Consider the following 144,179-nt stretch of genomic DNA (forward strand, 5'->3'; position numbering starts at 1 on the left):
ACTCACAATAAAACATACAAAAATGAAGCCAAAATGGATTTTCCTGGGAAATATGTTAAGGAACATCCTTTCCAGGTTAATGACTTGTATAAAGCAAAATAAATAACCAAAATCAAAAATACTCCTCCACACCTTGGGCTATGTTCATCCTTAGCGTTTTTGATGCGTTTTTGCACTTTTGCATTGCTTTCAACCGTGACAAATGCATTCACCAGGAAATCTCATTGTAACATTTTACAACCTTATCTGGCCATGTGGTGTGTGAGATATCATCAGACACATCGTGTTTCATTTATGAAGGAGGGACGTTGAAAATCACAAAGCCTATTTTTATAGGGCCAACAGGTGGCCTTTACTATTCTTAAAGGGCCAGCAGTCGGCCCTCACTATTCTTAGAGAGCCATCAGCCGGCTATGTTTTATTGTTCCCATTACTAAAGAGTGGGTCTACTATACTGTTATTGCATATGCAGTGAGTGGCAGGGCTGCCCAAAATTTGGACGCACCCCAATACCACTTTGAAAATTTGGATGCACCCCAATACCCCTTTGAAGTGACTTAGAGGAGGGCCTCCTGAAAACAATTTTCCCATTATTTGGAAGTGGGTCTCCCATTGTGTTTGCCTTTGCAGTCAATGCAAGAGTTGCAAAAATTTGGAGTCACTCCAATGCCCCTTGGAAGAGATGTAGAGGAAGGCCTCCTGAAAAAAAAGTTCCCATTATGAGGAAGTGGGTCTCCCATTGTGTTTGCCTATGCAATGAATGCAAGGGCTGCCAAAAATTGGGAGGCATTCCAATGCCCCTTGGAAGAAATGTGGAGGAGGGCCTCATAAAAAATGTTCCCATTAGAAAGGAATGGGTCTCCTATACTTGTAATGCCCATGCACTGAGTGTATGGGATGACAAACATTTACCCCTGGGGGGTATACATGAACATACTGTATAAAACATTTTTTTTACGGGCATCATAAACACCCTTTAAAAAAATTATGTGGGTGTTGCATCACGGACCACTGCCACCCTGGTGATATGGTGGTGGAGGATGAGGAGAAGGAGGAGGAAAAGAGCAAATAGTCAAAATCAGGAAGCGTATACCCATGTGTGGGTGTGAAGAGGTGCATGGGAATACACCTCCCAAAAAAAGACAGTGGATTTGAGTTTATGTTATGCTGCTATCATTCGGTGGTGTTGAGAAATCTGGCCCAATCCAGCCCTTGTTAATTTTTAAAAGAGTCAGCCTGTCAGCATTTTCAGCTGACAAGTGGATGCGCTTATCAGCTATAATTCCACCAGCGGTACTAAAAACTCGCTCTGATAAAACGCTGGCAGCAGGGCAGGCCAGGACCTCCAAAACATCCAGCTTGGACACCCAATAATTATAAGGCACAGAAGAATCACGGAGGATGTTGGTACGGTCCGCAAAGTATTCCCTCAGCATCTTCCCAAACTTTGCACTCCTTGTGAGAGTACCCCATGCCTCAGGGCTTGTGCAATGAGAGGGGCTCATAAAATTCTCCTAGAACATTGACAGTGTTCCCCTGCCTCTGCTGGATTGAAGTTGTGTCTCTCTCACCTGTACTCCTTGGTTGTCTCACAAACTGTGACCTCTACCGTCAGCGTTTTCAGATGAGAATTTTTATAATAGTTCCACAACAAGAGCCTTCTGGTACTGCCCCATTTTTGTAGACCTGTCTACGTCAGGAATAAGAGATATAAAGTTCTCCTTGTAACGTGGATCTAGAAGTGTCACCAACCAGTAATGACTGTCACCGAAAATTTTTAGAATGCGAGGATCATGGGAAAGACAGCGTAACATAAATGTAGCCATGCATGCCAAACTGCTAACAGGCAAGACTTCCATGTCCTCACCAAGAAGACGAGTGACCATGCTCTCCTCCCCCTCCTCTCTGTTCTCTGGCCATTCACGCTGAACAGACGGTATGACAGTTATGCAGTTAGTACCATCTATAGTGCATGAAGCTAGCTCCTGTCCTTCCTCCTCCTCTTCCTCAATGTCACCCAATCCACATTGGGATGAGATGAGGCTGGGCTGTGTGGAATCACACTGTATGGTTCCGTGCTCCATCTCATTGTGCTCCGCCTGCAATGCATCCTCTTTGATTGTGAGCAGAGAGCATTTCAGAAGACAGAGAAGCGGGATGGAGATGCTAATTATGGCATCATCGCTGCTCACTTTCTTGGTGGAATCCTCAAAGTTTTGGAGGATGTTACATATGTCGGACATCCATGTCCACTCCTGAGGTCTTATGTGTGGAGTCTGAACTGAATACCGACGGCCTTGTTGATGCTGGTACTCAACAACTGCCCTCTTCTGTTCACAAACCCTTCCCAACATCTGCAGTGCAGAGTACCAACACGTGGGGACATCACACACCAGTCTGTGATCCGGAAGCTGCATGCGCTGCTGAAACATGGTAATGGCGTCGGAAGCAGTAGGTGACTTCCTAAAATGGGCACTCAGGCGGTGTACTTTAACAAGCAGATCCGGCAGCTCCGGGCAGGATTTAAGAAACCGCTGAACCTCGAGGTTAAGCACATGGGCCAGGCATAGCACAGCCTGTTGCTGCCTGGCCGAGGCAGTGCTGCAGTGCTTCCAGCTTGATGTGGTCATTTTGGGGATGGAGGCTAAAGAGGAGGAGGAGGCTGAGGAGGATGAGGTGCAGGAGCTGTAGACTGTGGGGGCAACCCTTATTGACCTAATGCCTGCAATCCTTGGCGTTGGGTGGACGTGTTCTATCCCAAGTTCCGACTGGGTCCCAGCTTCCACTATGTTAACCCAGTGTGCCGTCAGTGAGATGTACCATCCCTGCCCTCAAGCACTTGTCCATGTGTCCGTGGTTAGTTGGATTTCCCCGGTAACTGCGTTGTTGTTGACACGGCTAATTTTTTGGGACATGTGCTTGTGTAATGCGGGGATGGCACACTGGGAGAAATAGTGGTGGCTGGGGACCGAGTACCGAGGGACGGCCGCCACCATCAGGTTGCGGAATGCTCCCGTCTCCACGAGCCTAAAAGGCAACATTTAGAGCGCAAGCAGCCATGAAATGTGGGAATTTAGTAGTGTGGCTTGTGGGGCGTTGGCTGCGTATTTGCGCTTGCATTCCAAGGTCTGGGGTATGGACAACTGAACGCTGTGCTGGGACAAGGACGTGGACGTGCTTACTGATGCTGCTACTTGAGAGTGTGCAATGACAGGTGCAGGGCAGTGTTACAGATCCAGATGGTGGAACCTCTGTGCTGCGGTGCAAGGAGGGAACAGAGGGGCGTGACTAAGTATCTACTCGGCCTAACCAAGGTCGCATGGCTGCTCAGTTGACTACGTGAACCAGGGAGGGACCAAGCAGAGGGACCAGGTGCCTATCTGGGACCGACCTTGCATGAGAGCAGGTGACTCCCACTTGTCAGAAGGCAGGAACTGACCGGTACAGCAGAAGAGCATGGCAGGCAGGATGACGGGTGGTCTAGGTAGTCAGGCAGGCTGATTCGGCTGATAGCCAGACAGATGCTCTGGGTAGGCAAGCTGGTGGGCACAACAGATAACAGGCAGGTGCTTCCAGGTAAGCAGGCAGGTGGGCACGGCAGGTAAAGGCAGGCAAACGGGCATGGCAGGTAACAGGCAGGTGCTTCCAGGCAAGCAGGCTGGCAGGCACGGCATGTAACAGGCAGGTGCTTCCAGGTAAGCAGGCGGGCAGAGCCCATAGACTGACTGGTGGACTGGACTCCATCCATCTGGACCATCGAGCGTTGCACGGCACTCATCGGTGAACAAAACAGTTTTGAAGTCTGTCTTCATGTATTGTTTGGCAAACTGGAGCCGTTTATGCTTGTGTACAGTGGATAGAGGAGGTCGACAGTATGGCTTACGCACAGCTGTAAACCTTTGAAGGACCCTGCATCTTGTTGTTCGGGGGACGTTGGAGGCACCAGCAGCTTCAAAAACTTGTCTGCTGCTATGACAAGGCTTTTTTGCCGCTGCTCTTTTAACCTGACGTAATTGCCTGTAGGAAAGAGTCCTCAATTTTCCCTTATCAGCACGCACACGTGTGTACTGTGAATCAGCTACAAACTTCTTGATTGTGCGATGATCAGGATGAAGTGTCTTGGCAATGTTGATTGTAGTCATGCCTTGACCTAAACACTCCACAATTTGTTGCTTCTCAGCAGCAAACACATCCTTTTTCTTTCCCATTTTGGCAGAAAATGTAGGCTGCTTAATAATGTTGGACAGCCTTCTTAAGTAGTCTTACCTTTCATTGGACACACCTGCAAAACTAATTAGCACAGGTGTCTGCAATTGCTTACAGTGATATAAAGAGCCCTGACACACATCACCATCAATGAGTTTAACTGACAAACAAAAAAATTCTTACCTTATCACTCCTAAACACTTTTTGCATAATAATTTGGAACACAGTGTACATGTGCTTTTCCACAAAACACCAGTGGTTCACGTAGTGAATCTTACAGTTCTAACTTGCCAACCGTGGTCTGTATGGAGTTGTTCAATAAAGGGCCCAAAATTAAGATAACATAGACGGGAGAGGTCTCTATGAATACGAATTCCTAAGTATTTGATACCCTGTGAGGGCCAGGTAAAGGGAAAGTTGGACTGGATGGAATCCTGTATGGATTTGGGGAGGGAGACATCGAGGGCCTCAGACTTCACTGCATTGATTTTAAAATTTGACCATGTAACAAAGTGATCTCTTTCAGCCATAACAGCAGGGATGGATATATGTGATTGAGTGATATATACTAGGACATCATCAGCAAATGGAGAGCACTTGTACTCGGTGCCTCCCACCTCAATCCACCTAATATTGGGGTTATGGCGAATTGATGAGAGCAGGTGCTCCATCACTAGGATGTATAAGAGAGGGGACAGAGGACATCCCTGCCTTGTCCCATTGGTGATTATGAAAGGTGATGAAAATGTTCCATTTATCTTCAGCCTAGGTGACGTATTGCGATACAGGGCGGTGATTTTGGCTATAAAAGGGTCCCCTAGACCCCTACCCCAAGCTTTTTAAGAGAATAATATATGGCATGCCAGGAGATTCTATGGAATGCTTTCTCAGCATCCAATGAGAGTATGTAATTACAAATTTTTAACTGCATCTAGCCCAGGAAATTCTTTGTGCTTAGTAGCAGTGTCTGCTATTCAGCGGATTATCCCAGCTGTTAAGCTAGCTACACCACCTGTAGTTTGGACACTTAATTTTTTCAAAGGAAATGGTTCGGGCCCCCGGGACACTCAGTGAAGAGCATCGGGGAGTCACCCAAAGGCACAGGGGCTGGGACTGGCGGTAGGACGCCTTGCGGTGGACCGTCAATCTCGATCCATATAAAATCTTTTTAACTGCAGCAGCTTTAGTGGACGCTACTGGAGCTGGAATTACCGTGGCTGCTGGCATGAGACTTGCCCTTCAATAGATCCTTGTAAAAGGATTTAAAGTGTACTCATTCAAATTAGAGAGACAATTTAAATTAAAAAGATTAGACCTGCCTCCACCGCAGGGGGGGGCTCGCTCGACCCACCAGCGGACAGGCACCAGTATTGGGAGAAGGGGGCTGGCCGTCAGGGTCCACCGCGTCTCTGGCACAAATCCGGCGACACAGAGGTCGCACGGGCAGGAACGGACTGGCCGTGTCGGCTTCGCACTTTTTTGGTTTTAGAAGGGCATGACATGCCTATATCTGTGTCTCCCCCTCCTTTTACTCCTCCACCTCTTTTCTTTTCACATGACTATATGTACTTGTCACTTTTCCATGTGCTAGTTGTGTCTTCTGAGCAGTTTGTCAGCTTTTGGACACCTTTGAAGGTGTTTTCTATGTGTTTCTATGTGTTTTTGTTTGCCTGCCATTGGTTTTAACGGTGTTCAACGGTGTTCGACGAACAGTTCGACGAACAGTTCGGTGAACATACGGGTGTACGACGAACCGAACAGAACTCGAACACTACGGGGGTGGCTCAACACTATTAGTACCTTACTTTCATATTGTTCAGTTTAAAAATGTTCTATGAAACTCAGTCTTGACAAAATTATGGAAATTTGAAAATCTTATCTTTTAAAGGGGAACCACTAATGTATATTGTGGCTGAAATTGTTCCAGAAAATGAAGTATTTATCCCAAAAAATTATTGCAATTACACATGTTTTGTTATGCACATGTTTATTTCCTTTGTGTGTATTGTAACAACTAAAAAAAACTGTAAAAAAAGGCAAATTGGACATAATTTCACACAAAATCCCCAAAATGGGCTGGAAAAAAATGTTGAAACCTTTCCAAAATTGTGGGTAAACAACTTTGTTCCAAGCATGTGATGCTAACTTAAACAGACCTGTGGCAAGTAACAGGTGTGGGCAATGTTAAAACCACACATGGAACCACATAAAAAGGGGAGGCTCTATCTCCTGCATTGTGTGTCTGTGTTCGCCACATTAAGCATGGAGAACAGAAAGAGGAGAAGAGAACTGTCTGAGGACTTGAGAACCAAAATTGTTGAAAAATATTAACAATCTCAATGTTACAATTCCATCTCCAGAGATCTTGATGTTCCTTTGTCCATGGTGGGCAACCTAATCAAGAAGTTTACAACCCATGGCACTGTAGTTAATCTCCCTGGACGTGGACGGCAGAGAAAAATTGTTTATAAAATGAGTACTAGTTTATGTTGTATGCACTCAAATATTTTCCATTCTTTATCAGTATAAACACAATAATGGGAATTGTGAAAATATTTCTCCATTTACTCTATGCTCATGAAAATTACATAAAGTAGGCATGGTACTTTGCAGGTGGCAAGGCCCATGATTTATTGATATTGGTTATATTATAATGAAAGCCAGAAACTGGCACACCTTTTGTGGCAAATCTGTGGCAACTAATAAATTAAAGTTCTTCCAGGTGTTTCAAAATGCACCATTATTATTAAGTGGTATGCCACAATACACAGTCAAGGGATGGTCCCTGTGCAAGAATAGTATGTGTGCCCTTTGTAGCCCAATAGCACCTCATAATACACAATCCCACCTGCTTTATAGGTAGAAGTGGCCCCCTTACCTTTTGGGACTTTTTGGTACTGCCGAGGTTGCACCAATGATATGTCCACCCTTGTCACAATATGTCTTTACAATTTCAAAGGTGACTTTATTGGTCTTCTTTATCTTCTCTTGACCCTCTTGCTCTTTACAGACTTTTTTGAAGTCCTATGAGCAAAGGGACATTTGTGCTTTCATTTTCTTTACATGTGAATAATTCTGTAATAAAAATCAAGATAGAAGTTTATAAAAAGACAATTTATCAGATTACAAATAGGCCTGAGTTTTTCTTCTTTAAAAGAGTGGCATGTTTTAACATGCTGTGTTTAGTATTGAAATTTTACCCTTTTCACTTTAAGACACAGAATCCTGTTGTATACAAAAGCGTATGCTATATAATTCTAAAGCAGGAAAATTGACATAAAAAAAGGAAAAAGTTATAAACATTATTCCAGAACATTAAATTCAGGAACTATTTCATGCGCCAGATAGAAATATGTAGAACGCTGATTGATATTTCTGATATGCAGGATTGCAGTTTTATGCTTTACTGTGCAAAATGAAAATCTCAAACAAGCTGTTGCCCTAATGCTATGTGATTGAACGTAGAATTCAAGCAGATGAACAGATTTAATAGAACAAGACAAATACATAATAACTCTTAAACCCTATTTCAGACTCAATCATTGAATAGATAATGGTAATTTTAGTCATCTCTGTGTTATGAAAATTGAACACATGCTTTGGGCCAATCAGCAGAACAAGAAACTTTTATCCACAATGGGGTATTTTCATTCCTGTTACAAAATTGAGCTGCAGATTGGATGCCTGACTGCCGCTCCATTCAGCCTTTATAGCGTTGCAGGAAAACGTTAAGTGCAGAGCTCAACAGTCCCATAGGAAATAAATGGAGCAACGGTCAAGAAAGCACACTGTTGCCCTACTCTAAAGGGACCAAAAGTGCACCATTCTGCTGAGCAGTGTGGGTACCAGTGGTTGGATACTCATCGATTAATAAGTTATTATCATCACCTATCTAGCTATCATTTGTTTTCTCTCTTTCCTCAAATAAGAGAAAAAATCTTTTATATATTACAGTATAGGCAAAGTAAAAAATTGTATCTAAAAATGTCAAATTTAATGTAGAGGGAGGGCAGATTTATGAAGCAAATTATTTCAGGCTATTCGATGTACTAAGAAACTATGTAGAATCAAAAATGGTTTGGCAGCTGTTTTGTTTGACTGTCTTATTTCAGCAATAATTAACTAAGGCGTGTCAACAGTTTATTTGTCAGAAGGAGTCCATTTTTCAATGGATACTGTAAGTAAACAATAGTAAATAAGGGACATTCTAAGTTAGTCACATTCATAAGCCTCACATTAAAAACTTAATGCAGTTACTTTTAGACTACTTATTTCCTAATTGGTTAATAGAAATTGCAGTTGTTCTGTGTTTATCATGTTGTGTAAAATGTATCCATTTTTTTACATCTACTGTTGACTATTATGTACTTATAAACCTGGGTTATGGTATCAGTAAGGAAAAATAACAGAAAAAGTATTTTATTTACAGTACTTACATTTAACTTATATAATTTCATCCCTCCCATTAGAACTCCTGGGTGAATATAGGTTTGCATTTAGAGACACAAAGTATTATTGTCAAATCATAATATTATCACTTTATTATCACTAAAGGTCATTAATTAGAGAAGGATGAGTGTGTTCCACAGCCTGAGTCAAGAGGACAAGATTTCATGTTGACAAAAGCAAAGGGAAATGCTGACACATAGAACAGTGAGGGGGCAAGTAATGCTATTGACATTTCTAGTCATAGATTCTACTATATAATCTACAATGTGAGCATAGTGTGAGCATAATTAATAGGCAATTTGTATTTTTGCTGCTTAATTTTGTTATTGAACTACAGTGCTGTTAATTAGTGATGGGCGAGCACTAAAATGCTCGGGTGCTCGATGCTCGGGGCGATCATATTGGAATACTCTGGTGCTCGACCCGAGCAACGAGCCCACGTAAGTCTATAAGAAACTCCCGGCGGTCTGCAGAGGGCCTAAAAATTGCCCAAATCGATGGGAACAGTGCTCAAATGACATGGGAACAGCATGGGGAAGAATCATGGAAGCATTTCTGACTCCCAGGTCACTTCTGTCAACAACGTTGTCAGAGTATTACCACACTTTTACGGACTCACAATAAAACATACAAAAATGAAGCCAAAATGGATTTTCCTGGGAAATATGTTAAGGAACATCCTTTCCAGGTTAATGACTTGTATAAAGCAAAATAAATAACCAAAATCAAAAATACTCCTCCACACCTTGGGCTGTGTTCACCCTTAGCGTTTTTGATGCGTTTTTGCACTTCTGCATTGCTTTCAACCGTGACAAATGCATTCACCAGGAAATCTCATTTTAACATTTTACAACCTTATCTGGCCATGTGGTGTGTGAGATATCATCAGACACATCGTGTTTCATTTATGAAGGAGGGACGTTGAAAGTCACAAAGCCTATTTTTATAGGGCCAACAGGTGGCCTTTACTATTCTTAAAGGGCCAGCAGTCGGCCCTCACTATTCTTAGAGAGCCATCAGCCAGCTATGTTTTATTGTTCCCATTACTAAAGAGTGGGTCTACTATACTGTTATTGCGTATGCAGTGAGTGGCAGAGCTGCCCAAAATTTAGATGCACCCCAAAACCACTTTGAAAATTTGGATGCACCCCAATACCCCTTTGAAGTGACTTAGAGGAGGGCCTCCTGAAAACAATTTTCCCATTATTTGGAAGTGGGTTTCCCATTGTGTTTGCCTTTGCAGTCAATGCAAGAGTTGCAAAAATTTGGAGTCACTCCAATGCCCCTTGGAAGAGATGTAGAGGAAGGCCTCCTGAAAAAAAAGTTCCCATTATGAGGAAGTGGGTCTCCCATTGTGTTTGCCTATGCAATGAATGCAAGGGCTGCCAAAAATTGGGAGGCATTCCAATGCCCCTTGGAAGAAATGTGGAGGAGGGCCTCATAAAAAACGTTCCCATTAGAAAGGAACGGGTCTCCTATACTTGTAATGCCCATGCACTAAGTGTATGGGATGTCAAACATTTACCCCTGGGGGGTATACATGAACATACTGTATAAAACATTTTTTTTACGGGCATCATAAACACCCTTTAAAAAAATTATGTGGGTGTTGCATCACGGACCACTGCCACCCTGGTAATATGGTGGTGGAGGATTAGGAGAAGGAGGAGGAAAAGAGCAAATAGTCAAAATATGTGGGTGTGAAGAGGTGCATGGGAATACACCTTCCAAAAAAAGACAGTGGATTTGAGTTTATGTTATGCTGCTATCATTCGGTGGTGTTGAGAAGTCTGGCCCAATCCAGCCCTTGTTAATTTTTATAAGAGTCAGCCTTTCAGCATTTTCAGTTGACAAGTGGATGCGCTTATCAGTTATAATTCCACCAGCAGTACTAAAAACTCGCTCTGATAAAACGCTGGCAGCAGGGCAGGCCAGGACCTCCAAAGCATCCAGCTTGGACACACAATAATTATAAGGCACAGAAGAATCACGGAGGATGTTGGTACGGTCCGCAAGGTACTCCCTCAGCATCTTCCCAAACTTTGCACTCCTTGTGAGAGTACCCCATGCCTCAGGGCTTGTGCGATGAGAGGGGCTCAGAAAATTCTCCTAGAACATTGACAGTGTTCCCCTGCCTCTGCTGGATTGAAGTGGTGTCTCTCTCACCTGTACTCCTTGGTTGTCTCACGAACTGTGACCTCTACTGCCAGCGTTTTCAGATGGGAATTTTTATAATAGTTCCACAACAAGAGCCTTCTGGTACTGCCCCATTTTTGTAGACCTGTCTACCTCAGGAATAAGAGATATAAAGTTCTCTTTGTAGCGTGGATCTAGAAGTGTCACCTACCAGTAATGACTGTCACCGAAAATTTTGAGAATGCGAGGATCATGGGAAAGACAGCGTAACATAAACCTAGCCATGCATGCCAAACTGCTAACAGGCAAGACTTCCATGTCCTCACCAAGAAGACGAGTGACCATGCTCTCCTCCTCCTCCTCTCTGTCCTCTGGCCATTCACGCTGAACAGACGATATGACAGTTATGCAGGTAGTACCATCTATAGTGCATGAAACTAGCTCCTGTCCTTCCTCCTCCTCTTCCTCATTGTCACCCAATCCACATTGGGATGAGATGAGGCTGGGCTGTGTGGAATCACCCTGTTTGGTTCCGTGCTCCATCTCATTGTGCTCCGCCTGCAATGCATCCTCTTTGATTGTGAGCAGAGAGCATTTCAGAAGACAGAGAAGCGGGATTTGGATGCTAATTATGGCATCATCGCTGCTCACTATCTTGGTGGAGTCCTCAAAGTTTTGGAGGATATTACATATGTCTGACATCCATGTCCACTCCTGAGGTCTTATGTGTGGAGTCTGAACTGAATACCAATGGCCTTGTTGATGCTGGTACTCAACAACTGCCCTTTTCTGTTCACAAACCCTTCCCAACATCTGCAGTGCAGAGTACCAACACGTGGGGACATCACACACCAGTCTGTGATCCGGAAGCTGCATGCTCTGCTGAAACATGGTAAGGGCGTCGGAAGCAGTAGGTGACTTCCTAAAATGGGCACTCAGGCGGTGTACTTTAACAAGCAGATCCAGCAGCTCCGGGTAGGATTTAAGAAACCGCTGAACCTCGAGGTTAAGCACATGGGCCAGGCATAGCACAGCCTGTTGCTGCCTGGCCGAGGCAGTGCTGCAGTGCTTCCAGCTTGATGTGGTCATTTTGGGGATGGAGGCTAAAAAGGAGGAGGAGACTGAGGAGGATGAGGTGCAGGAGCTGTAGACTGTGGGGGCAACCCTTATTGACCTAATGCCTGCAATCCTTGGCGTTGGGTGGACGTGTTCCATCCCAAGGTCCGACTGGGTCCCAGCTTCCACTATGTTAACCCAGTGTGCCGTCAGTGAGATGTACCGTTCCTGCTCACAAGCACTTGTCCATGTGTCCGTGGTTAGTTGGATTTTCCCGGTAACTGCGTTGTTGTTGACACGGCTAATGTTTTGGGACATGTGCTTGTGTAATGCGGGGACGGCACACTGGGAGAAATAGTGGTGGCTGGGGACCGAGTACCGAGGGACGGCCGCCACCATCAGGTTGTGGAAAGCTTCCATCTCCACGAGCCTAAAAGGTAACATTTAGAGCGCAAGCAGCCATGAAATGTGGGAATTTAGTAGTGTGGCTTGTGGGGCATTAGCTGCGTATTTGCGCTTGCATTCCAAGGTCTGGGGTATGGACAACTGAACGCTGTGCTGGGACAAGGACATGGACGTGCTTACTGATGCTGCTACTTGAGAGTGTGCAATGACAGGTGCAGGGCAGTGTTACAGATCCAGATGGTGGAACCTCTGAGCTGCGGTGCAAGGAGGGAAGAGAAGGGCATGACTAAGTATCTACTCGGCCTAACCAAGGTCGCATGGCGGCTCAGTTGACTCCGTGAACCAGGGAGGGACCAAGCAGAGGGACCAGGTGCCACTCTGGGACCGACCTTGCATGAGAGCAGGTGACTCCCACTGGTCAGAAGGCAGGAACTGACCGGTACAGCAGAAGAGCACGGCAGGCAGGCTGACGGGTGGTCTAGGTAGTCAGGCAGGCTGATTCGGCTGATAGCCAGACAGATGCTCCGGGTAGGTAAGCTGGTGGGCTCAACAGATAACAGGCAGGTGGGCACGGCAGGTAAAGGCAGGCAAACGGGCACGGCAGGTAACAGGCAGGTGCTTCCAGGCAAGCAGGCTGGCAGGCACGGCATGTAACAGGCAGGTGCTTCCAGGTAAGCAGACGGGCAGAGCCCATAGACAGACTGGTAGACTGGACTGAAGGCAGACTGTTGGGCTGGAAAGTAGTCAGACTGGTGGACTGGACTGAAGACCACACTGGCGGACAAGACTGACTTGCAGAGGACCTGAGGGCTGAAGCAAAGTAAGTATCACAGAGCAACAACCTTACATGGGCACCTCGATATTGGAGGAGGTGCCTTTTATAGAGAAAGTCCTCCGGCCATTGGCCGGGGACTTTTTAGGATGGCGCGCATGGCCCCTTTAAGTGGGAGGGAGCGCGTGCGCACGTGCCCTGAGCACAGTGCCGGGGAAGCTGCGTGCAGCAGCAGCAGGGAGGCCTGAAGACGCCGGAGCAGGACCGTGACGGTAAGTGGGACGGCGTCTCTGACTGGCAGGGGGCAGAGATGCCGATGCTACAGGCAGGAGGCATCTTCGTATGCACCATGGACAGGGGATTGGCTTGCATGCACAACAGCAGAAGAAGCAGTGGTGCCACCCTCAGACACTGTTCCTGGACCCTGGGGTTCAGCCCACAAAGTCGGGTACTTTGCTGACATGTGACCTGATCATGCTGGTGGTGGTCAGGCTGCTAATTTTGCCACACCTGCTGATGCTGGCCTGGCAGGTAGTGCAAATGGCCTTTTTGGGATTATCAGCAGAGTTTAGCAACTGACTGCTTAAACTTATGGCAGTATTCACTTATAAACCTCAGTATTAACGAGCACTACAAAAAAGTGACTAAGTGCTCTAAAGTGCTATGTGGTTCAAAAAATATCGTCTAATGGACCTCACAGTAGTGACTGTCCATTTCTTGTGGTACAGAGTACTGTTACCACCTTCAAAAATGCAAATATGCAAAGAGATAAGGGCCCTCTTTAGTCACTTTTTTGTAGTGCTCCCCAAGATGCGAGTTACACTCCCCTGATGAATCCTTTTTGAGGAGGAAGAAATGCGTCTGGAGGCATTTTGTGGGATAATAGATACACTTGGGTACTGCCCTTGTCAGGTTGGGAGCAATCACCAGGGGCACGACAGGGTAGATTTATCCTTAATATTTGGAGATTACTGAACTGGAGATAAAAACCCTGGAGGATGCCCATGGACAAGAGAATGGGTGAGATCTACACATATTATTTATAGTTTTTTTTTTTGTTTGTTTGTTCTTTTTGTATCGCTATGTCTAAGTTTTATATGGACCAGATGGGATTGACATTATATATTTCTGCTTCCTTCCAATGGGATTTATAAGAGGGTTGCACAGTGTCCTGTTTAAGTGTACTGTATCCTTAATAAGGTTAGAAGTATTTTGTGCTGACTCCCTCTAGTGCATAGGGAGCTTGCCTATGATGCAATAGGGGTTTATGAGCTGTTTATATTGGACATTGGAGGTACAAAAATTAATTATTTTAAGGATCTTATAAAGTTTATATTTTAAAAGTTTTTCCTCTTGGCTATTATATATTATCGGCAGAGTCTTTAAAAAATAACCAGATTCGGGAAAACCTAACAGTTGTACTGGCAACTTCCTTCGTGTTGGTGTTACGGGGAACGGTTTCCTGTCTTCTGTCTGCGGCCACCACACTGCTTCTTCCTGCCTGTTGGGGTGCTCTGCCTCCCTCCCCCTGTGTGCTGCTGTCCTCACTCTGCATGTCCTCCTACCAGGTTGGGTCAGTTACTATATCATCCACCACCTCGTCTTCCACTTCCGCACCCTGATCCTCCTCCTTACTTTCTGGCAATTGTGTCTCATCATCGTCCACCTCTTGTGACACTTTCCCACCGTCGCCTTTGTGTGACTGTGACTGCTCAAATATTTGGGCATCGCTACATGCGATTTCCTCTTGCCCCGCTTCAAGTTGACCGGGCGAGAGGTCCGAATCTATAAATGGAAAAGTGAACAGCTCTTCGGAGTGTCCAAGTGTGGGATCAGTTGTCTCTGGGTATTCGGCATGGTGGGACGAAGGAGGATCAGGGTGAGGAATATGCAGTCCAGACTCACGGTTACTGAAACTTGACTGTGTGGAAGACAGAGTGGTGGTGGTGGTGGCAAAGTGACTGGAAGCATTATCCGCTATCCAACCAACAATCTTTTGACACTGCTCTGGGTTCAATAGTGGTGTGCTGCGGTCCCATAGGAATTGGGACAGGAAGGTTGAGCAAGAAGATGTGGGTGTTTGTTGTGGCACAATTTCAGCTTGCCCACGGCCTCAGCCTTGGCCTCTGCATGCACCATCACAATCACCATCACATCCAGTTCCCCGTCCATTGCCACGCGCCTTGCCTATTTTAAATGGAGGACAATATCTTCCACGCTCACTACAAATGGCTGAATTTGGAGCAAAGTTATATTTAATCCGTGTGACGGAGAAACCAGTTTTACATACCTGACCTGTAGGTAACTATTTTGAACAGCAAACTGGTGTCAATTGCTTCATTGACACACTGAAACAATTTTTTAATGGAGGCCAGAAATGGCAGTATTTTCTGAAAACTTATATGTGATCCGTGTGACAGTCAAACCACAGTTTTAAATACCTGGCCTGTAGTTAACTATTTTGAACAGCAAACTGGTGTCAATTGCTTCACTGACATACTGAAGCAAATTTTTAATGGATGCCAGAAATGGCAGTATTTCCAGCGCAATTATATGTGATCCATGTGATGGACAAACCACAGTTTTAAATAGCTGGATTTTTGCGCTGCTATATGTAAAGGACCAGGCTGTATTCTGCAGTGCCAACAAGCAAATGGCACAGAACAACGGTGTCTCTGGATTGCTTTTTAAGAAAATAATGAGGATTAAGTTCCAAAAAAAAAATATTCCTAGCCCCTGAGTCCTGGGCCTATTTCTAGAAATATCTAACAGCAGCAGCAGACAACACTGGAATGGAGCCTCTTGTGCTATATGCACTGCAGTCTGCAATATACACTGCCTGTCTGACTATATACACTGCCTGCATGATATCTCTGCAGATGGATTAGTCCTCAGAAGGACTGTTTGTTTAGATGGATATGTGTCTCTAATATAGTTTGGTACACCTATACTAACTAGAAACAAGCAAATCTCTCCCTAGCTCAGCAGCACCTCTCCCTACACTGTCTGATTCCAGAGTGACTGTGATGAGCATGGCGGTGCCAGGTCTGATATAGACCTTATGATGCTGTGCGGCCAGCCATTCACTGTAATGCCACAACCAACATGGCTACATCATTACAGCGAGTGCCAGTCAATCCCTGCATGTTCATTGGTTCTGTAAAGAGCGCCAAACATGCAGGGAGGAGACCCGAGCTCCCGCCGAGCCACCCCGGAAATACTCGGAGAGCACCGAGCATCTCGAGCAGTGAGCTGCTCGGGCGAGCACCCAGCAGTAGAGAGCATGCTCGCTCATCACTACTGTTGATTAATCTAAAAAGTTAATAAACCTGAATATTTAAGAATGTAAAAGTGAAGTTTTGTCCTTCTTAGGAGAATATCTATGTGTATGTAATTATTGGGCAACTATTACTGTACAGAATTATTATGCAACTAAATGAAAATGTTCCCATCTCAATTGTTTATTTTCATCGGTTAAAGTGAGAATAATAAAAATACAACTCAAACTGTACAAAATACATTTCTGACATTTCAAACAAATATCAATGACCAATATAACCACCTTTCTTTTCAATAGCAGTAACAAGCCTTCCATTCATGGAGTTTGTTAGTTTTTTATCTGTTGACAATCGACTTTTTGTGCAGCACCAACCACAGCCTCCCAGATACTGTTCAGAGAGGTGTACTGTTATCATTCAACATAAATCTCTCATTTATGAAGATCTCACAAGTCCTCATAGTCCTCAGACATTCGTCCTGTTAAGAAGAAGGCAATGTCATTATTTTTCATGTTTAAGGCCTTTACTTGCCAGTCAAGCAGTGGAGTACTTTGATGCATGCAATGGAGTATCGTCTTACATAAAATGAATGGTTTTCTTGAAGGATGCAGACTTTTTCCGGAACCACTTCTTGAAGAAAGTGTCTTCTAAAAACTGGTGGTAGGTTTGGCAATTGATTTTTAGTCCATCTTCTACTGGAAAAGGTCCAACTAGCTCATCTTTAATAATACCAGCCTAAAGTACCCACCTCCATCTGGTTGTCATCTCAGTCAAAGTGGAGGTCTGTGCTCGTTACGGATCCATCCAGGAGCCCAACTATATGGTCCAAAAGGAATCACTCTTATTTCATCAGTCCATAAAACCTTTGAAAAATCTATCTTCAGGTATTTCTTGACCCAGTTTTGATCTCTCAACTTATGCGTCTTGTTCAGTGATGGTCCACTATTAGCCTTCCATACCATGCAGTTCTGGAATATGAAAACACTGGATGATAATGGATTTGTGGTTTCTTCAGGTTGAATTCTTTTCAAATGTTTGGTGGTTAATATGCATCTTTTTTTCTCAATGTGTTTTTTGTGACCTTGTTGACTATCTTCAACAAAACGTTTGATGGTTCTGTGATCATGCCACAATATCTAAGAAATTTAAAGAATGCTGAATTAATCTGTAAGACCTTTAAATAAATGTTGAATCAGTTGTTGAGTCAGTTAAATCTCTTTTATGTCCATTTTGCATGAGGAAAACAAGCTGCATAATAATTTTGCACACACAAAGAGTATTGATATATTTCGGCCACATCCTTCCTCACTTCATTAATACACATCACCTGATATAATTCAAACCAATAAGCATTCAAGTTTATAGAGCTTGGAGTTCAAAAATATGCATAAAAATAATGATGTGATCAAAATACTCACTTGCTTTATGATTATGCACACAGTGTAATTTGAATTACAGAGAATGTGAGAAACTGTTCCATTGATAACTTTCTTTAGGAAACAAATCATAAATTTAATGCAAAGGTTTTTTTTTTATTAAATTAAAATAAAAGATAAAAGGTAGAAATAAATGTGTACACTAGAATAGTCATCTTCAATCTGTGGTTCTACTGGGGCAGACTAAAAGTTTTTATCATTGGAAACTTACTGAATTTTCTTGACTCACACAGTTACTCTAGTTTGTTAGTGTAAAGATGACTACATTTTTTGAAATTCAAATTCATCAGCTTTGTCAGAATTTTTCAAAAAATGTAATTAACACCGGATAGATTTGCCCTAACCAAAAATGTTCATAGAAAGAATGCCCCAGGAGTTACAAAAAGATACAAGGAGGAGCCACAAAACAAAAGGCATAGAGGATCTTGGTTATGAAGAAAGATTAAAATAATTAAATATTTTTTGAGATGAGGGGGGACATGTTAAATGTGTACAAGTTCATACTGTAAATGACCCATTCAAAGTGGTGTGGTCAAAAGCAGTTTTATGTAAAATACAAGGAGGCAGAAAAAAGGTTCAATTATCTGACAAAATCTCCAGAAGAGATATGGCTTATTTACCACAAGAACCATTTACAGTGGTAACTGTTGATATTTCCAAAGCAGTCCTAACTTCTTTTTTGCTTCAGTAAATGTGTAAATTTATTTTTTAAATGTTTAGTCAAGTAGGATCAGGAGAGAAAGATTATCTCTTTTGGAGCAGACCTAATCATACATTGTGGTTGTACTTGATGGGCATTTGTCTTTTTTCCACTGTATCAACTATGCACTATGAAACTATGTAACTACATAACTATGAATCGCAAGTACTGCTATGTCTTTAATTGCTGACATAAGATGTGTGACAGTCTGAGGTCTCCTTGGACCATATTAAGTCCCTTTCAAGCACTTTACTGCAAACACATTCCAACTGACCTCAATACACATGGCTATGATTAAGCAGATGGTAACTAGTGCTAACCAACAGCCTATTAAATATCACATTGCACAAACAGACTTTTCATGCTTTTTAAGATTAAAACTTGGTCCAAAAATGATTCCTCTTAGTCTTTAATGTTCAGCTACACTGTTCTATTACTGGTTGTAAGTATACAAAAATTAATTGAATTTCCTGCAAGGGACAAAACTAAAGCCTAAGCCAGTAGTCCACACAAAATAAAGTTAATCATGTATTTTATAAAAGATGCACACAGGGTTCTGGACTTGATGATGGCTATCCATTTTTGTGGTAATGATGCTGTGTCTCTGTGTTCCATCAACTTTTTATGGTATTTTCTGTGGTTAACATGGTGTCCACATCACAGGAAAGGATGGGGGATAATTTCCTTATGTGTTAACATTCTCTAACCATGGGATTTAGTGATGTAAAATGACACTATTGAATGAAGAAAACCTATACTGGAAAATATTATTGTTGTAGATGAAGAATCACCAGAAGAATTATCCCTTACTAATGTAAAATATGTTGTAACCGAAACCTTTGAAAATGTTATGCTTAATCAAGATAATTGTTTAATATTGCCACCCATTGACAATGTATCCGACAGCACAGAACAGGGTCTATCTATCTCCTAAGCTACCAGATATTTGTAAATATAGTGAATAAAGAAACACTATCATCTTCTATGTGCCAAGTTCTGGGCAAGGACCCAATCCTGCATAGGATTCTACCAGAGAGCTTCACATGACATTACCCTAACCCTCACCGCTCCCCACCCCCCAAAACATGTAATTTTTATCAAAATGTAAAATTTCAGCAAAGAAAATTACTGTAATTGAACAGCTAAATGTTTTGTTTTCTCACGACAATTTTTCCCTTTGCGCCCAGCCCTGCGCAAGGGCCCAGGAGAATTTACCCCACTTGATGCCTAAAATAAAATTAATTTAACTAAAAATAATTAGCTGAGACAGCTTTTTTCAACAAATGATGATGGCTAGGTATACTGCATTGAAGCTGAGTACACATAATCATTTCACAAAAGGCAATACTATTCAGCTGGTATAGCATCGATTGTGCTAAACTTTAAAATTTTGGAGTTGAATATCCATGCAAATGAACAAGCATGTTTATTGGCACACATATGGCTAAATGATGATGCAGCGGAGGAAGAATAGGGTAAGCAGTAGATTAGATTGATGATGGTAATGATGACAAGGATTAAGTATTACTTGAAAATAACAGAAAGACAATGGAGATAAAAATGAGGACATTCGATCCTTGCACTAATTGCTGATCAGTTTGGTTTTCCCATGAGACCAGGTGATGTCTCTTCATGTGCTTATAAAGAGTAGTATTTTTAAGTCAATTTGCTCCTGAATGTTCACGGCTTATTTCCCTACTGCACAGATTGATTATTAAATGTGGCAAAGAAATTCATCACTTTAAATGCCCATAGATGGGACACACTGCCACCAGAATACCACCAGAGCTTTCAAACACTTTTGACCTTCCATCACCAACAGCAATCATGGCATCAACTACTCTAGAGCTGACAAAAGAAGAGGCAGATCTTCCCCGAGAGATTTTTTGGCTGGATGTTAGCTCACCCTTTTATGGCTGACACTACCATTCTCCTCATATAATTACATCACCTCCTTGAACTGGCTTCCAGGTCTTGTCTACCGCATAGTTTTCGTCATCATGGTGCCGCACTATTCAAGCTAAGGACCCACTGAGATGTTCACCGAGGTAGTGGGCTTCATATAGTCTGATCAGAATGTTAAACTTAGTACCTCATGTTCGGTTTTGTAAATTTTTGCCTAGTGCCATTAGATCAACGTGTGATTTCTGTCAGCTAATGGAAATGAAAGTTCGCAATGCAAAAGAATAAGTGTTGCTTTGGCAGGGGTAGACTGTGCAGAACACTGACTCAAACCGATGATGTTGCTCTAAGAAATAGAATACTGCTGTGATTGAGATAAAAGATGGGAGATATATTTTATTATGACTTCTGCTTACTTCTCCCTTATACTCTTGCTGGAGGCAAAGGAGGCCAAATATGACCTGCCTTTGTTAACCCTACTGACTAGATTGCTGGGGTTAGCGGTGCTAGTGATGCAGCTGCTGCTGCTAGTGGGTTTCACATTAGTAGACTTTTTTTTTCTTTTACAACACTCCATTTGTTCCCAGTGCCACTTTTTTTTTAGACCACAGTTATAACATTTACAAAACTGTTGAAACATAATCACACTGATCCAAAACTTGGCAAAATAGGAATGAACAAGAAATGCTATGTAGGATACACATGACGTCAAAAAAATTCAAGAGCAACAACAGCCTGCCGATAGTATTAGTGTAGTATTAGAGCACACACGCTCCCCTGGTCTTATAGGGGCAGCGCACACACCTGATAAGATGCCCCCAGCCAATAGCAGGGAGACATCTTGTACAAAAGTCACCCTCCCCAATAGGGAGGTGCCTAACCAACATGATGTCACTAGTGATTGAAGTGTGCCAGTAGTGAGTTGTTAGGTCCCCTGGTCCTTGTGTGGCTTGGTCCTGAACTATAAACCCTGGTCCTTGTGTGGTGAGTGACTGAATCTGATCCCCTGGTCCATGTTTGGTCAGTGCCTGAACTTCATCCCCTGGCCCGTGTGTGGCCAGTGCCTGAAACTCATCCCCTGATCTGTGTGTGGCCAGTGGCTGAACCTCATCCCTTGGCCTGTGTGTGGCCAATGTCTGAACCTCATCCCCTGGTCTTTGTGTGGCCAGAGCCTGAACCTTGTGTCCTGATCCATGTGTGGCAGTGCTTGAACCTTGTCCACTGGTCTGTATGTGGTCAGTGCCTGAACCTGCTCTCCTGATCCATGTGTGGCCAGTGCCTGAATGTGTACTCCGTATGTCTGCATTACTAAAACCAGCCCTGTCTGTGACTCCATGTCAGTGTCCATCCTGCCTGAGGAGTAGTCTGAATGGAGCCCAAGTCAGTCCATGTCTGCGTACCTGACAGCAGCAGCTACAGTACCGGGGACAGCCTAGGAGTGGTACCTGGTGGCTACCTGCAGCTCAAGCATAACTCCACCATCAAGAGCTCCAGTGAACCCCAGGTAGCAGCTTCGCTACACCTCTCCTAATTAAGCCTGGCTGCGTAGCACAGTAGGTCCACAAACCACGTGCGTCACCTGGGTCCGTGACAAAGTAGATTTACTAAAATAAGGGCTAGATACAGATGTACTAAGGCACAAATGTGTCTATATCAAAGGTAACCTATATGTGTGACATATCAACTATGTTGTTAAAATAAATACCATTTATTGAATACATATAATAAATTACATGGCAAAATAAAATAAGGGAAAGGATAACACAGAAAGGAGGTTACTGAGTAGGACAATACTTGATATATGATAAATACATGATATGTTCAGTTTCTATACATCAGGTAAAGCAATATATATAGACAACCAGTGTTTTAAATGAGGTCTACAGTAAGGTGCATAGTGCTAGAGATGGACCAAAATAATAGAAATGTGCTACATTCTAAATAAATCAATAAGTCGTACAGAAACAGAAGATGCATAAGTATTGAAGTATGTACTAACCCAGACAGCCAAATTCGACGCGCGTTTCGCCAAGGGGGGGCTTTGACGAGGATGTGATGTCAGAAAGAAGATGGTTGGTATTTATAGGGGGCCTGAACAATGAGGAAGGTATATGTATAATTATAAAACATGGCGCCATGTGTATAGTGCCGTGCACTGCTGCCCCGCTCTGAGCTGTGGCTCCTAGGAGCACAGAGCAGGCATGTTAGCGAGGTGCCGGCGTGCGTGTCAGCGTGGAACGCAGACCGGAAGTGATGTAATAGACGTCATGTGATGGAAACAGGAAGTGCGTTCCACAGTGGAACGCATGCATGAAAGAAGGAGAAAAACAGTGTAACGATGAGAATAGAGGTGAGAAGAATAAGAGTGAAGAAATGTGTAAGGATGTGAGTGCGAAAATAAAGAATATAATGAAGAAGGTAATAGAGAGAAAAAGTATGCTGGATAAGAAAATGTATAAAAACGTGTCTGTGAGTGCTGGTACTGAACTAATATGATAATAATGGGATGAAGGTGCATAAAGTGAAAATGATGAAACAGTTGAAAGGGAAATGAATATAAATATGAATAAGAATACAAATATGTGTGAAAACAAAAACAGAAAAGAAATGTGAATGTGAGGATAAAAGGATGGTATATATGTTAGCACATGAGAGAATACACCAAATGGAAAAGATATACATATACATAACAACAAACAACTAATGCAGCGAGAGATATCGATAGATATAAGTATTGACATTGATTCATACAGGCTTAGTATTAGAACAAATAGACATATAGCATAAAAATATGAAAAGGCATACTATCATATAGATAAATATTAATGTAGTATCACAGTGGTATAATTCTAATGACATATAGATCAATGTTCAAGAAATATGGACGTGATAATTGATTGAAGAGCGAAGGAAATCACATGATAGGACGGCCCCGAGAGCACAACCAGATAGCAAGAAATCGTCAGGCGAAAGAACTACAATGAATGAATAAACAAGATAAGTAAATAGCATATAAAATGAATAAAAAAAACTAATAAAACTTCATGTAAACGAATGACTGTAAATGAATCCCAGCAGAAATACTCTCAAATTACAGGAAGGAAACAAAGCTACAAGTTTCATTAAGGCCAAAGGGAGCCAAGGTGTTTAAAACAGTGATCCACCTTGCCTCCCTCTGTGCCAATGTTTTCTTCCAATTGCCACCACTAATACCAGGGTAAATCCTATCTATGCCACTTACCTGAAGACCGGAGGAGATGCAATCATGAAATTGTTTGAAGTGGCGAGGTAGCGTTTTGAGATGATCCAAATTTTCAACCTCCCTGGCTGCTTTGATGTCGAGGACATGCTCCCTTGTGCGTCTGCGGAGTTCCCTTGAGGTTAAACCAATATACTTTTTTCCACAGGGGCATTTTGCATAATAAATAACTCCGATGGTTGTACAGGTGATGCTATGGGTAATTTTGTATTCTTTTGTATGGTCTGAATTGGAAAAAGTTTTTGTGGTTTCGATATTGGCACAAGCCACACATGAGCCACAGGGGCGAAAACCCCACAGTGGGCCTCTTGATCCAAAGAGACCCCTATTATCAGAAGATTCCAGGTGGCTATGGACCAGGAGGTCTTTCAGGTTTTTGGAGCGTCGATACGTAATTGCAGGATTGGGTGGTAAATATCTATTGAGGGTCTGATCAATTTGTAATACTTTCCAATGTTTTTTCAAAGCTTGCCACATTTCCTTATTCCTGGCATTATAGGTGGAAATAAATCGCACCGTGTCTTCCTTTATTTTGATTTTCATGTGATAGAGGAGATCCTTTCTTTTTGAGCATTTTTCTCTTCGATAGCCATTCTGGATAATTCTGTCAGAATAGCCCCTGTTCTGGAATCTAGTTTTGAGGTCTAAAGCTTGATATTCAAATTTGGAATCATTTGAGCAGATGCGACGCATTCTAAGAAATTGTCCAATAGGAATGCTTTTAATGAGATTTTTTGGGTGGGATGAATGTGCATTGAGCAGTGTGTTGGCAGAAGTAGATTTGCGAAAGACATCTGTCTGGATGATGCCTTTTGAGTCAATGTCCAAGATGACATCTAAATATTCCATTTTTTCTCTTCCAGTTTTAAAGGTAAGTTTTATTTTACGGTCATTTCCATTAAGTAAGTTGATCAGAGATGTGACATCTTGAATGGATCCCTGCTAAAGAAAAAAGATGTCATCTATGTATCTGCCCCAATATAGGATGTTATTAATTAGGGGCAGAGGGTTAGACATAAAAATCTCCCTCTCCCATAGACCCAAGAAAAGATTTGCATATGAGGGGGCACATGCCGCCCCCATTGCGGTCCCTCTGAGCTGCAGGAAGAAGGAGTTTTGGAAGAGAAAAAAGTTGTGATTCAGTACGAAGCGCAGTAGTTGTATATTTAATTTTTTGATATTATCATCATAATTGGACATAGTGAGAAAAATGTCTACTGCATTGAGGCCATCTTCGTGGTCAATTGAAGTGTAGAGAGCTTCTACGTCACATGTGACCATAAGAACTTCATTTTCCACCTGTATGCCATCCACTTTTTTTAAAAAATCTGATGTATCTTGAATGAAAGAAGGGAGTGTTTGGACTAACGGACGTAACAGGTGGTCTATGAATTTACATACTGGTTCACAAAAATTGTCCACACCTGATACTATCGGCCTACCTGGAGGGTTAGTCACATCCTTGTGAACTTTAGGGATCAAGTATAGCGTGGCAATACGGGGGGCAATAAACAGTCACATTCTTTCTTTGTTAGTATTCCTCGGGTTTCTGCTTCACTCAAGATATTTTTCAATTCAACCTGGTATTTGGACAAGGGATTAATTGTAAGTTTCTTGTATGTCTTTCCATCTCCCAGTTGTTTTTTGGCTTCCCTAATATACATAGAGGTCGGCCATAGGACTACATTGCCACCCTTGTCCGAGGGTTTTATGACTATATCCTGTAGTTGTTTAAGCTCCTTAATTGCTTGTCTCTCTTCTCTGGTACAATTGTCGTATGGTGGAGATACCATAATGTTTTTGAATTCATCATCCACCAAACGAACAAAAAGGTCGATATTGGGATATATGGACAAGGGTGGAAAGCGCTGGGATTTAGGAATGATTGATGTAGGTAAATTACTTGTTTGGTTCTGTTCCTGTTCATCCAGTAGACTTTGAAGGATGTTCACTGCCTCCTGCTCCTCTAGAGTAGGGAATAAATCTGTGTCAGCAGGTCTATAAAACATTTTTTTAAAAGTAAGTTTTCGAGCAAATAAGTGAAGATCTTTTAATGCAGTAAAGTAGTCAAAACCTGTTGTTGGTGAGAATGATAGACCCTTGCAGAGAACATCATTCTGTGGTTGAGTGAGTATGTGCTGAGACAGAGTAATTACCTTCATTGAGGAGGAGGCAGTGTGTAGATCATCCTGGGTAGGATCCCTCGATTTATTATCTTGGGACCAAAGTTTTTTTGTCCTAGCCTTGTATTGTAGTTAGTTGTAGTAGTGGATGGTCCTGCCAATTCACTATCTGTTGATACCGAAGATGATGTCGATGTTTTTCGGTCACCCCGAGATGACTGAGGGAATTTCCACTTGTAAATTTTGTTATTTTCTTTATCTTGACAATCCCGTTGGTATTTTGATGTTTTGGTGCTCTTAATTTGTTTCTCCCATAGGGCAAAACATTCCTCCATGTCACTATAAAATTTATCCCATTCATCTTTTAAGATGAGGGATTTGAGTTTCTCCTGTAGTTGATTAATCTCCTGGTCCGTTTCAACTAGTGTGACGCTATTTTTCTTAATAATAAGGTCGAGAAAATTATTTGAGCAGGTATTGCATATGTCTTCCCACTGGGAGGAAAAATCTGGATCGTCTTTACCATAAGAAGGAAAGACCTGCACCCGGAGACCACGTGGGATAAGTTTCTCCTCCAAATACTGCTCCAATGTAAATTTGTTCCACCATACCTTAAGACGGCGGTGATATAGAAGTTTTAGAGAGTGTTTTAAATTCTGTGAGGTTTAAAAATCATTCGATACATTATGTGTGCCTTTCCCTTTAAAAACTGACTGGTGGCTATCTGCAGCTCAAGCATAACTCCACCATCAAGAGCTCCAGTGAACCCCAGGTAGCAGCTTCGCTACACCTCTCCTAATTAAGCCTGGCTGCGTAGCACAGTAGGTCCACAAACCACGTGCGTCACCTGGGTGCGTGACAAAGTAGATTTACTTTAGCTTCTTTTTCTATTTTTTGTTAACAAAATTGCATCTTTCTGCTAAAAAAGCCATAGAAAAAAATTTCAGCATGCATTGTTGTCATGGCACATACAATGGTCTTGTGGTCATACAATTGTTTGCAGGAGACATGACCCACTGGAAGAGCCCCTGCGGTCTCAGAACAGCAGAAACCCATCAATAAGTTACCCAGTTTTACAAACTACACTTCTCAATGAATTCATCTAGGGGTGCAGTGATCATATTGACACCACATGTGCCTCACAGAAATTTATACCATTGGGCCATGAAGAAAAAATAATGATATTTTTACCACAAAAAAATTGTTTTAGCCTCAGATTTTACATTTTCACACAGGGCAATGGGTAAAAATGTTGCCGAAATGTGTTACACAATTTTTTCTAAACGTGGCAATACCCCATATTTGGCTGTACAGTATTGCTTAGCCATACGACGAGACCCGGGAGGGACGTAGCGCTATTTGACTCTTGGAGAACAAATTATTGTAGAATAGTTTATGGACTCCATATACAGAGCCCCTAAGTGATAGAAGAGCAGAATCCCCCCTCAAGTGACCGCATTTTGGAAATTATACCCCTTTGGGAATTTACCTACAGGTGTAGTGACAATTTTGACTTCATGGGTGTTTTCCAGAAACAAGCAGCAGTAAATGTTGCTGAGTGAAAATTTCAAACTGCCGTTGAAGTGACCAGTATGCTGTAGTGACCAGTACGTTGTGCCCAGCTCATGCTTCTGGAGACATGCACCTGTAAATTAGGTGGGCTCTCATCGCTACAGGAATGCCAAACTTGTGGACCCTAAATGTAGTTTAGGCACATTGTTGGGCTCAAAAGAGAGGGGGGCATTTGGATTTGGGAGCACAGAATTTTCTGAATTTCATTTGGGGGCCAAGGACCATTTCGCTTTTCCAGAGCCTTTGTGCTATGAGTAACGTGGAAGCCCCTTATATTTTCATTAACAGATGACAGACCTGAGTGGGGGATTTTTTTGAGGATTGAGTTGAAGCTTTTATTGGGAGCATTTTACGTAACGTTTATCCGACGCTCTAGGCTGAGCACTGATATAGGGGTTTCCATCTAAATCTCCAAGTGGTGTAATTCAGATGAACCCCCGAGAGATCCATTCACTATAATAAGGCAGCATAGTTACTCTGGACTCAGTCTGGCCTCTGTTTAATGGGGTCCTTTTTTTCAGAAGTGCACAAAACTGTGGTCAACCGCACTTTTATGAACACCTTAAAAAACTGACACCGTGGGATCACAGGTCCTACAGTGTCCATGGTGCCTCCATCTGCCTCATTACAGGGAATCTTCCACTGGGGGTTCCATCTTAATCATGTATTTCAGTATTTTACAAGGAAACCCCGGCATAAGCGCTCAGCGCAGGATAAATATGAGTCGCGGCTTACTGCGTTGTTTTGGGAAGCAGAATGAACAAATCAGCAGCAGGTGAAGAATTGGTTTTATTTATTTTTTACGCTGTTCCTTGTGTGGTGTAAGTGATTAGACGACTTTATTCTTAGACTTTATTCTTTTACGCAATAAAAACTATTTTATAGAAAAAAGAATTGTTTCGCTTTGTTCTGAGAGACATTACTTTTTTATTTTTCAGCTGATGGAGCTGCATGGCGGCTTTTTTCTTTGCTGGGCAAGGTGACGTTTTCAGCGGTATCATTTTTATTTACATTTGGTTTTTGATCGCATTTTATTCCACTTTTTATTTGGCAATATGATGAAAAACATAATTTTTTGCTCCATTTTTTTTATACGGTGCGCACAGAAGGGGATAATTGGTCATGGTGTGACAGTTTTATAGATCAGGTTGTTCCAGACGCAGCAATACCAAATATGTGTACTTTATTTATTTTTGCATAAATATGCAGATTTATTGGTTTAATTATTTTTTTTTTTTTGTGATTTTTTTCAACAGTTTGAAAGCATTTTTAGACTTTTTTTTTTACTTTTTTACTTAGTCCCTGTATGGGACTTCAATTTTTATTTTTCAGATCACTGGTCTCATGCAATGCAATAGACGTGTATTGCATTGCATGAGAGCTGATAGATTTACACTGTCAGATCTCCTGCTAGACTCAGCTGCAGGCTGCCATGACAACGCCAGGTTCTATCAGCTATCACAGGGTTCGTCGGAAAGGTGAGTGGATGCCCCCCTCTCCTCTCACTATCTCCTAAATGCCTCGATTATTATGGATCGCTGCATCTAGAAGATAGTAAAGGATTAACATCACTGGGACCTGATCCAATCAGGTCCTGATGATGTCCCCTGTCAGAGGTACTGCTCTGCACCACACCCACAGCGCTTGTCGGACTCTGCAGGACCACCGAACGTTTAGAAACATCGGCACTGCACAGAGCCCAGCCAGCGCCGACGTTTATGTACAGTAGGCGGTCGGGAAGTGGTTAAAAAATTGAGCTGAGTGGTTTACTTGATGTTTTAAAATGCATGAAGAATAATGGAAAAATGTATAATTCAAATGTAGCAGGACAAATGCCAGCTACACTGAAACACTGATCCATCACACTGTGAAAACCCGGGGTCTTCCGTGGGCGTAATGCTTCTCAGACAACACAAGGTGAGGGTAAAACAGCATGGCAATACTTTATTGAACCACAAAGCAGACAATAAACACATAGAACAGTTCCAGTACCAAAAAATACCCAAGATAGTACAATATTACACAGTCCTCACTCTTCTGCTCCACCAGCCTGGGATAGAACAGCTGTGACTTTTTGACTTCCAGGACCAACTACCTCCACCAGTGGCCCTTGCTTCTGGCGGGCTCCCCACAGGGAGAAGGTAGTGGCAAGCTTAGGAAGCTAGCAGTCCATTGAGATACAAGGCCAGGAGATCCGGGGGTCCCACCCTGGGCTCACTGACAGTTTCCATGGGGACAGATGACCGGCGGGTACCAATCTGTCTTCTCCAAATGTCTCCATGGGTTCAGGGCGACGAGAGCATCCCACATAGTATCCATGAGCTCTCTGATGGTCAAAGGAGCAGATCTGTATCTTTCCAGTCAGTGCTATATACCCTTAGGCTAGAATATCAATTCACCTTCAAATGATAGCCTCAGTACGTTACCAACAACAAAAAAATCACCGTTTACTATTCGCACCTTTATTTTATAGATGCAGAATTAAAATTTAACTTTTAATAGATATTTAATAAAACATATATTAAAGGACAAACTACCCAAGTGATAGATATATACATAAAAAAGGAACTAACAGTCCCTATAATGAACTTACACTCGTCCCTGCCTGACAGCGGAGGTTGGCCTTTTTCCTACGCCAGTGGTGCCCCTGGTCCTCTGCGGCTTTCCCTTCTATCCCTATAGGGCTCTGATAATAGATAGGGAAAAGAAAATAATTATGCGTATCTGGCACCGTATGCCTATAGGTATGTAAAATGCACAATTTCCTTAGTGCTGTAAATCATAGGTGTATACAGAATGTCTGCTTGCACTATATTAATGATACTTGGATCATATAGGTCAGGTGTAAGTGAGTTGCAGATCAAATTATTAGATGTCAAAATGTCACACATAAATCCCCACAGTCTCAATATATTGAGGCTAGTTTTGGCTTTGATATAGATAGGGAAAAGAACCCTTAATATAAATAAATAAAGGGGTGATGTCTCTTAGATAGCCCTCAGTCTGCCCCTGCCTATCAGCGGATGTTGGCACCCTTTTTCCTGCGCAATAGCGCCCCCCACACATCGATGGCTGTCCCTTCTAGCCCTCTCTGACCCTGTCAGGTACATAGGTGGGTGAGTGAGGGCAGGGGGGCTGTGTTGGAACAGATCAAAAAAGGGGCACCAGTTGTGAGGTTTTAGACATCACACAGTATAGAACGCAAAAAGTCAATGACACCAATCTCAGGCATAGATATCAGACATATATCAATTGACAGCATCCAATAAATTCTCTGTTATAATTGATAGGATGTCACAGATCTCTAGTTATTTATCATACCATAATCACATAACCTGTTATGAAACTCATTGGAACACATGAAAAAAGAGGCACCTAATGTAAATGATCAGACACCACATAATATAAAATGCAAAAGGTCACAGACACCAATCTCAGGCATAGGTTTCAAACATGCAGTTGACCGCATCCAGTAAATACTTTGTCATAATTGCTAGGGTGTCATACACCTCTAGTAAATTAGCATATCACATTCACATAACCTGTTATAAAACTCAATGCGTTTCTCCTCTCTAAAAGTTTCATCAGGAGTAGATGCAACAGGTAAATATCATAGAAGAAAGATAAAGTATATCACTTAGCTAGTCAGAGTCCTTTGCATGTGGCATCACGTGTAGCAACGAGGCAGTTCTCAAACAAAAGGCTGGAATCATGTAGAATCGAAAAATCTGTGTCTCTTTGCTTAAAGCCATCGTAACAAAGTTGATGGTGTGAAGAGAGTCTGATATTTGATTCTCCTTGTAAAGTCTCTTTTCAATCTCTGTTTCAAGTCTCTCCTGCTACAGAAGCACATGTCCTTTTTAAGTATACATCCACAGGTTCTGGGGAAAGGGCAGCCTCATGTCTCATTGTTGAATGTTTAATGAATTTTGCTTAGTTTCTCCTCCTATCTTGTGAGTCAATAAGCCACAGGGTCCACAAAGGTTAATCAACATAATTATCAAACATTCATTGTTCCACAGACGAATAGAAGTCAACACAAAGATAAAAGTGTATTTCTCTTGGATTAACAAATCCAAACGTCTGGCTGATAAAGATTTTAGCTGTATCATCACACACACTAAGTCTGGTATTGCTGCTACCGGTTTCCTATCTCTCCCCCTATCAATTGAATCTCTGTATTATTCGCAGACTGACTACTATACTAATCATCTTAAGTGATAAAGTTGTATACAGAATTGGTTTGAAGTAATTTTCCAATGCTTTTTAGCTTTCTCACTCTATATCTATCTATTGCTATGCTATTCAATCTGAAGTCCTTTAACTAGGTTGCAAAACCCAGCCTCAGCTTTTATAGTGGCTCTGAAAGCCCTTCCTTATTAGAGGTACTATGTTATGTAATGAGATAGCTGTAAGGAATTTCAGGAAGCCTGAGATCATGCGATCTTTCTGTAGCTGATGCAATCTTCTGCAATGTGCAAGATGACACCAGACATATTTTTTGTGATTCACTTGAAAGAATTCAAACATTGTTTGAATTTGTCAATTTCTTTCATTAAATCAATTTTTTATCACTAGTATACTTGCTTTGTTGGTAAAATGCACCTTCACAGAACAATTGTACCTAGCATTTCTTTGGATCCCAGTATATTTTTCTCAGACACTTCACAAGCTCCTATCTACATGCTTCAGGCATATTAACCCTCAGTAAGAGAAGTCTTAAATATGTGTGTTCTGTTAGATCATTGGAGCTGCAATGCAAAGTATATAGCTTATTGATAAGGTGCTTTATCTTATCTCTGCTACTGGCTCAGTAATAACAATTCTTGATAGTCTTCTGGGAAAAGCAAACAGTGAAGAACATTTAGGTTCAAAGATTTATAGGTAGCTACAGAATAAAATGAGTTTGCACCGAAAACATCAAATAATGGTACATACACCATAAGGATTTTTGCTATTTGTTCAAAAACAGAAATTATCTAATCCTGCATAGACAAAAATACAATTGTATGCAAATACAATTAACTTGATTTCATCTATTTTCAGTCCATTTTGTGTTAAATTGACTTATTCATTAATTTATTTAGTAATATTGTAATAGACCTATATTTCTAACTTGATCTGCACAAAACTTTTAGCCCATCAAACCATTTAAAGATGTATGTAAAGACTGATATATTGCTGCCAACAACATATTTACTTTGCAAACATTGTAGGACATTATTTATAGATGTTCCTGCTCCTAGCTGAGTAATGGTCCGAAAATTAACATACACACATATCAAGTCACTGACAGTAACATGGTTGCACACTATTTGTCAGTCAGAGGCTTGACAGTATGTGTACGAAATGAGTGTCTGGATGGATCAGCCTTACATCTATTACAACCATACACAGCCAAACTATATTATCTATAACATTTTGCTATTAATATTAGATAGCTGAATATTGGCCTAAACTGAATTACTTTAAGATATTCTTTTAATTACTAAAATTATATTGCCTGAAATTAGGGGGGAGTTTAATGTTGACTTTAGACATAACGAGCACAGCCATTAATTGATCGCTGATCATTAAATGGCATGGAAGATCATCTGTCGTCATTTAATCCCTTGTTTAAACTGGTCAAACGCACTTCCATAAGGACATTAAAGGGAATCTGTCACTAAGATCAACCCTCCCAAGCTGTCTATGTGAGCACACAGGCCATAGGAAGCTGAATAAAATGATACCTTGATACTTGCGAACTGAAGTCGTATTCCAGAGAAATCCACATTTTTCTTATGTGGGGCAAGGAAGAGGTTGTTGACTGGAAGATAACTCCATCTCGAGAGCTTATTATAAATACAAGAGAGAGTTATCAGTAAGTTACAAGAAACTAACACAGAACAGGAGAAATTAAATTTGTTTTCCTGCAAACACATTTTTTGCAGCTCTCTGAGATCTGCTATATTGCAACAATATTGCAGCCCTGTCTGCCTGTGAGATGGAAGCTGAAGCTGAGAGGAACCTGCAGATGTGTCAGTTATAATCACACACAGATCTGCAGTGGGATCAGGAGAGAAGAGAGCAGCCATTACATATCACACTGTGAACTCCCCCTTATTGTAAAATAATCTCTAGAGTCAGAGGTATCTTCCAGGCAGCGTCCTCCCCAGAACCTGGAAGAGGTCATTTATATAAAGTATTAAAAGATGATTTATCCATGACAAGGCATCTGATACGAGACATACAGGGATCACTTTTTTCAGTAGTCTATAACCTGTATTCCCATATTAATAGTTTAGATAGGTTAAATGTGGTGACAGATTCCCTTTAATGCGATCATTCTATGTGCATAGAACATCATGTTATCAACAGCGCATATCCTGGCGTGCTTCCGAGAACGATGATTTTTAACCCTGCTTAAAGTCATCTCAGAAGATGAAAGAGAGTTTTACTCGTTTTAACATCTGATTGCCGTCATGATTACTCATTCGTCTTGTGATTTTTAAGAATGCTCTTTCGTCTTTTGATTCCTAACAATGGTTGTTTCCTGAATATTGAACTGTTTAAATGGGCCCTAAAAAGTGATAATACAGTCTATAAAAATTGACACGTTGTTCTGTAAGATTTGAAAAAAAATAAAAATAAAATGAAATAAAAACAATACATTGTTGCTTGTAAACAAAGACTTTGGAAATAGTTGAAGCTTCTGTGTTGAATCGCTTAAGGAAAAGAAGAGTGTGTAGTATATATTTATTTTGTTTTACAGCATTTATTGCAATTTGTATTATTATTGTTGCTGTTTATTTAACGTATTTAAAGGATAACTATACTTTCAAGTAACTTTTCAAAATAATGTCCTGTGTGTACATATGAAGAATAACATTATTTCTCGCCATTATATGACTTGTATTCTGATATTTCACCACTTTCCCTCTCTCTAGGCTATATTTTTTATTAACTCTGAGCTGGGAGAAGGAGACTTTGAAGATTCCCATACACAGCACAGAACATAGGGAGGGATTCCTGCTCTTTTTTCCTTTTTAGACTTTAATGGGCTGTGTAAAGTGACACCTCAATAATCTGGTAGGACTTCTTTTCTGAGCAAGGTGGATTTTAGTTCAGAATAGATAACAAGTTCAGCTGATGGTGGTGGGACAGGAAGAATTGATTGATGAGTGGAAAAGGAAACATATTTCTTTAAGTACAGTAGATAAATTACAAAGTTTCTTATATTTGCCGGAACTACTAATTTATACAATTTTTTTTAAAAGCACGGATCCATTAATTTAGATAATTTTTTGCACAGTTTTATTAGCTAAATCCTACAGCTATTTTCAATAATTTAAACTTGGAACTATTTTGATTAAATTGAGGTCACAGACTCCCCCTTGTTAAGGCGACTTTCACACAACAGTTTTTTGTTCAGTATTTTTCACCAAGATTTGTAATCCAAAACTAGGGATCCAAAACAAGAAAGATGTACAAATCTTTTAATTTTATTTTTCTAAAAATTACATTCTTGGTTTTGGATTCTAAAAACTGATGCAAAATACTGACCAAAATATTGCCAGGAAAAAGTGGCATAAAGATCATTTTTCCGTAATATATGTCTGATAATCTTGAAATCTGTAGTTTATACTCATTCTGCATTTAGAGAACAAGCTATTAGCTTGTCATGTGTTTAAAGTAACCCATCTAAAGAGGAAGATACAGTGGAATGTAAAAGTTTGGCACCCCTGGTCAAAATTACTGTTATTGTGAACATCAAGTTGAAGATGAAATGATCTCTAAAATTCCTAAAGTTAAAGATGACACACTTCTTTTGTATTTTAGGCAAAAAAATATGTTTTCATCTTTACATTTTAAAAATAAAAAAAATAAAATGGGCCGATGCAAAAGTTTGGGCACCCTGCATGGTTAGTACCTAATCGCACCCCCTTTTGAAAGTATCAAAGCGTGTAGCCAGACAAGAGTCTTTTAATTCGTGTTTGAGTGATTTTTATGCATTCTTTCTTGGAAAATTCTTCCAATTCTGTGAGATTCCTGGGTCGTCTTGCATGCACTGCTATTTTGAGGTCAAGCCACAGATTTTCAATGATGTCAAGATGAGGGGACTGTGAGGGCCATTGTAAAACCTTCAGCCTGCGCCTTTTCAGGTAGTCTACTGTTAATTTTGACATGTATTTAGGATCATTATCAATTTATAGAAGCCTTCCTCTTTTCAATTACAGCTTTTTACCGACAGTGTTATGTTTGTGTCTCTCCCCCTGAGGCCATGGGGTACTCGGTAGCCGGGCCGGTCGGCTCTATTGGGGTAGTTACGGCGGCAGTGACCCGGTCCGTAGCCCAGGGTTGTCAATGAAGAACAGTCAATAGGGGAAATAAAGTTTTGTGAAATATAGTTTGTGAAGCCACCTGTGGTATGCGGCTATATGGGACCGCCGCTGCGGTGCAGATCCACTGGGGCTGATGGTGACACAGCAGAAAGAGTGCAGCTCTCCATGGACAAAGCTAAGCTCCAGGGCAGTATATGGTGATTTGATGAGGTAGATGTTGTTGGTGTAGCGCAAGGCAGGTGGCGTAGTGATTAAGTCAAGGACACAGTGGTGTGCAGTCTTCAAGTATTTACTCACAGTAATCAAGATGCTCCAGGTTCCAACTGCCGAATTATAACTGCCCACATTGTCCTGTGTCCTCCGGGGAAGTGATTCAGCAAACTCTCAGGTAACATGGGTGCACTTGAACGGGACCCCTTTCTGTGTACCTCTCCAGTTCGTCTCTCTCTCTGTGCTGGCTCTCGCACTCCTGCCCTGTGCATCACACACTGTATCCCGAGCCAGTGGCCGTGGGTCTTGTTGGGCGAAGTCTGGTCTGTCCCCTTTGTCCTATATGGCCACCTTTTCAACGATTGTGTGTGGACTGTGGCTACGGCACATGAAGATACCGCAAACCTCTGGTTTGCTAGCTGAGCCTTCAAGTACTCCACTAGTCTGGGGCCGGTCCCCTCCTGCGGCCTTGATTCCTCCACGTTCAGCATGAACTCTAGCACACCGGTGTCATCCCGCACTCGCCGTGCCCCTAGGATCCCTTCTATGACTGGAGCCCCTCTCACTGCTCCGGTGTTTTATCCTCACTCTCCTCCTGGGCCCCTTTTACTGGGCCATACTCATCCATGGTCCTCCCTTCCTGTCTCACTCCTAGGACCAGACTCCTTCTAGATGTTTCTACCCTTGCTTTTATACTGTTCTTTCTGTGCTCCCCTAAACTACTTCCTCCACCCACTTCCTCTACTTAGTTCCACCTTCCTAATAAGGAACAGGCCTGTGCTCTCCCTTAGGAGCTATCTAAACCTTCCCTTATGAAGTGGTGTAGTGTTGGATGTGAGTGTGTGGGTCCCGGGTAGTGCTCCCTCCTTACCTGAGAGTGGGGTACCACACCTCTGGCTGAGATGCAGTACCTCTGTGGCAACTGGACCCGCAGGGGAGCAACATTCCCTCCCGTTAAACACAGCACGTCTGCGGGCTGGAGCAGCGTAAAATAAGAATTTTAAGACAGACAACATTTTAAAATGCTTTTACTTTTAAAAACTGTAAATAGATAAGTTTTTCCTCCCTTTATGGGAGGCACTTTTTCTAAAACGTTACATGTAAAAAAATATAAGATCACTTTAAAGAACATTTTATCAAACAAGTCCTGCAGGCAGTAGTGAGGTCTTTATCGGGGTGTCCATCTCACTGGTGTAAGTGCAATGTGGGGTGGTCCACAAAAAAAACCCAACATAGGCCCTGGGTGTGGCTGCAGGGCATAGCTGATACACTCGTTGGACCACGTGTTCGGCCACTCCAAATGGGTTTTTGTTCAGTGGTCTATAAAACCAACAAGAAGCATCTTAAGAAGTGCTAACTTTTCACAATATAAGTTTTTGGGTTAATCACTGTCCTTAATCGCAGTGTCTCTTTTCTTTAAAACGAGTACATAAAAAACAAACAAAAACTTTCCTTTAAACTCACAAAGATTATACCAGTACCCTTCTGGGTAACTATGTACAGTTTTCTTATTATGACTTCAGTTCAGTGGTGGTGCTCCCTCCGGGGAAACATTTGTCCACCACTGGATGGCCCTGCCAGGTCATCAGTCTCCGATGGCAGGGGTGCATTCTCCTCCTTCACCACCCTACGCACATGTAGGGCGTACCACCCCCGTTCTCCATGGTGATGGGTATAGGTGACCCTGTCTCCAGGGTACTGATCCTGTCCCAGGTGTCCCTGCTGTAGGTGGGACTCCACATCGCGCCTATTCACAAAGAGGTCCGTGGCTACTTGAGGCTCCCAAATGAAGCCCCAACCCCCTTCAATACCAAACTTGACCACGGTTCCCTCAGTGCGGGGACTGGGTTTGGTGGGATTGGCTTTGCGGGCCCAGGTCTTAGCCTGCATGTTGCGGGCCTCCATCGCCTCCCACTGTACATGATGTTCCCGCTGCTTTGCTTCCAGTTTTTGGAGTTCCAGCCGGCAATACTCCTCTCTCCGTAGAGCCTCTGTTTCGGTCTCCCACGGGAATCCCATAAGATCGCCCTTCAGGTTGTCCCACCTAAACTCCTCTCTTCCTTCGCAGGCAACCAGGGGCGTGGGCGTGGGCATTAAAGGGTCTCCCTGCTGGTCCTTGATCCTTGCGGACCATTCCCATGTTGCACGCCCGTACACCCAGCCTGGTGTAGGAGCTGATGGTTCTCCCAGAGGACCTAGGAGGGTGTCGGTGTCATCGGCACCCGGGGCAGGGGCGTTGTTATTACCAGCGCTCACCATCGCTCCGGTATTAGGCGTCTCCTGTGGGCTTAGGACAGGTCCCGCTGGGGCTGGGATGTTGGTGATAGGACTAGGCATTGGCCGCTGCCGGGTTAGTTTCTCCAGCAGCTCGTCCTTCCACTGCGCGACGGCGGTCCTCTGGGCTTCTTCCATCCGCCGTCCCAGCTCCTGTACCTCGGCAGGAACCCTATATCCTCCAGAAGAAGCTTGCCCAGGACCCCCTCCAGGTTAAGGGGGGAATCTTCTGGCTGCAGGCCACGGGTGTGAGTCTGGCCATCACCTCCTTCCATGGTGCCTTCCGAGTGTATTCTGACCCCTCTGCCTGTGGCCCCGCCCTGTCTCCAAGATTTTCCTTCTCCTCTCCACTTTTGGGGGCTGTTCCCATCCAGCTTGCTGCTGGCCCCACCAGGGGGAGGCTCCCCCAGACTGATGGACAAGTCTATGTATATGGCCGCAGATGCATGGGGCGGGCTCAGTTTTTGGCGCCATTCCGGAACCCGGCCCACGATGGGAGGCTTCTTTTCGTCCTTTAACGCACACATAATGGCACCCGTTCTTCTGAGGCGGCCGCCACATTCAGTAATAAGCACAGTCTATAGGGGCCGTGGGGTACTCGCTAGCCAGGCCAGTTGGTTCTATTGGGGTAGTCACGGCGGCAGTGACCCGGTCCATGGACCAGGGTGGTCAATAAAGTACAGTCAAAAGGGGAAATAAAGTTTTGGGAACTAAAGTTTGTGACGCCACCCGTGGTATGCGGCTATATGGGGCCGCCGCTGCGGTGCAGATCCACTGGGGCTGATGGTGACGCAGCAGAGATAGTGCAGCTCTCCACGGACAGAGCTAAGCTCCAGGGCAGTATATGGTGATTTGATGAGGTAGATATTGTTGATATAGCGCAAGGCAGGTGGCATAGTGATTAAGTCAAGGACACAGTGGGGTGCAGTCTTCAAGTATTTACTCACAGTTATCAAGATGCTCCAGGTTAAAACTGCCGAATTATAACCGCCCACATCGTCCTATGTCCTCTGGCGAAGTGATTCAGCCATCTCTTAGATAACTTGGGTGCACTTGAACGGGACCCCTTTCTGTGTACCTCTCCAGGTCGTCTCTCTCTCTGCGCTGGCTCTCGCCCTCCTGCCCTGTGCCTCACACACAGTGTCCCGAGCCAGTGGCCACAGGCCTTGTTGGGCGACGTCCGGTCAGCCCCATTTATCCTATATGGCCACCTTTTCAGCGTTTGTGTGTGAACTGTGGCTATGACACATGAAGATACCACAACCTCCAGTTTGCTAGCTGAGACTTCAAGTACTCCACTAGCCTGGGGCCGGTCCCCTCCTGCAGCCTTGATCCCTCCACGATCAGCGTGAACTCGGGCGCACGGGTGGCATCCAGCACTCGCCGTGCCCCTAGGATCCCTTCTATGACTGGAGCCCCTCTCACTGCTCCGGTGTTCTCTCCTCACTCTCCTCCTGAGCCCCTTTTACTGGGCCATACTCCTCCATGGTACTCCCTTCCTCTCTCGCTCCTCGGACCAGACTCCTTCTAGATGTTTCTACCCTTGCTTTTATACTGTTCTGTCTGTGCTCCCCTAAGCAACTTCCTCCACCCACCTCCTCTACTTAGTTCCACCTTCCTAACATTGACCAGGCCTGTGCTCTCCATTAAGAGCTATCTGGACCTTCCCTTATGAAGTGGTGTAGTGTTGGATGAGAGTGTATGGGTCCCGGGTAGTGCTCTCTCCTTACCTGAGAGTGGGGTACCATACCTCTGGCTGAGATGCAGTACCTCTGTGGCAACTGGACCTGCAGGGGCGCCACATTTGCATCAAGAATTTGTTGAAATTTCATTGAATCCATTCTTTCCTCTACCTGTAAAATGTTCACCATGCAATTGGCTGCAGCTAGTGTTGAGCGAGTATGTTCTGTCCGAGTATGCTCGGGCCGAGCTCCGAGTATTTATAGCTGCTCGGTGATATGCTTGAATCACTCCCGTGTGCATGATTTGCAACTGTTTGGCAGCTTTATTACATGTGAGGAATGTGTAAGAAATAGACATTCCTCCCATGTAATAAAACTGTCAAACAGTCGCAAATCATGCACACGGGAGTGATTCAAGCATATTACCGAGCAGCTATAAATACTTGGTGCTCGGGCCGAGCTTACTCGGCAAAAGGGTTAACAGAACATACTCGCTCAACACTAGCTGCAGCACAACCCGAGAGCATGATTGATCCACCCACATGCTTAATGTTTGGCGAGATGTTCTTTTCCTGAAATTCTGTGTCCTTTTTTCTCCACACATACCTTTAATCATTGCAGCCAGAGAGCTCTATTTCAACCTCATTGGTCCACAGGACTTGTTTACAAAATGCATCAAGCTTGTTTAGATCTTCTTTTGCATACTTCTGATGCTGAATTTTAGGGTGAGAATGCAGGAGAAGTTTTCTTCTGATGACTCTTCCTTGAAGACCACATTTGTGCAGGTGTCTCTGAGCAGTAGAACAATGTACCACAACTCCAGTTTCTGCTTCTGAGATTCTGATTTGCCTCTCTAGCAATCCTATGAGCAGCTCTCGCTGAAATTTTGCTTGGTCTTCCAGACCTTATCTTGACGTCCACTGTTCCTGTTAACTGCCATTTCTTAATTACATTTCGAACTGAGGAAAGGGCCACTTAAAAAACCCTTTGCTTTCTTCTTAAAGCCTTCTCTTGCTTTGTGGGCCTCTACCATTTCATTTTCAAAGTGCTAGGCAGCTGCCTAGAAGAACCATGGCTGCTGTTTTTTTGGCACAAGGTTAGGGAAGCCTGTTTTTTTATAAAGCTGGGAAATTTGCATCAACTGGCCTTTCCTGACAATGACAGTGAACAGGCCATAACCCTACCAGGCTAATTAAGGTCTGAAACATTTGTCAAAATTATCTGAACACACAAATCTCCAAGGGTGCCCAAACTTAGCATTGACACATTTTCTTTTTTTTTAATTTTTAAAATGTAAAAGATGAAAATATATATATTGTTTCCTAAAACACAAAGGAAATGTGTCATCTTTAACTTTAGGCCTTTTAGAGATCATTTCATCTTTAACTTGCTTAACTGTTCACAATAACAGTAATTTTGACCAGGGGGGCCCAAACTTTTACATGCCACTGTATATGGTTAATAAGGGGAGAATTTGTATGCTTTAGAGAGAAGAGTAACTTTAGAAATCCTATCCATGTTGTTTGCTTTTCATTGCTATAATCTTTCATTTGTATCACTATTTTAAATTGATAAAAAAGCCTTTAAAAAATTGCACATAAGCACATTTATGGCTCTGATTGCAAATATTGTATCGGTAATGATAAGTGGATTATATATTACTCAAATCTCCATTTTTTCTTTTTTTATTGTAATAGTGTTTTCTCTTATTGCCTATTAGCATATAACATTTGTGTTTGCAATCTACTAATTCATCAAGATGGCTTCCTATATTGGTAGAATTGAGTTGCTTGATTGTACTGTGGACAGCTGGCTGCTGTACCCAGAACAGCTGGAACAATATTTTACGGCTAATGGTATTGCTGCTGAGGAAACAGTGCCAGTGTTATTAAGTGCTACGGGGCTAGAGCATGTGTCCTGCTGTGCAGCCTGACTACCCCTTTGAAACATACTGCATCTAGTTTTGCAAACCTTGTAAAGATCATACAGGAGCATCTGGTACCTGAACCTTTACTGATTGCAGAGTGTTTCATATTTTACAACCAAAATCAAAACAAAGCAAATCTAGTGTAACATATGTGGTCAAACTTGAAAGAATGCCTGAAAAGTAACAGTTTGGAGAAAGTCTAATTTGTTGTATATTGAGAGAAAGCATCTAGAAAAGTTTTTTTAGACTTTCAAATGTGTTCTGGAGATAGCAATATCTGTCCAGACAGTGGAGCGAAAGTCAAGCGTGAAAATGAATGTAAATAAATCCTTACTGACCACTAAAGGTAATGTATTTGAGCTAAGTACATTTTTTTTCCATTGTCATGTTCAATGTCGTTTGGAGAAGTAATATTTACAGTAGTAGTAGTCATTTGTAGAGGTGAACCAGTGCATTTAATGTAGAAGGAAAAAAAGTGGAGAGAAAGGAAGCAATTGTAATTATGTAGTTATAGGAGTTGTCCAAAACAGTCAACCTAATACTTAAAGGAGATGTCCACTACCCTAACTCAGTTACTGTTTTTGCCATACATTTTTAAAGACAATACTATACCTTTTCTGCCAAATTTCATGTTATTTTATGCCTTTCTGCTTCATTTCCTGTGCCCTGGCACCAGCTCTGTTCTCACAGCCATCTCTTTTGCTTCTGATTCCTCTGCACCCTTCTGACTATATTTCCTATCATTCCTTGTGCTGGGCTGCAAGCCGGAAGTGTACACACCCCCTGTAACTCCAACTAAATCCCTTGCACTGCTCCCCCTGGCTTTACACACAATATCAGCACTAATTCCTGTACAGCACACCGTTACAGGGAAAAGAAGTAAAGCACAAAGCACCAGAATGCCAGGATCGACAATAATCAGAGGTATATGACTCAAAGGCTATAGGGTCTAGGAGAGGGGAAAAGACAGAAAACACGGGCGCAGATCTGAGTGCAGATTATTAAGTTCAGCTATTTTTCAGAAGCTAATTTGCTCACCTTTGATGTAGCTTGTGGCATAGCGTATCAACCTCTTAGGTCTGACTGAGATGCCTTGACTCCTTGATGTGCAGCTATAGTCTGGATACAACGGATCTCTCAGCCAGGAGACCGTGGAATGAAGGTCAGGAGAAAATGAAAGGATTCATCCAGTCTATTCAGCGCTCCCAGGAGACAGGCACCAGGCAGAGGTATTAAAAGTCTTCAGAAATTTACTTAGATAAAAATCATCAAAAAAACGATACATGGAACAACAATAAAGATTTTCTCTTACTGGACGCAATACATCACACAACAATACTGCTGTTGTTGTTGCATATTTGTTATTGGTCACAAACCCACGTGCAGCAACTTTGCAAATTAGCATTTTAGGTTTTATTAAATTATTTTTCATTTTGCTTGAAATCAAAAGTTATAAACAAATTAAATGTTATAGTTTTGTCCAAAATGTATGCTAAGCCCAAACATGGTACAGCGACGGACTTGGCAGAACAATAGAAAAAACCCTAATATTACAGCCTAGAATGTAGTTTCCACTAGCAGGAGATCTAACACCATTGATAATGCTGGCAATATCCATCCCAAGAGTTGTAGTATGAGAAGCAATTCACAATTGCCTTCCTTTGAAAACTCTGAAAAGCACATTAGCAGAGAGAAAGTTGAGAACAGAAGGGAGTACACGTCCCATCGCTCATCTCAATCACACCAGGATGATATAACCCGTTATAGCAACACCATCAGCTGGAATAAGGGTTCGGCTTTGCCCAACTCCTCTGCTGCCATAACAGTTTTAAATGTACCTAATGTTGTACACGTAAACATACTGTAAATGTTGTACAAAGCAGAATTATCAATCCGTCAATGACACCTGTTTCTGTTCTGCCCCTAATTCCACTATCCCACAGCTCCCTGGGCTAACGCTAACGAACATACTACACCAGAAAAACATCTTCCAGTTGATATTTTGGAAGATATGAACAGTTAGCCCTTGTTCTCGGAAGATATTGTGCTGATAAGATGGACAACACAATTTTAATGCCAATCTGTGTTACAGGCTCTGCGAGCTGAAGTGGTAAGGATGTTGTCCATGATTGCAGCAATCTGAGCAAGGGCAAAACTTGGGGTGGGAATCAGGCGGTGGTGGAGGTTGGAAAAGGAGCTCTGGCCATATCACACACAAAGGCACGTTTTAGCTTAATCATGGATGAGGATGAAAATGATGATGATGGTTATTCTGTGTTGGACAAAATCTGGGAACCTGAAAGGAATGACGAGGAGTTGATGTCATCAGAAGTGGAGGTTACAGGCATCGGCAATACAAAGTGCAGAAGCCATGGGTTAAACACATCTTCTGGGGTCAAATCAGCTTTTCCTGTGGTGACCTCTGTAGCAGGTAATGCTGCTTATGGTGTTGGTAGAGGAGGTTAAACAACATCTGAAAGGTCTGGTCGCAGTGGTGGAGATGGGTACGTGCAGATAGTCTTTAGCGCGTTACTGCTAAATGATTCTTTGGCACTCTGCACACTCTTCAAGAAAAATATAAGCTGTGGACATAACTGCTTTTTTTGACTAGGAACTATAGCTATCCATCAGCACATTAAGCGACATTACCTGCTCATTTATAAAAGTTAAGCCTGCCAGCAATCAGAGCAAGCCCCAAGTTGTCTTCCTCCCCTTCTTGCCACACTTGTCATTCTGTCAGCCAAGACACGCTCTTAGGTATCACCTGTTGGGTGTCACATCCCCACGTCCATCATTGTCATCCTCCTCTACTTTGTGTCATACTCCAAGTACACCTCTTTCTTCTCCACTGAAAAAGCAAACATCCATCACAGATTGTGTGTCGAGGAAACAACCATACGCTCCCTCCCATCCACTGATTTTCCAACTAAGCTTGCATCATGTCAAAATAGTTGTTGTCTTACCAGCTTATGGGTGATTATGCCTTTCGAAAAATGATGGTGTGCTCTCAGTCTTTCTGGAAAATATCAAATCACCATTATTTTTTACAGAAAGGGTGCCTGCTCTCTGTTTTCATGTGCAGGGTAATTGTCATGGAAAGTGTAGGAAAGACTAAGTGCAACACGAAGGGAAGGGGGAAAAGGGGGCCCTGACTGTATGGAAAGGGGGTAGTGAAGACCTCTTAGGCTCACCTATATCACCTTGTCTCCCCTAAGATCCCTATATTGGTTCCGCACCAATTGCCGCACAGGAACCTCACCTTGTCTTTCCCTAGCGTTTGGCCCTGGCTAGGGAAGGGAGGGGATAAGCGCTAGTCGATCCCCACTGGCAACTAAAGACAACAAGGGGGAACAAAAAAGGGAAATAGCTTAGCTTTAGTCGACATCAGAGAGATTAACCCACGTCCTCTTAGCACCAGAGAGGAAGAATTACTGAACTAGCTCCAAGCCTTCACAAGGGGTCATGTGAGTATCGCCGGCACCTCCCTCTAGAAAACAGCAGGTATTTATACACCCAGGCCAGGGTGTAAATTAGCAAGGGGAAGTTAGCCACTGAGTCCTAGACAGACAACTTCTAAGAAGGTGTCTGTAATGCCAAACAAAGAGATCTCCTGCAACCAACTGCAGGGCGACTGTCTGTCACTTCTGACACACCATGACAGTAAATTCTCCTCAACGAGTGGCCTCTGGACACTCAGGACTGGGTTTCTCAGGATAAGAGGTGTGGAAATAAAGAACCAACCTGGGAGCATTCACCTCTGATGCTGAAACCCACATCCTCTCCTCTGGACCCTAATCCTTGCAGTGCACCAAGTATTGTAGAGATCGACGTTGGAGACAAGAATCTACTGTCCTCGAACACGTTGTGGACCTTAAGGGCCTGAGGAAGTTCAAGACGTAACGCTGCTTGGTTAATGACGGCGGTTATTTTATTGTGACCAATAAACCTAGTCCCCAGCTTCAAGGAAGGGACTTTCAATCTTATATTCTTGGTAGACAACCACATAGGTCCGGACCTAGCAAGCATTTTCTGTCAGCCATACATTTATACCTATCTCCCATGATCTTTAAATTACTCAGAAAACCCCGCCATACCGAGGAGAGCGATGAAGGAAACCGTTCCTCCTCAGGATCTTACGAAGCTCCTCTCCCACTTAAGGTACCAAACTGTGGGTGGTAACCGTATGCACTGAAGAACGATGACCTGCCAGTGGATTCTTGCCGATGATTATTAATGGCAAATTCTGCCAGTGGTAAGTAGGATGCCCAATCCTCCGGATTTTGGAGATGAAACACCTGAGGTACGTCTCATAAATAGGCATGAGTGAACATTTCAATGTTTGGTTCGGAAAAGTTCGCCGAACAAATTAATATTCGCCTAATTTATTCACCGAATGTTTGTCGAACATTTCCGAATCCCATAGGAGTCAATGCATATAAAACACATAGAAACGGGACCAAAAGATGTCAAAACACATCAAATTAGGTGTAAACACCAGGGAAGTGCCATCAATTGCCTGAGTACAAGTACTATAATTATTATTACTGTGACAGAGACATTTATTCATTTGCGCTTTAAATGTGAAAAGGGGTCACCGACTGGTACAACAGGAGAGAGGACCCTGACTGCGAGGGTGCACTGCCACGGATGTGGTATGTGGAACCACTGTGCCACGGACCCCGGAGGGGCGTGACTAAGTGAGCACCGGACTGTTTACTAGAGCCTCTGATGGTGAGGTTAGACTTGGCTCCCGATGAACGCCAGGTGCCACTCGAGGACAGACCAACGGACTCGCAGCAGCTAGACCCAGTAGGACAGACTAGATGGTGCAGCAGGCAGAGTCTGAATCAGAGTGCAGCAGGCAGAGTCGGTATCAGAGTGCAGCAGGCAGAGTCTGTATCAGGAGTGCAGCAGGCAGAGTCTGTATCAGGAGTGCAGCAGGCAGAGTCTGTATCAGGAGTGCAGCAGGCAGAATCTGTATCAGGAGTGCAGCAGGCAGAGTCTGTATCAAGAGTGCAGCAGGAAGAGTTTGTATCAGAGTGCAGCAGGCAGTCTGTATCAGGAGTGCAGCAGGCAGAGATTGTATCAGGAGTGCAGAAGGTAGAGTCTGTATCAGGAGTGCAGCAGGCAGAGTTTGTATCAGGAGTGCAGAAGGTAGAGTCTGTATCAGGAGTGCAGCAGGCAGAGTCGGCATCAGAGTGCAGCAGGCAGAATCTGTATTAGGAGTGCAGCAGGCAGAGTCTGTATAGGGAGTGCAGCAGGCAGAGCCTGTATCAGAAGTGCAGCAGGCAGAGTCTGTATCAGGAGTGCAGCAGGCAGAGTCTGTACCAGGAGTGCAGCAGGCAGAGTCTGTATCAGGAGTGCAGCAGGCAGAGTCTGTATCAGGAGTGCAGCAGGCAGAGTCTGTATCAGGAGTACAGCAGGCAGAGTCTGTATCAGAGTGCAGCAGGCAGAGTCTGTATCATAGTGCAGCAGGCAGAGTCTGTATCAGAGTACAGCAGGCAGAGTCTGTATCAGGAGTGCAGCAGGCAGAGTCTGTATCAGAGTGCAGCAGGCTGTCTGTATCAGGAGTGCAACAGGCAGAGTCTCTATCAGGAGTGCAGCAGGCAGAGTCTGTATCTGAGTGCAGCAGGCAGAGTCTGTATCAGGAGTGCAGCAGGCAGAGTCTGTATCAGAGGACAGGAGGCAGAGTCTGCATCAGGATTGCAGCAAGCAGAGTCTGTATCAGGAGTGCAGCAGGCAGAGTCTGTATCAGGAGTTCAGCAGGCAGAGTCTGCATCAGGATTGCAGCAGGCCGAGTCTGTATCAGGAGTGCAGCAGGCCGAGTCTGTATCAGGAGTGCAGCAGGCAGAGTCTGTATCAAAGTGCAGCAAGCAGAGTCTGTATCAGGAGTGCAGCAGGCAGAGTCTGTATCAGGAGTGCTGCAAGGACTGGTACGCATCCTTACAAAACTTAGGCTACAGAACAGGAAGGTTCCACTACAGCCAACCCAATAGATGGAGACCCTATCAGGATTCCTCACATTTAAAAAAATTTGTGGCAGACGCCAGCAAAGTGGCATCACTTTCACTACTGTACAAATAGTGTAAATAAGACCCATACCTGTTCCAGTACAGCCAACCCAGGAGATGGAGACCTAACCAGCAGTGTTCTCATTGCCCTAAATGAGGGCCTAACACCACCGAAGTGTCATCAATGTCATAAGACTACAAGTAGTTTAACACAGACCCATACCTGTCCCACTACAGCCAACCAAGGAAATGCAGACTCAATCGGAAGTGTTTACATTTTAAAAAATAGGGCCTAAGACCACCATTTCCGTGGCCAACAGTTTGGAGATGGTGGAGTTCAACCTCTTAGCTTTGTCATGTGTAGGACAGCTGCGATACACACTGTGTGCCTCACTGTTATCTTGGGGAAAACCTCTATTAAGGTTGCTTAAAAGCTTGTTTCGATACTGCAACATAAGCGGGGCCCTTTCCAGGGTGGGAAGCATCAGGCAAAATTGACTCTTATAACATGGATCTAACAGAGTGGCAACCCAGTAGTCAGCATTATTTAGAATCCTAACTATACGAGGATCATGTTGCAGATCATCAAAAAGGCACTCATATGTCAGGCTCTTCCAGGAGGTCCAAAGCCAGGCTGTATTGTGGGCTGCATAACACTGATGCTTGTTTCCTCCGTCCCCTCCTGCCAACCACGTTCAAACGCGAGGGGATGATTATCCTCTTCATCCTCTGACAGCTGCTCGCCCATTACCTCTTCCTCCTCCTTTAGTTCCTCGGCTCTTGCACTTTCACTAACAGTTTGCCTGGTATCACCAACCCCCCTCATTCACTGTAATCCACTGTCACTTGGCATCTGCCTGTGTGACGTTAGTCTGGAAATTTGAGACATTAGTATCCCTTCCGCATCCTCCTCTTTTTCTGGGGCCATCACTTCCTGCCGCAGGTTATACAAAGTTTTCCCCAGCATGTATATGACCGGAATATGGATGCTGATGACGGCATCGTCAGCGCTGACCAGTTTAGTAGCCATTTCAAAACCGTGCAGAAGGGTGCAGAGGTCTTTAATCTGTTCCCACTCCGCAAACGTGATATGCCCCAAGTCCATACTGCGTTACCCCAAGCTATACGTCATGACAAACTGCGTCAGAGCTCGTTGCTGCTTATAAAGTCGCTGCAACATGTGCAGAGTGGAATTCCACCGCGTCGGCACATCGCAGATCAACCTGTTAACTGGCACGGACAAAGACCTCTGTATCGTTGCAAGTCGATGACATTAGGGGTGCGAACGGCGGAAGTGAGCACACAGCTTCTGTACTTTGTGAAGCAGCTCATCCAGGCCAGGATAGTGGCGGAGAAATCGCTGTACCACCAGGTTGAGGACTTGAGCCATGCAAGGCACGTGTGCGAGCTTCCCTGGCTCTAGGTTCAGCGGAGACAGCCATTGCTCAAACTGAGCCTGGAGAGCTGCCCACAACTCTTCACCTGTATGACTGCGATCTCCAAGGCATATTAATTTGAAGACTGCCTGTTTACAGTGAGCCTGACTGCGCAGTACGGAGGTGGTGTGTATTTGCTCCACACCCTTGGAACGCGTGTCTCATTAAGGCAGAGGTTGAGTACGCAGGTGGAGGCCCTAGAGGAGGTGGAGGATGGATGTAGAAGCAGCGGAGAAAGTGGGACATACAAAGGTTTCTTCTGCAAACCTTGTAAATTATCATGAATAAAGTATACCCTGGAAGCGGAGGGCTACATGTGTGTCTTTTTCATAGCTCTGTTTTAAATTATTTTATAAATATCTGTATTATAATATTCTTTGAGCGTGAATAGTCACTTATGTGGCCCTGCTATATGGAGATTCTAGTACTCTTCAGGAGGAACCTATCATTTGTTCTCCCTTATTAAGCTATTAACTTTAGATATAATAATTCTGATGGTCGTATATTCATATATATTTTTACATGGCAATACCCCTGTAGTATGTGTGGCCATTTATTAATGTCCCCCTAATATCTACATTAATAATTAGAGAGAATTTAATAGACTGCTATCCCCTATAATTATGCTGCCGATTTAGGATAGAGTAAATTTGAAATATCCACTTTCAATGATGTAGCCGTATATTCTTTGGTAGGGACCTATTCAAACAGGTCATATGTGCTTATTTTTATCTTTTTTCAAGTTACCTTAGTTTATTAGCACTTTCTATTCAAACTCCTGTCTTTAATTACCTGGTTGGAGTTGTAGTCTGATCCTAGTGGCGCAGACGCACCTCGCACATGCGCTGTTTGTCCCCTGTGTCGCAGCGGGCCAGACGCGTTGCTGGGGCGAGGGAGGCGATGACGTCGCCCTCTCTTCCGTCGTTTCCGGCACGCGCTGGCCGGCCGCGCCCCTAGGGGAGGAGCAACATGACGAGCGATGCGCCGATTCGCCAGTTACCCAGACATTTTCATTTATATAGTGCCCCTTTTTAACTCTATACGCCTCCTGATGAAGCCGGAAGGAGAAACGCGCGTCGAGGCGCTTCTTTGGATCTCCTACCCGCCTTAGGGTACACCAGCATGTCTTCAGGTATAGTTTCTTTCATACAATACCTACAATGCTTTGTCTATTTATCAGGTGTTTGTATGTAATCAAGCATTACTCGTATGCATAATCTTGTTTATCTTTTACATATCCCTGAATGAGTACATGCTTTTTGCTGCCCGTTTAATTACCTTTAGTGATTTGGGCTGGAGATCCAATCTGTTCTCATGGTCTGTATTTTGCACACAGCTTTTCTCAAATAATTTTAGCAATTTATTCTGTCTCACCTTCTTATGGATACTCTATTTATATGAATATGTGTCTTTAATAAAAATTAGTTATATGTATAACGAAACTGATCCCGCAGTTTTTTTCTGATTGGAGTCATCTGGTCTTGTTTATTCAATCTTAATCATTATAAAGAACCTTTAGACACTGTTATTATTATATTATCACTCTTTCTGGTTCTTTTTGTACTGACCATATATTTTAGATCATAAGACTCTGTCAACATTTTTGGTTAAAGGTTTCTTGTGCAAGCATTGGGGATTCCAAAATTTGTGGAGCAGGCCCTTCCCCACCTGCCCCCATAGCCATCAGTGTCACCCAGTGCCCAGTCAGCAAGATGTAACCATGGCCATGCTTACTCGTCTAGGAGTCTGTGGTGAAATGCACCCAGGAACACGTAGATTTAGACAAGGAATAGGTGATGTTGTCTGTGAAATGCTGGTGTAGTGCACGCACAGCTTTCTTAGAGAAGTAATGGTGACTGGGCAACTGGTACTGGGGGACTGCAACGGCCATCAGTTTTCGGAAAACGTCTGTATCCACCAGGCGGAAAGGCAGCATTTCCATGGTCAACAGATTGGAGATGGTGGAGTTCAACCTTTTAGCTTTGTCATGCGTAGGATGAAACAATCTTTTACGTGACCACAACTGCGGGACCGAGGGCTGACTAAGGTGCTGAGAGAGGGCGGAGTATGGTGAACTGGAAAAACTGGTGGAGCGTGAGTGAGGTGCAGATGTTACAGTGGATTTAGAAACATGCGGTGTGCTCGGTGAAACAAACACAGCAGGTGTGTCCACTTCCGTTACAGCTGATGGGCTGTCACTCAGCCTGATTGGAGCGGTTAAAGAACCAGAGTTTTTGTGATGGGAGACCTGCGTGACAATACTTGGCACGGTAACAGAGGAGGAGGAAGAATCAGGGGATGCGTTTGATGGGGCAGCTGATGGTTGTAGAGGTGCGCTGATCTGCATTTCAGCGTGGTAAGATTCCCAGCGTAAAGAATGTTGTTTGAGCATGTGAACGTTCATGCATGTAGTAGTCAAATTATTGCAGTTTTTCCCTCTACTGAGTTTTTTATCGCAAAGTTTGCAGATAACGTGAATTGACTCATCCTTTGCAGTGACAAAAAAGGCCCATGATAGGCAACCCTTGCTGCCCCTGAGAGCTGCAGACCCATGACAGCTGCTGTCCACAGCCACTGTTCTGGATAAGGATGTAGTCCTTCTCGTACTTGCATCACTCCGTGTCTGCACCATAGGGCGAAATGTAACCTCCTCATCTTCCTCCTCCACCTCCTCAATGAGCTACTCGGATGCTTGACTCTGGGTTCACACCAAGTGGGATCTTCAACCTCGTCATCATCCAATGTGTTATCCCATTCCTCGCCCTCAGAGTGACCCCTCTCCTCTTGTTGCCCTGACAGCACAGTACAGTCCGCATAAGCCTCAGGTATCTGAGTCTCATCGGGATCACCTCCCTGCCCTGCGGTTAACGTCTGGTGACGAGGGTCAGGAACCTGCTCGGACCCTTCTTCGTCCTGCCCCAAATCCAAGCTAAAAAAATATTGGGCATCGGTGAAGATGCTTTCCTCCCCTTGACTCTGTGACTGTTTAGAGTACACTTCTGATGCCCATGGTGTAGAATGGGTCAAGAGTTCTACAGACTCGCCCATCTGTGGTTCGCTACAGTCAGTTGGGCAGTTGGCCAGTTGTGACACGGGGGGAAGCATGGGTAATTTGGGTGCCACCTCTGTGGACTGTACTGCGTGTCAAGTTGAGGTGGAGGAAGAAGAGGAGAGGCCACTTGAAGCAGAGCTTGCCATCCACTGGAGCACCTGCTCTTTCTGGGCCTTATCAACAAGGCGTATCGCTGTGCGGCTGCCAATGGAAGGGAGTATAGTAGGCCGTCCACTGACATAAATTGTCAGTTGTCTTTGGATAGGACCTGTTTGTGTTGGTTCACTAGTGCTTTCACTAACATTACCATGTACCCCATGTACACCTTGAACACCAAGCGTATTCCCCCTTCCACCACGCCCTGTCTTTTTCCCACTCATGTTGGTCAGATAAAGTGGTAGGAGCATGCAATTAACTAAAGAAAAATACATTTTTTTCCTGTGCAATAGCTCAGCACACACATTAATTTCAGCGACACTAAATGACAAGGTAAGATATGGCCTGCCGTATAACGTTACTAACAGACAAAAGAAATCTGTTAGTGTGCATGAGGCCGATAAAACCTACGAGATATTCTCCAAACAATTTCAAACTGAGATGTCCCCTGCAGTATTACTTTAGGAATAGAAGAATTTTTTTTTTTTATGTGGATGAGGCCAGTATGACATAGAATATATGCAGCAAAATATTTCAAACTCAGATCTAGCCAGCTGTATCACTTTACTCAGAGCAAAAAATATTTTTGGGTTACTCTGCATAAGATCTGCATCCAGCTGTCTTTGACTGCCACTGACGTAGTAGCTGGCTTATAGCACTTTATGAATTTTGGCACAGGAAAAAATATTTTTTGGACTGGGTGTAGCGAGAGAAAAAAATTATTTTTTTACTCTGAAACCACCTGAAGTTCAACTCCACTAAAATAGTATCTGACACTAAAGAAAACTTTAGTGCACACAGCTTTTAATATCACAATAGCAACAGAAAAAAAAAATTGTGCTTTGCAATGAGAAGCTCTGTAGACTGTGCAGAGCACAATTTCAACCCCACTAAATGAAAAGGTGCACTGCGCTTGCTTGATCACATTACCAAGTGCAAAAATAGATTCAAGATATACTGATACATGGAGCTGTATACCAGCGGTGCACGGCACTATTGTATGGCATGGGCCCTCTGTTTCTGTCAGAATCTCAGTACTTTCACAAGAGCACCAAAAATGTGCTGCACCAGCGGTTGCACAGGTACACAGGCCAGGAATTATCTGCACTATCTGACTACCGCACAAGCGCCCATCTATCTAGCTAATATATTTCATTACACAGGAGAACACTGAGCTGCGTCTGTCTCCAGCAGTGAAGTGGATATAATGGCGCTGAGGGAACATGGCCGCTTTTTATATTGAGAGGACATGTGATTTCTGCAGCCAATTGCAGAGGCCCTTATGTCTGGACAGTGTAGATGCTTCCTGTGCTATGATTGGCTGGCCACGCTTTCCTCAGTTAAAATTAGCGCCAACGGGAAAAAAAACAAAACAAACAGTGCACCACTGATCTTATCTGTTCTAAGCTCTCCACAGCCGCCACACTCATCTGGCACATGTCACCGCTCATCATACACTTGCACTATGCTAACAAAACTGTTCAAAACGCAGTGGTGGCCCTGTATTCGTGGTACCTTGCAAATTCGTCACATTTCCAATTTTAAGAAAATGTACTCACCTTTGCGATCACGAATTTGAATGTGCCATATTCGTGCCAAATTTGAAACTTTCGAACATTTGCCAAACAAATTCGCTCAACACTACTCATAAATTCTGATGGACATGCTCGATTGTCCATTCGATAGACGGTGGAAGGTAGAGGAAAAGGACAGCTGCACCCTCAGTCAAGAACAGAATGCTTTGCAGAACTTGGAAACAAATTGGGTCCCCCAATCTGGCACCACATCGAAGGGAACCCGGTGAAGCTTCACGATCTCATCTATGAACACCTGAGCAAGTGTCTTGGCATTTGGAAGTGCAGGTAATGCGACAAAGTGAACCATTTTACTGAACCTATCTACAACCACCAAAATCTCAATTTTGCCTTCAGAAACCAGTAGGTCAGTAATAAAATCCATGGCCTACTAGGGATAGGTAGTGGAAGAAGTGTACCAGACTGACGGGTATGCAGAACCTTAGAACACGGGCAAATACTACAAGCTGATAAGTGTTCAATCACATCCTGATGCAACCCCGCCCACCAAAAACGAGGAGGTCCACTCTTGCCTTACCTCCTAGATGACCAGCAAGCACAGAGTTATGATGTTCTTTAATAACCTTACGGCACAGATTGAATAGTACAAATAACCTTCCTGAAGGGCAGGAGGCAGGGGCATCCCCCTGAGCCTCCAACACCTCACCCTCCAGTTCAGGATATAATGCTGAAATGACTAACCCCTTCTGCAATATTGGGGCAGGGTTCTCATGGTCACCGCCACCAGGGAAGCTCCGGGACAATGCATCAGCCTTGACATTTTTGACCCCAGGACGAAAAATGATAAAAAAATTGAACCTACTAAAAACAGGGACCATCTGGCTTGCCTAGGATTGAGACGTTTAGCTGACTGGAGATATGACAGGTTCTTATGGTCAGTAAAAACAGTAATATGATGCACAGCCCCCTCCAACCAATGTTGTCATTCTTTGAATGCCAAATTGATCGCCTAGAGCTCCCTATTACCCACATGATAAATTCTCTCAGCCGAAGACAGTTTTTTAGAAAAGAAGGCCCATGGACACCATTTACCTGGGGACGGACTCTGAAACAACACAGCCCCAACCTCCACATCCGACGCATCAACTTCCACAATAAAGGACTGGGAAACATCGGGTTGACTGAGTATAGGTGCAGTGGCAAAATAATTATTTAAGGAAGAAAAAGCCTGGAGGGACCATTTGGAAAAATCATACCCCTTCTTAGTCACATCAGTAAGGGGTTTCACAATTACTGAGTCATTTTGGATGAATTTCCGGTAAAAATTAGTAAAGCCTTCAGATTCTCGGGACGGTCCCAATTAAGGACTGCACGGATCTTCTCCGGATCCATTCGAAAACCTGAAGATGACAACAAGTACCCCAAAAACTGCACCTCCTGAACGGCGAAAACACATTTTTCCAGTTTGGCATAGAGTTTGTTATCCCTTAATATCTGGAGCACCTGTTTAACATGCCCCTGATGTGTCTCAAAATCAGTTGAGTAAACCAAAATATCGTCCATATAGACCACCACAAACCTCCCCACTAAATGATGGAAAATATAATTTATGAAATGCTGGAATACCGCAGGTGCGTTGGTCAAACCAAAAGGCATAACCAGACTCTCGAAATGCCCTTCAAGAGTATTGAGCTCTGTTTTCCATTTGTACCCTTCTCTGATTCTAACCAGATTGTAGGCTCCCCTTAAATCCAACTTGGAGAATACCTTAGCTCCTACAACTTGACTGAATAAATCTGGAATCAGAGGAAGAGGATATGGATCTCAGATGATAATTTGATTTAATTCCTGGAAATCTATACAGGGACATAGATCGCCATCTTTTTTCTTCACAAAGAAGAACCCTGCCACCACTGGCGAAGATAAGGGCCTAATGTGTTCCTTGTCCAGACTTTCCGCAATTAAATCCTTCACGACTTGTCTATTAGGGACAGAAAGATTATACAGTCTGGACTTCGGTAGTTTAGCTCCGGGGGTCAGGTTAATAGGACAGTCATATGCATGATGAGGAGGAAATTGAAGACACCCACTCTCAGAAAAAACATCATTAAAAACAGACAGAAAAGCAGGTAATATTTCTGTAGCAAGGGAAATATCTAAGCAGTTCTTATGGCAGTAATCTCCCCATTCAATAATCTCCATGGCTTGCCAATCCACCAACGGATTATGTTTTACCAGCCAGGGGAGACTCAAAACGATTGGGGTGGGAAGACTGTCCAGGACATAGCAAGGGATTGTTTAACAATGAACTGACCCCACCCTTAGTTTTGCATTATGTACAATCTGAGTAAATGCTTTCTATGCAAGTGGCACCGAGTCAATGGCGAAGATGGAAATAGGTTTAGCTAAAGTACAGCAAGCAAGACCATGAGTTTTCACAAACTCAGCATCAACCATGCTGACTCCGGCTCCATTGTCAACAAAATCAGAAATTTTCTCGGCTTTGCTCTCTAGCACCACTTCTGCTGTCAGGACAAACCGTGAACTGCAGGTTGTCAACAAATGCATCCCTTGCTCATCCAACTCCAGACTACCAAGAGTTAATCGTGTTTCCTTTTGTTTAGGAATTGAAGGACAGGTCCCAACAAAATGTCCCTTTTTCTCACAAAAAATACACATTTTTTCTTGCAAATCTCCAGGGAAAAGTATGATGTAAAGGCCCCCCTAACTGCATGGGTTCCTCCACCTCCCCCTGTACAGGTTCACCTCAAGACTGCTCCTCCGGCAGAGGTACATAACCCCGACAAGAAGGCCCGGGAGAAGGTGGTCTCACCTGTTTATCCCGAAGGCATCTATCAAGACGTATGGCCAAAGATATAGAAGCCTCCAAGGACTGATGTATTTCATAAGCTGCCAAGGATCTTTCAACCTTTCAGTAAGACCCTTACAAAATTGGCTTCGAAGGGATGAGTCATTCCATTTAGAATTCGTTGCCCATCTATGGAATTCAGAACTGTACATCTCCACTGACCGATTCCCCTGCTGAAGGCGATGTAGCCTAGACTCAACAAAGGCGACTCAGTCAGGGTCATTATAGATGTGGGCCAGAGCCCCGAAAAACCCCTCCACAGACAGGAGACAAATTGAATCCTCCATTTAAGAAAACGCCCATGACTGAGGATCTCCCTGCAGTAGAGAGATCACAATTCCAACCCGTTGCTCCTCATTTCCGGAGGAGTAAGGACAAAGTTTAAAATACAGTTTGCATGCCTCCTTGACCAGAAAAATCCTGTCCCTACCTCCTGAAAACCTGTCCGGGAGGGCAACCTGGGGTTCAGACTGGACAGGCCTACCTGCAGAGACCCCCACATTAGCGACCTGTAGCCGCTGATACTGTTGCTGAACCTCACAGCAGAGGTCAGTCATCTCCAGAGACAGACGTCGCAGCCACTCTGCAAGCTCTTCAACTGAAACCATACCAAGGGAGAAAATAAAACAAAATCCACGCCCAAAAAACACACACAAAAAAACCCAAAGTGTCAGTTTTTTTTTTCTCTCTCAAAATGTGCACGGCCGGCGATAATGCCACGCAAGGTGTAGGAAAGACTAAGTGCAACATGAAGGGAAGGGGGAAAAAGGGGCTCCGACTCTAGGGAAAGGGGGTAGTGGAGGCCTCCTAGGCTGACCTATATCACCCTTTCTCCCCTAACGTCCCTATATTGATTCCGCACCAATCGCCCCACAGGAACCTCGCCCTGTCTTTTTCTGGCATTTGTCCAAGGCTAGGGAAGGGAGGGGATGAGCACTAGTCGATCCCCACTGATAACTAAAGACAACAAGGGGGGACAAACAAGGCAAGATAGCTTAGCTTTAGTCAACTTCAGAGAGATGAACCCACGTTCTCTTAGCACCAGAGAGGAAATATTACTGCACTAGCTTCAAGCCTTCACAAGGGGTCATTTGAGTATCGCCAGCACATCCCTCTAGGCCAGCTTGTTAATTAGCAAAAGGAAGGTAGCCACTGGGTCCTAGACAGACAGCTTCTAAGAAGGTGTCTGTAATGCCAAATGAACAGATCTCCTGCAACCAACTGCAGGGTGACTGTCTGTCACTTCTGTCACACCCATGACAGTAATATAGGCCACTCTCTGGAATTGTCTTTGAGCTCCAAAGTGCCAATAGATACCTGAAGCATCAACTATGGTCATGGACAATACTTGAGTTGCCTAGCTCACTGGGTGCATGTTCTCAGTGTTAGCAATGCATTACCGCATATAGGAGAGATGGGGACGTCTTTGCAACTGGGAGCTACATCTGTTTCCAACGACAGGGGGCAGTTTGCTTTCTCTTCATACATCTCCACCAGATCTTACTCAACTGACATTACCTCATACGCAAAAAGAACAGGACATATCATTGATTCCATACAGTGCCCTCATTCTTTTCGCTCATGCAAGGCAAAGCACTGCCAAGCAGATTATACAATTGGAATCCTTGGAGAAAAACCATCTGGCGGAAGAGTTGCTGTTTTCCATCAAGGGGCAACTCACTCGCCAGCTGGCTCTCTGTGAATATCAACTTGAAATTGTGGTAAATGACAACACTTGAAACATTCTGGCTGCATTATGGTCAGGCAAAATAACTCATGCTCCATGAATGACTCACATCCTGAATTCAATAATGCAGGATTTCTTTCACAAATATACATGCTTGAGAAAGACTATGGCAAGAAAAGTGGCAGTCCATTTCATTAGGTCTAATGTGGCAAAGTACGCCTTCCTGGCTTTGCAAAAAAGAAGGCTTTCTGAGTACCACCTGATGTTACAATCCACTGTAATTTGACACTGTATATGTTGCCGTATTTCTACAAACAGCGTAAAATGGTGTCTGACTACATCTTGCAGCAGCCAATCTGAAATTATTTTGAGATCCAACATTGGCAGCTAATGAGGAATGCGTGTGGCCTACTGAAGCCCTTTGAGTAGGCGATCAAAATTGTCATTAGGGACATGTGTGAAAACAGCATTGTATTCCCTCTAATAATTATCCTACAAAAAACACTTAGCATTAAGCAAGATGGGAAAGAGGAAACGCCAACTTGTACCTATTCAGCATCGCCATGTTTGTTGGGGACCCTTGAGGTTTATATCACATGCTGCAGGATCTAGAATAGGAAGAGGACAAGGAGCAGGTGGAAGTGGAGGAGAATAGAGACTAGGTAAAGGCAGGGGATACGGAAAACAATCAGAGTGAAATAGACTGTGACTGTTACATTGACCATGACAACCGTCACACTTGTATTGAAACAATTAAACAATGGGCTCTTTGGTTGTGCTGGTGGGCATGCCAATGTGTATGCTGCAATGCTTGTGGAAGGACAGGCGTATTAATAACATGAAGCAAAGTAATGAATATTCGATAGCCATGTTTTTAGACCCTGGCTTTAAAAGCAAAATCAGAGAAGTTCTTACAGCTTTCTAAAGGGAGTCCAAATTGGCTTACTACCAGAACAAGCTCTGTTACCTCCTCTTTTAAGTTTTGCCGAGTAAGTGCCTGACGTCCACATGACTGACCAGCAGACCCCTCTGCGATCCATGCAGACTAGTGATGAGTGAACGTGCTTGCCACTACTTGGTACTCGCCCAAGCATCACGGTGCTGTAGCGCCGGCGTCCCAGCCCTCTGCTAGGCAGGGACGCTGTTCCCCTCACCTCCCTGCTCCATGCCCGGCGTCCTCCTCCCGCTCTGCTGGCAGCGCGCGCTCCTTCCCATCCACTGTGCTTAGGGCGCGCGCGCTCTCCCTCCCTCTTAAAGGGGCCGCGCGCGCCATCCTAAGGAGTCCCGGGCCAATGGCCGGAGGACTTCACCATATATAAGGCACCTCCTCCAAAATGGAGGTGCCCGAGCAATGTTGTTGCACTGTTTACTACTCTGCTTCAGCCCTCAGGTCCCGTTGCCAGTTACCTGCCAGTTACCTGCCAGTTACCTGCCAGATTCCTGCCTGATTATCTGCTACCTGCCTGCTAGTCTGAGGTCCGACGGTCTGCCTTACTACTCCTGTCAGTCTGTCTAAGGACCAGTCTGCCCGCTCACCTGGGAGCGCACATCAGCCACCTGCCTGCTTGCCCGAGGTCCGACGGTCTGCCTTCCAACTCCTGTCAGTCTGTCTATGGACCAGCTTGCCCGCTCACCTGGGAGCACACACCTGCTACCTGCCTGCTAGTCTACCTGGAGGCTCCGCCGTCACGTGCTGTGACCACCTGCCTGTCCAGTGACTCCTGCTCGCTCACCTGGGAGCGCTCATCTGTTGCCTGTCTGCTAGCCTACCTGGAGGCTCTGCCGTCACGTGCTGTGACCACCCGCCTGTCCAGAGACTTCTGCCCGCTCACCTGGGAGCGCTCATCTGCCGCCTGTCTGTTGGTCTTCCTGGAGGCTCTGCCGTCACATGCTGTGACCACCCGTTCATCCAGAGACTCTCGCCTGCTCACCTGGGAGCCCACGTCTATCATCAGCCGCCACAGGTCGTACCAACCCTTTACCTAGAGACTGCCCCGGTCACTTGCCGTGACCATCTGCCCGTTCATTCAGAGACTGCCCCGGTCACTTGCCGTGACCATCAGCCCGTTCATCCAGAGACTGCCCCGGTCACTTGCCGTGACCTCCAGCCCGTTCACTCAGAGACTGTCCCGGTCACCTGCTGTGACCTCCTGCCCGTCTTCCCTGGTCGCCACCCGCTCCCTTACAAGGACTGCCCCCTTGTATAGTAGCTCAGAGGTTCCGCCTCCCAGACCCGTTACAGTTTTGCTCGGGCCATGGAACTCGGTGGCACCCAAGCTCCCTTGCTCTCGGACCTCTGTCATGAACTGTCCCGTCAGAGGTCCCAACAGGAGTCCATCCTGGGTCACCTGCGGAATGTCAATTCTCGCCTGGACACTCTAACTGCTCCACCAGCAACCACCGCCAGTGCCCTGACTCGCAACCCAGCAGCTCCGCTGCCCACCCATGGTATCCTACCCCGGACCCCGGCTTTCTGCACCTCCTCGCTTCGGAGGCGACTCCGCCCAGGCTCGGGGCTTCATAAATCAGTGCACCCTGCACTTTGAACTCCTGTCCTACCAGTTTAACTCCGACCGGGCCAAAATTGCATTCATCATGTCCCATCTCACCGGGGAGGCCCTGGCCTGGCTAAATCCTCTATGGGAGAGAGGAGACCCCCTGGTGTCCAACTTGCCTGCTTTTCTCACGGCTTTCAGGAAAGTCTTCGATGAACCCGGACGGAAGACCTCATCCGCATCATCACTGCTACGCCTCCGTCAGGGAAGTCTCACCGTGGGCCAATATGCCATACGGTTCCGTACCCTTGCCTCGGAGCTGGCCTGGGATAACGACGCTCTGGTATCCGTCTTCTGGGAGGGTCTGTCCGGCCGTATTAAAGATGAACTTGCCGGTCGGGACATTCCTACCACTCTCGATGACCTAATAACTCTTGCCACCCGGATTGACCTACGGTTCCAGGAGCGTGCCAAAGAGGTCACCCGTGAGAGGAGGTTACCATGTCTAGCTCCTACTTTTCAGAAACCCGTCACTCCCTCCGTCTCTACCCAGGTACACTCTCCTGAGTCTATGCAGGTTGACCAGACCAAGATGGTCAAAACCCGTCAGGACTTACGCCGTGCCGAAGGGAGCTGCTTCTACTGTGGCAGTAAGGAGCACCGGATCCGTGCCTGCCCGGAGAGGTCGGGAAACGCCTGTGTCTAGGTTCGCTCAGAGAGGTCAACCTAGACAAAAATAAATCCTCTCCATCTCTGCTGCTGTCAGTCTCAATCGTCTGCGGGGAGAACCGTTATTTCGAACTAGCCCAACTTGACTCTGGAGCGGCCGGGAATCTTATCTCACAGTCCCTGGTAGAAAAATACCGCATTCCCACCAAACCTCTGGCTGTACCATTATCTGTCGCTGCTGTGGATGGGGGCCTCTTACCATGTCCCATCCAACTCATCACCGAATCCGTAACTCTGCAGGTGGGAATGCTGCATTCTGAGAGCATCTCTTTTCATGTTCTGCCTGGACTCTCTCACGCCCTCTTACTAGGTCTACCTTGGCTCCAGAGACATGCACCCGTGCTTGACTGGCAGACCGGAGAAGTCCTTCGCTGGGGACAGGACTGTCATAAGACTTGTTTGGTTCCTGTTCATCCCGGCCGTCCTTCTCCTACCCCAACTAATCTACCTGGACTTCCGATTCCCTATTGGTCATTTGCTGATGTCTTTAATAAAAAAGAGGCAGAGACATTACCCCCTCATAGACCATACGACTGTCCTATCGACCTGTTACCCGGTACTACTCCTCCCCGTGGGCGTATTTACCCATTGTCCGCTGCTGAGACCCGGTCGATGTCCGAATATATTGAGGAGAATTTGGCCAGGGGATTCATCCGGTAATCTACCTCCCCAGCGGGAGCAGGCTTCTTCTTCGTAAAAAAGAAGGACGGCTCTCTCCGTCCCTGTATAGACTATAGAGGCCTTAACCAGATCACGGTGAAGAATAAGTATCCCCTTCCGCTCATTCCAGAATTATTTGATCGCCTGAGGGGGGCTAGAATCTTCACCAAACTGGACCTCCGTGGGGCGTACAACCTGGTCCGTATCCGTCAAGGGGATGAATGGAAGACTGCATTCAATACCCGGGACGGCCACTATGAATATCTGGTAATGCCCTTTGGTCTCTGTAACGCTCCTGCCGTCTTTCAAGAGTTGGTCAATGACATCTTCCGGGACCTTCTCTACTCCTGCGTAGTGGTGTACCTGGACGACATCTTGGTCTTCTCTCCGGATCTCCAGACTCACCGGAGGGACGTTCGTCAGGTCCTGCTCAGGCTCAGGCAGAACCACCTCTTCGCTAAATTCGAGAAATGCCTCTTTGAGCAGACCTCGCTTCCGTTTTTGGGCTACATTATTTCTCAGACCGGCCTACGAATGGATCCAGAGAAACTGTCTGCCATCGAGAAATGGCCTCGACCGGAGGGGTTGAAGGCCATTCAGCGATTCCTGGGCTTCGCCAACTACTACCGCCTCTTCATACCACACTTCTCTTCCCGGACTGCCCCAATTTCCGCGCTCACCCGTAAGGGTACTAATCCCAAAGAGTGGCCGCCCGAAGCAGAGGAGGCCTTTCTTTCCCTAAAACAGGCCTTCTCTTCCGCCCCGGTGCTGCATCGCCCGGACGGCAACAAGCAGTTCTTCCTGGAAGTTGACGCCTCCTTCTCTGGAGCCGGAGCGGTACTTACCCAAAAATCATCTTCCGGGAGAATGGTAACTTGTGGCTTCTTCTCCAAACTCTTCTCCTCTTCTGAGCGCAACTATTCCATAGGAGACCGAGAGTTATTGGCCATCAAACTGGCATTGGAGGAGTGGCGTTACCTACTCGAGGGGGCTCTTCACCCGGTAATAATTTACACTGACCACAAGAACTTGGCTTACCTCCAGCATGCCCAGAGACTTAACCCGCGCCAAGCCCGGTGGTCCTTGTTTTTTGCTCGCTTTGATTTTGTTCTTCATTTTCGCCCGGCTGACAAAAACGTCAAAGCAGATGCCTTGTCCCGATCCTTTCTGGTGTCCGATCTCGAGGAAGAACCTAAACATATCATCGATCCCGCCAGAGTAATGCAGGTGGCTCCCGTGAGCCTAAATCGTCTCCCTCCCGGTAAGACGTTCGTATCAGTACCTGATCGGGAGAAGATCCTACACTGGGGTCACTCGTCTAAACTAGCTGGCCACGCCGGTCAGAAAAAGACCCTCCAGCTTATTGCCCGGCACTACTGGTGGCCTACCCTGCACAAGGACGTAATAGACTTTGTTTCTGCCTGTGTGTCCTGCGCCCGCAACAAAGTCCCGAGACACCTGCCAGCCGGTCGCCTTCTTCCGCTTCCTGTGCCTGCTGCTCCCTGGCAGCATATTGCTATGGACTTCATAACTGATCTCCCCGTCTCTGCCGGTTGTACGGTCATTTGGGTGGTCGCTGACTTCTTTTCCAAGATGGCTCACTTTATTCCCCTGCCTGGTCTCCCGTCTGCACCGGAGCTGGCTAAAGACTTTATCCGCCACATCTTCCGTCTTCATGGCCTGCCCCTCCACATCGTGTCGGATCGTGGGGTACAGTTCACCTCACGTTTCTGGAGAGCCACTTGTAAACTGCTAGACGTCACCCTGGACTTCTCTTCCGCTTACCACCCACAGTCTAATGGTCAAGTGGAGCGGATCAATCAGAACCTGACCAGTTACCTCCGGCACTTCGTTAATGCCCATCATTCTGACTGGGTGGATCTCCTACCATGGGCCGAGTTCTCCTATAACAATCACGAGAGCGAATCCTCTTCCAAATCCCCGTTTTTTGTAGTCTTCAGTCAGCATCCTCGGATTCCTTTTCCTGTCTCCACCTCTGTGGACAACCCGGCTGCGGAATCTCTCATAGCAAATTTTCCTCCATTTGGGAGAGTACCCGATCCGCACTCCTCCAGTCGTCCGAACGGATGAAAAGACACGCTGACAAAAAACGCCTGGATCCTCCACAATTTCGTCCTGGAGATAAAGTCTGGCTCTCGTCTAAATATGTCCGACTCAAGATACCTTCTTACAAGTTAGGGCCTCGGTTCATCGGTCCTCTGGAGGTCATCAGTCAGATCAACCCGGTGGCCTATAAATTGAAACTCCCGGCCAACTTACGGATCCCTAACTCCTTCCATGTATCTCTCCTCAAACCTGTGGTACTTAACTCTTTTTCCAAGTCTACAGGTACGCCTCCTGCTCCGGTTTCTGCTGAGGACGAGTTTGAGGTAGAGAACATTCTTGCCACCAAAAGGGTAAGAGGAAAGACCTTTTTTCTAGTAGATTGGAGGGGGTTTGGTCCTGAGGAGAGAACGTGGGAGCCCCGGGAGAACATCCATGCCCCTCTTATCCTAGCTAAATTTCTGTCTGGCCTAAAAAAGGGGGGGCCTAAAGGGGGGGTACTGTAGCGCCGGCGTCCCTGCCCTCTGCTAGGCAGGGACGCTGTTCCCCTCACCTCCCTGCTCCATGCCCGGCGTCCTCCTCCCGCTCTGCTGGCAGCGCGCGCTCCTTCCCGTCCACTGTGCTTAGGGCGCTCGCGCGCGCGCTCTCCCTCCCTCTTAAAGGGGCCGCGCGCGCCGTCCTAAGGAGTTCCCGGCCAATGGCCGGAGGACTTCACCATATATAAGGCACCTCCTCCAAAATGGAGGTGCCCGAGCAATGTTGTTGCACTGTTTACTACTCTGCTTCAGCCCTCAGGTCCCGTTGCCAGTTACCTGCCAGTTACCTGCCAGTTACCTGCCAGATTCCTGCCTGATTATCTGCTACCTGCCTGCTAGTCTGAGGTCCGACGGTCTGCCTTACTACTCCTGTCAGTCTGTCTAAGGACCAGTCTGCCCGCTCACCTGGGAGCGCACATCAGCCACCTGCCTGCTTGCCCGAGGTCCGACGGTCTGCCTTCCAACTCCTGTCAGTCTGTCTATGGACCAGCTTGCCCGCTCACCTGGGAGCACACACCTGCTACCTGCCTGCTAGTCTACCTGGAGGCTCCGCCGTCACGTGCTGTGACCACCTGCCTGTCCAGTGACTCCTGCTCGCTCACCTGGGAGCGCTCATCTGTTGCCTGTCTGCTAGCCTACCTGGAGGCTCTGCCGTCACGTGCTGTGACCACCCGCCTGTCCAGAGACTTCTGCCCGCTCACCTGGGAGCGCTCATCTGCCGCCTGTCTGTTGGTCTTCCTGGAGGCTCCGCCGTCACATGCTGTGACCACCCGTTCATCCAGAGACTCTCGCCTGCTCACCTGGGAGCCCACGTCTATCATCAGCCGCCACAGGTCGTACCAACCCTTTACCTAGAGACTGCCCCGGTCACTTGCCGTGACCATCTGCCCGTTCATTCAGAGACTGCCCCGGTCACTTGCCGTGACCATCAGCCCGTTCATCCAGAGACTGCCCCGGTCACTTGCCGTGACCTCCAGCCCGTTCACTCAGAGACTGTCCCGGTCACCTGCTGTGACCTCCTGCCCGTCTTCCCTGGTCGCCACCCGCTCCCTTACAAGGACTGCCCCCTTGTATAGTAGCTCAAAGGTTCCGCCTCCCAGACCCGTTACAGGTGCTCGACAAGCTCAGCGCTCGTCGAGTATTTCCGGGTTACTCGGGCAGGAACTCGGGTCACCTCACTGCATATTTGGCACTCTTTAGAGAGCCAATGAACATGCAGGAATCCCCTGCCATGCACTGTAATGCCATAGCCATGTTGGTTGTGGGCATTACAGTGATTGGCTGTATAAGACCTGGTGCCGCTATGCTTGTCACAGTCTACCCCGGAATCAGGCAGAGAAGGGAGAGGTGCTGCTGCGTCAGGGAGAGATTTGCTTGTTTATAGTTAGCATAGATATTACACAACATATATATATATATATATATATTCAACTGAATTAACAGTCCTTCTGAGTACTAATCCAGCTGCATATATTCAGTGGAGTTAGGCAGTAAGGCAGGGTGTGTGGCAGACTGCAGTGTGTATAGTGCAAGAGGGTCCATTGAACATCCTGTTAGCATAGGTATTCCACAACATATATATACAGTTATATGAAAAAGTTTGGGCACCCCTATTAATCTTAAGCTTAATGTTTTCTTAAAATTGGTGTTTTTGCAACAGCTATTTCAGTTTGATATATGTAATAACTGTTGGACACAGTAATGTTTCTGCCTTGAAATGAGGTTTATTGTACTAACAGAAAATGTGCAATCTGCATTTAAACAAAATTTGACAGGTGCATAAGTATGGGTACCTCACCAGAAAAGTGACATTAATATTTTGTAGATCCTCCTCTTGCAAAAATAACAGCCTCTAGTCGCTTCCTGTAGCTTTTAATGAGTTCCTGGATCCTGGATGAAGGTATTTTTGACCATTCCTCTTTACAAAACAATTCCAGTTCAGTTAAGTTTGATGGTCGCCGAGCATGGACAGCCCTCTTCAAATAATCCCACAGATGTTCAATGATATTCAGGTCTGGGGACTGGGATGGCCATTCCAGAACATTGTAATTGTTCCTCTGCATGAATGCCTGAGTAGATTTGGAGCGGTGTTTTGAATCATTGTCTTGCTGAAAGATCCATCCCCTGCATAACTTCAACTTTATCACTGATTCTTGAACATTATTGTCAAGAATCTGCTGATACTGAGTGGAATCCATGCGTCCCTCAACTTTAACAAGATTCCCGGTGCCAGCATTGGCCACACAGCCCCAAAGCATGATGGAACCTCCACCACGTGGTCCAACAGCTGGATCACCTATGCCCTGCTACCACGCCCAGGGCCTACGTTGAGGGTTTTTGGACGGGTCCCACAAATTGAACCTTCTCCAGTGAGATGGACACCCAGTTAAAGATCTCACTGTATCTTACTGAAAATGTGTTTTATATGGGATAAAAAGATGTTTTATAAGTGTGAAGAAAAATGTTATTAAAAGTGGTTTTATAATGTTTTATATATAATGATAGAAACATGTAACGTTCAAGAAAATGCGCCTCCCATAAAGGGAAAAAAAGTTATGATTATTCTTCTATGTGAATGCATTCTAAAAATTTTGTATGTCTGAATCACCTGTGTTTTTACTCTGTTCCAGCCCGCGGACGTGCATAGGCAAACAGTATAGGAGACCCACTTCCTAATAATGGGAACATTATTTTCAGGAGGCCCGACTTCTATGTCTCTCTCTGCCCTTGTCCATGTGTATGTCACTTGACAAATGGTAAGGTTTTTAATATTAGAATTAGGACTGTCCCATAAGGGTTGCCGTGAAGTGGCGAGATGGCTTTTACATTATTTTGATCAAAATTATGTTAACTAAATATCCTTTATTATTTATTATTTTTGCACTGTGCGATCTATACATTTACTTTCAGTTATTTGGGTATTTTTCTTGTCTTTGGTTTCTCTCTGCTTAATTGCCTTGTGTGAACATGAATTTACATTTTGCATGCACATCAACTTACGTTTCAGTTCAGACCTTCAGTTTTTTTTTATACACAATAAAAGTATAGGAGACCCACTCGTTAATAATGGGAACAACAAACCAAAGGGCCGCCTGATGGTCCTAGAAAAATAGGATTTGTGACTTTCAGAGTCCCTCCATCATAAATGAATCAAGATGTGTCTGATGATGTGTCACACACCACATGGCCAGATAAGGTTTTAAAATGTTAAAATGACATTTCCTGGTGAATACATTTGTCTTGGTTGAAAGCAATGCAAACGCATCAAAAACGCTACGTGTGAACATAGCCCAAGGTGTGAAGGAGCATTTTTGTTTTTGGTTATTTATTTTGCCTTATATACAAGTCATTATCCTGGAAAGGAGGATCCTTGACATATTTCCTAGGAAAATCCATTTTGGTTTTGTTTTTGCATGTTTTATTGTGAATCCGTAAAAGTGGCGTAATACCTCTAAAACTTTGTTGACAGCAGTGACCTGGGAGACAGAAATGCTGTTGCCATGCCATGCTGTTGCCATGTCACTTGAGCATTGTTCCCATCGATTTGGGCAATTGTTATTCCCTCTGCAGACCGTCGGGGGAGCTGCCGTAAAAATGCTCGAGTTTCCCATTGACTAACATTGAGCTCGTTACTCAGACCAAGCACTCAAGCATTACAATTTGCTCGACCCGAATATTTGACATAATGTAGCAGATGGGCTTTTTGTGATTGCAAGAAACTGGCACACTTTAGCAAACAGACGCATCATCTGAACAGCTAGGTACAGTGTCCTTTCTCAAGCAGATACCATGAACTCTGACTATGGATTCCTGGGTCAACAAGTTGGACCAGTGTCAAGAACTGGCCCGGTTTGCAATTGCAGAATTGAGTACTCATGTCCAGCCTCCAACATCAAGTCAGAGAGGGTATTTAGTGTGGCCAGTAGATTTGTCACACTAACGCTGACCAGGCTATCTGCCACAATTGTGGAAAACCTGATAATTGTCAAAATGAATCAAACATGGATCAGCAAAGACTTTCATGCACCAATAGCTGATATCAATCATTAAATTGGCCATACCATCTGACTGCCTACTTGACGGTCTGTTGACTCTCGTCTACAACATTCTACTGCCGCCAGAACCAATGCACCATCCTCTTTTTAGCATCTACTCCCTGTTAATCATATCATCTTTGCTGTAGTACTTTTGCTGCTGGGACTGCTATTGTTGGCCATAAATGACCAAGGATCTCCTTCCTTGCCCCATCTTAACTCTCTACCATGCTGCTCCTGCTCTAGTCATTGAACGACCATGGCAGCCAAACACCCAGTGGCTTCCTTGTGTGTTTCATAGAGTTAGACTGTTGTTGCTGGGGCTGTATTTGCTGGTCCTAAACTCTCCAGAACATATATGAGCATTGCAAATGACAAGTCAGAGAATGCATATATGTCTCAAATAACAAGGTCATACTCGTGTTTAAGACCCAAGGGTGACATAGTTTATACGGTGTGAATACAGAAGCATTTTCCCTCTGCCTCAATAATTTGATGTGGTTACTAGAGATGAGCGAAATTGTTCAGAAAATATTCGCCAATCTCAAAGTCGGCACGAACATTGCACATTCAGATTCATGTTCGGAGTCCCGAACATTTTCCTCAAAATCTGCAAAATTCGGCCAAAGTTCGGTAAATGATCGAGTTTCCACTAATGCTTTTGTTATGGCTTTGGCTAGGATATTGGTGCTGCATAATGAGTGGGGGGGCAACTTTGATGAGGGAAAGTTGTGGGGAGAGGTCAGAGGAGCAGTGGACTGTTATTTTTTTTTTTTTAACTTAATGTGTGCAGATTCTGACAGCCAATCAGGGCACAGAAACCATCCACAATGTCCACACACAAGGGCTTGTGTCATTGACTGCCAAGATCATATGTCCCGCTCCATATAAAAAGCAGACATGTTGTTTTAGTGCCATTTTGTCAGTGTAACAGCACAGAGCAGCTGCTCATGCAGCTGCTGCAAGAAGTCAGATAGTTAGCTAGGCGGTTTATTGTTGGCTAGTTCAGATATATAGGATTCGGTGTGAAATTTACCTTGCAGCATATCAATCCTTTGTGCTAATTGTGTGGTCCAGACTCCAGTCCTCATTTCAGCATCTAAATTATTTGTTCTAATAGTGTGGTCCAGACACCAGTTCACATTTCAGCATATAAATCTTTTGTGCTAATTGTGAGGTCCAGACCCCAGTCCACATTTCAGCATCTAAATCCTTTGTGCTAATTATGTGGTCCAGCCCCACTATCTGAGCAAATAATTACTGGTTGTTTATTTAGTGACAGGTGACTGATAGGTCTAAGCCTAGGGTGTGAAACAGCTAGTTAAAAGAGGGGAAGTGGGAAAAAGCGAGATTGTGATGAAAGGAGAAATAGGCTTAGTGTTAAAGGTGTATGTGGGGTAGGTGGTAATGTTAATGAAAGCTCTACTGAACAAACACTGGCTCATCATATCCAAAGACTACTGATTACTTCTGTTATTGGATGGGTTACTCTACTCCCTTTCTTTGTCAGCCACACAACGTTATGCCTTGTAGATAAGGATCAGAAAGAGCATGTGCTCCAGTGAATGGCAAGACTGCATCAAGAGGCCTCTCCTCTCTTTCTCCACTTTAACATCACACACAGTACAGTCCTCAGAGGTGGCACCCCAATTACCTTTGTTTCCTTCCTCGTCACAACTCTCCAACCGCCCAACTGACTTTTGAGAGCCACAGACCGGCAAGTTTGCAGAGCTGTTCACACATTATATTCCATGGGCCTCAGAGGTCTGCTCCAAAGATTCACAGACTCAAGAGGAAGAAAGCATCTGTATCGAAGCCCAAATTTTTTTTTTGTTGGATCCGGGACCAGACGAAGTAGGGTCCGAAAAAAATTCAGACCTTTGTCACCAGACGTTAACCCCCGGGGGTGGAGGTGATCCTGATGAGACTCAGATACCTGAGGCATACGTGGACTGTACTGTGCTGTCAGGGCAGGAAGAGGAGGAGGGTGATTCTCAATGCGAAGATTGGGAGAACAGAAAGGACAATGATGAGGTTGTAGATCCCCCTTGGTGTGAACCCAGAGGCACGCAGCTGAGTAGCACAGCAGAGGAGTTGGAGGAGGAGGAAGATGAGGAGGTTATGTTGTAGCTTCCCGCACAGACACGGAGTGATGCAATCACGACAAGCACTGCATCCTCAGGCACAACTCCGGCTGTGGCCAGCAGTGGTTGCGGGTCTACAGTTCGCAGGGGCAGCAAGGGTTGGCTAGCCTGGGCCTTTTTTGAGACCAGAGAGGATGACCCAACTCATGTTATCTGCCAACTTTGTATAAAATGACTCAGTGGAGGCAAAAAATGCAATAATTTGACTACTAAATGCATTAACCGGCACACACATGTATGATCAACATGCATTAGACTGGGAATCTCACTGCGCTGAAATGTGGACTAGTGGGCCTTGGAAACTACCGGTCGCCCCATCAACCATATCTGCTGCTTCTTCCTCCTCCGTCACTGTGGCAAGTGTTTCACAGATGTCTCTGGCCGCAGAACATCGACTTGATTACCCGCTACAATCGGGGTGAGTGAGAGTCCATCAGCTGTTATGGAAGAGGACATACCTGCCATTTTTGCTTCACCAAGTCCATCACATCTTTCTCAATCCACCATAACATCTCCACCTGCATGTCACTCACAGTCCAGCAGTTTATTTAGTTCACCCTACTCCATCCTCTCTCAGCACACCAGCCGGCCCTCAGTTCGACAGTTGTATGTATTTTTCTAGCAAAAGTAGTCAATTAAGCTGATATTCGTGCCATCTGAGTGTGGCTGAGCAGAAAAGCAGTTTGAGCTGTTGCATGAGGTATCAGGGCTCCCAGCACAACAGGTCTATACCAGTCCCTCACCGACCTCATCTTAATTTGAACTTAAATTGAAAGCTTTAAATGATGGCCCATACCCTAATACCTCATGCATGGCCCATGCCTGACTGTTGCTGTGCCATTATAAAATTTCTACTTTAGGTCAATTGATGCCACTTTTCCTGGTGTCTGCCCTAATTTTTGGAAATGTTTGGACTCCAAGTTGCGTCTCCTTCATGTGTGTTGCCTGAATTTGGCAGGACTCTTGAAGCACCAGTTCTACACCTGTCAATCATCCACCTGCTACTGATCAATTTTTAAGCTAGAAATGCTGGTCCAAGCCCTGTTCCATGCATCCATCCTGCACAATTATAGTATTTGTACTCTAGGTAAATTGATGACACTTTTCCTTGTGTTTGCCTTTAATTTGAGCTGTTTTGGCAGATTTTGACTCCCCCTGAAGGTGTTGTCTATACTTTTGATTTTGCTTGGCATTGAATTCAGTTTGGATATGTTCAACAAACTAATCGGCGAACATCGGGCAGTTCGCCGAACCGGACAGAACTGAACCTAGAAAGGTTCACTCCTCTCTAGTGGTTACCCCCTTTCTTGGGTCTTCGGCCTTGTTTGATTATTTGAAACCTCAGCTGAGCCACACAATGTTTGGTCTTCTTAAAATGTGCTGGTAATGGAAGTCAAGTTTGTGACACATCATATTGTTGATTTGGGGATTGAAATCCTGTCCCTGATGTGTTGGATTGTTTCTCCGACACATAGTATGCTTCATGGCCATTTAATAAGGTAGATAATGTTGTTATTGTCACATGTGAAATATTCTTTAATTGAGCATAATTTTCCCGTGCATGGGTGTACAATATGGTCGGACTTGATGATGTTGGAGCAACTAAAGCAGTGCAGACATAGGAGGGTGTATGTTCTCCTGCTATCTAAAAACTTTTGTTGTGGCTTCTGTCTGAGGCTACTGATGTCACGCCTGACTAAGTGGTCGCAGATATTGCACAGTCTCTTGGGACTCATCATGGGAGGGTTTTGAAATTCATGGATTTGTGGATATGCCCACGTAAGGAGTGACCAATGTTTTCTTATATGATATGTTGGATTGATGGAACAATGGGGTGATAAGTGTTCACAAAAGTAAGTCTCCTAGTTTTGTTATTCTGTTGTTGTTGTTTTGCAGTGTTTGTGATTTCATGGCTAAGCAATTTTTTAGTGGGTCCACTTTCAGGAAATGTCTCAGCCATGTCTGATAGTCTCTTCTCTCAGAGGGTGAGATCTGTTACTATCCTACATACTCTGTGAAGCTGGGAATGAGGTAATTAATCTTTTGTTGATTTGTGATGGCAGCTGGAGTAATGAAGTAGGCTGTTTCTGACCAGGTGACAATGATTTGTTTTTTCTCCAGAAAAAAGGGAATCATTTTTGGACAGCTTGATAAAAAGACTTTGTAATTTCTTAATTATTCGGTCATTAGCAAATCAATTGAGGACCAGAAAGAATTCATATTTTTTTTAACTTCTAGTTGAGAGTCCATTACATTTTAATATACCTGTTTTATTTGCGTAATTGAAGTGATACAATAATTCTTGGATGGCTCATGGAAAAACGACTCCTACTTTTAGCAAGATGCAAAGCTCTTTAAACTCCCCAAATAGGAATAATTGTGGCACCCAACCATGTGAAAACGCCATGTCTTCTTCAATTCCATCTGTACTACTTGTCAATAAACAGCAGATATTTTGCATCTGTTTCCTCAAAAGGAATATTTTTTGATCATTTATACAATTTAAGTAGGCTAAAAATTCTGTACTGCAGTGTGCTGTCAAATACACTGTTAGGTACCTTTGGTTACAATTTGTTTCCCCTAGCCACATAGGTTGAAGTTATTTTGACATTAAAAAGGCTGCGTTTGCATTATAGAGCTCAAAATGTATTCAATTGACTCAAAGGGGTACTCACAGTGTTCTAGCCATGTTCTCCAGGCATTTAGAGGCTTCTCAATTAAGCGATTAATATATTATTTTTGCTTAATTTGTGCCTCTTTATATTATTAATGGGCCTTTGGTACCACCTTGAATTATTAATGCCTCCTTTGTGCCTCCAAGTGTTAATAATGTATTCTTTGTAGCTCTGTATAATAATAATTCCTCATTTGTCATTCCATTTATTAGCAATGCTCCTTTGTGCCTCCAGATATTGCTAGTGCCCCTCTTGTGTTACTATATATTACTAATGCCCTTTCTTATCATTTATATATTTAATATACTGCCTTGTTGTGACTCCATATATTAATATTTACCTCATTTTTCTCCATATATCAATAATATGACCATTATGCTCCCATACATTAAAACAGTATACTTTTTGCTTCCATGTGTTATTAATGCCCACTGTGTCCTTCCATATATTAATAATGCCCCTTTTATGCCTCCATGTACTAATAATGCCTCCTTTTGCATCCCTAAATTAATATTACCCCATTGTCCCTTCAAATATTAATAATATCCACTTTGTGCCTCCAGGTGTGAATAATGCCCTTTTGTATTTCCATATATCAGTAATGCCTTTGTTATGTTGCTATGCATTAATAAGGTCCCCTTTGTGCCTCCATATAGTAATGATGTCTCCTTTGTGCTTCCTTTTATTAATAATGCCTCATTTTCTTCTGTGTATTTATGTATCCCTTAACAATGTCCTTTTTATGCCTCTATGTTTTAATATTGCTGTAATGCCGGAGTCCCTGCATGTCTTCACTCCTCCCTCCCGGCAGAGACAACGGCTCACTCACCAATCAGGCAACCCTGCCACATTCTCTGCTCCGGCTTCTGTGAACTATGGCCTGTGCATGCCTTGCAGGTCTCTTGGCAGGGTGCTTAATGCACAATCCCTGTCTCTTAAAAAGACAGCAAGCACATTCTTAATGTGTCCCCAGCCAATAACTGAGAGGCACTTAGTACTTAAGGTACCTCCATCTGTTGAGAGGTGCTTGAGCAACAATTGAATTTAGTCAGTCTGCAAGCTGCTAGCCCATTGTGAGGTCCCTGTACCCATCCAATAGACCCGGAAAATCACAAGATGAGCTGAATATTCCACCATAATTGGTGTACACCATAATATGGTGTATTCACCTTACTGGTGGACTGTAATACTGGCTTAGTTACTCACGCATAAGTGGATAATATGCTACCTATTCCCCCCCCCTTTTCTTTGGGGATGGATGCACATCTTTTTAATTATGGTGGAATATTCAGCTCATCTTGTGATTTTCCGGGTCTATTGTTTTGTGGTAGTCTCTTGCATGTTCCCGTTGAACTGAGAGTAGCGGTATCCTCCATGCAGATAGTGAAACGCAGTCTGCGTTCCACCTGGTGGTTCCAGGAAGTGACGTAAAAAGCGGGAGGATACGTACTTTGCTTACGCATTCTTCGTACGATCCCTTAGCTAATACCCTGGGCTACGCAATCGGAAATGACGTATTACGTTGGGACCGGAAGTGATGTTAAACACGGTGGTACGCTAGTTTCTTAAAGCTTGCGTCTCGTAGTCAGGGTAACGCTGGGATTGATCACAGGTGAAATTAATCTCGTGGTACATGGCATTCCACAGATATATAGGGATGAATCCCACCATTGAACATGCGGTTTGACTCCGGTATACAAGGAGCTATTATGCGGGCATCTATTATGGCTCATCTCCTCTAATATTTCTTGTCCCCTGATGAGCCCCACATTGAGGAGGGGGTGAAACGCGTAGGGACGAAGAGACTAATCCTAAGGAATAACTTTACTGCTGATGATTTTACACCAGTCTGAGGGACCTTGAAAATTGATGCCTGGAGTGCTGTTACTATTTTGGGGAGTTCTGAATTGTGGATTGACTATATTCAGTTATGTATATAAAAAAGGACATCTAATGGACACCACTCCAGGCACTGTGTGAATCTCAGATGGACTAGATATTAAGATAAGTGTATTACTATTTCTTATTTGGTCTGACTAGTACACATTTTTACCTATTCCAGTGGGTTAGGACAAAGGGATTAATTATAACCTTATTTGCGGATGACTTTACACCAGTCTGAGGAATCTTATAATATTGATGTCTGGAATATTGCTATTATAGCTTTGGGAAATTTTGTATTGTGGATTGACTACATTTAGTCATTGTACTGAAGGCCAACTAATTGATATCATTTATGGCATTGCTTGAATCCTAGTTTGATTGGGGATGAAAATATTCTTAATATTTTTTTTGGACTTGCTCTGACTGGTACACATGTCTATCTATTTATATTAGTGGGCTACTGTAAATCAAATTCCTTCTATTTGTGCAACTATATCTATTTTTGCCCACTCCCCACTGATATGGTATTGTTGTAATTTTTTATATTGAGCATGTCAATTATGACATGAATAGTCTACAATTGGTCCATTTATATGTATGTGTGTGGCATCTTTTGACTGTGTAGGGATACCTAGGGAAAGGAGAGGGACAGCCTCCGAGGAGCGGGGACACCATATGAACCTTAGGGTGAAAAACACTCCGCTGTTAGGTAGGGAGAGCCATCTTATTAGGTGCTATCCAGGGTAAGTTTGTCTGAATTAATTGCTAATTTCATATTATATTCTCCTTACATGGTATCCTGTTTTTGAGATATATGTGTAGTTTTTTCTCACTTGTACTATAGAGTACACTTTTAAGGATAATTATTAAAAGTTAATTTTTATTGGGTATTTTTTCTGTCTATGGTTCTCTGGTAAATATATATCGGACTATCAGGTATTATATTATAACTAATTTTTTCAGTAAAAACCCCCCTACAGAATCATGCAGGAAAATCTTGAGTAAATTGGTTGAAGATGGAAAAAAAATGGGGTTTTTAACTGAAAAAATGAGTTATAATATAATACCTGATAGTCCGATGACACCAATTTTTCATGGGCTACCTAAAACCCACAAACTAGAATTTCCTACACCTTTACGCCCTATTATATTGAGTATTTCTTCTTTGATTGAAAATTTAAGTCGATGGGTAGATTTTTATCTACAGCCATTAATTCCCAGAACACCGGGTTTTCTAAAAGACACGTCATCAGTGATTGATTATGTGAAAAATGTAAAATGGTCTGAAAAATCTAAATTTTTGTCATGTAGAATCATAGAATCATAGAATCATAGAATCATAGAATGGTAGAGTTGGAAGGGACCTCCTGGGTCATCTGGTCCAACCCCCTGCTCAAAGCAGGATTCACTAGATCATCTCAGACAGATGTCTGTCCAGCCTCTGTTTGAAGACGTCCATTGAAGGGGAACTCACCACCTCTCGTGGCAGCCTGTTCCACTCATTAATCACATTAATGTGATGTGGTTAATCTGTTTTCATCTATTCCACATAATCTAGCATTAACTGCTGTGTCCCACCATTTACAAAAATACAGTGGCTATACGGATGAAACAAAAGAAATGATTATCCGGAGTATTGAATATCTTCTTGAGCATAATTTTTTTATGTTCAATGAACAATATTATTTCCAAATCGAAGGTTGCCCAATGGGCTCATGTTTCTCCCCATCTTTAGCCATACTTTTTGTTTCATGGTGGGAAGAAAGCATTATTTTTACAGACAAAAATCCTTTTAAAAATGACATTGAACTATATGTTAGATATTTGGACGATGTTTTGTTAATATGGGTAGGAGAAGTGGAAAATATCCCATACTTTTTATCTAATATCAACGCCAATGATGTAAATTTAAAATTCACTTATACTGAACCACAGGATAAAATTAGTTTTTTGGATTTGTATCTCATGGGGGATGTAAAACAACAAAGGGTTAAATATTGCAACTATAGAAAACCTGCCAGTGGGAACACTACACTTAGAGCAGACAGCTGCCACCTCGCCCATACTGTAACTCAATCCCCTATGGGGAACTAAATAGAATCTACAGAAATAGCTCTGATATCACACTATTTAATGAACAAGCAGAGGTAGCGACATCAATATTAATGGAAAGGGGGTATAAGAAAAAACATATTGATTCAGCGTTAAAAAAAGTTCTTGCGAATAATACTCATTTAAATAACAGAGATGATGGTATTAATAACAGCCAGAAATTAATAATAAAAAAATCAAATAATATGGATAAAAAACCATCTTCAGTATCCCATATAGCTGCCAATTTCAGGAAATAAAAAATATTGTAAACAGATATGTCCCTGTATTATTTCAAGACCAAGACTTAAACAAAATCCTGGAAAATGGATTAGTATGTGTGCCAAGAAAAGGGAGATCGATAGGTGCTACTCTTTCCCCAAGTCTATACATGCCACAAAAAAGTGATAAAAAAATCTGGCTTAGTTGTAAAGGTTTTTTTAAATGTGCATGTTCCAAATGTACGATGTGCCAGTATACATTGCAAACTCAAAAAATTGATGCAGCCAATGATATAAAAAGATTTATTAATTGCAATACTAATTATGTTGTGTATTGCATATTTTGCAAAGAATGTAAATTAAAATACATTGGCTGCACGATACGTAAATTAAAGAAAAGGATGGCAGAACATGTTACCAACATCAAAAATAAAAATGCATCCTATTCAGGAGCTTGTAAACATTTTGTAGAGAGACATAAAGGGGAATTAAATAATTTTTCATTTTATGGGCTAGAAAAAGTGGATATTCCTATTAGAGGAGGGGATTGGAGGAAAAAACTCCTCCTAAGAGAGCTATTTTGGATTATCAAACTGGATACAAACTATCCCAATGGCATGAACTATAGGAATGATACTCTTTATTTATATTAAATCTCAGAGAATTGAATGTCTAAGGTGTTTTGTTTTTTTTTGTTTTGTTTTTTTTTTCCTCTCTCTGGCTTTCTTGTGATTTAGTCTTGTGATTATGCTGATTATTCTCAAATGTGATTGATTGCTAGCATATGTGTTTATTGATCAACGGTTGGTCACTATTTGTTTTTATACCATGTATCATAAGGAATTTGTATCTCAGTTGAATAAGGGCTTCTGCTAGAAACGCGTTGAGATGTATCCCCAACCTGTATGATCTTTTAATATTTTTTCAATAAATTGAGGATTTTAATTATTCTTGGGACTCACCATAACTAATTTTTGTACTGGACATGTAGTTGAGAGTTGAAGCCCATAGGCGGTTTACTCAGTAAGCTTGTGGACAAGTCCAAGCCTAATTATTATGCCTAAATCCAAAATGTTATATAAACATTAGTGTTGAGCGAACATGCTCGACACTGCTCGGTACTCGCCCGAGCATCACGCTACACGGGATGTTCGGCGAGCACCGAGCATTTCCGGGTTACTCGGGCGGAAGTTCGGGTCTCCGCCCTGCATGTTTGGCGCTCTTTACAGAGCCAATGAACATGCAGGGATTGCCAGCCAGTCACTGTACTGCTGCAGCCATGTTGGTTGTGGGCATTACAGTGATTGGCTGGCCGCACAGCGTCACCTCGAGTATTTAAAACCAGGCGCCGCCATCTTGGACACAGTCGCTCCGGATCAGACAGTGTAGGGACAGCGCTGCTGATTTAGGGAGAGATATAAACTGCGAAATAGTTAGTGTAGGGTCTGTAAAGGCTGCCAGATCAAACAAACAGTCCTTCTCAGGACTAATATCCATCCCAGACATCAGGCAGGCAGGCAGTATAGGAGATGCAGTGGTTATTCCAGCAAACGCTACATTACAGTCCTGTGTGCTGCTTCTGTTGCTGAAATTGCTGGACTTAGCTCCAGGTCTCAGGGGACAGGAAAAATCCTTTTTTTTTCATCTAAATCCTCTTTTTTTTTCCCTCCTTCACACTGTACAAATACCTATCTTATTAACCTTTTGGTGTCCCCCCCCCCCTCAAAAAAAAAGCGTGTCTCTGATTTTTCAGACACAAATATATCTGTTGAAAATAGTCAGGTGTAGGCTAGAGAAACAGAAGTGTTATTTTGCACTTCCACGGTTCAAACCTCTGTATTATCCACTTTTGGGCCATCTGTTTCTAAAAAAAAACAGTTTGAGTGTGTCGCTCACTGTTCAGCCGCAAATTTATCTATTTAAAAAAGTCTGATATACCGCAGTAAACAAATAACTGTGTTTTTTTGCCATCCCACGGTAAAAAATCTCTATTATTCAGGTTTTGGTATATTTTCCGTAAAGAAAAACAGTAGTGTCTCCTGACTGTTGTGACACAAAAATATATCTGTTGAAAATAGTCTGGTGTAGGCTCGACAAGTCCCAGTGTGGTTTTGCATTTCCACGGGTCAAATATCTGTACTGTCCAGATTTGGGCCATTGGTATCCAAAAAAACACAGTTTGAGTGTGTCGCTCACTGTTCAGCCGCAAATCTATATATTTAAAAAAGTTTGGTATACCCCAGTAAACAATAACTGTGGTTTTGAAATCCCACGGTAAAAAATCTCTATTATTCAGGCTTTGGCATATTTTCCATAAAGAAAAACAGTAGTGTCTCCTGACTGTTGTGACACAAAAATATATCTGTTGAAAATAGTCTGGTGTAGGCCCGACAAATCCCAGTGTGGTTTCGCAGTTCCCCAGGTCAAATCTCTGTACTATCCAGTTTTGGGCCTTTGGCATCTAAAAAAACACAGTTTGAGTGTGTCGCTCACTGTTCAGCCGCAAATCTATATATTTAAAAAAGTCTGGTATACCCCAGTAAACAATAACTGTGGTTTTGCCATCCCACGGTAAAAAATCTCTATTATTCAGGTTTTGATATTTTTTACGTAAAGAAAAACAGTAATAGTTTCTCCCTGATTCTTCAGATTGTTTAAAAGAGTCGGGTGTAGGCCAGAGAAATAGAACTGTGGTTTTCCTCTTCCACGGTTCTAACCTACTTTATATTACCCTTTTTCCATTGATTGTGCAAGTGTAAGCTATTTTACTTCCTTTACAATGGGCAAGGCGCATGGCAAGGGATGTGGAAGTGAACGTTCTGGTGATGGTTCGTGCAGAGGACGGGGCCGTGGCCAAGGTGAAAATGTGCCACAACCAACAGTCACATCTTCTCGCTCCCACTTCTTGACCGAATTACTAGGAAAGCACAGAACAACACCAGTATTGAGAACTGATCAGTGTGAGCAGGTTATTAATTGGATAGCAGATAATACTTCCAGTTACCTGGGCACCACCACCTCCGTTCTGTCTTCCACACGGTCAACTCTTAGTAGCCGTGAGTCTCGACCGCATACTCCTTCTTACCCTGATGATCCTTCCTCCCACCATGCCGAGTGTCGTCAGAGATCAATTGATCCCACTCTTGGACACTCTGAAGAGCTGTTCACTGGTCCATTTCCATATTTGTGCCCCTCGCCTGATACGCTTGAAGTGGTGGAAGAGGAGGTCCCATGTAGCGATGCCCAAATATTTGAACAGATATGGCCACATGAAGTCGACGCTGGCAATTTGTCACAAGAGGTGGACGATGACGAGACACAATTGCCAGGAATTGAGGAGGAGCATCGTGGTGCGCAAGTGGAAGAGGAGGAGGTGGTGGATGATCTATTAACTGACCCAACATGGCAGGAGGACATGCAGAGTGAGGCCAGCAGCATACAGGGGGAGGGAGGCAGAGTACCCCAACAGGCAGGAAGAAGCAGTGTGGTGGCCGCAGACAGAAGGCGGACAACCGTTCCCCCTAACACCAACACGGGGTACGTTGCCAGTACAAGCGGTAGGTCTTCCAGAGTCTGGAATTTTTTTAAAGACTCTGCTGATAACCCCAAAAAGGCCATATGTTCCACCTGCCGTGCCAGCATCAGCAGGGGTGACAAAACTACCAGCCTGACCACCACCAGCATGATCAGGCACATGGCAGCAAAGCACCCGACTTTGTGGGGCGAAACCCAAGGTCCACGACCAGTGTCAGCGGGTGTCACCACTGCTTCTTCCACTGTTGTGCGTGCAATAGAACCCCCTGTTGTGTGTGCAAGGCAATCCCCTGTCCATACTGCATGTAAAGATGCCCCCTCCTCTCCGTCTTCACTTGTTATGGCAGTTTCTCAAGAAACAGCATCAACGTCCATGTCCACGTCCCACCGCAGCGTTCAATTGTCCATATCCCAGACCTTTGAATGAAAGCGGAAATTCGCAGCTAACGCCCCACAGGCCACAGTCCTAACTTCGCACATTTCACGACTGCTTGCGCTGGAAATGCTGCCTTTTAGGCTGGTGGAGACGGAATCCTTCCGCAATCTTATGGCGGTGGCCATCCCTCGGTACTCGGTCCCCAGCCGACACTATTTTGCCCGGTGTGCCATCCCCGCACTACACAAGCACGTGTCCCAAAGCATCTGCCGTGCCCTCAACAACGCAGTTACTGGGAGAGTCGACCTGACAACGGACACGTGGACAAGTGCTTGTGGCCAGGGTTGGTACATCTCTCTGACGGCACACTGGGTAAACATAGTGGAAGCCGGGACCCAGTCGGACCTTGGGACGGAACACATCCTCCCCACACCGAGGATTGCGGGCCCTATGTCAGTCAGAGTTGCCCCCACAGTGTATAGCTCCTTCACATCATCCTCCTCCTCCTCCTCCTCCTCATGTTCAGCCTCCATCTCAGATATCACCACATCAGTTACAAGCTGGAAGCACTGCAGTACTGCCTCCGCCAAGCGGCAACAGGCTGTGCTGAAACTCATAAGCTTAGATGATAAACCTCACACTGTTTGTGAGTTGTGGACAGTTGTGAAAGAGCAGGCAGATCTGTGGCAGAGACCGCTGAACCTACATCCCGGCATGGTCGTGTGTGACAATGGCCGTAACCTGGTGGCGGCTCTGAGGCGAGGTGAGATCACACATGTACCATGCCTGGCTCATGTGCTTAACCTCGTGGTTCAGCGGTTTCTTAAATCGTACCCTGAGTTGCCAGATCTGCTCGTGAAAGTATGCCGCCAGTCAGCTCATTTTCGCAAGTCGGCTACAGCTTCCGCCACCCTTGCTGTGTTGCAGCAGCGTTTGCAGCTTCCGGCACAACGACTGGTGTGTGATGTCCCCACACGTTGGAACTCTACCCTCCACATGTTGCAAAGGATTTGTGAGCAGAAGAGAGCAATTGGGGAGTACCAGATGCAACAAGGCCGCCGATATTCAGGTCAGACTCCACACATAAGACCTCAGGAGTGGACTTGGATGTCTGACATATGTACCATCCCGACAAACTTTGAGGAGGCCACGTAGATGGTGAGTGGCGATGACGCCATCATTAGTGTCAGCATCCCACTTGTCTGTCTTTTGCAACGCTCTCTGCAGAGAATTAAAGAGGAGGCATTGCAGCCAGAGTATGATGAGATGGATCAAGAAGCCGTAGCGGGCGATTACACACAGCCCAGCCTCATCTCATCTCAACGTGCATTGGGGGACAATGAGGGAGAGGAGGAGGAGGAGGAGGAAGAACAGGAGCTGCTATCATGCGCTGTAGACGGTAGTACCTGTACAAGTGTCATACCGTCGGTTCAGCGTGGGTGGCCTGAGGACAGGGGGGAGGAGGAGGAGGAGGAGAGCATGGTCAGTTATCATCTTGGTGAGGACACGGAAATCTTGCCCATTACCAGTCTGGCACGCATGGCAGACTTTATGTTATGCTGCCTTAACCGTGACCCTCTCGTTGTCAAAATGTTGGGTGACAGTCATTACTGGTTGGTGACACTTTTAGACCCCCGCTACAAGGAGAACTTTCTCTCTCTTATTCCAGAGGAGGAGAGGTCTACAAAAATGGGGCAGTACCAGAAGGCCCTTGCTGCAGAACTCTTAAAAAATTCCCATCTGAACACGCTAGCGGCAGAGGTCACAGTTCGTTGCCCAACCAAGGCGTATAGGCGAGAGAGATGCAACTCCAATCCAGCAGAGGCAGGGGAACACTGTCAACGTTCTGGGACAGATTTCTGACACCTGCCCAGCTTACAGGCCCTGAGGCGCGGGGTACTCTCACAAGGAGTGGAAAGTTTCAAAAGATGGTGAGAGAGTACCTTGCCGATCGTACCAGTGTCCTCCGTGATTCCTCTGTGCCTTTTAATTATTGGGTATCCAAGCTGGACACTTGGAATGAACTAGCTCTGTACGCCTTGGAGGTCCTGGCCTGCCCTGCCGCTAGCGTGTTATCGGAGCGTGTTTTCATTGCCACTGGGGGAATTATAGCTGATAAGCGCACTCGCCTGTCAACTGACAATGCTGACAAGCTGACCCTTATCAAAATGAACAAGGGCTGGATTGGGCCAGACTTCTCATCACCACCATATGACAGCAGAGTAACATAAAGTCAAATCCAATGTGTTATTTCGGGAGGTGTATTCACATGCACCACTTCACACCCACACATGGATATACGCCTCCTCATTTCGGCTGTTTTATGTTCTTCTCCTTTTCCTCAGCCACCACCACCACTATACCACCAGGGTGCCAGCATTACAAGTTCCTCCGTCCTTATTTTTGTCAGCTTTTGCATGGAAGGCAAAAGCAAAGACTGTGGGAGACTCACTCCCCAATAATGGGACTTATGTTTGTAATATGCTGTACTGTATGGCTCTTGTAAGGGGCATTGCAAGTTGATCCGTCCTAATTTTTGGAAGCTTTTGCTTGGAAGGCATAAGCAAATCCTATGGGAGACCCACTCCCCAATAATGGGACTTATGTTTGTAATATGCTGTACTGCATGGTTCTTGTAAGGGACATTGCAAGTTGCTCCATCCTAATTTTTGGAAGCTTTTTCTTGGAAGGCATAAGCAAATCCTATGGGAGACCCACTCCCCAATAATGGGACTTATGTTTGTAATATGCTGTACTGCATGGCTCTTGTAAGGGGCATTGCAAGTTGATCCGTCCTAATTTTTGGAAGCTTTTGCTTGGAAGGCATAAGCAAATTCTATGGTAGACCCACTCCCCAATAATGGGACTTATGTTTGTAATATGCTGTACTGCATGGCTCTTGTAAAGGGCATTGCAAGCTGCTCCGTCCTATTTTTTGGAAGCTTTTGCTTGGAAGGCATAAGCAAATCCTATGGGAAACCCACTCCCCAATAATGGGACTTATGTTTGTAATATGCTGTACTGCATGGCTCTTGTAAGGGGCATTGCAAGTTGCTCCGTCCTAATTTTTGGAAGCTTTTGCTTGGAAGGCATAAGCAAATCCTATGGGAGACCCACTCCCCAATAATGGGACATATGTTTGTAATATGCTGTACTGCATGGCTCTTGTAAGGGGCATTGCAAGCTGCTCCGTCCTAATTTTTGGAAGCTTTTGCTTGGAAGGCATAAGCAAATCCTATGGGACACTCACTCCCCAATAATGGGACTTATGTCTGTAATATGCTGTACTGCATGGCTCTTGAAAGGGGCATTGCAAGTTGATCCGTCCTAATTTTTGTAAACTTTTGATGGAAGGCATAAGCAAATCCTATGGGACACCCACTCCCCAATAATGGGACTTATGTTTGTAATATGCTGTACTGCATGGCTCTTGTAAGGGGCATTGCAAGTTGATCCGTCCTAATTTTTGGAAGCTTTTGATGGAAGGCATAAGCAAATCCTATGGGAGACCCACTCCCCAATAATGGGACTTATGTTTGTAATATGCTGTACTGCATGGCTCTTGTAAGGGGCATTGCAAGTTGGTACATCCTAATTTTTGGAAGCTTTTGCTTGGAAGGCATAAGCAAATTCTATGGTAGACCCACTCCCCAATAATGGGACTTATGTTTGTAATATGCTGTACTGCATGGCTCTTGTAAGGGGCATTGCAAGCTGCTCCGTCCTAATTTTTGGAAGCTTTTGCTTGGAAGGCATAAGCAAATCCTATGGGAAACCCACTCCCCAATAATGGGACTTATGTTTGTAATATGCTGTACTGCATGGCTCTTGTAAGGGGCATTGCAAGTTGCTCCGTCCTAATTTTTGGAAGCTTTTGCTTGGAAGGCATAAGCAAATCCTATGGTAGACCCACTCCCCAATAATGGGACTTATGTTTGTAATATGCTGTACTGCATGGCTCTTGTAAGGGGCATTGCAAGTTGCTCCGTCCTAATTTTTGGAAGCTTTTGCTTGGAAGGCATAAGCAAATCCTATGGGAGACCCACTCCCCAATAATGGGACTTATGTTTGTAATATGCTGTACTGCATGGCTCTTGTAAGGGGCATTGCAAGTTGCTCCGTCCTAATTATTGGAAGCTTTTGATGGAAGGCAAAAGCAAATCCTATGGGAGACCCACTCCCCAATAATGGGACTTATGTTTGTAATATGCTGTACTGTATGGCTCTTGTAAGGGGCATTGCAAGTTGCTCCGTCCAAATTTTTGGAAGCTTTTGCTTGGAAGGCAGAAGCAAATCCTATGGGAAACCCACTCCCCAATAATGGGACATATGTTTGTAATATGCTGTACTGCATGGTTCTTGTAAGGGGCATTGCAAGTTGCTCCATCCTAATTTTTGGAAGCTTTTGCTTGGAAGGCATAAGCAAATCCTATGGGAGACCCACTCCCCAATAATGGGACTTATGTTTGTAATATGCTGTACAGCTTGGCTCTTGTAAGGGGCATTGCAAGCTGCTCCGTCCTAATTTTTGGAAGCATTTGCTTGGAAGGCATAAGCAAATCCTATGGGAGACCCACTCCCCAATAATGGGACTTATGTTTGTAATATGCTGTACTGCATGGCTCTTGTAAGGGGCATTGCAAGTTGCTCCGTCCTAATTTTTGGAATCTTTTGCTTGGAAGGCATTAGCAAATCCTATGGGAGACCCACTCCCCAATAATGGGACTTATGTTTGTAATATGCTGTACTGCATGGCTCTTGTAAGGGGCATTGCAAGTTGCTCCGTCCTAATTTTTGGAAGCTTTTGCTTGGAAGGCATAAGCAAATCCTATGGTAGACCCACTCCCCAATAATGGAACTTATGTTTGTAATATGCTGTACTGCATGGCTCTTGTAAGGGGCATTGCAAGCTGCTCCGTCCTAATTTTTGGAGGCTTTTGCTTGGAAGGCATAAGCAAATCCTATGGGAGACCCACTCCCCAATAATGGGACTTATGTTTGTAATATGCGGTACTGCATGGCTCTTGTAAGGGGCATTACAAGCTGCTCCGTCCTAATTTTTGGAAGCTTTTGCTTGGAAGGCATAAGCAAATCCTATGGGAGACCCACTCCCCAATAATGGGACTTATGTTTGTAATATTCTGCACTGCATGGCTCTTGTAAGGGGCATTGCAAGTTGCTCCGTCCTAATTTTTGGAAGCTTTTGCTTGGAAGGCATAAGCAAATCCTATGGTAGACCCACTCCCCAATAATGGGACTTATGTTTGTAATATGCTGTACTGCATGGCTCTTTTAAGGGGCATTGCAAGTTGCTCCGTCCTAATTTTTGGAAGCTTTTGCTTGGAAGGCATAAGCAAATCCTATGGGAGACCCACTCCCCAATAATGGGACTTATGTTTGTAATATGCTGTACTGCATGGCTCTTGTAAGGGGCATTGCAGTTCCTCATAATTTTTGAAAAGCCTTCCATTCACTGCTTAGGCCAACAGTGCACAGGAGACCCAGTTGCTATAAATGGAAAAAAAGGTTTAGTTAAGGCCCTCTGACCTCCATGTCATTTCCAAGGGGTATTGGAGTGCCTCGAAATTTTTGGTAGGCATCGCACTCACTGTATGCCCTATAACTGTGTTGCCGAACCGCTCCTTTTGTTACAGAAACATGTCCTACAAGACATATCTGGTTGACTGGCCTGATATTGATGTGAATGGTCCCTGTTCCTCCTGCTCTTTCTCCTTTGCCACTACCTCATCCATCATTTATCACCTGAAGCTTTGTTTTAACGGGAGTCATAGAACTTGGATAGTAGCAGGAAAACATCCAGCAATCCTCGGAGGAGGTAGGATATGCGTCAAAACGCTGACCACCTCAGGCCTAGCCACTACTACATACATGCTCTTGCATTCCAACAAAACAAAGCAGATGCTAACTTCTATCATCCTCATCATGCTCCTCACCTTGGCATTCTCAACTCCCCTGATGGAGAAGCCAGGGCCCACCGGAGGAGTCTGGTTGTCTGGTGGGCTCGGCCAATGCTGCCCTAAAGCAGGCCAGGCTAAGAAAAGTGTGGGAAAGGTTACCGGGACAAATAGGGATGGCTGGGGACCGAGTATGGACACCCGTCTGCCCCCTGGAGACAGGGGAGCAAGCAGGGACATCCAGCCACCGGGCGGCTGTGGACTGAGTATGGATACCAGGCCGCCGACGCTGCCATGGCGTGGTGGCCAGATTCCGCCTCCACATGCCTAAAAGGCCCAATTTAAAGTGCAAGCAAGCAAGCAGTATGGTATTGCAGCCTGGGGCTGGTGGGTGGCAGGCTGCATACTTGCGCTTGCATTGCAAGGAATGGGAGAGGTACAATTGAACACTACCCTGGGACAAGGACTTGAACGGGGATAGTTGCAAGTCTGCGCATTGTGGGAGGCATCTTCGCATGTACCATGAACAGGGGTTTGGCATGCACACACTACAGCGGAATAGGCTCTCTTTCCCACTAAATGCTCTGGGGAGGGCACAGGTAATGTTTTGGTATACGCGCCTAATCTTATGTATAAGGCACACCAGGACAAATAGGGGCGGCTGGGGACTGAGTATGGATACCTCGCTGCCGAAGCAGCCATGAGGTAGTGGCCAGCTTCTGCCTCCTTCAAACTAAAATGCCCCATTTCAAGTGCAAGCTAGCAGTATGGCATTGCAGTCTGGGGGTGGGTGGGTGGCAGGCTGCACACTTAGACTTGCATTAAAAGAAAACAAAGCAGATGCTAACTTCTGTCATCATCATCATGCTCCTCACCTTGGCACTCTCAACTCCCCTGATGGAGAAGCCAGGGCCCACCGGAGGAGTCTGGTTCTCTGGTGGGCTCGTCCAATGCTGCCCTAAAGCAGGCCGGGCTAAGAAAAGTGTGTGGGGGGATGTTCCAAGGAGAAATAGGGGCGGCAGGGGACCGTTTATGGACACCAGGCTGCCCCCAGGTGGCTGGGAACCGTGTGTGGACACCCAGCCGCGGGGCGGCTGAGGACCGAGCATGGATACCCGGCCGCCGGGCTGCTGGGGACTGAGTATGGATTCCAGGCCGCCAACGCAGCCATGACGTGGTGGCCAGATTACACCTCCACATGCCTAAAAGACCCAATTTCAAGTGCAAGCAAGCAAGCAGTATAGTATTGCAGCCTGGGGGTGGGTGGGTGGCAGGCTGCATACTTGCGCTTGCATTGCAAGGAATGGGGGAGGTACAATTGAACACTGCCCTGGGACTAGAACTTGCACGGGGATAGTTGCAAGTCTGCATCTTCTGATGCGGCAAGGATCACTTATGATGGGCACACTTTTAGACAGTGAACTGGGTGTCAGAGATGCTTCCAGGGGTCTTCCCCATGCTGTTCCCATGTCTTTTCAGCACTTTATGCATGTGTCACACAGCACATGGCCAGATAAGATTGTAAAATGTTAAAATGACATTTCCCGGTGAATGCATTTGTCACAGTTGAAAGCAATACAAAAGTGCAAAAACGCATAAAAAATGCTACTTGTGAACATAGCCCAAGGTGTGGAGGAGTATTTTTGTTTTTGGATATTTATTTTACCTTATACACAAGTCTTTACCCTGGAAAATAAATTCCTTAACATATTTCACAGGAAAAAGGTTTCAGTTTCGTTTTTGAACGTTTTATTGTGAGCCTGTAAAAGTGGCTTAATACCTCTGACCACGTTGTTGACAGCAGTGACCTGGGGGTCAGAAATGCTTCCAGGGGCGATCCCCATGCTGTCCCCATGTCATTTGAGCACTGTCACTATCGTTTTGGGCACTTGCTAGGCTTTTAAAAGACTGCCGGGGGTGCCACCCCAAAAATGCTCCGGTCTCCCATATACTAACATTGGGCTCGTTGCTCGGGTCGAGCACCCGAGTATCACGGCGAGCTCGGCCCGAGCTTCGAGCACCCGAGCATTTTAGTGCTCGATCAACACTAATAAACATCTAACCTTGTACAAATTCTGCATTTAGATTTTGTAGTATTTGACATACATTTCATTTTCATGCCATAATAAGCATGGTGGAGATCTGAAAGCCTGCTTCATATGTATTGTATTGCAATCTGCACCAACTGGCAATGTCTAGTAGTGGCCCTTGCACAATGAACTCCAAATTTGAGACTTTATAGGAACCTGGGGGGTTTATTTCATCAAATTACCTTGCAGTATTACCTTGCTAATATTGAAGATTGATGTAGTGGCATAATACTACTCACTTGATAATTTTTCTTCTCACCTTTTTTCTGGTATATGTACCTGTTTGTATGTATTCTGATAATTTCTTGCTCAAATAATACTTGCATGAAAAATGTCTATTGTTATGACAAATTGTTTACAATGAAAATATGTACTTGTTTTACTCAATAAAGAAAATTTTAAAGAGGTTGGTATTATGAGTGCAAACACTACCTGCTACATTCTCCTAGCACTACCTGGTAAATAAAGTTGTTACGTTGTGAAAATTCACCAGTTCAGTTTTGATGAAAATGAAACTTTACCAAGAATCTATAAGTTCTCCTGTACACATTTATCAGCTCTAACCTACTGAAGAAGTTGAATGAAGTTCGCAAACGCTCTCTAATTTTTCCTTTGCAGTTCAATAATCCAGCAAAGTGAATACAATTTATTATTCCTTTCTCAAGCTCTTCTATAACTTACTTAGACACATTAATGGGCAATAGATTTGATGCTAGTTTTAGTTGTCTGCATTTTTTTTTAAATTACTTTTCTGAAAAGGGTTCCAAATTAAATACATTTGCCATAAGAATAATTTATTCTTCTGCATGTCTTAATACATTATATTTTCTGGAATACAGAATACATAACTTTGTTCTCTATAAGATTTAGAGTAGTGGATTTTTGGATATGTGTTTTTTAGTAGAAGTTATTTCCATATACTATATAAACAGCAAATTCATTACTTAATTGTTTTAGACAGTTGGAACCTATCTAAGATTTTTCCTGGTCTGTGCATAATCATAGGAAGCTGTCAAGAGGGCTTAAAACACAGTGTAAATAATTTACTGTATAATAAAGATTTATTTGTTCCTACATGATTCTCTTGGTCAGTATGATTATGAGGATATAAAACTTGCTTAGATTTTTTCATTGAAGTGGTAAAAAAAAAAGAAGCAGTTTTTACAAAAAAAATCTGGTTTGTGTCGCCATTCTTCGAGACCGGTAATGTTTTATTATTCCATGAATTGACCAGCTTGAGAGATCATTTTTGATGGACCGGACTTTTATATGTGTCACGATACCAAATATATTTTTTTCAAATTTCTTTATTTTTAACAAGATGAAAAGGAAAAGGAGGGATGATTAAAAGTTTTATAGTTTTTACATTTTTTGTATATTTTTAAAAACTTGAACTTGCGATCCTCTGATCACTTGTTCCATAAACTGTAATACAATCAGGGGCGGACTGGCCATTGAAGCAGGGGGGCACATTCCCCCCAAGGCCGGTCCCAAAGCAGTTGTTCAGGGCTGCAGAGCCGTCTGCTGATTTAGAGGCTGCAGCCTGAAATGTATCTTAATGTGTACATGTGGCGGCCGGGCGTCTGCAGCCCACAGCAGACACTGCTCACCTCATGCTGACCTTCCTGTGAGCAGTGTGTGGAAGGTGTGACATCGCTTGATCTTGGTAAGTGTGGGGCCGTGAAGTGATGGAGGTAAGAGATTTACCCAGTTTGTACAGCGAGGACGGGGCTGTGCCCTGATAACCCCTCACAAATCCAGGGCCGCATCCTGAACGCTATGGCCGCTCTGCTGAGGGAGGATCAGGAGGATTTTATTATGGCAGTTTGCGTCTTCATGCCGGTTGGGGGTCGGGCTGTCAGTGTGCGATCAACAGCTCAGATCTGTATGAAGGTTCAAACTGCCCCAGATAATACAGCCACTGCAGACATGAGTATACCGACCCTGCACAGGACTGATCCTGCGGCTACAGGACTCATAGAATATATATACACAGCCAGCTATTATAACATCCTGTAACTGGTGCAGGATCAGTCCAGTGCATAAACTATTATACATATGTGACACCCCAGGGGTCTGGTTGCCACAGTAAAAGAGATATTATGTCTGAGAGCAAGTGGGAGGTTTCTCTGGTCAGGATCCCTAAAAATGCAACACGGTCCGCCCAGACCTGGGAGGGGAGGAATCTGCCCTTTTAAACTGGGTCTGGGGCGGGATTAGAGCAGTCAGAGCCTGGAGAGGGAAAGCAAGAACAGGAGCTCTGGAGGAGCAGTAGCTGAAGTCCAGGGGCTGGAGCTGAGCAGAGTTCGCCCTGGACGAAGATACTAAAGCCGGACACAGGAGTCTGAGGCTGTGGGGACTGATATACACCCAGCAGCAGAAACCAGCCGGCAGGGGATTCCAGGTCCTCTGGCCATAGAAGCCCGGAGGCTCAGTCACAGAGAAGGGACCAGCGCCGCCATCCAGGAGCGGAGGCTAACAGAAGGCCCCAAGTCACCAGCCATACGGATGAGCACCACATGGTATACTCAGGGACGTGGGCTACTTGTAACCGCTGACAGCAAGGTAGCCAGGAAGAGTGCAGATTAACGGGGAGGCCTACAACTCCACCTGGCCAGGGGAACTCCTGCTTGCTCGCAGACTGACCAGGCCCCTTATACTAGCCAGTACTCCCGGGAGGGTCTGCCTTGTACCATCAGTAAAGACCCTGAACCGCACCTCCCGTTTCTGTGATTCCTGGCCGCTCCTGCACCATTAGCACTGGGACCCTCAGACCATCACTCCCATCATCTTCCACATTAGCTGCCCTGAGGCAATACTTCTCCCGTGGGGAGTCATCCCATACTCGGCTGCGCAAACAACATCAGCCTCAGCGGTCTGCAGCGCAGCGGCGGTCCCCACTGACCGCAATCCACGGGTGGCGTAGTCGGACACTTATTACAATACAAATAGACTGCCACTGGTTTGACCACCCTGGGCACGGACCGGGTCACCGCCATGGAGAACTACAACCCCCAGCGATCCGGCTCCGGGTATTCCCCCTGCACAGCAGCAGCAGCACAGGCCCAGGGGGCGCGTCAACTTTGGCGTAGTCGGCAGGATTTCGTGCCCGCAACCACCGGGTACTGAGTGCCTGAAAAAGAGACTTTTATACTTACCTGTGGTGAAGTTTCCCGCCGTCCGGAGTCGTTTCCCGCCATCCGGAGCCGATTCCCGCCGTCAGACGCCATCTTGGACCGTTTCCCGCCGTCTTCTGCCTTCTTCCCGCCATCCGCAGCTGCTTCCCACCTTCGGACACCATCTTCGGGACGCCGCACAGGAAGAAGAGGGGCGTGGACGCCGAAAGCGCGCGAGATCCGAAGCTCCGCCCCACGCTGACGCCGCGCAAGGTCCTGGAAGGAAGGAAGAGCGACGCTGACGTCATCGGAGCGCGATGCCAGGTCCTCAACCCCGACGATCGACTGCGGAGCCGCGGCCTACGGAAGAAGAGCATCGCAAGGTAGGCCACGGTCCACTAGGGGGGAGGAGGATGTTGGATACCGAGGAGAGCTCCACCGCCACAGCCACCGCCAGCGCCACCGCTGCTGCGGTCATGCCGTTCACCATGCCCTATATCCCGGGGGCAACCTGGCTACCCCAGTACTCAGGGGAGTCACATACTCTAAATGACTTTAGAGAAAGACTGGATAGCCTCTTCCAGGTGTACCCCCTCACAGAAGAGCAAAAAGTGAGCATCCTGGTGGCCCAATTAATCGGGGCAGCCCAAAGGGAGGTAAAGTCCTGGCCACCTGGGAGGAAGAGGACTGTCAGAGAGATACTAGCCCGGCTGAAAGACACGTTTGACACACGCACCTCAGCCGAAATAAAACTAAGATTTTATGGGTGCAAACAACGGGCTCATGAAAGTATAAGAGACTATGCGCTAAACCTACAAGAGGCCCTGAGAGCCATTAAGCAGGCAGACCCTGACAGCATGGGAAATGAAGATAAGCTGTTGACTGAACAATTTATTGAGGGTCTACTGTGCAATGCCCACCGAACCCAGTTGCGGGCAATGGCCTTACAGGACCCTGACCTGGACTTTGCACAGTTCAAGGACAGAGCCATCCGGGTGCTCCGAGAACCGGCACCAGGTGGCGCTGTGACCCACAGGCGCCCAGCTATCACTTACCACCAGGAGACGGTGCCCTTGTCTGCAGGGCCTGTGGGAGCTGATGCCCAGGCTTTAAACAGTGACCCAGCTACAGACCTGCACCATCAGGTCCAAGAGCTGACTAAGAGCGTTGCCGCGCTAACCAGAACTGTGCAGTCTTTACAGGTCTCTTCTCCAGGAAAGATCCAGCTGGCATCCGGACCAGAGGATGTCCCGTGGCGCCGACTGAGGAGGACCCCACCGGCCAGAGGAAGACCCAGCGACAGATACGAGGACGGACGACCCATCTGCCGCCGCTGCAATCAACCCGGACATGTGGCAAGGTACTGTCATTTAAACGGGCACAACCTGGGGTAGAGGGCCAACCCCCAGGCATAAGACCATCAGGCCCATCAAACTGGCGTGATAAATACGTAGGGGGATGTCCAATCTTGCCTGTGGTACTGGATGGCATTCCTATGAGTGCCCTACTAGACACCGGGTCACAGGTCACCACCATCCTGTACGTACTCTTCAAGCAGTACTGGAATGACTCGGACATAACCCGCTACCCAGATGACGACCTGAGTATGATCGTCAGCAATGGTCAGCCCGTGCCGCAGGTGGGATTCAAAGAGGTGACCATTAACATCGGTAAAGTCGAACTGGCGGCACAAGGACTGATAATAGTGGACATAGACCGTCATGAGAGTCACCCTAGAATAACCTTGGGAACTAATGTGATTGAAAATTGTCTTGCAGAGGTGATTCTCATTTTACAGCAGGTTGCCAAGAACGCCAGTTCCGGCCAGCAGCGTGTGCTCCAAAAAGAGATCCGGGCACTGATGAAGCGGCAACAGGTGGAACTATCTGGTGGTGAGATAGGTAGCGTGAGAATGTGTGACCCGTTCCCTATTGCCATGCCCCGAAAAAGTGAGATGATGATTTGGTGCCGGGCAGCTATTGGTCTAAGAGGTAGAGACTACCAAGTAATGGTAGAACCCGTCTACTCAGACAGTAGGCACACCATTTTGACAGCACGGGGGGTGGTCGATGTACGCCATGGGAGGGTGCCCGTTCGCATCATAAATATCGGGGAGAGAGAACTACACCTGCCCCGGTATGCCATGCTAGCCAAATTGTTCACCATAAACCAGAATTCTGTACAGGCCGTGGAACCCTTGCCTCCATCTCAACCAGAGGAAGGTAACGGCTCTAAGAAACCAATGGAGGACTGGTGTCAGCAACTGCATTTGGGTACTGACTCCACTCCCTCACACCAGAAACAGGGAGTCTATCGGGTGGTTCGAGAGTACGAGAGAGTGTTTAGTAAACACCCGCTAGACTTCGGGCGAGTAAAGGGGGTAGAACACCACATCCCCACGGGAGACCATCCTCCCATAAAGGAGAGATACCGACCCGTACCCCCGGCACACTACCAACACGCCAAGGGGATGCTTAGAGACATGAAGGAGGCTGGGGTAATCAGGGACAGCTGTAGCCCCTGGGCAGCTCCACTAGTCTTAGTGAAAAAGAAAGACAACACCATGAGAATGTGTGTAGACTACAGGAAGGTCAACCGTATCACACACAAAGATGCGTACCCGTTACCAAGGATAGAAGAGTCCTTAGCTGCATTAAAATCTGCTAACTTCTTCTCTACTTTGGATCTCACTAGCAGGTACTGGCAGGTTCCTGTAGCAGAGGCGGACCGGGAGAAGACCGCATTCACCACCCCGATGGGTCTCAGCGAATTTAACTGTATGCCGTTCGGGCTCTGCAACGCACCAGGAACCTTCCAACGGTTGATGGAATGCTGTCTGGGACACCGGAACTTCGAGATGGTCCTGTTATACCTGGACGATGTCATCGTCTATTCCAAGACCAATGAGGACCACCTGAAACACCTGGCTGAAGTGTTTGAAGCTCTGGCAAACTACGGCCTAAAGGTGAAACCCTCCAAGTGTCACCTCCTGAAACCAAAGGTGCAATACCTGGGACACGTGGTGAGTGCTGACGGAGTGGCTCCTGACCCTGATAAGATCACCGTGATTAAGGACTGGCCAAGACCCTCCAGCATAAAGGAAGTGCGGCAGTTCCTCGGGTTGGTAGGCTACTACCGAAGATTCATTCCCGGTTTCACCAAAATGGCAGCCCCTATGCAGGACCTCCTGATAGGTCAATCTCGGAAAGCCAAAAACCAGAAGCCGCCCTTTAGGTGGGAAAAGCTGGAAGAGGAGTCCTTCTGCCAGCTGAAGATGGCCCTCACGGGGGATGAAATCCTGGCATATCCAGACTACAGCCAGCCCTTTATCCTCCACACGGACGCGATCAACATCGGGCTAGGAGCCGTACTGTCCCAGATCCAGCAAGGGAAAGAACGGGTAATCGCTTACGCCAGCCGAAAGCTACGGCCCACGGAGAGGAACCCTGAGAATTATAGCTCATTCAAGCTGAAGTTCCTGGCAGTAGTGTGGGCAGTGACCGAACGTTTCAAGCATTACCTTGCCTCCTCCAAATTCACCGTGTACACGGATAACAACCCGTTGACACACCTGGACACTGCAAGGCTCGGTGCCCTGGAACAGAGATGGATGGCCCGCCTGTCCAACTTTGAATTCACCATCAAATACCGGGCAGGACGCTCAAATGCCAACGCGGATGCCCTGTCTAGAATGCCGAACTTACCGGACGTAGGGGAAGATCCAGAAGATCTGGAAGAAGTTGAGCTCCCTGCGTTCCACCGTCATGGGATTACCCTGTATTCCCACTGTGTGAAGGACAGGATCTCCGTGACGTTCAATCCCTTGCCCCACTACAACTGGGCGGAGACGCAAGACAGTGATCCCGCAGTCCATTTGGTGAAGGAAATGCTGACCCAGGCCGATGCCCGTCTTGACCCAGATGCTCCGGAGGAGACCAAGCAACTGTGGAAGGAGAAAAGTAAGCTGTTCCTCTACAGGAAGAAGCTGTGCCGGAGAATGGTTAACTCTCGAACACATGAGTTGACCTGGCAGGTAGTGGTCCCAAGACGAGACGCGGCTATGGTTCTGGAGGCATACCACAACGGAGCAGGGCATTTCGGATGGAAGAAGCTGGAGTTCTTGTTGCGTGAACGGTTCTACTGGGTAGGCATGAGAGGAGCCATCGAGAGGTGGTGCAGAGACTGTGGCCCGTGCCACCTGAGAAGAAAAGACCGAGCCAGCCAGAAGAATCCCCTGCAGCCCATCATCACCAGACAGCCACTGGAACTGGTAGCGCTGGACCATGTGAAACTGGCTCCGAGCAGATCTGGGTATGTCTACGCCCTCACAATCGTAGATCATTACTCCCGGTTCCTGGTGGTGGTCCCGGTCAAGGACTTAACGGCTCAAACAGCGGCTAGAGCCTTCCAGCAGCACTTCTGCCGTCCACACGGGTACCCGGACCAAGTGCTGACAGACCAAGGACCAGCCTTTAAAGCGGAGGTCTTCCAGGAGTTCTGCAACCTGTATGGCTGCAAGAAGATAAGAACAACGCCCTATCACCCTCAAACCAATGGACTCTGCGAGAAGATGAACCAGGTGGTGATAGATCGGCTAAAAACTTTGCCCCTGGAAGAACGCAGTCTGTGGCCTGAGAAACTGCCCGATCTGGTGGATCTGTATAACCACATCCCTGTAGGTTCCACCAACTGTACCCCGGCTTACCTAATGAGAGCAAGACCTGGTAAGCTGCCTATTGACCTGGATATGGGAGTCCTGACGCCTGAGGACACCTCGCCAGAGGCAGACTGGGATACAGAATGGCAGCAGCAGTATCGGAAAGTACAGGAGAGTGTTGAGCGAAGTCTGTATCACGCTAGAGAAAGGCAAGAGAAGGCTTATAACCAGTATTCTCCCACTGTTCCCCTGGTACCTGGAGAGCAGGTCTTGAAGAGGAAGAGGCGGCTCCACAAGTTGGACGACCAGTGGGAGAAGGACCCGTACACCGTACTGCCATCAAGCCATGAGAACCCAAAAATCTGCGTAATCAGTAAGGATGGAGGAGAAACCACAGCCATTGTCTCCAGAGACCACCTGAAGAAGTGTCCCGAGCAGCTGCAAAGCCTTGAAGAAGATCAAGAAAACCCTCAACCCGCAGAGGAAAGGGAAGAAATGATCAGTACCATACTCGGAGACTTCCCCCGGACTTGGACACAAGTAAACGGCGCTGTCGTGGTACCCGTCCTCACCTTTCTCCAGCCAGCCCCGCAAGTGCCTACAGAGGAACCGGTAGAGCTGGAAGAGCAGCCGGCCCAAGGGGCAGAAGAGTCCACACCAGCAGTACAGGAGGATCAACCCTCTGCTAGTAGTGAGCCTGCTGTGCCCCTAGTGAGCCAAAGAGTGCGCAGAAAGCTGCCCAGCTTGCCCATAACACCTCCTACACCCTGTAGTGCAGAACCAGTTAGTGAGCTCCGTAGGTCCACTAGAGTCACTAGAGGTCAGATGCCCGCTCGCTGGAGAATCTAAACCAATGCACTGTAAAGTTGACTGTTTATTGAAAAATGTTTATGGTTTTTGTTTGTTGCCTGTTACTAATTATGTTTCTCAGTTACCCTGCAGATTTATTTGGACTAACAGGTTATGGACACTGGATAACCGGAACAGTTTTGTAGATAGTTGCACCTTGGTGCCTCTTGTGAAGACGGCCGCGGAAGAGAAAACCTGTCTGGCGTGGCCTCCTTGCGGCCCAAAGTAGTTAGTCTACCCTTGCAGCCACGCCCAAGGACAACGCAAGGGGTTTGCTTTGGACAGGTCCCCTATTCTGTGCCAAGACTTCGCCTTGTTGGGTGATATGGACACCCGGTCACGGAAACGCTGTGACCTCTACAGACTAAAGTTTCTTGTGAATATGTTATTGTATTATTGTTGTACCTTGTATTTATGTTTCTTTAAAAAATGTGTTTAGTCCCGGAGTACTAAAATTTACTAGGGGGGAATGTGACACCCTAGGGGTCTGGTTGCCACAGTAAAAGAGATATTATGTCTGAGAGCAAGTGGGAGGTTTCTCTGGTCAGGATCCCTAAACATGCAACACGGTCCGCCCAGACCTGGGAGGGGAGGAATCTGCCCTTTTAAACTGGGTCTGGGGCGGGATTAGAGCAGTCAGAGCCTGGAGAGGGAAAGCAAGAACAGGAGCTCTGGAGGAGCAGTAGCTGATGTCCAGGGGCTGGAGCTGAGCAGAGTTCACCCTGGACGAAGATACTAAAGCCGGACACAGGAGTCCGAGGCTGTGGGGACTGATATACACCCAGCAGCAGAAACCAGCCAGCAGGGGATTCCAGGTCCTCTGGCCATAGAAGCCCGGAGGCTCAGTCACAGAGAAGGGACCAGCGCCGCCATCCAGGAGCGGAGGCTAACAGAAGGCCCCAAGTCACCAGCCATACGGGTGAGCACCACACGGTATACTCAGGGACGTGGGCTACTTGTAACCGCTGACAGCAAGGTAGCCAGGAAGAGTGCAGATTAACGGGGAGGCCTACAACTCCACCTGGCCAGGGGAACTCCTGCTTGCTCGCAGACTGACCAGGCCCCTTATACTAGCCAGTACTCCCGGGAGGGTCTGCCTTGTACCATCAGTAAAGACCATGAACCGCACCTCCCGTCTCTGTGATTCCTGGCCGCTCCTGCACCATTAGCACTGGGACCCTCAGACCATCACTCCCATCATCTTCCACATTAGCTGCCCTGAGGCAATACTTCTCCCGTGGGGAGTCATCCCATACTCGGCTGCGCATACAACATTAGCCTCAGCGGTCTGCAGCGCAGCGGCGGTCCCCACTGACCGCAATCCACGGGTGGCGTAGTCGGACACTTATTACAATACAAATAGACTGCTACTGGTTTGACCACCCTGGGCATGTACCGGGTCACCGCCACGGAGAACTACAACCCCCAGCGATCCGGCTCCGGGAATTCCCCCTGCACAGCAGCAGCAGCACAGGCCCAGGGGGCGCGTCACATACCATCTAATGTCAGTGCACAGCACAGTACATACGGTGCTGGTAGACGAGATACTGTGACTACAGACATCAGATGTAATACAGTGTACACATTGTTATATGTACACGCACATATACAGTAGATGACAATGTGTATTATAACATCTGATGTCTATATCACTGTGTATCATGTGCAGGGGCAGACATACCATTTGTGCAACCTGTGCAGTCACACAGGGGCCAAAATATGTGGAATTATGCATTATGATGAGCTACTGGACTGTAAAGGGCCCATATACTGGTCCTGCACAGGGACCCTCTTCTGTCTGTGTCTGCCAGTGATCCTGTGTGCTGGATGTGTACAAACATCCGATCTAGCATACAGAATAATGTGACTGGTGTAATATCTGATGTCTGTAATCATAGTGTAGTATATAACTGTCACATCCTATACATGATATTGGCTGTCTTTAGTCACAGTATATCATACACCAGTCACATATTCTCCTATATACTGGATGTATATACTGTGTACAGACATCCGATGTTATATACAGGATAATATACAGCTGGTGTAATATCTGATGTCTGTAGTCATACTATAATGTATACTGACATATATCTTATATACTGTATGTAATATACTATATACCCAGACATCAGGTGTTATATACAGGATAATATGCAGCTGGTGTAATATCTGATGTCTGTCTCACACTTTATCATATTCCAGTCATATATTATCCTGTATACTGTATGTGGTATACTATGTGCACAGACATCAGGTGCATAAACAGGATAATATGACTTATATATCCTATACTGTATATACAGACATCATATGTCATACAGGACAGGTTATTCAGAGCTACCGCCTTGCAGAGTCATTCTACAATGGTCAGATGCAGTAGACCTATAATTACATTTTTTAACTATATGTCCCCAAATCGCATTTCATTAATGCATAGGAAAGAAAAAATATGAGACTATTAAGTCACATTTAATGAAAAGTTTTCCATTATCATAGATCTCTTCTTAAGCTGTTAATTAATAGTCTCAAATTATTTTTTTTCCTACACTTACATTCACCACCTTTACACTGAGTACATGTATTATTTTTAATATATTTTAGAAGTGTAGAAAAGCAGAGCATACCATGCTTTACTACACTTAAAAAAACCATATACCCTGCTTAAAGGAAATCTACAACCCCCAAAACACAATTTAAGCTACTTATACATTCCTACAGGGTACATAGCCCCTATAAAACCCACTGTATAGATTTCACTTTTTAGTTTTTTTTTTAAATGTAAATGAAGGCTCCTCGGTGCACCGTTGGCATGGCCAATGGCTCAGTGCACTATTCCACCCAGTCAATCACCTTGCTGCGCACCTCTTCTTAGCTCGATTGACAAAGCTCACTTGCCTAGAGCGAGCGCTGACTAAATTTAATCTCTGGTCCTGTGCACATGGTCAGTGCAGGTGCACGCTCATCCCTCTCTCCTCTCTTCATCAACCACCCGCTACTATGCGATTCTTGAGTGCAGCGAATGGGAACTGCTGACGGAAGAGGGGGATGAAAGCACACCTGCACTGACATGGTGTGCACACAAGCTGGCCTCTTGCAGTGTCAATGCAGACATGGAGGGGAAAGGATTCAACTCCGGTAGCACTCACTCTGTGCAGATGCGTGCTGTCAATCAAGCTAAAAGGAGGTATGAGACCTACTGATTGAGAGGGCAGAATGGTGTGTGAGCCCTTGGCCACACCAACAGTACACTGAGAAGGACTCATTTGCATACGAAATAAAAGAAGTGAAATCTACACTACAGGTCTGATTTTCTTTATATGGGACTAAGTCCTTCTATGGCTGTTTAAATAGTTTAAATTGAGTTTTGAGGATGACAGACCTTCTTTAGTTATAGTCCATTTACAATGGCCAAATATGAATGAGGGTTCTTGGGAACAAAGGGAACCTGTCATCAGTTTTATACCTTATAAACCCTGCTCATCACCTTTAAATGCATGTAAACAGGTTTCCTACAGCCCCTTTATACCCTCCTAGATGCCTCTGCATACCTACAGAAAAGTGTCTTTATTCATGTCCCGTGCTGTTGGGCTATGTTCACACTAGATGTTTTTTCAGAGTTTTTTTCTGCAGCACAAACCTAATCTCTTGCCAGGAAAGTTCTTTCGTCTCATTATGCATCTACATAAAGTTAAGTGAAAAAAAAAAATCTTATTCTATTTCATTATGTTTTGGCAACTGCATTTATTGGAGCGTTTCTTCAGCATTTTTTCACCACCCATTACTTCCAATGGGTGAAAAACACAAAACACTGTAAAAACGCTGAAAGAAGTGACATGCTCTATTGTGCAAAAAAGCATGCAAAGCATAAAATACTGGTGAAACAAAAACCAAAATGTGTGCAAGTGATTTCTGGAATCTCATAGACTTTGCTGGTACTGTAAAACGCAGCTGAAAATTTACATAAAAAAAGTATAAAAAAAAACGCAATGTATGAACATAGCTTTACAGACAGCAAACTATCTTTAATTGCATAGGTGTGTGCCATCCCAATAACACACCAGTTTTCGTTTTTTTAAAGCCTCTTTACCTTTAATTTATGAAGCAGCCAGATGTAAATATGATACTGATGAGCCACGACTCATAGACCAACATTGTGTGCTAAAATTTGCCAGCCAGCCCCTGAATGCAATAGAAGCAATTAGTGATGGGCGAGCATCCTTGGCACTGCTCAGTACTCTATCTGGGTGCTAGATCGAGTAGCAAGCAGTGCCGTGTATTGTGTGGTGCTTGAGTGCTCTGTTCCCCGTAAGTAAATTATCTGAGCCTCCTCTCAGAAAAATTTTCAAGTTTGCCATTCCAATCCATTACACTCGCTCCTCGAGTCGAGCACATCCAAGCTCGAGTACCGAGCACTCGAGCATTTCACTGCTCAATCAACACTAGTAGTAATAATAGTATAGCAGTTCATGGGAAAACTATCCTATGAAAATCAACTTGTATTGAGCTCCACAGGAATACCATGATAGCAGAGTTCGGGGGCCTTCAGCAGGCACCCGGCTTCTATGGTAACCGATTGGTGCCCCGTGATCTACTTCATTTAAGTTTCACTGTCAGAGATTGACTGTTGCATCTAAATCATAAGCAGCAGTGATCAGAGCTCAAGTACCCCGTGTGGAGAGAATTAACTCCTGAGTCCCCTAAGCTCTTGTAGACCACAGTCTTTACATATAGTTATGTAATTTTGCACCAAGGGGTTAAGAACTATGCTCCCAATTTACAAGAGCAGTAAAACAGAAGTAATAACACTAGTAAGTTCACTTAGTTTAAATGCTTGCAGAATACAGTGCAACCCCTAGACTTGTATGAACAAGTTTCTCAGTTTCTCACTAGGCCTTATGGTAGCCTTTTTTATCGCTATTCACTGACCCTTTCATCTCTGATGTTGGGCTTTCATAACCCTCACTGTACCAGCAATGGCTCCATCAGACTCTCATAGTCTTTCACCTCTCATTGGCTTTTTATCAGTGACATGAACCCTGTAACTATAGCTCTGCTTACCAATTTGCAAGATGCTCTGATTTATACCTAATACTCTAGTATTCTAGGAAAATGAAATTGTTAACAATGGTTGTCTAGGTAATGAAGGGGTTAACAGTAATATTCATTATACACTTCTATGGCTTAATATTTAATATCTTTGATTTAGAGACTAATATGGGATACCTTTGGACAAAAGAATTGTAGAATTGCAAAACAGATTGATCATTCTGTACAATTTATATAAAGACTGTGAACTACTAACATATGGACCCCCTCTGGGGGTTTAAAACTGCTTGAAATATCACAAAATGTTTGCACCACTTGATGTTGTAAAATATGTTGCGTCTTTTAGCATTCTATCCGTCTGCTCCTTCTTTTAAAAAAGTTATGACAGAATTGAACACCAGTCCCTGACTACTCCAAATTCATTATTAAGCCAACATCTCTTAATGAATTTGGTGCATCTTACTCCAGCATCCTGCTCATTAAATGCCAGTCTTAATGAATTGGGACTAGTGATGAGTGACCACTAAAATGCTCATTGTCCGAGTCAAGCAAATTGGAATGCTCGAATGCTCGGACCGAGTAACGAGCCAATGAAAGTGTATAATGTATAATGTAACTCGAACATTTTTCCAGCGGCTCCACCCGGCGGTCTGCAGAGGGCCTAAAAATTGCCCAAATCGATGGGAACAGTGCTCAAATGACATGGGATCAGCATGGGGATGACCCCTCTAAGCATTTCGGATGCGCAGGTCACTGCTGTCAACAATGTTGTCAGAGATATTACGCCACTTTTACGGACTCTCAATAAAACATTCAAAAACTAAGCCAAAATGGATTTTCCTGGGAAAAATGTTTAGGAACCTCCTTTCCAGGGTAATGACTTGTATATAAGGCAAAATAAATGAACAAAAACTAAAATGCTCCTCCACACCTTGGTCTATGTTTAAACATAGCGTTTTTGATGCGTTTTTGCACTTTTGCATTGCTTTCAACCAAGACAAATGCATTCACTGGGAAATGTTATTTGAACATTTTACAACCTTATCTGGCCATGTGGTGTGTGACACATCATCAAACACATGCATACAGTGCAGAAAAACATTGGAACAGCATGGGGAAGACCCCTGGAAGCATCTCTGACTCCCAGGTCACTGCCTAAAAGTGTGCCCATCATAAGTGATCCTTGGCGCAGGCGAAGATGCCTCCCGCCATGTACCTGTCGTTGCAGACTTGCAACAAAGTCCTTGTCCCAGGGCAGTGTTCAGTTGTCCCTACCCCATTCCTTCGAATGCAAGTGCAAGTATGCAGCCAGCCAGCCACTCACCCACAGACTGCAATACTATACTGACAAATTTTTGACAGCTTCTTGCACTTGAAATGTGGCCTTTTAGACTCATGGAGGCGGACGCAGTCCACAACCTCATGACAGAGGCGGTCGGGTGTCCATACTCAGTCCTCAGCCGCCACTATTTCTCCCAGTATCGTCTTCGCCTTCCACAAGCAAGGGTCCCAGAACATTACCAGTGCCCTCCCCAGTGCACTTACTGGGAAAGACCGCCTAACCACAAACATGTGGACAAGTGAATGTGGCCAGGGACAGTATGGAGCCAGTCCACAGCTTGTCGGTGAGAGTTGTATTTCACTACAGCCATATTCTTTAGCTCGGTGAAAGGACTTGGGAAACCGTATCTACTCCAGCTGTCATTTCTCCCAGGAAGTCCTCTAATGCAGCTTGTCGCATAAGCAGTGACAGCCCGTCCAAGATCAGCTCACACTTGTCGGTGGTGATTCGACACACAAACCCACAGGCTGCAATAGTAAACTGCCAGATTTCTGGGCAACTGCTTGTACTTGAAATGTGGCCTTTTAGGCTTGTGGAGGCGAAAGCTTTTCGCAACCTCACGGCGGTGGCCGGGTGTCCATTAGAGATGAGCGGTGTTCGACTAGAACTGTTCGCCAATCTCAAATTCGAGCTGTTTTGGGCGGTGTTCTAGTTGTTCGACGAACCCGAACGATTTGCAAAAAATTCGGCTGTTCGAGTTTATGTTCGATAACTGTTCGTGCACCAAAAGCTTATCCTGCATGTCTGGCGCTATTTAGAGCACCAATCATGCAGGGATTGTCTGCCACTCACTGTAATGCCACAGCCATGGTGGTTGTGGCATTACAGTGATTGCCCAAATCGATGGGAACAGTGCCAACAGTGAAACATGAAAAGCCGGCAATTCAGCAGTGGCATACACCAGTACCCGACAATTTAGAACCGAAAGAATAGAGCTTCACACATAGATTAGATAGATAGAAACATGTCAGCCACATATATATGAAGTACAGTGACAGTGTTGCTTACTGTACTTGTCATTTAGTGTAAAGGATTTATCAAAAAAAATAATAGTGTTTTCATGCACCGTCTCTTTAAAAAAGCCGGCCGGCAATTCAGCAGCGGTACCCGACAATTTAGAACAGAAAGAATAGAGCTTCACACATAGATTAGATAGATAGAAACATGTCAGCCACATATATATGAAGTACAGTGACAGTGTTGCTTACTGTACTTGTCATTTAGTGTAAAGGATTTATCAAAAAAAATAATAGTGTTTTCATGCACCGTCTCTTTAAAAAAGCCGGCCGGCAATTCAGCAGCGGTACCCGACAATTTGGAATAGAAAGAATAGAGAATCACACATAGATTAGATAGATAGAAACATGTCAGTCACATATATATGAAGTACAGTGACAGTGTTGCTTACTGTACTTGTCATTTAGTGTAAAGGATTTATTAAAAAAAATAATAGTGTTTTCACGCACTGTCCCTTTAAAAAAGCCGGCCGGCATTTTAGCAGCGGTACCCGACAATTTAGAATAGAAGGAATAGAGCATCACACATAGATTAGATAGATAGAAACATATATAAGAAGTACAGTGATAGTGTTGATTACTGTACTTGTCATTTAGTGTTAAAATAAAGGATTTATTTTAAAAAAAATTGGCGTGGGGTTCCTCGTAATTTTAGGCTCTAGCGGAGGTTAAGCAGACGGCTGGGGCAGATGTTTGAAGCCTGGGAAGGGGGTAATACTCATGGAGCTTCCCAGGCTACTAATATCAGCCCCCAGCTGAATACCTAGCCTTTACTAGCTATTAAAATGGGGGACCCCCCCAAAAAAATTATGTGGGGTCCCCCCTATTTTAATAGCTAGCAAAGGCTAGGCAGACAGCTGGGGGCTGATATTAATAGCCCAGGAAGGGTGCCATGAAAATTGGCCCCCTCCCAGGCTAGAAACACCAGCCGTCAGCCGGCCCAGAAATGGCGCATCCATAGGATGCGCCAATTCTGGCACTTAGCCTCGCTCTTCCCACTGCCCTGTAGCGGTGGCAGTGGGGTAATAGGGCTGGGGTTGATGTCAGCTTATAATGCCAGCTGACATCAAGCCAAGGTTAGTAATGGAGAGGCGTCTATAAGACACCCCCATTACTAACCCCATAGTCAAAGTTAAAAGAAAACACAAACACCCAGAATAAAGTCCTTTAATTGAAATAAAGACACAATCCTTTATTGTTCTAAATTAAACCATACTTACCACCACGCCCATTCCAGCTGAAGCCAACGATCTCCTGCAATAAAAGTAAAATAATAAAGCAACCTCATCCTTACCTTTCCATGGTTCCCACGACAGCTTCAGCTCTGCTACATCGAGATGACAGGCTGGACCGCAGCAGAACGCTGCCATCCAGCCTGTCATCCCGCAGACACTGAGAAGCGCAGGCATGCTTGCGCTCCTCAGTGTCTCGCTGTGACGGCATCCAGATGAGCCGACAATGAACTCGGCTCACCTCATGCACGTCACTGACAGCGTGGGAGAATTCTCCTGCACTCAGCGCTTCAGCGTGAGAATTTTCCCACGCTGTCAGTGACGTGCCGAGGTCATTGGACATGAATGAGCTCACCTCATGCACGTCACTGACAGCGTGGGAAAATTCTCACGCTGAAGCGCTGAGTGCAGGAGAATTTTCCCACGCTGTCAGTGACGTGCATGAGGTCAGCTCATTCATGTCCATTGAACTCAGCTGACCTCATGTACGTCACTGACAGCGTGGGAGAATTCTCACGCTGAAGTGCTGAGTGCAGGAGAATTCTTCCACGCTGTCAGTGACGTACATGAGGTGAGCTGAGTTCATTGGACATGACCTCGGCTCATCTGGATGCCGTCACAGCCAGACACTGAGGACCGCAAGCAAGCCTGCGCTTCTCAGTGTCTGCGGGATGACAGGCTGGATGGCAGCGTTCTGCTGTGGTCCAGCCAGTCATCTCGATGTAGCAGAGCTGAAGCTGTCGTGGGAACCATGGAAAGGTAAGGATGAGGTTGCTTTATTATTTTACTTTTATTGCAGGAGATCGTTGGCTTCAGCTGGAATGGGCGTGATGGTAAGTATGGTTTAATTTAGAACAATAAAGAATTGTGTGTTTATTTCAATTTAAGGACTTTTTTCTGGGTGTTGTGTTTTTTTTAAATACTTTACTAGAAATTCATAGTGGTCATGTCTAATATTGGCGTGACCCCAGGAATTTCGGGCTTAGGGCCAGCTAATAATGCCAAGCTGGCCCTAACCCCTTTATTACCCAGTGAGCCACCGCACCAGGGCCCTGGATGAGTTGGGTACAGAGCCAGAAGATGGCGCTTCTATGAATGCGCCATTTTCCGGGGTGGCTGCGGACTGCAATTTGCAGCGGGTGGGGCCCAGAAAGCTTGGGCCTCCCTGCGCTGCAGATTCCAGCCCCCAGCTGCCTAGTTGTACCTGGCTGGACACAAAAATAGGGCGAAGCTCCACGTATTTTTTTTTTTAATTATTTCATGAAATTCATGAAATAATTAAGAAAAAAAGGGCTTCCCTATATTGTTGTGTCCGGCCAGGTACAAATAGGCAGCTGGTGGTTGGGGGCAGCCCGTTCCTGCCTGCTGTACCTGGCTGGACACAAATATAGTGCGAAGCCCCACGTCAATTTTTTTTAAAATTATTTCATGAAACTAGATGGTGGCCCGATTCTAACGCATCGGGTATTCTAGAATATGTATGCAGCAGACCTGGCGCAATCAGCAGAGCGGTGTTTAAATTTGGCGCCAAAATCGCTGACTGGTCGCGGCCAGCAACCGCGACCAATCAGCAAAACGGTGTTGAAATTTGACGACTATATCACTGATTGGTCACGGCCGGCGGTCGCGACTAATCAGCAGAGCGGGGTTTAAATTTTGCGCCAATAATGCTGATAGGTTGTGGTCGCGACCAATCAGCAAAGCGGTGTTTAAATTTGGCGCCAATAATGGTGATTGGTCACGACCTCGACCATTCAGCAGAGCGGTGTTTAAATTTGGCGGCAACAATGTTGATTAGTCGCGGCCGGCGGTCGCGACCAATCAGCAGAGCGGGGTTTAAATTTGGCGCCAATAATGCTGATTGGTCGCAATCGCCGGCCGCGACCAATCATCAGAGCGGTGTTTAAATTTGGCGTCAAAATCGCTGATTGGTCGCGGAAGGCAACTGTGACCAATCAGCCGAGCAGGGTTTAAATTTGGCGCCAATACTACTGATTGGTCGCGGATGGCGACCGCGATCAATCAGCAGAGCGGTGTTTAAATTTGGCGCCAATAATGCTGATTAGTCGCGGCCGGCATCCACGACCAATTAGCAGAGCGGGGTTTAAATTTGGCGCCAATCTCGCTGATTGGTCGCGGCTGGAGTCCGCGACCAATCAGCAGAGCGTTTTTTAAATTTGGCGCCAATCTCACTGATTGGACGCGTCTGGCGTCCGCGACCAATCAGCAGAGCGTTGTTTAAATTTGGCGCCAAGCTCGCTGATTGGTCGCGGCCTCTATTTAAATGTGGCGCCCAAATCGGTGATTGGTCGCGGGCAGCGTCCGCGACCAATCAGCAGAGCGGTGTTTAACTTTATCGCCAAGATCACTGATTGGTCGCGTGCGGAGAGCGCGACCAATCAGCTAATCGTATTGGTGAGGACCGGGGAGCGTCGCTGCCTGGTCGGATACTTCCGTTGCGAGAAGCCGGGAGATGAGCGACTGCTCGCAGCAGAAGTATCCCGACCCGCAGCGCCGGTCCCCGATCCTCCCTTCACACCCTAGCCGCTGATGTCCCCACAGTATCCGCATGGTGTTACAAAGATCCGGACATTTGTGTTAAATATCGCTAATTGGTCGCTGGCACTGCCCGCGACCAATCACCGATTTGGGCGCCAAATTTAAATATCGGCCGCAACCAATCACCAATCTTGGCTCCACATTTAAACACCGCTGTGCTGATTGTTCGCCGACGCTGGGCGCGACCAATCACCGATTTTGGCGCCACATTTAAATAGCGTCCGCGACCAATCAGTACAGCGGTGTTTAAATGTGGAGCCAAGATGGGTGATTGGTCGCGGAGGATATTTAAATAATAATAATAATAATTAAATTTGGCGCCCAAATCGGTGATTGGTCGCGGGCAGCGCCAGCGACCAATCAGCGATTTTTAACACAAATGTCCGGACCTTTGTAACACCATGCGGATACTGTGGGGACATCAGCGGCTAGGGTGTGAAGGGAGGACCGGGGAGCGGCGCTGCGGGTCGGGATACTTCTGCTGCGAGCGCCCGCTCATGTCCCGGGTTCTCGCAGCGGAAGTATCTGCACATGGAGTTGCCGCTGACATCCATGCGGCTAGGGTGTGAAGGGAGGACCGGGGAGCGGCGCTGACATCCAATTGGTCGCGGCCGCTATTTAAATGTGCCGCACAAATCGGTGATTGGTCGCCGTCTTGACCGCGACCAATCACTGATCTTGCCGCCAAAGTTAAACACTACCGTGCTGATTGGTCGCGGACGCTGCCGGCGACCAATCACCGATTTGTGCGCCAAATTTAAATATCAGCCTCATGCACGTCACTGACAGCGTGGTAAAATTCTCCTGCACTCAGCGCTTCAGCGTGAGAATTTTCCCACGCTGTCAGTGACGTACATGAGGTGAGCTGAGTTCATTGGACATGACCTCACCTCATGCACGTCACTGACAGCGTGGGAAAATTCTCACGCTGAAGCGCTGAGTGCAGGAGAATTCTCCCACGCTGTCAGTGACGTGCATGAGATGCTCCGAGTTCATTGGACATGAACTCGGCTCATCTTTATGCCGTCACAGCGAGACACTGAGGAGCGCAAGCATGCCTGCGCTTCTCAGTGTCTGCGGGATGACAGGCTGGATGGCAGCGTTCTGCTGCGGTCCAGCCAGTCATCTCGATGTAGCAGAGCTGAAGCTGTCCTGTTAACCATGGAAAGGTAAGGATGAGGTTGCTTTATTATTTTTCTTTTATTACAGGAGATCGTTGGCTTCAGCTGGAATGGGCGTGACGGTAAGTATGGTTTAATTTAGAACAATAAAGAATTGTGTGTTTATTTCAATTAAAGGACTTTATTCTGGGTGTTTGTGTTTTTTTGTAACTTTGACTATGGGGTTAGTAATGGGGGTGTCTTATAGACGCCTCTCCATTACTAACCTGGGCTTGATGTCAGCTGGCATTATAAGCTGACATCAACCCCAGCCCTATTACCCCCTGCCACCGCTACAGGGCAGTGGGAAGAGCGAGGCTAAGTGCCAGAATTGGCGCATCCTATGGATGCGCCATTTCTGGGGCGGCTGACGGCTGGTGTTTCTAGCCTGGGATGGGGCCAATATTCATGGCACCCTTCCTGGGCTATTAATATCAGCCCCCAGCTGTCTGCCTAGCCTTTGCTAGCTATTAAAATAGGGGGGACCCCACGTCATTTTTTGGGGGGGTCCCCCATTTTAATAGCTTGTAAAGGCTAGGTATTCAGCTGGGGGCTGATATTAGTAGCCTGGGAAGCTCCGTGGGTATTACCCCCTTCCCAGGCTTCAAACATCTGCCCCAGCCGTCTGCTTAACCTCCGCTAGAGCCTAAAATTACGGGGAACCCCACGCCAATTTTTTTTTTAATAAATCCTTTATTTCAACACTAAATGACAAGTACAGTAATCAACACTGTCACTGTACTTCTTATATATGTGACTGACATGTTTCTATCTATCTAATCTATGTGTGATGCTCTATCTTTCTGTTCTAAATTGTCGGGTACAGATGCTGAATTGCCGGCCGGCTTTTTTAAAGAGACGGTGCATGAAAACACTATTATTTTTTTTAATAAATCCTTTACACTAAATGACAAGTACAGTAAGCAACACTGTCACTCTACTTCATATATATGTGACTCACACGTTTCTATCTATCTAATCTATGTGTGATTCTCTATTCCTTCTATTCTAAATTATCGGGTACAGATCCTGAATTGCCGGCCGGCTTTTTTAAAGAGACAGTGCATGAAAACGCTATTATTTTTTTTAATAAATCCTTTACACTAAATGACAAGTACAGTAAGCAACACTGTCACTGTACTTCATATATATGTGACTGACATGTTTCTATCTATCTAATCTATGTGTGATTCTTTATTCTTTCTATTCTAAATTGTCGGGTACTGAATTGCCGGCCGGCTTTTTTAAAGAGATGGTGCATGAAAACACTATTATTTTTTTAAATAAATCCTTTACACTAAATGACAAGTACAGTAACCAACACTATCACTGTACTTATTATATATGTGATTGGCATGTTTATATCTATCTATGTGTGAAGCTCTATTCTTTCTGTTATAAATTGTCGGGTACCGCTGCTGAATTGCCAGCCGGCTTTTTTAAAGAGACGGTGCACGAAAACACTATTATTTTTTTAAATAAATCCTTTACACTAAATGACAAGTACAGTAAGCAACACTGTCACTGTGCTTCTTATATGTGTGACTGACATGTTTCTATCTATCTAATCTATGTGTGATGCTCTATTCCTTCTTGTCTAAATTGTCGGGTACCGGTGTATGCCGCTGCTGAATTGTCGGCCGGCTTTTTTAAAGAGAGCGTCTTCTGAGCAGTTTGTCAGCTTTTGGACACCTTTGAAGGTATTTTCTATGTGTTTCTATGTGTTTTTGTTTGCCTGCCATTGGTTTTAACGGTGTTCGACGGTGTTTTAAGGTGTTCGACGAACAGTTCGGCGAACAGTTCCTTGAACATCCCGGTGTTCGACGAACCGAACCGAACCTGAACACTACGGGGGTGGCTCAACACTAGTGTCCATACTCGGTCCCCAGCCGCCACTATTTGTTCCGGTATCGTCTCCACCTTCTATAAGCAAGGGTCCCAGAACATGACCCGTGCCCTCCCCAGTGCACTTACTGGGAAGGACCGCCTAACTATAAACACGTGGACAGATGAATGTGGCCAGGGAGGTATGGAGCCAGTCCACAGATTGTCGGTGAGAGTTGGGCAATGGCCTGATCTGCAATGCGGTTTGAGAAATAACATGCATAATCAAGTCCAGTCCACATTAAAAAAGCAGCCATAAAGTGTCCAGGAACCTTCCCACACCCAACCACTTTTCTTAACCAAGGTCTGCTTCTCGGCAGGGTTGCACGGGCCCACCAAAGAACCGGAGACTCCTACAGTGGGCGCTTCTACTTCAGGAGAGTTCATAGTGCCGAGGTGAGGCCATGATGATGATAGAGGCCACCATTTGCTTAGTTTTATGGTACTTGGAATGCAAACGCAAGTATGCAGCCAGCCAGCCAAAACAGACCGCAATAGTAAACTTACAGATTTCTGGGCACCTGCTTGCGCTTGAAATGTGGCCTTTTAAGCTCGTGGAGGCCTTTTAGGCCACCTTAGAACATTACTGCTTGTTTTTTTCTGTGGGAATCTGCTTGCCTCCTACCAGCCTATAATATTTTCAGTGAACTATGGTATGACGCCATGGTATTAGCACTGCCCCCAGTACCAGTAGCAAAGCCATCCCCAATTTCCTTCTCATAAATTCTATTTGGTAGACTGAGTGGCTGCCCAAATAATTTGGTTTCCCACAAAGGAGCTGAAGATAGAGTGGAAGTAGGTGCAAGTTTCTCCAGCCTGTTAGATATCAGAGGGTGAATGGCAGCACATTGGCTCAGTGGTTAGCACTGAAGCCTTGCAGCACTGACTTCTCCATCAGGAGAGTTCATGATCGCGCAAACTTTGCAGCAGCTATGGGGCTCTTGAGTGGGGGAGAAAGGTGGGCCCTCGGAATGAAATCCTCTGGTGGGCACAATGTTTTCAGTTTGAAACTGCTTCTCAGTGGGAATTGTATATCACCAGAGCCATATTCTTTAGCTCGGTGAAAGGACAGGAATACAGGGAAACCGTATCTACTCCTGCTGTCATCTCTCCATCTCCAGGTTCTGCCCATTGTCACACACGACCATGCCTGGCTGTATGTTCAGCGGTGGGTGCCACAGATCAGGCTGCTGTGCTACAGCTTTCAACAACTCTGCAGTGGTGGGTGGTTTGTCACCTAAGCATTAAGCATGTTATCTTCAGCACAGTCTGTTGCCGCTTGGCCGAGGCAGTGTTGCAGTGCTTTCATCTTGTAACTGATCTGGTCATTTTGGAGATGGAGGCCGAACTGGAGGAGGTGCAGGAGCTGAACAATGTGATTACATTGAGTTTACATTGGTGAGTCTGGTTTTTATACAAAACAAAGATCCTACTGTGTTTTTACTTTTTATTTTTTTACGCTATTTTCTAAGACAAATGCATTTGCCGGGAAATGTCATTTTAACATTTTACAACCTTATCTGGCCATGTGGTGTGTGACACATCATCAGACACATCCTGTTTCATTTATGATGAAGGGACTCTGAAAGCCACAAAGCCTATTTTTATAGGGTCATTAGGCGGCCCTTACTATTCATAAAGGACCAGCAGTCGGCCCTCGCTATTGTTAGAGAGCCATCAGCCGGCTATGCTTTGTTGTTCCAATTATTACCGAGTGGGTTTCCTATACTGTTATTGCGTATGCAGTGACTGCAAGGGCTGCCAAAAATTTGGACGCAACCCAATACCCCTTTGAAGAGACATAGAGGAGGGTCTCAGTAAAAAAATGTTCCCATTATAAAGGAGCAGGTCTCCTATAGTGGTAAAGCCCATGCTGTGAATGCAAGGACTGCCAAAATTTGGGAAAAACCCCACTAACAATTTAAAGACACATAGAGCTTGGCCACAGTAATGACATGTTCCCATTAGAAAGGAGAGGGTCTGCTATACAGTTAAAGGATATGCAGTGAATGCAACGGCAGCCGAAATTTTGGAAGAACTCCAATGCCCTTTGCAAGAGACGTAGAGGTCAGAGGGCCTCCTGAAAACAATGTTCCCATTATTAGGAAGTGTGTCTCCCATACTGTTTGCCTATGCAATGAATGCAACGGCTGCCAAAAATTTTGAGGAACTTCAAAGCCCCTTGCAAGAGACATAGAGGTCGGAGGGCCTCCTGAAAACAATGTTCCCATTATTAGGAAGTGTGTCTCCCATACTGTTTGCCTATGTAGTGAATGCAATGGCTGCCAAAAATTTGGAGGAACTCCAAAGCCCCTTGCAAGAGACATAGAGGCGGAGGGCCTCCTGAAAACAATGTTCCCATTATTAGGAAGTATGTCCCCCATGCTGTTTGCCTATGCAGTGAAGCAACGGCTGCCAAAAATTTGGAGGAACTCCAGTGCCCTTTGCAAGAGACATAGAGGTTGGAGGGCCTCCTGAAAACAATGTTCCCATTATTAGGAAGTGTGTCTTCCATACTGTTTGCCTGTGCAGTGAAGCAAAGGCTGCCAAAAATTTGCAGTAACTCCAATGTCCCTTGCAAGAGACGTAGAGCTCGGAGGACCTCCTGAAAACCATGTTCCCATTATTAGGAAGTGTGTCTCCCATACTGTTTGCCTATGCACTGAAGCAACAGCTGGCAAAAATTTGGAGGGACTCCAATGCCCCTTGCAAGAGACTTAGATATGTTGATATGGTCCATATGGTGGTAATATGGTGGTGGAGGATGAGGATGCGGAGAAGGAGGAGGAAAAGAGCAAATAGACAAAATCAGGAAGCATATACCCATGTCTTGGTGTGAAGACAGAGGTGCATGGGAATAGAGTAAGACCTCCCCAAAAAAGACACTGTATTTGAGTTTATGTTACGCTGCTATCATTCGGTGGTGTTGAGAAGTCTGGCCCAATCCATGCCAGTCCAAGCCAGTTCATGCCACGTGTCCTGCTTGGATACCCTATAGTTATAAGGCACAGAGGAATCATGGAGAATGTTGGTACAGTCGGCAAGGTACTCCCTAACCATCTTCTGAAACTTTGCACTCCTTGTGAGAGTACCCCGCACCTCAGGGCCTGTGCGATGGGAGGGTCTGAGAAAACTGTCCCAGAACTTTGACAGTGTTCCCCTGCCTCTGCTGAATTGCATTTGTGTCTCTCTCGCCTTTCCTCCTTGGTTGTCCAACGAACTGTGACCTCTGCCACCAGCGTTTTCAGATGGGAATTTTTTTTAATAACAATAACAAGGGCCTTCTTTTACTGCACCATTTTATTAGACCTGTCCTGCAAGGTAATAAGAGACAGAAAGTTTTCCCTGTAGCGTGGGTCTAGAAGCATCACCAACCAGTAATGACTGTCATCCAAAATTTGAACAACGCGAGGGTCACAGGAATGGCGGCGTAACATAAACTCAGCTATGTGTGCCAGACTGCATAGAGACAAGACTTCCGTGTACTAACCAAGAGGATTACTGACCATGCTCTCCTCATACTCCTCCTCTTCCTCCTCCTCCCTGTCCTCAAGCCATCCACGCTGAACAGACGGTATGACAGTTGTGCAGGTAGTACCGTCTATAGCGCAGGAAACTAGGTCCTGTTCTTCCTTCTCCTCCTCCTCTTCCTCATTGTCACCCAATCCACGTTGGGATGAGATGAGGCTGGGCTGTGTGGAATCACCCTGTATGGTTCCTTACTCCATCTCATCCTGCTCCACCTGCAAGCCTGCAATGCATCCTCTTTAATTGAGAGCAGAGAGCATTTCAGAAGACAGAGAAGCGGGATGGTGAAACTAATTATGGCGTCATCACCGCTCACCATCTTGATGGAGTCCTCAAAGTTTTGGAGGATGGTACAGATGTCTGACAACCATGTCCACTCCTGATGGTTTTATGTGTGAAGTCTGACCTGAATACCGATGGCCTTGGTGATGCTGGTAGTCAACAACTGCCCTTTTCAGCTCACAAATCCTTCCCAACATCTGCAATGTAGAGTTCCAATGCATGGGGTATCGCAGATCAGTCGGTGAGCTGGAAGCTGAAAACACTTCTGAAGCATGGCAAGGGCAGCAGAAGCTGTAGCTGACTTTCTAAAATGGACACACAGGCGGTGTACTTTGACAAATAGATCCAGCAGATCCAGGTTGCTTTTGAGAAACCGCTGAACCACGATGTTAAGCACATGGGCCAGGCATGGTATGTGTATGAGCTCGCCTCCTCTCAGAGCCAACACCATATTCTGGCCATTGTCACAGATGACCATGCCTGGCTGTAGGGTCAGCAGTGTCAGCCACAGATCTGCCAGCTCTTTCAGAGGTGTCCACAACTCTTCAGCGTTCTGTGGTTTGTCACCTAAGCATATTAGCTTCATCAAAGCCTGTTGCCGCTTGACAGAGGTAGTGCAGCAGTGCTTCCAGCTTGCTACTGATGTAGTCATTTTAGATATGGAGGCTGAAGAAGAGGAGGAGGTTCAGGAGCAGTAGAATGTGGGGGCAACCTTGATTTACCCAGGGCCCACAATCCTAGGCATTGGGAGGATTTGTTCCATCCCAAGGTCTGACTGGGTCCACTATATTAACCCAGTGTGATGTCAGCGAGATGTACCATCCCTGCCCACAAGCACTTGTCCATGTGTCCGTGGTTAGGAGGACTTTCCCAGTAACTGCATTGTTGAGGGCACATCTAATATTGTGGGACATGTGCTCATGTAATGTAGGGACATCACATCAGGAGAAATAGTGGCGGCTGGGGACCGAGTACCGAGGGACGTCCGCCGCCATCAGGTTGCGGAAAGCTTCCGTCTCCATGAGCCTAATAGGCAACATTTCGAGCGCAAGCATTCGCGAAATGCGTGAATTTAGTTGTGTTGCCTGTGAGGCGTTGGCTGCGAATTTGTTCTTGCAATCCAAGGACTGGGGTAGGGACAACTGAACTCTGTGCTGGGTCCAGGACATGGACATGCTTGCTGATGGCGCTACTTGAGAGTGTGCAATGACAGATGCTGGGCGGGAGGCATCTTGGCATGCACCGTGGACAGGGGATTGGTGTTCACACACAACAGCGGAACAAGCAGTGGTGTCACCCGCAGATACTGTTGCTGAACCCTGAGGTTCGGCCCACTTAGTCAGATGCTTTGTTGCCTTGTGCTTGATCATGCTGGTGGTGGTCAAGCTGGTAGTTTTTCTACCCCTGCTGATGCTGGCCCGGCAGGTGGTGAAAATGGCCTCTTTGGGGTTATCTGCAGAGTCTTTAAAAGATAACCAGAATCGGGAAGACCTAACAGTTGTACTGGCAACTTCCGTCGTGTCGGTGTTACGAGGAACGCTTTCCTGCCTTGTGTCTGCGGCCACCACCTTACTTCTTCCTGCTTGTTGTGGTGCTATGCCTCCCTCCCCCTTTGTGCTTCTATCCTCTCTCTGAGTGTCCCCCTACCAGGATGGACTAGTTGCTATATCATCCACCACCTCGTCTTCCACTTCTGCACCCTGGTTCTCCTCCTGACTTTCTGCAAATTGTGTCTCATCATTATCATCCACCTCTTGCGACAGTAATTGCATTTTACCACCATCGCCTTCATGTGACTGTGGCTGCTTCAATATTTGGGCATCGCTACACGGGTTCTCCTCTTGATTCGCTTGAAGCTGGCCGGGCGAGAGGCCCGAATCTACAAATGGAAAAGTGAACCGCTTTTCTGAGTGTCCAAGTGTGGGATCAGTTGTCTCTGGGCACTCGGGTTGGTGGGAGGAAGGAGGATCAGGGTGAGGAATATGCGGTCCAGACTCACGGCTACTGAGACTTGACCATGTGGAAGACAGGGTGGAGGTGGTGATGGCCAAGTTACTGGAAGCATTATCTGCTATCCAACCAATAACCTTTTCACACTGTTCTGTGTTCACTAGTGGCACCCTGAGGTCCCCTAGTATTTGGGACAGGAAGGTCGAGCGACAAGATTTGGGTGTTTGTTGTGGCACAATTTCACCTTGCCCATGGCCACGTCCTCAGCCTCTGCATGCACCATCACGTCCACTTGTCCATCCCTTGCCACGCACCTTGCCCATTTTAAATGGAGGACAATATTTTCCACGTTCACGAGAAATGGTGGATTTTGGAAAGCAGTTATGTGTGATATGTCTGACATAGAACCACGATTTTAAATAGCAGGCTTGTAATTAACTAATATTATTCTACATGGAGAAGTAGTGTGAATAGCCTCACCGACACACTGCAACGGATTGAAAATGTAAGAAATGTATGATTTTTGAACAGTTTTTAAGGTGATATGTCTGACAGAGAACCACGGCTTTAAATTGTAAGCCTGTAATTTACTAATATTATTCTACACGGAGACCCAGTTTGAATAGCTTCACTGACATACTGCAACAGAATGGAAAAGTATTTTCCACGTTCATTTCAAATTTCTGGATTTTTATTGCTGTAATATGAAACAGATCTGGCTTTATTCTGCAGTGAGCAGAAAAATGGTGTACTCTGGATTGCTTTTTAAGCAAATAACCAGGATTAAGATAAAAAAAAACATTTGCCCTGGCCCCTGATATCTGGGGCTACGTCTAGAAATATCTGTAATTATTACAGCAGCAGCAGACAGGACATTCAATGGACCCTCTTGTGCTGTATTATACACTGCAGTCTGCCACATACACTGCCTGCCTGCCTAGCTCTGATATATATATATATATATATATATATATATATATGTGTTGTGGAATACGTAGACTAACAGGACGTTCAATGAACCCTCTTGTGCTGTATCATACACTGCAGTCTGCCACATACACTGCCTGCCTGTCTAGCACTGATTATATGCAGCTGGATTAGGCAATCCCTGCATGTTCATTGGCTCTCTAAAGAGCTCCAAACATGCAGGGAAGGGACCCGAGCTCCCGCCCAAGCAACCAGGAAATACTCGCCGAGCACTGAGCTCGTCGAGCACAGTGATGCTCGGGTGAGTACCGAGCAGTGGCGAGCGCGTTCGCTCATCACTAATGACCCATGAACAAATTTAAACTCTTCTTTCCTTACAGAACTTTCATGAGTGAGCCATGTCTCTTTTTGTAATTTTGCCGAGTAGAAGTCTCGGTGACAGATAACATTCATAATCAAATATTTTCTTCATTTTGAGCCACTCTCACATAATGACAAATTCAACCTTTGTAAGATATGTTTACCTATTGCTGGTTTAGATGCATTCTCAAAACAACTGGAGTTAATTCTGAAGCGAGGAATGACACAAAGTTAAGATTCATCTCTCTTGGATTTTCTTTGCATCCCTTAGCTAAAAATGCCCAAAAAACTATTAAATCTGGACTAATGGTGGAAATAGGCCAAAACTGTTTAATTCTGCTGTGCTATTGTATCAGTAAGATTCTTCTTTTAGTTTATTACCATAAAGTAATGTTTAAAAATGTGTCCTTGGCATACCTGCCAGCTGTTGGTTGTGTCCTCTCATTTATTCATTAGGTGATGCTTGAACAGGTCTTGTTTATTTTGCCTTATAATCTGTTTACACAGCATATTCATGTCAATTTTCTTTTCAGAAACAGAATAAACCTATGAACACTAACCATATGCTCTATATCAACATAATTATCTTTTGATTTTGCTGTCTCAGAACATGTTCCTAATTGTTTTTGTTTTCAATTAGTTAATTTAATCCATACATAACTCAAATGACCAGATTTGACAACCAAAATAAACTCAAATCAGATTGATATGATAGTTTTATGAAAGTATATTACGGTATATATTTTTGTAAATCCGAGCTTGATGCACAATGAAAAAAAATCTCAAGCAAACATGCAAGAAAACATTGAACTGCAAGGTATGGAATGGGATTTGCATGTGAATATATTAGAGTTTTGTGCTTGTCATGTATTGATGAATTGCACCTTGGTGAATGAGCATTTCTTCTTATGAAGAAATTCGTACTGTTTATTTGGCTAAATGTGTGATACATTGACTTGCGAAAGTATTCACCTGCTTTGAATTTTTACCTATTTTGTTACATTACAACTTTTTGTTTAAATATTTTTGCAATCCAATTTGTGTGTGATGCATCAGCACTAAATAGTCCAAGTTGGTGAAGTGAAGTGAGAAAAATATAGGCAAAAATTAAATTTATGACATCAAATAACTAAAAATTGTCTTGTGCATATGTATTCACCCCTTTTACTATGAAGCCTTTAAACATTTCTGGTGCAAGCAATTACCTTTATAAGTCACATGCTGTGTGCAATCTAAGTGTCACATGGTCTGTCAGTATATACACACACCTTTTATGAAAGGCCCCAGAGGCTGCAACACCATTAAGCAAGAGGCATCACTAACCAAAACCATGAAGGACAAGGAGATCTCCCAACAAGTCAGAGACAAAGTTGTTGAGAAGTAAAAGTCAGAGTTGGATTATAAAAAAAATTCCTAATCTCTGATGATCCTCCAGAGCACAATAAAATCCATTATCATCAAATGGAAGGAACATGGTACCACAACAAACATGCCATGAATATTCCGCCCACCAAAATGCTCAACCCAGGCAAGGAGGGGATTAATAAGACATGCAGCACAAAGACCAAAGGTATCCTTGAAGGTGCTTCACAGTTACCAAACAGGGACTGTATGTCCATACGGCGCTATATCTGGCGCCAAACCAACACAGCTCATGACCCCAAGAACACCATCCCCACAATAAAACATGGTGATGGCAGCATCATGCTGTGGAGATGTTTTTTGGCAGAGGGTACAGGGAAAATGGTCCGAGTTGAGGGGAAGATGAATGGTGCAAAATACAGGGATATTCTTGAGCAAAACCTGTTTCAGGCTGTCAGTGATTTGAGACTGAGATGGAGGTTCACATTCTAATAAGACAAAGCTGCTTGGAAAGCATCGCCAAACCAGGGATTGAAGCTTGAAGAGGACAATTTGCATATTCCAGGTGCCTTCTGGGAAAAGCGAAGAGTTTCCTTCAGCTAGAAGATGGTTGGGTACAGCCGGGACCAGGGATTGAAGCTTGAAGAGGACAATTTGCATATTCCAGGTGCCTTCTGGGAAAAGCAAAGAGTCTCCTTCAGCTAGAAGATCGTTGGGTACAGCCGGGACCAGCTGCTTGGAAAGCATCGCCAAACCAGGGATTGAAGCTTGAAGAGGACAATTTGCATATTCCAGGTGCCTTCTGGGAAAAGCGAAGAGTCTCCTTCAGCTAGAAGATCGTTTGGTACAGCCGGGACCAGCTGCTTGGAAAGCATCGCCAAACCAGGGATTGAAGCTTGAAGAGGATAATTTGCATATTCCAGGTGCCTTCTGGGAAAAGCGAAGAGTTTCCTTCAGCTAGAAGATCGTTGGGTACAGCCGGGACCAGCTGCTTGGAAAGCATCGCCAAACCAGGGATTGAAGCTTGAAGAGGACAATTTGCATATTCTAGGTGCCTTCTGGGAAAAGCGAAGAGTCTCCTTCAGCTAGAAGATGGTTGGGTACAGCCGGGACCAGCTGCGTGGAAAGCATCGCCAAACCAGGGATTGAAGCTTGAAGAAGACAATTTGCATATTCCAGGTGCCTTCTGGGAAAAGCGAAGAGTCTCCTTCAGCTAGAAGATGGTTGTGTACCAGCCGGGACCAGCTGCTTGGAAAGCATCGATAAACCAGGGATTGAAGCTTGAAGAGGACAATTTGCATATTCCAGGTGCCTTCTGGGAAAAGTGAAGAGTCTCCTTCAGCTAGAAGATCGTTTGGTACAGCCGGGACCAGCTGCTTGGAAAGCATCGCCAAACCAGGAATTGAAGCTTGAAGAGGACAATTTGCATATTCCAGGTGCCTTCTGGGAAAAGCGAAGAGTCTCCTTCAGCTAGAAGATCGTTGGGTACAGCTGGGAACAGCTGCTTGGAAAGCATCGCCAAACCAGGGATTGAAGCTTGAAGAGGACAATTTGCATATTCCAGGTGCCTTCTGGGAAAAGCGAAGAGTCTCCTTCAGCTAGAAGATCGTTGGGTACAGCCGGGACCAGCTGCTTGGAAAGCATCGCCAAACCAGGGATTGAATCTTGAAGAGGACAATTTGCATATTCCAGGTGCCTTCTGGGAAAAGCGAAGAGTCTCCTTCAGCTAGAAGATGGTTGGGTACAGCCGGGACCAGCTGCTTGGAAAGCATCGCCAAACCAGGGATTGAAGCTTGAAGAGGACAATTTGCATATTCCAGGTGCCATCTGGGAAAAGCGAAGAGTCTCCTTCAGCTAGAAGATCGTTGGGTACAGCAGGGACCAGCTGCTTGGAAAGCATCTTCAAAGCAGGGATTGATGCTTGAAGAGGACAATTTGCATATTCCAGGTGCCTTCTGGGAAAAGCGAAGAGTCTCCTTCAGCTAGAAGATCGTTGGGTACAGCGGGACCAGCTGCTTGGAAAGCATCTTCAAACCAGGGATTGAAGCTTGAAGAGGGCAATTTGCATATTCCAGGTGCCTTCTGGGAAAAGCGAAGAGTCTCCTTCAGCTAGAAGATCGTTGGGTACAGCCGGGACCAGCTGCTTGGAAAGCATCGCCAAACCAGGGATTGAAGCTTGAAGAGGACAATTTGCATATTCCAGGTGCCTTCTGGGAAAAGCGAAGAGTTTCCTTCAGCTAGAAGATGGTTGGGTACAGCCGGGACCAGGGATTGAAGCTTGAAGAGGACAATTTGCATATTCCAGGTGCCTTCTGGGAAAAGCAAAGAGTCTCCTTCAGCTAGAAGATCGTTGGGTACAGCCGGGACCAGCTGCTTGGAAAGCATCGCCAAACCAGGGATTGAAGCTTGAAGAGGACAATTTGCATATTCCAGGTGCCTTCTGGGAAAAGCGAAGAGTCTCCTTTAGCTAGAAGATCGTTTGGTACAGCCGGGACCAGCTGCTTGGAAAGCATCGCCAAACCAGGGATTGAAGCTTGAAGAGGATAATTTGCATATTCCAGGTGCCTTCTGGGAAAAGCGAAGAGTTTCCTTCAGCTAGAAGATCGTTGGGTACAGCCGGGACCAGCTGCTTGGAAAGCATCGCCAAACCAGGGATTGAAGCTTGAAGAGGACAATTTGCATATTCCAGGTGCCTTCTGGGAAAAGCGAAGAGTCTCCTTCAGCTAGAAGATGGTTGGGTACAGCCGGGACCAGCTGCGTGGAAAGCATCGCCAAACCAGGGATTGAAGCTTGAAGAAGACAATTTGCATATTCCAGGTGCCTTCTGGGAAAAGCGAAGAGTCTCCTTCAGCTAGAAGATGGTTGTGTACCAGCCGGGACCAGCTGCTTGGAAAGCATCGATAAACCAGGGATTGAAGCTTGAAGAGGACAATTTGCATATTCCAGGTGCCTTCTGGGAAAAGTGAAGAGTCTCCTTCAGCTAGAAGATCGTTTGGTACAGCCGGGACCAGCTGCTTGGAAAGCATCGCCAAACCAGGAATTGAAGCTTGAAGAGGACAATTTGCATATTCCAGGTGCCTTCTGGGAAAAGCGAAGAGTCTCCTTCAGCTAGAAGATCGTTGGGTACAGCTGGGAACAGCTGCTTGGAAAGCATCGCCAAACCAGGGATTGAAGCTTGAAGAGGACAATTTGCATATTCCAGGTGCCTTCTGGGAAAAGCGAAGAGTCTCCTTCAGCTAGAAGATCGTTGGGTACAGCCGGGACCAGCTGCTTGGAAAGCATCGCCAAACCAGGGATTGAATCTTGAAGAGGACAATTTGCATATTCCAGGTGCCTTCTGGGAAAAGCGAAGAGTCTCCTTCAGCTAGAAGATGGTTGGGTACAGCCGGGACCAGCTGCTTGGAAAGCATCGCCAAACCAGGGATTGAAGCTTGAAGAGGACAATTTGCATATTCCAGGTGCCATCTGGGAAAAGCGAAGAGTCTCCTTCAGCTAGAAGATCGTTGGGTACAGCAGGGACCAGCTGCTTGGAAAGCATCTTCAAAGCAGGGATTGATGCTTGAAGAGGACAATTTGCATATTCCAGGTGCCTTCTGGGAAAAGCGAAGAGTCTCCTTCAGCTAGAAGATCGTTGGGTACAGCGGGACCAGCTGCTTGGAAAGCATCTTCAAACCAGGGATTGAAGCTTGAAGAGGGCAATTTGCATATTCCAGGTGCCTTCTGGGAAAAGCGAAGAGTCTCCTTCAGCTAGAAGATCGTTGGGTACAGCCGGGACCAGCTGCTTGGAAAGCATCGCCAAACCAGGGATTGAAGCTGAAGAGGACAATTTGCATATTCCAGGTGCCTTCTGGGAAAAGCGAAGAGTTTCCTTCAGCTAGAAGATCGTTGGGTACAGCCGGGGCCAGCTGCTTGGAAAGCATCGACAAACCAGGGATTGAAGCTTGAAGAGGACAATTTGCATATTCCAGGTGCCTTCTGGGAAAAGTGAAGAGTCTCCTTCAGCTAGAAGATGGTTGGGTACAGCCGGGACCAGCTGCTTGGAAAGCATCGCCAAACCAGGGATTGAAGCTTGAAGAGGACAATTTGCATATTCCAGGTGCCTTCTGGGAAAAGCGAAGAGTCTCCTTCAGCTAGAAGATGGTTGGGTACAGCCGGGACCAGCTGCTTGGAAAGCATTGCCAAACCAGGGATTGAAGCTTGAAGAGGACAATTTGCATATTCCAGGTGCCTTCTGGGAAAAGCGAAGAGTCTCCTTCAGCTAGAAGATCGTTTGGTACAGCCGGGACCAGCTGCTTGGAAAGCATCGCCAAACCAGGGATTGAAGCTTGAAGAGGACAATTTGCATATTCCAGGTGCCTTCTGGGAAAAGCGAAGAGTCTCCTTCAGCTAGAAGATCGTTTGGTTCAGCCGGGACCAGCTGCTTGGAAAGCATCCCCAACCACTGATTGAAGCTTGAAGAGGACAATTTGCATATTCCAGGTGCCATCTGGGAAAAGCGAAGAGTCTCCTTCAGCTAGAAGATGGTTGGGTACAGCCGGGACCAGCTGCTTGGAAAGCATCGCCAAACCAGGGATGGAAGCTTGAAGAGGACAATTTGCATATTCCAGGTGCCTTCTGGGATAAGCGAAGAGTCTCCTTCAGCTAGAAGATCGTTGGGTACAGCCGGGACCAGCTGCTTGGAAAGCATCTTCAAACCAGGGATTGAAGCTTACAGAGGACAATTTGCATATTCCAGGTGCCTTCTGGGAAAAGCGAAGAGTCTCCTTCAGCTAGAAGATCGTTGGGTACAGCCGGGACCAGCTGCTTGGAAAGCATCTTCAAACCAGGGATTGAAGCTTACAGAGGACAATTTGCATATTCCAGGTGCCTTCTGGGAAAAGTGAAGAGTCTCCTTCAGCTAGAAGATCGTTGGGTACAGCCGGGACCAGCTGCTTGGAAAGCATCTTCAAACCAGGGATTGAAGCTTACAGAGGACAATTTGCATATTCCAGGTGCCTTCTGGGAAAAGCGAAGAGTCTCCTTCAGCTAGAAGATCGTTGGGTACAGCTGGGACCAGCTGCTTGGAAAGCATCTTCAAACCAGGGATTGAAGCTTACAGAGGACAATTTGCATATTCCAGGTGCCTTCTGGGAAAAGTGAAGAGTCTCCTTCAGCTAGAAGATCGTTGGGTACAGCCGGGACCAGCTGCTTGGAAAGCATCCCCAAACCAGGGATTGAAGCTTGAAGAGGACAATTTGCATATTCCAGATGCCTTCTGGGAAAAGCGAAGAGTCTCTTTCAGCTAGAAGATCGTTGGGTACAGCCGGGACCAGCTGCTTGGAAAGCATCTTCAAACCAGGGATTGAAGCTTGAAGAGGACAATTTGGATATTCCAGATGCCTTCTGGGAAAAGCGAAGAGTCTCCTTCAGCTAGAAGATCGTTGGGTACAGCCGGGACCAGCTGCTTGGAAAGCATCTTCAAACCAGGGATTGAAGCTTGAAGAGGACAATTTGCATATTCCAGGTGCCTTCTGGGAAAAGCGAAGAGTCTCCTTCAGCTAGAAGATCGTTGGGTACAGCCGGGACCAGCTGCTTGGAAAGCATCGCCAAACCGAATTTGTTTAATTTGTTTATTCTAGGGTATCACAAGAAAGAAGACAGACATCAAGTCAGCAGGGACAAGGGACAGCATGGCCGATGTGACAACCTACATGGTGAGCTGCAACATGTGCTACATGTTCACAGATCGACCAGAAGCTGAAACCAACTTCACCTGCCAGAAGTGTAGACTGCTGGCTCTTTTAGAAGAAAAGGTGCGGGGACTGGAAGAAAGAATTGCGACATTAAAACTCATCAAGGAAAATGAAGACTTCCTGGACAGAACAGAAGCGTCACTACTGGTCACGGAAAGTGAAGGAAGCGTCACAGAACCTCCAGAGGCAGACAAGTGGAGGCAAGTGACCAAAAGAAGCAAGAAGACCATGGAGACACCACCAACCACACAACTGAGAAACAGATTCCAAGGACTTGTGGAGGACGAAGATGGCACACCTAAGGATGAGGAACTACCAGCAAGCAAAAAAGAAAAGAGCACCCAGAAACACCCAGAAGCGACAAGAAAAAGTACAGCCAAGAAGGGAAGAAGAGTGGTGGTGGTGGGAGACTCACTACTGAGAGGAACAGAAGCAGCTATCTGCAGACCGGACATAACCGCAAGAGAAGTATGCTGCCTCCCAGGGGCGAAGATCAAGGATGTTACCGATAGGATACCGAAGCTCATCAGTTCCAAGGATGTCCACCCATTTCTTCTGATACATGTTGGCACCAATGACACGGCAAAGAAGGACCTACCGACAATCTGCAAGGACTTTGAAGCATTGGGGAAGAAAGTAAAAGAACTGGATGCGCAGGTAGTTTTTTCTTCTATCCTTCCAGTAGACGGGCATGGTGTCAGGAGATGGAACAGGATCCTTGATGTGAACAACTGGCTGAGACGATGGTGCAGACAACAAGGATTTGGATTCCTGGACCACGGTGTGAATTACCTCTATGACGGACTCCTTGCCAGAGACGGACTACACCTCAACAAACCCGGGAAACACACATTCACCAGGAGACTCGCAACACTCATCAGGAGGGCGATAAACTAGAAGAAGAGGGGATGGGAAGAAAAACGCCGGACACGAACATGCAAACAGAGAACATACTAATGAAAGATATGAAGTGCGACAAAGAAGGTCCAAGACAAGATACTTGGAAGGGAGGTAAGAAAATTTCAAATACAATCCACAGGGAGAAGATTGGAACAAAACAAAATCGTGTAAACTGCTTGCTAGCAAATGCCAGGAGCCTGGCAAACAAGATGGATGAACTGGAAGCAGAAATATCTACAGGTAACTATGACATAGTGGGAATAACCGAGACATGGTTACATGAAAGCTATGACTGGGCAGTTAACTTACAGGGTTACAGTCTGTTTAGAAGGGATCGAAGAAGTCGGAAAGGGGGTGGAGTCTGTCTATATGTAAAGACGTGTCTAAAGCCTACAATACGGGAGGATGTATGGGAGGGAAATGAGGAGGTCGAGTCCTTATGGGTTGAGATACATGGGGCAAAAAACAATAATAAAATTATCATAGGAGTCTGTTATAAACCACCAAATATAGCAGAAGCCACGGAAAGTCTATTAATGAGACAAATAGACGAAGTAGCAAAAAATAATGAGGTGATTATTTTGGGGGACTTCAACTACCCCGATATAGACTGGGAAGCCGAAAGCTGTAGATCTCAGAAAGGAAACAGGTTTCTGTCAATTATCAAAGACAATTATTTGTCACAACTTGTGCAGGAACCAACTAGAGGGACGGCCCTTTTAGACTTAATATTAACTAACAGGCAAGACAGAATAACTGAGGTGCAGGTCGGGGGGCACCTGGGAAATAGTGACCACAACATTATACAATTCCACATGTGCTTCAGTAGGGAGCCCAGCAAGGGAGTCACAAAAACACTGAACTTCAGGAGGGCAAAGTTTGATCAGCTAAGAGATGCCCTTCACCTTATAGACTGGGATAGTATCTTTAGTAATAGGAGCACGGATAGAAAATGGGAAATTTTCAAAACAGTCCTACATAGTCACTGTAGAAGGTACATACCTTATGGGAATAAAAGGGCTAGGAATAGGAGGAAGCCAATGTGGCTAAATATGGAAGTCAAGAGGGCAATGAAAAACATAAAAAGGGCTTTCGGTAAACTTAAACAAGAAGGCAGCGAGGAAGCGCTAATATCTTATAGGGAAAAAAACAAAATCTATAAGAAACAAATAAGAATAGCAAAAGAGGAGACAGAGAGACCAATTGCCAAGGAAAGTAAAACAAATCCCAAACTGTTCTTTAACTATATAAACAGTAAAAGGATTAAAACTGATGGAGTTGGCTCATTGAAAAATAACCTGGGTAAAATCCTAGAGGGCGATGAGGGTAAAGCAAACCTACTCAATAGCTTCTTCTCCACTGTTTTCACAAAAGAAAACAATTTATCGGAGGAAATGCAGAGTGATAAAGTAAACCCTCCGCTAAATATCACCCACCTAACCCAGGAGGAAGTTCAGAAATGCCTAAATAATATCAAAATAGACAAGTCACCAGGCCCAGATGGCATACACACCCGGGTACTAAAAGAATTAAGTAATGTGATAGACAGGCCCCTGTATCTTATATTTAAGCTCTCTTTATGGACAGGGACTGTCCCACTAGACTGGCGCCAAGTAAATGTGGTACCAATATTCAAAAAGGGGTCTAAAAGTGACCCTGGGAACTATAGACCAGTCAGCTTATCGTCTGTTGTGGGTAAATTGTTTGAAGGATTTCTTAGAGATGCTCTTGTAGAATATCTTAATGATAATAACTGTCTAACTCCATATCAACATGGATTCATGAGGGATCGCTCTTGCCAAACAAACCTGATGGCCTTCTACGAGGAGGTGAGCTCACAGCTGGACCGGGGAGAGTCAGTGGATGTTGTATACCTTGACTTCTCCAAAGCGTTTGATACCGTGCCACACAAAAGGTTGGTATATAAAATGAGAATGCTTGGTCTGGGGGATAATGTGTGCAAGTGGGTAAATAGCTGGCTGAGTAATAGAAAGCAGAGGGTGGTTATCAATGGAGTAAGCTCAGGGTGTGTCAGGGTTACTAGCGGGGTGCCTCAAGGGTCTGTCTTGGGCCCTATATTATTTAATATATTTATTAATGATCTAGTGGAAGGGTTGCATAGTAAAATAGCAATATTTGCAGATGATACTAAACTTTGTAAAGTAGTGAATACAGATGAGGATAGGGCACAGCTACAGGAGGATTTAGATAAATTGGGGAGTTGGGCCAAAAAATGGCAAATGGGGTTCAATGCCTATAAATGTAAAGTCATGCACATGGGAAAGAAAAACAGCAGTCACCCATACATATTAAATGGGAAACCGTTGGGGAAATCTGACATGGAGAAGGACCTGGGCGTCTTGGTTAACAGCAAATTAAATTAGAGTGCCCAGAGTCAGGCAGCAGCTGCGAAGGCAAATAGAGTCATGGCATGCATCAAAAGAGGAATAGGGGCATATAATGAGAACATTGTTCTTCCTCTGTATAAAGCGCTGGTAAGGCCGCACTTAGAATATTGTGCACAGTTCTGGGCTCCGGTGCTCAGGAAAGACATATTGGAGCTAGAGAGGGTACAAAGGAGGGCGACTAAGGTAATAAAGGGAATGGAGGGACTAGAATACCCAGAGAGGTTGTCAAAATTAGGCCTATTTACATTGGAAAAGAGAAGGCTTAGGGGAGACCTCATAAACATGTATAAATACATCAGGGGGCAGTACAGAGATCTCTCCCATGACCTGTTTATACCAAGGATGTTGACAAAGATGAGGGGGCACACTATGCGTCTGGAGGAAAGGAGGTTCCTGCACCAGCATAGAAGGGAATTCTTTACGGTCAGAGCCGTGAGACTCTGGAACTCTCTGGGAGAGGAAGCGGTGATGTCCAACTCACTTAATGAGTTCAAGAGAGGCCTGTACACCTTTCTTGAGAACAATAAAATTACATCTTATGCTTAGTTAATTAATCCAGGGATTTAATCTGACTGCCAGATTGGTGTCGGGAAGTGAATTTTTCCTCAATGATGTAAATTGGCCTATACCGCATGTTTTTTTTTTTGCCTTCCCCTGGATCAACACTGCGGAATAGCTGCAGTGCACAAGAAATAGGCTGAACTGGATGGACGCTTGTCTTTTTTCGGCCTTATAAACTATGTAACTATGTAACTATGTAATGACCCAAAGCAACACTCTAGTGTTTTAAGGAGAAACTTGTTAATGTTTTGGAGTTTTATAGTCAAAGCCCAGACCTTAATCCAATAGTCTGTGGTCAGACTTGAATATTGCTGTTCATCAGAGGAAACCACCTAACTTGAAGGAACTGGAGCAGTTTTGCCTTGAGGAATGGGCAAAAATCTCAGTGGCAAGATGTGGAAAGCTCATAGAGATTTATCCAAATCGAATTGCAACTGTAAGTGCCATGAAAGAAGGCTCTAGATAGTACTGACTTAAGGGGGGTGAATAGTTATGCACACTGAAGTTTTCAGTTATTTTGACCTATTTGTTATTTGCTTCACAATAAAAAGAAAACCAAATATCCACAGTTGAAGGCATGTTCTTTACATGAACTGATGCAAACACCCCCCCAAAAATTGGGGTGAATACTTTCTCAAGTTACTGTATATATTGTAAGATGCTGCATCTTCCTTATTTGACAGTGCACATTTTATGTGAACCTTCAGGCTTAAACTTAAGAACTAGTAATGAGCAAACGTGCTCGCCACTGCACGGTACTCGAGCATCATGGTGCTCGACAAGCTCGGTGCTCGGCAAGTACATGCAGAGATTGCCTGCCATGCACTGTAATGCCATAGCCATGTTGGTTGTCGGCATTACAGTGATTGGCTGGTTTCACAGCGTCATCAGGTTTATATAAGACCTGGCGCTGCTATGCTTGTCACAGTGTACCCCGGAATCAGGCAGTGTAGGGAAAGGTGCTGCTGCGTCAGGGAGAGATTTGCTTCTTTATAGTTAGTATAGGTGTTCAACAACATATATGTGTATATCCAACTGAACTAACAGTCCTTCTGAAGACCAATACAGCTGCATATATTCATTGGTGATAGCAGGAGTTAGGCAGGCAGGCAGTGTATGTGGCAGACTGTAGTGCATGATACAGCACAAGAGGGTCCGTTGATCGTCCTGTTAGTATAGGTATTCCACAACATATATATATATACAGTACAGACCAAAAGTTTGGACACACCTTCTCATTTAAAGATTTTCCTGTATTTTCATTACTATGAAAATTGTACATTCACACTAAAGACATCAAAACTAAGAATTAACACGTGGAATTATATACTTAACAAAAAAGTGTGAAACAACTGAAAATATGTCTTATATTCTAGGTTCTTCAAAGTAGCCACCTTTTGCTTTGATGACTGCTTTGCACACTCTTGGCATTCTCTTGATGAGCTTCAAGAGGTAGTCACCGGAAATGGTCTTCCAACAATCTTGAAGGAGTTCCCAGAGATGCTTAGCACTTGTTGGACCTTTTGCCTTCACTCTGCGGTCCAGCTCACCCCAAACCATCTCGATTGGGTTCAGGTCTGGTGACTGTGGAGGCCAGGTCATCTGGCGTAGCACCCCACCACTCTCCCTCTTGGTCAAATAGCCCTTACACAGCCTGGAGGTGTGTTTGGGGTCATTGTCCTGTTGAAAAATAAATGATGGTCTAACTAAACGCAAACCGGATGGAATAGCATGTCGCTGCAAGATGGTGTGGTAGCCATAGCCATGCCGGTTCAGTATGCCTTCAATTTTGAATAAATCCCCAACAGTGTCACCAGCAAAGCACCCGCACACCATCACACCTCCTCCTCCATGCTTCACGGTGGGAACCAGGCATGTAGAGTCCATCTGTTCACCTTTTCTGCATCGCACAAAGACACGGTGGTTGGAACAAAAGATCTCAAATTTGGACTCATCAGACCAAAGCACAGATTTCCATTGGTCTAATGTCCATTCCTTGTGTTCTTTAGCCCAAACAAGTCTCTTCTGCTTGTTGCCTGTCCTTTGCAGTGGTTTCCTAGCAGCTATTTTACCATGAAGGCCTGCTGCACAAAGTCTCCTCTCACAGTTGTTGAAGAGATGTGTCTGCTGCTAGAACTCTGTGTGGCATTGACCTGGTCTCTAATCTGAGCTGCTGTTAACCTGCGATTTCTGAGGCTGGTGACTTGGATAAACTTATCCTCAGAAGCAGAGGTGACTCTCGGTCTTTCTTTCCTGGGGCAGTCCCCATGTGAGCCAGTTTCTTTGTAGTGCTTCATGATTTTTGCAACTGCACTTGGGGACGCTTTCAAAGTTTTCCCAATTTTTCGCACTGACTGACCTTCATTTCTTAAAGTAATAATGGCCACTCGTTTTTATTTACTTAGCTGCTTTTTTCTTGCCATAATACAAATTGTAACAGTCTATTCAGTAGGACTATCAGCTGTGTATCCACCAGACTTCTGCACAACACAACCGATGGTCCCAATCCCATTTATAAGGCAATAAATCCCACTTATTAAACCTGACAGGGCACACATGTGAAGTGAAAACCATTTCCGGTCACTACCTCTTGAAGCTCATCAAGAGAATGCCAAGAGTGTGTAAAGCAGTCATCAAAGCAAAAGGTGGCTACTTTTAAGAACCTAGAATATAAGACATATTTTCAGTTGTTTCACACTTTTTTGTTAAGTGTATAATTTCACATGTGTTAATTCATAGTTTTGATGCCTTCAGTGTGAATGTACAATTTTCTTAGTCATGAAAAAACAGAAAAATCTTTAAATGAGAAGGTGTGCCCAAACTTTTGGTCTGTACTGTATATATTTATCAATCTGAACTAACAGTCCTTCTGAGGACTAATCCAGCTGCATATAATCAGTGCTAGGCAGGAGTTAGGCAGGCTGTGTTTGTGGCAGACTGCAGTGGATATAGCGCAAGAGGGTCCATTTATCGTCCTGTCTGCTGCTGCTGTAATAATTACAGATATTTGTAGACATAGCCCCAGATATCAGAGGCCAGAGCAATTTTTTTTTATCTTAATGCTGGTTATTTGCTTAAAAAGCAATCCAGAGTGCACAATTTTCTGCTCCATTTTCTTGTTCTCACTGCAAAATAAAGCCAGATTTGTTCAGCAATGAAAATCCAGAAATTTAAACTGAATGTGGAAAATATTGGCCTCCTTTTCCATTCTGTTGCAGTGTGTCGGTCTAGCTATTCACACTAAGTCTTTGTGTAGAATAGTATTAGAAAATTACAGGCCTGCTATTTAAAACCATGGTTCTCTGTCAGACATAACACCTATAAGACTGTTCCAAAATCAGCCATTTCTTCCATTTTCATTTTGTTGCAGTGTGTTGGTCAAGCTGTTCACAGTAGGTGTCTGTAAAGAATAGTATTAGTAGATTACAAGCCTGCTATTTAAAATTGCGGTTCTCTGTCAGACATATCACTTATAACTACGTTCCAAAATCAGCCATTTCTCATAAATGTGGAAAATATTGTCCTCCATTAAAAATTGGCAAGGTGAGTGGCAAGGGACGGGGAAATGGACGCGGTGGCGATGGTTCATGCAGACACCCACTTCTTGTCACTCGACCTTCCTGTCCCAATTACTAGGGGACCGCAGAACACCACTATTGAACACAGAGCAGTGTCAAAAGGTTGTTAGTTGGATAAAAGATATTGCTTCCATTCATTTTGCCACCACCACCACTACCCTCTCTTCCACATGGTCAAGTCTCAGTAGCCGTGAGTCTGGACCGCATATTCCTCACCCTGATCTTCCTTCCTCCTACCATGCCGAGTGCCCGGAGACAACTTATCCCACACTTGGACACTCAGAAGAACGTGTGTAGCGAAGCCCAATTATTGTAGCAGCCACAGTCACACAAAGGCGATGGTGGGAAAATGCAATTACTGTTGCAAGAGGTGGATGATGATGATGAGACACAATTGCCAAAAAAGAAGGAGGAGGAGCAAGGTGCAGAAGTGGAAGACAAGGTGATGGATGATATAGTAAATGACCCAACCTGGCAGGGGGACAAACAGAGCGAGGACAGCAGCACACAGGGTGAGGGAGGCATAGCACCACAACAGGTACGAAGAAGCAGTGTGGTGGACACAGACACAAGGCGGGAAAGAGTTCCTCGTAACACCAACACAACAGAAGTTGCCAGTACAACTGTTAGGTCTTCCCGAGTCTTGTTATTTTTTAAAGACTCTGCAGATAACCCCAAAAAGGCCATTTGCACCACTTGCCAGGCCAGCACCAGCAGGGGTAGCAAAACTAGCAGCCTGATCACCACCAGCATGATCAGGCACATAGCAGCAAAGCACCCGACTAAGTGGGCTGAACACTAGGGTCCAGCAACAGTGTCTGCGGGTGACACCACTGCTTCCTTCGCTGTTGTGCATGCACACCAATCCCCTGTCCATGGCGCATGCCAAGGTGCCTTCCACCCATCAGCAAGCACGTTCACATCCTTGTCCCAGTGCAGCGGTTAATTGTCTCCACCCCAGTCCTTGGAACGCAAGCGCAAATACGCAGCCAACGCCTCACAGGCCAGACTACTAAATTAACACACTTTGCGAATGCTTGCACTCAAAATGTTGCCTTTAGGCTCGTGGAGACGGAAGCTTTCTGCAACCTGATGGTGGCATCCATCCCTCGGTACTCGGTCCCCAGCCGCCACTATTTCTCCTGGTGTGCCTTCCCCGCATTGCACAAGCACGTGTCTCACAATATTAGACATGCCCTCAACAACACAGTTACTGGGAAAGTCCACCTAACCACGGACACGTGGACAAGTGCTTGCGGTCAGGGACGGTACATCTCGCTAACGGCACACTGGGTTAATATAGTGGAAGCCGGGACCCAGTCGGACCTTGGGATTGAACACGTCCTCTCGATGATGAGGATTGCAGACCCTGGGACAATCAGGGTTGTCCCCACATTCTACAGCTCCTGCACCTCCTCCTCCTCTTCAGCCTCCATATCTGAAATTACCCCATCAGTCGCAAGCTGGAAGCACTGCAGCACTGCCTTGGCCAAGCGGCAACAGGCTGTGCTGAAGCTAATATGTTTAGGTAGCAAACCACACAACGCTGAAGAGTTGTGGATAGCTCTGAAAGACCTGGCAGATCTGTGACTGACACTGCTGACCTTACAAGCCAGGCATGGTCGTGTGTGACAATGGCCGGAACCTAGTGGCGGCTCTGAGGTGAAGTGAGCTCACACACGTTCCATGCCTGGCCCATGTGCTTAACCTCGTGGTCCAGCGGTTTCTCAAAACCTACCCAGATCTGTCAGATCGGCTTGTCAAAGTACGCCGTCTTTGTACCCATTTTAGAAAGTCAGCTACAGCTTACGCTACCCTTGACATGCTTCAGCCGCATTTGCAGCTTCCAGCTCAACAACTGGTCTGCGATGTCCCCACGCGTTGGAACTCTACATTGCAGATGTTGAGAAGGATTTGTGAGCAGAAGCGGGCAGTTATTGACTACCAGCATCAACAAGGCCATTGATATTCATTTCAGACTCCACACATAAAATCTCAGGAGTGAACATGGATGTCATACATATGTACCATCCTCCAAAACTTTGAGGACTCCACCAAGATGGTGAGCGGCGATGACGCCATAATTATTGCCACCATCCCGCTTCTCTGTCTTCTGAAACGCTGTCTGTTCACAATTAAAGAGGATGCATTGCAGGTGGAGCACGATGAGATGGAGCAAGGAACCATACAGGGTGATTAAACACAGCTCAGCCTCATCTCATACCAACGTGGATTGGGTGACAATGAGGAAGAGGAGGAGGAAGAGGAAGAACAGGAGATAGTTTCATGCGCTATAGATGGTACCACCTGCACAACTATCATACCGTCTGTTCAGCATGAATGGCCTGAGGACAGGGAGGAGGTGGAAAAGGAGGAGGATGAGGAGGAAAGCATGGTCAGTCGTCCTCTTGGTGAGGACATGGAAGTCTTGCCTCTTTGCAATCTGGCACACATGGCTGAGTTTATGTTACGCTGCCTTCCCCGTGACCCTCGCATTGTCCAAATTTTGGGTGACAGTCATTATTGGTTGGTGACACTTCTAAACCCACACTAAAGGGAGAACTTTCTGTCTCTTATTCCCGTGCAGGACAGGCCTAATAAAATGGTGCAGTACTAGAAGGCCCTTGTTGTGGAATTATTAAAAAATCCCCATCTGAAAAAGCTGGTGGCAGATTTCCCAGTTTATTGGACAACCAAGGAGTACAGGTGATAGAGACACAAATGCAATCCTGCACAGGCAGGGGAACACTGTCAAAGTTCTGGGACAGTTTTCTCAGACCCTCCCATCGCACAGGCCCTGAGGCGTGGGATACTCTCCCAAGGAGTGAAAAATTTTAGAAAATTCTTAGGGAGTACCTTGCCGAGCGTACCAATGTCCGCCATGATTCCTCTGTGCCTTATAATTATTGAGTATCCAAGCTAGACACATAGCATGAACTGGGTCTCTACGACTTGGATGTCCTGGCCTGCCCTGCCAGAGCGGGTTTTTAGTGCCGCTGGTCGAAATATAACCGATAGGCGCGTCCGCCTGTCAGCTGAAAATCTGACCCTCTAAGTCTCTTGCAGGGGCCTTTGGACTGCCTCCAAATTTTTGACAGCCATTGCAGTCACTGCATAGGCAAACAGTATGGGAGACCCTCTCCTTTCTAATGGTAACATGTCATTACTGTGGCCAGCTCTTTTTGTCTTTAAATTGTTAGTAGGGTTTTTCCTGAATTTTGACAGCCTTCGGACTTACTGAAAACCCTATAACTGAATAGCAGACCCTCTCCTTTCTAATGGGAACATGACATTTCTGTGGCCCAGCACTATGTGTCTTTAAATTGTATGTGGGGTTTTTCCTAAATTTTGGGAGCCATTGGACTCACTGCTTACCCTATAACGGTATAGCAGACCTTCTCCTTTCTAATTGGAACATGTCGTCACTGTGGTCCAGCTGTATGTGCCTTTAAATTGTTAGTAGGGTTTTCCCAAATTTTGGCAGCCGTTGGACTCACTGCATACCCAATAACTGAATAGCAGACCCTCTTCTTTCTAATGGGAACATGTCGTACTCGTTACTGTGGCCCAGCTGTATGTGTCTTTAAATTGTTAATGGGGTTTTTCCTAAATATTGACAGCCGTTGGACTCACTGCATACCCTGTAACTGAATAGCAGACCCTCTTCCTTTCTAATGGGAACATGTCGTACTCATTACTGTGGCCCAGCTCTATGTGTCTTTAAATTGTTAATGGGTTTTTTCATAAATTTTGGCAGCCGTTGGACTCACTGCATACCCTATGAATGTATAGCAGAGCCTCTCGTTTCTAATGGGAACATTTCAATACTGTCGCCCAGCTATATGTGTCTTTAAATTGATAGTAGGGTTTTTCCTAAATTTTGGCAGCCATTTCACTCACTGCATACTCAATTACTGTATAGCAGATCCTCTCCTTTCTAATGGGAACGTGTCGTACTCGTTACTGTGACCCACCTCTATGTGTCTTTTATTTGTTAGTGTGACTTTTCCTAAATTTTGGCAGTCGTTTTACTCACTGCATACCCAATGACAGAATAGCAGACCCTTTCCTTTCAAATAGGAACATGTCATTACTGTGTCCCAGCTCTATGTGTCTATAAAATGTTTGTAAGGTTTTCCTAAATTTTGCCAGCCTTTGGACTCACTGCATACCCTGTAACTGAATAGCAGACCATCTCCTTTCTAATGGGAATATGTCGTACTCGTTACTGTGGCCCAGCTGTATGTGTGTTTAAATTGTTAGTGGGGGTTTTCCTAAATTTTGGCAGCCATTGGACTCACTGCATACCCTATACCTGAATAGCAGACCCTCTCCTTTCTAATGGGAAGAGGTCAATACTGTCGCCCAGCTACATGTGTCTTTAAATTGTTAGTAGGATTGTGCCAAAATTTTGGCAGCCGTTGAACTCACTGCATACCCTATACCTGAATAGCAGACCCTCTCATTTCTAATGGGAACGTGTCGTACTCGTTACTGTGGCCCAGCTCTACGTGTCTTTAATTTGTTAGTGGGGTATTTCTTAAATTTTGCCAGTCGTTTTACTCACTGCATACCCTATGACTGAATAGCAGACCATCTACTTTCTAATGGGAACATGTCATTACTGTGTCCCAGCTGTATGTGGCTTTAAATTGTTAGTGGGGTTTTTCCTAAATTTTGGCAGCCATGGCACTCACTGCTTACTCTATAACTGAATATCAGACCCTCTCCTTTCTAATGGGAACATATCGTACTCGGTACTGTGTCCCAACTCTATGTGTCTTTAAATTGTTAGTAGGGTTTTACCTAAATTTTGGCAGCCTTTGGACTCACTCATACCCAATAACTGAATAGCAGACACTCTCCTTTCTAATGGGAACAAATCGTACTCGTTACTGTGGCCCAGCTGTATGTGTCTTTAAATTGTTAATGGGGTTTTTCCTAGATTTTGCCAGCCATTGGACCCACTGCATACCCTGTACCTGAATAGCAGACCCTCTCCTTTCTAATGGGAACATGTCGGACTCATTACTGTGGCCCAGCTGTATGTGTCTTTAAATTGTTATTGGGGGTTTTCCTAAATTTTGGCAGCCATTGGACTCACTGCATACCCTACAACTGATTAACAGACCCTCTCCTTTCTAATGGGAATATGTCGTACTCGTTACTGTGGTCCAGCTGTATGTGTCTTTAAATGGTTAGTGGGGGTTTTCCTAAATTTTGGCAGCCATTGGACTCACTGCATACCCTATAAATGTATAACAGACCCTCTCCTTTCAGATGGGAAGATGTCAATACTGTCGCCCAGCTATATGTGTCTTTAAATTGTTAGTAGGATTTTGCCAAAATTTTGACAGCCGTTGGACTCACTGCATACCCTATAACTAAATAGCAGACCCTCTCATTTCTAATGGGAACGTGTCGTACTCGTTACTGTGGCCCAGCTCTACATGTCTTTAATTTGTTAGTGGGGTATTTCTTAAATTTTGGCAGCCTTTGGACTCACTGCATACCCAATAACTGAATAGCAGACCATCTCCTTTCTAATGGGAACAAATCGTACTCAATACTGTGGCCCAGCTGTATGTGTCTTTAAATAGTTAGTAGGGTTTTTCCTAAATTTTGGCAGCTGTTGCGCTCACTGCATACCCTATAATGGTATAGCAGACCTTCTCCTTTCTAATCGGAACATGTCGTACTCATTACTGTGGCAAAGCTCTATGTGTCTTTAAATTATTAGTAGGGTTTTTCCTAATTTTTGCCAGCCGTTGCACTCAATGCATACCCTATATTTGAATAGCAGACCCTCTCCTTTCTAATGGGAACATGTCGCACTCGTTACTGTGGCCCAGCTGTATGTGTCTTTAAATTGTTAGAGAGGTTTTTCCTTAATTTTTGCAGCTGTTGGACTCACTACATACCCTATATCTGAATAGCAGACCCTCTCCTTTCTAATGGGAACATGTCGTACTCGTTAGTGTGGCCCAGCTGTATGTGTCTTTTAATTGTTAGTAGGGTGTTTCCTAAATTTTGGAAGCTATTGCGCTCACTGCTTATCCTATAACTGAATAGCAGACCCTATCCTTTCTAATGTGAACATGTCGTACTCGTTAGGGTGGCAGATCTCTATGTGTCTTTAAATTGTTAGTAGGGTTTTTCCTAAATTTTAGCAGACGTTGCACTCACTGCATACCCTATAACTGAATAGCAGACCCTCTTCTTTCTAATGGGAACATGTCGTACTCGTTACTGTGGCCCAGCTGTATGTGTCTTTAAATTGTTAATGGGGTTTTTCCTAAATATTGACAGCCGTTGGACTCACTGCATACCCTGTAACTGAATAGCAGACCCTCTTCCTTTCTAATGGGAACATGTCGTACTCATTACTGTGGCCCAGCTCTATGTGTCTTTAAATTGTTAATGGGTTTTTTCATAAATTTTGGCAGCCGTTGGACTCACTGCATACCCTATGAATGTATAGCAGAGCCTCTCGTTTCTAATGGGAACATTTCAATACTGTCGCCCAGCTGGGAAGGGAGGAGAGCCAGGCGGAGGTGACCGAGCGGACCGGGAGGACCAGTAGGAGGCGACCGGAGAAACGAGCGCAAGAGAGCGCTGTGGCAGCGTGCAGTGCCGGCCAGCGGAGGGTGCCAGGTGGTGGTGACCAGGAGGTGATCAGGAGGACCGGTAAGAGGCGACCGGAGGGACAAGCGCACAGTGATAGCGTGCAGCATCCCTAGAGGAGGTGAGTGAGGGGCAGGAGGCCGCGATAAGCGGCCCTACTGAACCCAAGTGTGTACTGTACTGTATTGTATTTGTATCTGTATTGTAATTGTATTGTATTCCCTAGTCCATATTTAATTGATTACCCCCCGTCCATATTTAATTGATCACCCCCGTCCATATTTAAATTGATTCCCCTGAACACCCCCGTCCATATTTAACTGATCCCTCTGACCACATTAAATTGACCCCCCCGTCCTCATTTAATTGATCCCCGACCACCCCCTGTCCATATTAAAGTGATCCCCCTGACCACATTTAAATGATTGACCCCCCCAGCCCATAATTGATTGATCCCCCTTGTCCTATTTAATAGATTCCCCTTGTCCACTTTTACTCATCCCCAGTCCCTATCTATTTGCCTTATCCCCCACCATATTTAATTAACCCCTGTCCATAATTAATTGATTGATTCCCCAGACCACAATTAATTATTTCCCCAGTCCATATTTATTGATATTATTGATACTTATTGATCCCCAGTCCTTAGTTAGTTGACCCACTGTCCATACCTATTTATTTGCTTTACCCCCCATCCTATTTAATTAAACCCCCTGTCCATAATTAATTGATTGATTCCCTAGTCCACAATTAATTATTTCCCCAGCCCATACTTATTGATCCCAGTCCATAGTTAATTGACACACCGTCCATACTTAATTAATCCACCTGACCCACTCAGCTGATCCCCCGTCCATACTTAATTGATACTTAATTGATCCCCCGTCCATACTTAACTGATCCCGCGCCGATATCTAATCGATACACTTGCACATCCCTAATTGATCCCCGTCCATACACCTATATATAAATAATTGTGTTTTGTACTTGTACATATATACTGACTGTATCCCCATATTTAGAATGACGTCCATGTTGGCCGGAGTCGTGCAGTGTACATCTTGCGCAATGTATGCATTCCCTGAGCTACCGCTCAGGGATCCATACTGCTGCGAGAGATGTGAGCATATCGTGCGCTTGGAAGCCCAAATCCTGGATCTAAGTGCTCAGATAGCGGTACTGAGGAGCATCGACAACATGGAACGGAGTTTGCTGCTCACCGAGCAGACACTCAATGGGTCAACACTGGGGGTGGAGCTTAGTGGGGAAGCGCAGGCTGAACAGGCAGGGAGCTGGGTAACAGTTAGAAGGGATAGAGGGAAGAAGTATAGGAAGGCTGGTTCAGAACCGGCATTATTGGAGCACGACAGATCCTCTGACCGCCGGGGGAGTGTATGCTCCAGTAATGAGGGGGGGGGAGTGTAGGGCAGGCTAGACAGGTCCTGGTAGTGGGTGACTCTATTATTAGGGGGACAGACAGGGCAATCTGTCACAAAGACCGGGATCGCCGAACGGTGTGCTGCCTCCCTGGCGCTCGAGTCCGGCACATCGCGGATCGGGTTGACAGGTTACTGGGTGGGGCTGGCGAAGACCCAGCGGTCATGGTCCACATTGGCACCAATGACAAAGTGAGTGGTAGATGCAGGGTCCTTAAAAATGATTTCAGGGATCTAGGTAGGAAGCTTAGGGCAAGGACCTCCAAGGTAGTTTTCTCAGAAATATTACCAATTCCGCGAGCCACACAGGAGCGCCAACGGGAGGTTAGGGAGGTGAATAAGTGGCTAAAGAGTTGGTGCAAGGCAGAAGGGTTTGGGTTCATGGAGAACTGGGCCGACTTCGCTGTCGGCTACAGGCTCTACCGTAGGGACGGGCTGCACCTCAATGGGGAGGGTGCAGCGGTGCTGGGGAAGAAGATGGCTAATAGGTTGGAGGAGTTTTTAAACTAGAGACGGGGGGGGGAAACCAAGGAAATAGGTGGGATGTGAGGCAAGCAAGGGGGAAGGGGAGAAGTGAATATAATGAGGGTGGAGAGGGGGGTGGGGATAGTACAGTTAGATCGTTAGAGAAGAATAGGATGCTAAATAACCCCAAAGTTTTATCTTGCATGCTGACCAACGCAAGAAGCCTGACCAATAAGGCGGATGAGCTGCGGGCGCTTATATCGGAGGAGAGGTATGACATCGTAGGTATGACAGAGACTTGGCTAGACGATAGCTACGACTGGGCGGTAAATTTAACAGATTATAGTTTATTTAGAAGGGACCGGAAACAGGGGAAGGGCGGAGGAGTCTGCTTATATGTAAGGTCACGTCTAAAGCCCAGACTAAGGGAAGATATAGGAGAGGGAGAAGAGGGGGTCGAGTCCATGTGGGTAGAGATAGAGGGGGCAAAAAATAATAATAAAATATTACTGGGGGTCTGCTATAAGCCACCTAATATAACAGAGGAGAATGAGAAACTGCTATTAGGACAAATAGACAAAGTAGCAAAACATAATGAGGTGATTGTAATGGGGGACTTCAACTACCCGGATATTGACTGGGAAACAGAAACCTGTAGATTGCAGAAAGGAAAAAGGTTCTTGACAAATATCAAGGATAATTATCTCTCCCAACTAGTGCAGGAACCAACGAGAGGGAAGGCAGTGTTGGACTTAATATTGACTAATAGGCCTGATAGAATAACTGAGGTACAGATAGGGGGGCACCTAGGTAATAGCGATCATAATATTATCAATTTCAAAATGCCCTTCAGTAGGGTTATCAATAAGGGAACAACTAAAACATTAAACTTTAGGAGGGCGAAGTTTGATCAGCTGAAAGAAAACCTTCAACTTATAGACTGGGACAAAGTTCTTAATCAAGGAAATACGAATAGTAAATGGGAAACCTTCAAAAGAATTCTGAATACTCAGTGCGAGAGGTATATACCGTATGAGAATAAAAGGGCCAGAAATAAGAGGAAACCAATATGGTTGAATAAGAACGTAAAAGGGGCGTTAAATAGCAAAAAAGAGGCATTCAAGAGATTAAAACAGGAAAACAGCAAGGAGGCACTAATGTGTTACAAGGAAAAAACGAGAACCTGCAAAAAACAAATAAAAATAGCAAAGGAGGAAACAGAGAGACGTATTGCTAGGGAAAGTAGATCAAATCCCAAACTGTTCTTTACGTATATAAATAGTAAAAGGATTAAATC

Source organism: Phyllobates terribilis, unplaced genomic scaffold (genome assembly GCF_046119375.1).
Source record: "Phyllobates terribilis strain yellow unplaced genomic scaffold, ASM4611937v1 Scaffold_4__5_contigs__length_816908805, whole genome shotgun sequence".
In the NCBI taxonomy this organism is placed as follows: domain Eukaryota; kingdom Metazoa; phylum Chordata; class Amphibia; order Anura; family Dendrobatidae; genus Phyllobates; species Phyllobates terribilis.